The 137,045-nt window shown below is 56.5% G+C and overlaps 6 protein-coding genes across 17 annotated transcripts in view; 3 read left to right on the top strand and 3 right to left on the bottom strand.

Annotated features, from left to right (window-relative positions):
* Window positions 1-36,112, bottom strand: part of PTDSS2 (phosphatidylserine synthase 2) — a 42,145-nt gene extending 6,033 nt beyond the window's left edge. The window contains exons 1-8 of one of the 2 annotated variants that reach the window (XM_004459764.5): window positions 35,794-36,111; window positions 24,512-24,613; window positions 13,319-13,401; window positions 9,914-9,981; window positions 1,144-1,278; window positions 842-892; window positions 661-774; window positions 25-143 (exon numbers count right to left, since the gene is read on the bottom strand). In XM_004459764.5, the coding sequence (XP_004459821.1) occupies window positions 25-143; window positions 661-774; window positions 842-892; window positions 1,144-1,278; window positions 9,914-9,981; window positions 13,319-13,401; window positions 24,512-24,613; window positions 35,794-35,987 (866 nt within the window). In that variant the 5' untranslated portion in view covers window positions 35,988-36,111. Of the gene's footprint in view, window positions 1-24; window positions 144-660; window positions 775-841; window positions 893-1,143; window positions 1,279-9,913; window positions 9,982-13,318; window positions 13,402-24,511; window positions 24,614-35,793 lie in introns of both variants that reach the window. The other variant, XM_012525632.3, reaches the window with a different exon arrangement.
* A 5,683-nt stretch (window positions 36,113-41,795) lies between these two features.
* On the top strand, window positions 41,796-68,443 carry ANO9 (anoctamin 9). Of its 5 annotated transcripts, none has more exons than XM_058304860.2 (24): window positions 42,011-42,127; window positions 47,132-47,197; window positions 47,575-47,697; window positions 47,791-47,912; window positions 49,050-49,096; window positions 49,202-49,260; window positions 49,331-49,401; window positions 49,670-49,804; window positions 49,878-49,974; window positions 50,306-50,366; window positions 50,461-50,543; window positions 51,709-51,813; window positions 51,885-51,983; window positions 52,540-52,576; window positions 52,852-52,963; window positions 64,466-64,523; window positions 65,130-65,227; window positions 65,344-65,477; window positions 65,807-65,959; window positions 66,475-66,622; window positions 67,310-67,411; window positions 67,561-67,654; window positions 67,820-67,932; window positions 68,002-68,443. In XM_058304860.2, exons 1-24 carry the CDS (start codon window positions 42,122-42,124, stop codon window positions 68,027-68,029), a joined length of 2,151 nt encoding a protein of 716 aa, XP_058160843.1. In that variant the 5' UTR covers window positions 42,011-42,121; the 3' UTR covers window positions 68,030-68,443. The 5 variants fall into 5 exon arrangements, with proteins under 5 accessions (XP_058160841.1, XP_058160840.1, XP_058160839.1 ...); XM_058304859.2 differs by having other exon boundaries at window positions 42,012-42,127; window positions 51,885-52,049; XM_058304857.2 differs by having other exon boundaries at window positions 41,797-42,127; window positions 52,857-52,963; window positions 65,130-65,477.
* Window positions 68,444-68,842: 399 nt separating this feature from the next.
* Window positions 68,843-76,144, top strand: SIGIRR (single Ig and TIR domain containing). 7 transcript variants are annotated; one of them, XM_071217873.1, is made up of 12 exons: window positions 68,876-68,971; window positions 70,250-70,410; window positions 71,726-71,828; window positions 72,066-72,204; window positions 73,060-73,258; window positions 73,669-73,802; window positions 73,899-74,039; window positions 74,282-74,425; window positions 74,735-74,837; window positions 74,922-75,072; window positions 75,413-75,599; window positions 75,793-76,144. In XM_071217873.1, the coding sequence occupies exons 4-12, from the start codon at window positions 72,198-72,200 to the stop codon at window positions 75,954-75,956; spliced, it is 1,230 nt and encodes a 409-aa protein (XP_071073974.1). In that variant the 5' UTR covers window positions 68,876-68,971; window positions 70,250-70,410; window positions 71,726-71,828; window positions 72,066-72,197; the 3' UTR covers window positions 75,957-76,144. The 7 variants fall into 7 exon arrangements, with proteins under 7 accessions (XP_058160845.1, XP_058160850.1, XP_071073974.1 ...); XM_058304864.2 differs by having other exon boundaries at window positions 68,882-68,971; window positions 70,329-70,410; XM_058304867.2 differs by lacking the exon at window positions 70,250-70,410 and having other exon boundaries at window positions 68,870-68,971.
* A 646-nt stretch (window positions 76,145-76,790) lies between these two features.
* On the bottom strand, window positions 76,791-88,834 carry PKP3 (plakophilin 3). Its single transcript, XM_058304855.2, has 14 exons — window positions 88,740-88,834; window positions 87,354-87,537; window positions 85,384-85,463; window positions 84,642-85,267; window positions 84,442-84,565; window positions 83,729-83,933; window positions 83,288-83,462; window positions 81,757-81,874; window positions 81,518-81,688; window positions 81,252-81,437; window positions 78,686-78,839; window positions 77,486-77,678; window positions 77,246-77,333; window positions 76,791-77,120 (listed from the first exon to the last, which is right to left on the bottom strand). Exons 1-14 carry the CDS (start codon window positions 88,791-88,793, stop codon window positions 77,085-77,087), a joined length of 2,394 nt encoding a protein of 797 aa, XP_058160838.2. The 5' UTR covers window positions 88,794-88,834; the 3' UTR covers window positions 76,791-77,084.
* A 1,009-nt stretch (window positions 88,835-89,843) lies between these two features.
* On the top strand, window positions 89,844-92,949 carry LOC139439773 (uncharacterized). Its single transcript, XM_071217852.1, has 3 exons — window positions 89,844-89,891; window positions 90,035-91,095; window positions 92,105-92,949. The coding sequence occupies exons 1-2, from the start codon at window positions 89,844-89,846 to the stop codon at window positions 90,983-90,985; spliced, it is 999 nt and encodes a 332-aa protein (XP_071073953.1). The 3' UTR covers window positions 90,986-91,095; window positions 92,105-92,949.
* A 1,496-nt stretch (window positions 92,950-94,445) lies between these two features.
* On the bottom strand, window positions 94,446-105,503 carry B4GALNT4 (beta-1,4-N-acetyl-galactosaminyltransferase 4). The gene is made up of 20 exons (XM_058304854.1): window positions 105,159-105,503; window positions 102,054-102,157; window positions 101,551-101,646; window positions 101,384-101,479; window positions 101,199-101,289; window positions 101,016-101,116; window positions 100,800-100,867; window positions 100,460-100,538; window positions 99,937-100,003; window positions 99,678-99,812; window positions 99,493-99,602; window positions 99,308-99,408; window positions 99,108-99,205; window positions 98,092-99,031; window positions 96,253-96,536; window positions 95,962-96,115; window positions 95,779-95,851; window positions 95,540-95,693; window positions 95,098-95,224; window positions 94,446-94,866 (listed from the first exon to the last, which is right to left on the bottom strand). The coding sequence occupies exons 1-20, from the start codon at window positions 105,307-105,309 to the stop codon at window positions 94,749-94,751; spliced, it is 3,147 nt and encodes a 1,048-aa protein (XP_058160837.1). The 5' UTR covers window positions 105,310-105,503; the 3' UTR covers window positions 94,446-94,748.
* Window positions 105,504-137,045: the final 31,542 nt, after the last annotated feature.

Raw genomic sequence — 137,045 nt, 5'->3', positions numbered from 1 at the left:
AGGGCAGGGGCTGAAGCTGCCTACTTGTAGGTGGGAATGTTCCAGAGGCCCTGCCACTTGTATGTCTTCAGCGACAGCCACTCCAGGGTCTTCATGCCGCAGTAGATGCCCAGCCCGTTGCACACGAGCACGTCCATGATCCACTGCAGGGAGAGCCTGTGAGCGCCTGCCCCACCCCCCTACGTGGTCCCACCAGCACTGGCTGAGGTTGGGCAGCTGGTGCTCCCCGGCCCCGCCCCCCTACGTGGTCCCACCAGCACTGGCTGAGGTTGGGCAGCTGGTGCTCCCCGGCCCCGCCCTGGCCCCGCCCCCTATGTGGTCCCACCAGCACTCGCTGAAGTTGGGCAGCTGGTGCTCCCCGGCCCCGCCCCCCTACGTGGTACCACCAGCACTGGCTGAGGTTGGGCAGCTGGTGCTCCCTGGCCCGCCCTGGCCCCGCCCCCCTACGTGGTCCCACCAGCACTGGCTGAGGTTAGGCAGCTGGTGCTCCCTGGCCCGCCCTGGCCCCGCCCACCTACGTGGTCCCACCAGCACTCGCTGAAGTTGGGCAGCTGGTGCTCCCTGGCCCGCCCTGGCCCCGCCCACCTACGTGGTCCCACCAGCACTGGCTGAGGTTGGGCAGCTGGTGCTCCCTGGCCCGCCCTGGCCCCGCACACCTACGTGGTCCCACCAGCACTCGCTGAAGTTGGGCAGCTGGTGCTCCAGGCTGTACTCGAGGAACTCGAACATGACGCTCACGATCATGCACATCCACCAGTCCCGGATCATCAGCGTCTGCGCCGGAGGGGCCGTTAAGCACGTACAGGCGCTGCCCCACCCCAGCCCCCCGCGGGCCACCCACCTTCAGGTACCAGCCAAGGAAGTGCGCGGGCACAAAGCCATCCAGCTTGTCCTGTGGGTGGCAGAGCACGTGGGGCCCTCAGCCTGGGCCCCCCGCCCCACAGGGCCCGCGGCCCCTGGCAGCCCCTCCCCTCGTGCCCCTCTAGCACCCACCCTGGGGCGGGGCTAGGCCGAGCTACAGGGAACAGGAGACACGTGGCCTGTCCACCACTGCCCGTCCACCAGGGCCCACCAGGGCAGTGGCGCCGCGGCACCCGTAAGAAGCGACTCCTGGGCCTTGCCCCAGCCTGCCAGGCCCCTCACCCAGATGTTGTGGAGGGGGTCTGTCTCGTTGTCCACGTCGTACAGGAGGCAGTTCCCCCCATAGTCTCTCTCTGGCAGCGGAACCCCCAGCTTGGGGTCGATGTACTTCAGAAACTGCCGGCCATCGTGGACGGTCTGCGGAGAGAGCCTTGCTGGGGCCACTCTGCCACCACGGGCCGGGCGCCTGGAGCAGGCAGTCCACAGGTCACACCTCCACTGGCCTGTAAAATTCTGCACCCTGCGGCGGCCTCCCTGCCTGGTGAGGGGGCACATTTGGGGTCCCCTCAGGCGGCTGAGCTGCCCCCCACACACCCCAAGTGCAAATGGAAGCACGTGGGCCGAGAGCAGAGGGCCTGGTTTCTCTGCGGAGCTGGAGGGGTTGGGGAGTGGGGGCCGCTTGCCCTTGGATGTGGCCGTGAGCTCTGGAGGGGAAGGTGGCCTCAGACTCGGCCGGCAGGGGTAGGCTTGCACTCCTGGGCATGGCGAGGGACCCCCCCACTCCCACACCAGTCTGTCCTGCATAGAGGCCCATCCCAGATGTGACGCCCATGCCAGCTGGCTCGCCTTCAGTCCCCCGTGGGCCGCAGTGGAGTCAGGGGTGACACCCCACTGTGCGCAGCTTGTGGCCCAGAGCGCAGGAGCCCAGTGCTGGGAGGGGAAGGCGGGTGTGAGTAAGCAAGGGGCCAGGCACAAGCACCTGGGCAGATCCAACTTGCCCCCCGACTGCCCTGGGGGCTGGGGAGCGCCACTCCTGCCGTCCTGCCCATCGGGAGTCTGTGGGCAGACGGCATGAGGATGTGGCCGAGGCCAGAGTGCGCAACACAATCTGCCTTCTCCTGCGGGGCCCCCTCTTCTCCCTGGAGCCTTTAACGGGGTCTGCTAAAGGGAATTCTCAGAGTTGTACATTACTAGTAACTGATATCCCACTGTAGCACTCTGATATGGTTATGAATTCCAAAAACAGATATAGGATTATGTTTATAATCTGGTCTGTACCTGGGTGTGATTAAGTTATGATTAGGGCTTTGACTGGGCTATGTCATTAGGGCGTTGAGTCCCCACCCCTTGGTGGGTGGGGACTCACAGATAAAAGGCATGGCAAAGGACAGAGTTGAGGGTTTTTGATGTTGGAGTTCTGATTCTGGAGTTTGATGCTGAAGCCTTAAGCTGGAGCCCCGGGAAGTAAGCTCACAGAAGAAAGAGAAGCCAGCCCCAGGAAGAGAGGAACCCTGAGCCCAGGAATAAGCAAGACCCCAGAAGGAAGGAACCCAGGAAGCCTGAACCCTCGCAAATGTTGGCAGCCATCTTGCTCCAATATGTGACAACAGACTTTGGTGAGGGAAGTAACTTACGCTTTATGGCCTGGTATCTGTAAGCTCCTAACCCAAATAAATGCCCTTTATAAAACCAATAGATTTCTGGTATTTTTACATCAGCACCCCTTTGCCTGAGTAATACACCCACTGTGTGCCTTTGTGAAACAACCAGAACGATCTGAGAGTTCGCCAGCAGCAAAGGGCAGCCCCGAACTGCAGCATTACCTGGCATGGAAACCTCAAGACCGCAAAGCTGCTGCTCCCGAGACCCGGCCCTGAAGTCCCCACCTCTCAGCCCAGACCCTGGATGCTCAACACTTAGGAGAATTGAAACACCTTAGAAGAGCATAAAAAGTCTTCCCCTCAGGGCAACCAGGGCATGCCCAACAGTACCCACGGCCCCTATGCAGACCATCCCAAAGCAGACCCTGTTCTGGCAGAGGGCAGCGGTGCTCCCTGGACCATGCTCCCTTGCCTATATGGCCCCCCAACTGCCCCCTAGCACACTGCAGGCCAGAGGGAAAGGACCTTTCTGCACTGCCCCCCCAACGAATGTCATACTCTCAACAGACAGTGGACAAAAAAGTGCAAGACACAGAGGCCCATGATGGTGTTAGGGTGCCCCAGGAAGGGCGCAGCTCTCTTGCAAAACAGGGGAGAAGGCGAAGATGTCTGAGGGAGCTGAGCAGACCTAGCAGGGGCATCTCCTATTCAGAATGTCAAAGGGGATTCTGAAAGCAGCAAGAGAGCAGCAATGTACCACTGGCAAGGGAGCCTCAGTAAGGAGAGGCGCCCATCTCTCGTCAGACACCATGGAGATGAGAAGGCAGCGGTAAGAGATACTTAAAGTACTGAGAGAGACAAATGGCCAGCCAAGAATTCTGTACCCAGCAAAACCGTCCTTCAGAAATGAAGGCAAGTTTAAAGACTGAGGGAGTTTGTTACCAAGAGACAAAATCTACAAGATCTTAAAGTGCGTGTTACAGCCTGAAAGGAAAAGGGAAAGCAGCCTGGAAAAGAGTGTAGAATGAAGAACATACCAACTGTTAAAAGACAGACAATATTAAGATATGACAAAAGAAAGCCAAGGGATAAAATGGACAAAGTAAGCAACGCCTTTATGGTAGTAACCCTGAACGTTAGTGAACTGAAATCCCCAGTTGCAAGACATTGAATGGAAATTAGCTTGGAAATATTATGTGCTCAAGGAGTGTGATGTATACATTTTACTATCAAATGTTTAGAAAACAGATCAATACACAAAGATGGATGGATCGATAGAATATATGGGCAATGTGGCAAAAAAAAACTGGTGGCTCTGCATATCTGGGGATGGGAGATAAGCTGGAGTTCTCTGTATAGGTTTTGTATTATTTTTGCAACTATTCTTTAAGTTTGAGATGACTTCAAAATAAAATACTCAAGGGAAGCGGATGTGGCTCAAGTGATAGGGCTTCCGCCTACCATATGGGAGGACCCAGGTTCGATCCCTGGGGCCTCCTGGAGAAAAAGAAGAGAAAGTGTGCCTGCACAGTGAGCCCAGTGCCTGCATGGCGAGCCGAGCGCCCATGTGGTAAGTCAAGTGCCTGTGCAAGTGCCCGTGCGGTGAGCCAGTTCCCATGCAAGTGAGTCATGCAGCAAGATGATGATGCAACAAAAGAGAGACGAAGGGGAGAGTCAAGGTGAAGCATAGCAGAGACCAGGAACTGAGGTCTCTCCACACCAGAGGTCCCCAGGATCCCTAGGATCAAATCCTGGTGAATCCTAGAGGAGAGAAAATGAGAAGACAAAAAGGGAAATAGATACAGAAGATCATATAGTAAATGGACAGACAGCAAAAACAATGAGGGAAGGGAAAGGGGGAATAAATAAATCTTAAAAAAATTTTTTTTAATTAAAAAAAATCTAAAAATAAATGACAGACTGATAGAATGTATTAAAAAATTTGAGCCATCTATTTGTTGTCCACAAGAGACTCACCTTAGATGACCTATTTTCTACTTACAGAGTCAGACCATGGAGTGTATGCTGGTGGGCTGAGAAGGGAGATGTAGGTAGAATGTTTAATAAAGTCAATGTAAATATGTGGTAATGGATGGACTTGATAGTAGCACATAATGAGTGTAACAAACCAATGATTTAGGGATGTGGTTGTGGCTGAAGTGAGTAGTTCATGTCAGCTGGAGGACAGCTGGAGGATAATCTAGGGACCATGTAACAATGATTTTGGAGGTAAGTGAGGATTGTGGTTAACACTATAATTACAGGAATGTTCTGTGAGGTATTAAGAATGTGATGGAATTGGGAAAAATGTAACTAATGTAATTTATAGACTATAGTTAACAATACTGTAATGATTTTGTAGCAAAAGCAAAGAAGGTACTATATTAATTCTAAAGGTAAAACAAGAGTATATGGAGTTTGGTTTGTGAGCTTTGATATGATTAAACATTTTTCCACTTCATCTTTTTTCATTAATAAGGAGACTCTGATTAGGACATCTAGGTAAACTGTGCTCATCTGTGTATCTTTCTGAACACTGGAGGAATACTTTAGTTTGTTGTTAGAATTAGATGAGATAAAAGTTTTTAGGAGTAAAGCTTCCATAACTTGTTGAGCTGCCTTTTGTCTGTTATTTAAATTTTTGAATTTTTAATAAGTTTGAATAAAAAGAGGAAAAAAAATGTGCCTGGAACAAAAGAACAGACAGCTCAGCCCGCCCGACAGGCCCTAGCCTGTGAGCTGTGTCACACCTATCAGCACGCGGCAGCACTCGCAGGGCAGCGCATTCTGGGTTGCAAACCAACCCTGACATGATTAAGTAAACTGCAATCACAGAGAGAGCAGGAGCCTCTCCAAACACTTGGAGATTAAATGACACACTTCTAAATAGATCATAGGTCAAATAAGTCGCAAAAGAAACCTCAAAACATTTTAAACCGAACAAAAATAAAATTCAACATCTTAAGATGTATGGGATTGCAGCTAAACCAGTGCTTAAAGAGAAATTTATAGCATTAAATGCTTATATTAGAAAAGAAGAAAAGTTCTCTAATAACCTAAGCATCCACCTCAAGAAACTAGGAGGAAACCCAAAATAAACACATTGCATGCAGAAGGAAGGAGATAACAAAGAGCAGCTGTCAATGAAACTAAAAGGAAAGAAAAGAATCAATCACTCCATAACTGCATCCTGAAAACAGAAGAGGGAACACATCCTTCCTCATTCCAGGAGGCCAGATTTCCTAGAAAAAACCATGATAAGAATGGAAAACGAGGGAAACGGACTTTGGCCCAGTGGTTAGGGCGTCCGTCTACCATATGGGAGGTCCGCGGTTCAATCCCCGGGCCTCCTTGACCCGTGTGGAGCTGGCCATGCGCAGTGCTGATGCGCGCAAGGAGTGCCGTGCCACGCAAGGGTGTCCCCCGCGTGCGGGAGCGCCACGTGCAAGGAGTGCGCCCGTGAGGAAAGCCGCCCAGCGTGAAAAGAAAGTGCAGCCTGCCCAGGAATGGCACCGCCCACACTTCCCGTGCCGCTGACGACAACAGAAGCGGACAAAGAAACAAGACGCAGCAAACAGACACCAAGAACAGACAACCAGGGGAGGGGGGGGAAATTAAATAAATAAATCTTTAAAAAAAAAAAAAAAAAAAAAAAAAGAATGGAAAACGAGGAGAACCAGCAAGATGAGGGTAGAATAAGGAGCTCCTAGAGTCAGCTCCTGCTACAGGGCAGTTAGCAAACACCCAGGGCTCTCTGGAGCTGCTGAAGCACCTGTTTGGGGGCTCCAGGAGACCAGAAGAACATCTTGCAACTTCCTTGATAGAGTGGAAGGAGGAGACTGCCCATCTGCAGAGAAGACTCGATTTTCTAGATGTAGTATCATGTCATCAGTGAATAGTGAAAGTTTTATTCTGGGAAGCAGATGTGGCTCAACTGATAGAGCATCCATCTACCATATGGCGGGTTCAGGGTTCGAGCCCCAGGGTCTCCTGACCCATGTGGAAAGCTGGCCCAGTGCTGCTGTGTGCAAGGAATGCCATGCCACGCAGGAGAGCCTCTGCTCATGAAAAAAGCGCAGCCTGCCCAGGAGTGGCACCGCACATATGGAGAGCTGACACAGCAAGATGATGCAACAAAAGAGAGACGCAGTTTCCCAGTGCTGCTGGATAATGCAAGTGGACACAGAAGAACACACAACAAATGGACACGGGGGGAAGGGGAGAGAAATAAATAAAAATAAATCTTTTAAAAAAAGAAAGGAAAACTACACACCAATATCTCTCATGAACACAGATGCAAAAATCTGCAGCAGGATATTAGCAAATCTAATCTAAGGCTGGTTTGACATTCAAAAATCAATCAACATAACCTACTATCAACAGGCAAAAGAAAAAAATCATTTGATCCTAACAACTGATGCAGAAAAAGCATTTGACAAAAATCTAATATCCCTGATGATAAAACTCTTGGCAAACTGGGAATAGAGGGGGACTTCCTCAACCCGGTGGGCAGTGCCTGTGGTCAGCCCGCAGGGAGACACTACTTCACGCTGAGAGCCTGCGTGCTTTCCACCTAAGACCCGCAACAAGGCAAGATCCTCTCTCACCGTTCCTACTCAGCTTTGCACTTACGTCTTACCTAGTTTAATAAGCAAAGAAAAGTAAATTGAGGGCATACAGATCAAGAAGGAAGACAAAATTCTCTTTGTTCACAGATGGCGTGATTGTCTAAGCAGAAAATCCCAAAGAATCATTAAAAAACCCTTGGAGTGGAGCAAATGTAGCTCAGTGGTTGAGCGTCTGCTTTGCATAAACGAAGTCCCAGGTTCAATCCCCGGTACCTCCGAGAAAACCAACAAACTCTCATTGGGGAGCAGATGTAGCTCAATGGTTGGGTGCCTGCTCCCCAGGTACGAGGTCCTGGGTTCAATCTTCAATCCCCAATACCTCCTAAAAAACAAACAAACAACAAAACCTCTTGGAACTATGAGACAGAATACAAGGTTAATATACAACAGCCAGTTGTGCTCCTGTATATGCCAGCAATGAGTAACTGGAGTTTGAGGTTTTTAAAAAATTACAACAGCACACACACAAAAAGAACTACTTAGGTATATATCAAACAAAATATGTGCATGACCTACATGAAGACAAGAAAACTCTGATGAAAGAAATCAAAGCTCTAAATAAATGGAGAGTCTGTGCTCATGACTCAGAAGACGACAGTTCGCCCCAACTGGATCCAGAGAGTCGAAGCAATCTTATCACAAGTCAGGCAAGCTCTTCTGAGGACGCCAACAACAGACTCCAAACTTTATATGGCAAGGCAAAAGGTACAGAACAGTGAACCCTGAGGAAGAAGAGCGTACTCACAGAGTAACAGCCGCTGCTCCTCAGAGACCACGGAGGCCAGCAGCCCGTGGGGCAGCGTCACGAGCCGGAGAGGCTGGCAGCCAAGAATCCCATGTCCAGGAAAACTCCTTCAAAAAGGAAGGAGGAACTAAGACAGTCACAGACAAGCCGAAGCCGAGAGGAGCAGAAGCGTTCCAATCAGCTCTAAATCCTGTCAGTTCAACCCAAACTCACTTACAGATTCAAAACAATTCCAATCCAACTCCCTGCAAAACATCTGTATACAGACAAGTTGATTCTAAAAATTACATGTAAAGGCAAAGGAAAAATAATAGCTAAAACAGTTTTGAAAAAGAATTAGGTTGGAAGAATCACATTACATGGGTTTAAAATGGAAGAGAATCCAGAAACAAACCCGTACAAATATCGCCAATTAGTTTTCAACAAAGGTGCACAAGCAGTTCAACAGAGAACAGGTGTCTTTTCAACAAATAGAGCTGGAGCAAATGGATGTCCGAATGCACAAGAACAAACCTCAAACTGAACCTCACAACGTATACAAAACAACTCACGGCAAGAGGGTGCTCTGCAGGGAGGCAAGCTGCTCTATGTCTTGGCCACACATCGACACGCGTGTAAAACGCACAGCACTGCACACGCACGCAGCTGGTGAAACCTGCATGAACTCTGGCTGTGCCAATGTCCATGTCTTGATGTGGGTATTGTACTACACCTGTGTAGAACATTCCCAGGGAGGATTACCAGGGAGAAGGGCACACAGGACCTCTGTGTACACATTTTTGTGACTTCTTGTGAATCTACATTTCAAAACAAAAAGTTAAAAAATAATGAAACTAAAAATGGATGATAGATTGAAATGTAAAACTCAAACTTTTAGCAGAGAACATACAAAACGTTAATTATCTAGGGTTAGTTGAAAAAAAATGAATGAAACTTTTTAGTGAATGAAAAGACAATCTATAGACTTGAGGACAGTATTTTACAATCACATATCCAACAAAGGACCTTGTGTCAATATTAAAAACCCTCAAAACTCAATAATAAGGAGAAAAAAGAAACAAAGTAAGGGCAAAAGACTTGAATAGACACTTCGCCAGAGAGGATTCAGGCATGGAGAACAGAGGGGACAAGCTCAGCCTCCTTACCACCAGGGAAAAGCAAATCACAACCCGAGATGCACTCCCGACATCCGACAACTCCAACTGCTGACAAGGCTGTGAAGTAAAGGGAACTCTGATACACTGGTGGGAAAAGCAAAGGTACAGCCTCTTGGGAAGGCAGCTGGCAGTTTCTTCAAAAGTTAAACATACGCCCAACATATGACCCAGGATTCCCACTCTGGGTGCTCACCCCAGAGAAAGATGCAAACAACTACAACCAAAAATGAAGATGGTGGCATTTTTATTGCCCTTACAGGAAATAAAAAGAGGATTTAAGAGGACACTATGAACAACTGTAAGCCAACAAATGAGGTAATAGAGATGAAATGGAAAAATTCCTAGAAACACATAAATTACCCAAACTGTTTCAAGGAGAAACAGAAAAGAAAACCTCAACTAATTTACAAGTACAGAGACTAAAACCACCACCAAAAAACCTTCTGCCAAAGAAAAGCCCAGGACCAGGGGGCTTCACTGGTCAACTCCACCCAGCAATTAAAGGCGATTTAACCCCAATCCTTCTCAAACTCTTCCAAAAAAACAGAAGAGGCGGGATCACCTCCTGACCCATTCTCTGAAGCCAGGCCAGGTAAGGGTATCCCAAGGAAGGAGAACCGCAGGCCAGTGCCCCTCAGGAGCAGATGACTGCCGCTCCTGCTGGTGGCACGTCCGCAGCACGGGCGTGGGCCTGCCGGGCTTGGCACCTGGCGCTGGGACAGGGCTCTGCTCTGGCGTGTTGCCAGCCCCTCTCCAGCGGGAGACCCCGGAGGATCCCTGGAGTCCTGTGCCCACATCCTTGGGGTCCACCCTCGCTTCTTAGCAAGATCTAGGGGGGCTTTTCCGTCACCTTCCACTTACCCCGGGGCTGTATCTTCATCTAACTGCCCACACTCTGTCCAACTAAGAAAAACCACTTACCTGGAAGAGTATAAAGATGAGAAACAGCTCGTAGACCACGCTAACGCAGAGCCAAAACCTCCAGTAAGCTACGAAGACAACACAGACATGTTAGAGGATCGGACCCAAGAACAGCCTGTCTTCAGCCCTCCCAGGACCCCGCCAGAGCCTTTCCAGGGCAGGGTCGAACTCAGCTGCATTCAGTTTTCTCTCTAGTGTTTTTCCCTTCTTTTCTTCTGTCCAGTCCTTAAGTCTTACTTGCCCTTTTTCACCAAGTATGTCTGCAGTAGGTTTTGGATAGATACCTCTTTATCAGCTTAAGAGAATCCCATTTTATTTCCAGCAGGCTAAATTTTTCTCAAATTAATTTTCTTATATTTAAGAGTATAATGTTTTTCTATAATATGTTAATGTGAAAAATTATATTAGGTTTCCTAATGTCCTTGAATTCCTGGGATAAATCCAATTTGATATGAACTCTAGGCAACCGTCTTCAAGATAACACAGCACCCCCAATAAGTGTGCCTGAGAATGTGTCACTCCATCTCCTTTTATCAGTCGTGACTCCAGATGATTTTCATGCAGAGATGGAAAGCTCGATTCTCACTGGGGGAGAGCAGGACAGAGAAAGCCTAGAATGGTTCTAAAATGTAAACAACTTTTCCCCTCCAGGAACTTGGGGACGCTGTTTAAGACAGATCTAAGATATTTAATTTGTTACTTATGCCTGTTAAAAAGATAAAAATCAACACCCTCTTTAAAAAGCAATTCATCTTGAGTGCAGAGTGTGCGCGTTTAGGAGACACTGGAGGAAGAACTGCTGCATGGAGGCCTGGACGGGCCAGAGGGGGTGGGGCACCCCTGTGGGCAGTGGGGCCCGCTGGAAGGGCGGCTAGGCCCCCGGGAGGTGGGGAGAGGCCACAGGGGCTGGGTTGGGGATGGGGAGGGGGCGGTAACGACGCGCACAACGCTGTGAGCACCACACAAGCACTGCGCAACCTGAGTGTGCTTAGAAGTGTCAGGCTGCAAATATGACTAGAACCAGGCATTTTTAAGGTCTAGAAGAGATCTGTACAGCAGCGGCTCCTTGTGCCAGCCATGGCTACTTTAAGGCATTAGTAACAGGAAGTACATGGAACTATGTATTTTATGCATGACTTTTTCTGTAAACTCACAACTTTTTAAAAAAAATTTATTTCTCGCCACCCCCCCCCCCCCCCCCAGCTGTCTGCTCTCTGTCCATTCGCTGTGTGTTCTTCTGTGACTGCCTCTACCCTTATTGGTGGCACTGGGAATCTGTGTCTCTTTTTTGTTGCGTCATCTTGCTGTGCCAGCTCTCCGTGTGTGCGGCACCATTCCTGGGCAGGCTGCACTTTCTTTTTGCGCTGGGTGGCTCTCCTTACGGGGCGCACTCCTTGCGCGTGGGGCTCCCCTACATGGAGACACCCCTGCGTGGCAGGGCACTCCTTGCGCGCATCAGCACTGCACGTGGGCCAGCTCCACAGGGGTCAGGAGGCCCGGGGTTTGAACTGCGGACCTCCCATGTGGTAGGCGGACGCCCTAACCATGGGGCCAAGTCTGCTTCCCGCTACAATTTGTTAAAAACAACAAACGTGCTGGGGGAGTAAGGAGAAGCAGCCTTGGGTAGGTGGGCAGAGGCCATGGTCAGGTTCTAGGCCGAGCGTGACGGGGCAACTGGCTTGTTCTCGGGGCTCAGTAATGGGAAAGAGCGCTGGACTCGTCTAGCTGGTTCCAGGGCTGCAGGAAACCGCTCCAGGCAGCTCCACTCCTGCCTCGGGACTCGAGCTCTCCCTGGCGTCTCCTTGTCCTGAGGCAGTGTCCCCAACCTCTTCTGTCGCAGTCGCCCTTACACCCACCCCAAGGCCCCCAAAGCAGCTCCCCTGTCCCCCAGTTCCAACGCCAGGGTTCAGGGCCCCTTCCCTCTCCCTCGGGCAGCTCCAGTGGTCGACGCCAGCGTCTCTGATTCCCAGCATTCTCCTTCATCCTCCTAAAAATCTAATCCAACGGGAAGACACAGGTACTATTCCGATTTACTCCACTTTCTGAGGGAGCCACAGATGGAAAAAAAAAATCTTTCTGTGCAAAGCCAGCGAGGGAGGGGGCGTCTTCCCGCCCCACACAGGGATGGGACAGCAGGGAGGTAGGGCCAGGGCCACCTCTGGGAGCCAGAAACCTGAGCACGGCGCGCAGGACCGGCCGCCGTTTGCTGGAGACGTTCTGCCGGGAGAGGGTGCGGGTCCCACCAAGCCAAAACACCTGGGGGAGGGCGGGGGGGCGCGGCAGGCGTCCCCGTAACTGCAGTAAGCCCAGCACTGGAAGACACGTGGCGTTCATCCAAAGCAAACCAAATTTTAAGAAAATTTAAAAAGGTAGAACGGGGCTCAGATCGCAACTTCAGAAACCACCTGCACCAGCCTCGGGAGGAGGAAGGCACGCGGCCCGGTGGGAAGGCAGAGCGGCCCTCCAGCAGGGAGGCTGGACGCTGCGCACGCCCCAGCCCTGCCCTCTCCTCTGCGGCTGCACAGGCCGTCCCGGAGTGCTGCAGCTGGCTTTTCGAGCAAGGCTGGGTGGTTTCGAGCTGCAGGAGGCCCGCTGCTGCCCAGGGCCCCAAAGAGCCGTCTCCCGCACCTTTGGGGCCTGTAACTGTACTCCAAGGAACTTTTATATGTGAACGAGCAGGTACGCACACAGATGCGTGCGCAGACATTCACGGCGGGCTAATTTACTGTGCAGGACTAGAACCCTCCTGGATTTACGGTAATAAGGGACTGGCCAAGAAATTACACGTCACTCGCACGACAGCTGAGCAAGCAACCAGGAGGCACCCAGCTGTCAACGGTCACCGCCTGAGGAACGCTGGGGCCAAACCCAGAGTGACAGGTGCAGGACATCGACCACACGTGCAGGACAACTCCAACCTCACTTTAAAAACTATGTATGCATATTTGTGTGTGTGTATATATATATATATATATATATATATATATACACACACATACACACACCAAGATGGAACCAGTTATTGTTTTGTGGGTGTTTTTAAGTATTTTTGTATTTTCTGTTTTTCAAATTTTCTACAATAAATGCACATCCCTACTTAGAGATAGTAAAGAAATAGGTTTTGAAAATTACTAAGCGATTAACCTTCTGGAAAAACAAACCACCCCCCTGCAACCAGAGTCCCGACAGAACGAGGGCGTCTACTCCCCGCTCTTCCTCCGAGGCAAGGGGCAGCAGGGGGCCCGGCCAGCCGCAGCACTCCCTCTGCTCGCTGCCGGCCCGCTGGAGACCTGTCTGCTGCAGCTCCCCGGGGGCAGGTGCCAGAGGGCACTGACACCAGCTGCACCAGCGCAGCCTCTCGGCCGAATGGCCTTGTGGGTAAAAGAGGGAAAAGCAGGACGCTACCTGGGTGAGGTCTGGAAAACGGCCCATCTTTAGCTTGAGTGACTCCAAAGCATAAGAAAACCACAATACTGGCCACGACACCTCTGCAAATAGAGAACAAACAGCCGTCAGTGGGCGCCGGCGCCTCAGGGTGCAGGCTTCCCCAGGAGCTCCCAAGGGGCAGCGCCCGGGCAGGAGGTGGACCTGGGTGGCTGCATGCAGCACCCGGCTGCGCATTATTTTTCCCGCAAAGCTCTCTCCCATCGCCCCCGCAGGCTCCAGGCACAGGACCCCAGCCGCAGGAGCCTCGCCGGGCAGACGTCAGGCACGTCCGCACCCTGAGGTGGGAGTTCCCTGCGGGCTCTTCCCACACCGACGGGTCTCCTGGAGTCGGGAGCAGATGGAGGTAGAGTGTGCGGCCCCCAACGGCCGACGCTGGAGATACACATGCACACAGGGCTGCGGGGGCACCGCCTGCCAAGGGGCGAGCAGCCCTGTTGGGCGGGACGGGGCCTCATGGAGGCCGACCCCTTCCCCTGGGCCTCACAGACCCCGCAGTGGCCTCCCGGATGCAAGGTGGCCGGTCATCTGCCCTCGGCTTGTTTCTACTTCCACGGAGCCATAAGGCGCAGGTGGCAGCGCGTGGCCACGTGCAGTCAGCGCACCCCCTGCACCCAGGCCTGGTGTGCGGCTCCACTCGCCGACGTACTCTTTGGGTACGGGCCTGGCTCGACCGCTCCGGCGTGCAGCCCGCACGCACTCTGACGCCACATGCGTCTTGGCTGATGACCACACAGCGTGCAGGCTGCTGGGGTGGGGCTGCAGCCCCGGTAGGCCTGCACACGTGCCTGCCGGGCACACCCAGGAGGGAGCAGGGATGGGCCTGACCCTAGCAGACCTGCACACAGCTTCCCAACGCCACCGCGCCAAGCCCCACACCCCGGCCACGCCGAGACCCCGGAACGCTGAGCACCGGTTTCTAACTTCCTGGCCAGTGGGAGCTCCTCTTTGGAGAAGGGCATTCTGAAGCCTGTGCCCATTTTTCTTACTGACTTCTGGGATTCTTCACATATTCTGGCACAGGTCTTTAACTGAAATGTGCTTGGAATGCCTCTCCTCCGACTCCCGAGTGGGAGGCTGTGTGGGTGCGGCGCAGGGCTGCCCTGCGGCCAGGACTGGCACCTCCCCTGCAGCCTTTTCTCCACATTCGCCCCAGGGCTCAAACTTACCAGGGCACCTATGGAAGGAAGCTCCTGGTACACGCCGAGCCCCACTGAGGACAGGCCAGGAGACACGTCCCTGGGGCTGCACTGAAGAACCTGGACTCCCGAGCCCGGCCCACTCAGCTTCATAAATCCCACCGCTTTTTGCCCGGAGCTACATACAAAGGCTGTGCCCCCAGAGCCACCCTCCACCCCCCTTCCACGTGGCTGCAAGTGCAGCTCCCCAGAGCGCGAGCAGCCCCCCGCCCCCTCAGCAGCCATCCCGTCTCCTGTCCCCCAGAATGAAATCGACAGCTTGCGCAGCCTCCAGGGCTCATGCGGCAGCACCAGGCCCAGCAGGTCGCGGCTGTGCAGCACGGGAAGACACGGGCTCCTGCCAGGCGTCCAGGGGCCTAGGGGCCCATGTCCACAATGTCCTTCAGAAGACTCAAGAGGACAAAAGCCTTTTCACTTGGGCACTCTGGGTGAGGAGCCAGCTCTTTGTTCTTTCAACTCTTCTGGGGGTTGGAAATCCCTCAGAATAAAAAGTTGGAGAAAAAAAATGACATCCACTATGGCGCCCTGTACAGCAGCATGTCTCCCGGCCCATGACAGGAGCTGCGGCCGCAGGGGCTCTCAAGGGGCTGGGCGGGGGCACCAAGGCACAGAGAGCCACCCTGATAGGGGCTCACCCGACCCCAGCCCATCTACGGCACCCTACGCGCCCCCTGGCCCCGCTCTGTCCAAAACTGAGTCAGCCCAGTCAGCCCAAGCCCCGATCCTCTGTGGCCATGGGCAATGCAGCCCCCGCAGCTCCCATCCCACCCGCCCAGTCAGTGGGAACAGGCAGGGACGCCATGGAGACATAACAACAGCTTTCAGCTTGACGACACCTTCTCTCTCTAGGTCTACCCTGGCCCCAGCAGTGAGGTGACCCAAGGGCAGCCCGGGGCCCCTAATGAGGCCACAGGGCTCTGCACAGCGGCCGCTGTCAGCACGAAGCTGCAGGGCGTGCGTGCCTCCCTCTCACTGCCACGTGCCAGCAGGACCACAGACCCATCAGAGGCAAGCACCCCGTCCGTGTGCGGTGCCGGGCTGTCTCCCTCCACGCACACATTCCCATCTCCGTGGGTGGAAGACAACGCACACGTCTTGCCCGCCCCCCAGGCGAGGTGTCGGCTGCCCCAGGCCCACTAGCAGGCCGAAGGCCATGCTGGAAATCCAACCACCACACCCCCATTGTGGCCTTTAAAACAGTTTATTTACTTATTAGCTATGTAGGAAACACTCAAGTACTTGGGAAGGCGTGCCAGTTGAACAAACGTGTTGCATTAAAAAAGCACATCTCTCCGTTTTGGGAGTTACTGCAAAGGGCGCCCACAGCGCCCACAGCGCCCGGCCCCCTTCACTGCCGGCCCTCGCTGGAGGCCCGCACTGATCCCCGTCACCCACGGCCGCGCGGGCATGGCTCCTTCCTCAGGCCCCGTCCAATGCTCCTCTGCTGGGATCCACCTCAGGGTTTTCTCATTAGACTGGGGCGATGGTTTTGGGGGTCCAGAGGCACCTCCCCGTCAGCGCTGGCTGAGCAGGGCCTGCAGGTCTCCATGCAGCCTCCTGAGGGCGACACGCTACATGAATTACAACTATTCTGCAAGGCGGCTTCTCTCTCCCGTTTATTTACGTATTCCACCATTTATTCCTATCCATACGCATCTATACTCAGCTTGCTCCGTGTCCCTCCGACACACCCCCACTTCAGGCTTTGCTTTTGTTTCTGTTTCGGTGCTTCCTTCGCCCTGGCACTGGAGATGCTCCAGGCTCCTCTGCAGTGCTTCGTGCTTCAGCCATTTCCTGAAAAGGCGGGTTCCTGAGAGCGAGAAGCCAAGCCCGGGGCCTGCAGTGAGGCGGGAGGCCCACCCTGGCCTGCGCCTCGATAGTTCTGGGTGTATTAAGGTAAACGTGAGTTTACTCCGACGTGTGCAACTCTACCCAGCACCTCACGGGCCTCTGAGCCTCCTCCCCTGGCTTATCTGTAAACTCCTCCACCAAGAGTGAGAGAGCTGGCTCCCCCGTCTGCCAGCCCCTTGGCGTTCAAGCCCAGAAAACATTTACTGTGCTTTCCAAGCCGGGAGCCCACCTCCCCATGGAAACAGCTTCATCAGCTGGCACGCAGCTCTTGCTTCCCCTCCAGCTCCAGGAGTTGCCGTCCTCCCACAGCCTGCCCTCCACCCTGGCTTCCCTCACCTCCCATGTGATTTCTAGCAATCTGCGTTTGTTAAGGACGACTCTTGGGACTGCACAGGTCTACAGGTTTCCACACAAGCTTAACGTACTGTATTCACCACTGTAATACCATATAAAAGCCTTTCACCACTGTAGAAAATCCCCGACGCTTCATCTAGTCAACCCTCCCCATCCCCCGAACCCCTGCAAAACAACTGATGTTTTTACTGTCCCAAGAAGTCACGTATGGCTGGAATTATACCGGTATGCAGCCTTTTCAGACTGGCTTCTTTCACTTAGCAATATGCATTTACAATTCATCCATGACTTCTTAAAATTTTAAACTTATTTTGAAATACTTTCAAAATTACAGGACAGTTAAAAGAATACAAACCCCATACAGAGACCTCCACGTACCCCTACTGCCCAGATACCCAGGCCCACCCATCTGAACACCCTGCGACACTTGTTGTATCATTCCATCTACCATCCAGCAACAGACCATTTATTTGTCTACCTCTCTCTCTCAATAATCCATTTTCTGAATACCAGAGTGTAGGTTAAATACATCAAGCTCCTTGAACACTTAATACTGCCAAGGACGTTTCCTAAGAACAAGGATCCCCCTTACTGACCCACCTGAAGTGCAGCTGTCAAGCTAAATAAAAATTCACATGGACATCAAGCTTACAGTCCACACGCCATTTTCCAAATGCCCAGTGACGTCCCTTGAGCCCCCCTCCTCCCTCACCAGATCCCCCCAGGATCACGAGCCGCCTTCAGCTGCCCCTGTGCCTCCTCCCTCGCTCTCTTCTGACTGGGAGCACGCACACATGAACTTCCCCTCCCGGCCCCGAGCACCCATGCACTGGACTAACCACTCCGCCACGCCGAGGTGTCCTCACCACCCTCCACTGCTAGAGCGCCCGTCTCTCCAGACAGACACTCGCCCCCATTCCGCATCGACTCCCCAGGGCCCCGACCCCACCCTGCCAACCTGCACTCTAATTTCTGTCTTTATGAGCTTGCACATTCTCCAGTATTTTCTTTGTAGTTGCCATGGAGCTTATATATTATAAACTTAATATCCTAAATCTGTAACAGTCTTGTTTGCTTTGATGCCGAGTTAACTTCAATGATCTGTACAAACTATGTTTCCATACCTCTCTGTTTCCCCACGTTCATGCAGTTCTGGTCACAAATCACATTTTTATATTTTATGAGTCCAAAACCACTCATTTATCATATTTTATGCACGTCCCTTTTACATCCTGTAGGAAGTAGAAAGTGGAGTCAGAAATCAAAAATAAAATAGTACTGGCATTTATATTTACCCGTCGTTACCCTCACTGGACAGGTGTATTTCTCCACATGGCTTCAATCTATTGTCCTTTCAACCTGCAGAACTCTCTCTAGCATTTCTTGAAGGGCTGGTCTAGTGATGAACTCCCTCAGCTTTTGTTTATCCCTTTTTTTATTTTATTTTATTTATTTATTTAATTCCCCTCCCCTCCCCCGGTTGTCTGTTTTCTGTGTCTTTTTGCTGCGTCTTGTTTCTTGTTTCTTTGTCCGCTTCTGCTGTCGTCAGCGGCACGGGAAGTGTGGGCGGCGCCATTCCTGGGCAGGCTGCTCCCTCCTTCGCACTGGGCGGCTCTCCTTATGGGTGCACTCCTTGCGCGTGGGGCTCCCCTACGCGGGGGACACCCTGCGAGGCGCATCAGCACTGCGCATGGGCCAGCTCCACACGGGTCAAGGAGGCCCGGGGCTTGAACCGCGGACCTCCCATGTGGTAGACGGACGCCCTAACCACTGGGCCAAAGTCCGTTTCCCTATCCCTCATTTTTGAAAGACAGTTTTGCTGGTTATAGAATTCTTAGTTGGCAATTTTGGGCATCAGCACTTTAAATGCCTTCTTGCTTCCACGGTTTCTGATGAGAAATCGACAATCTTTTTGAAATAAGAATGTTGCTTCTCTCTTGCAGCTCTCAGAATTCTCTTAATCTTTGGCATTGGACAGTGTGATTATAACTTGGCACAGTGTGGGTCTATTTAGATGAATCCTGTTGGGAGTTATTTGAGCATCTTGCATATGTATATTTGTGCCTTTGGTTAAATCTGGGAAGTTTTTGGCCATTATTTCCTTGAATGTTCTCTTGCCTCTTCCTCTGGGACCCCAGTATGGGCACCAGGACGCCTGATGGCACCCCACAGGCTCCTCAGGCCCCCTTGCTTCTCTTCAACCTTTCTTCTTTCTGTTCCACAGACCACACGAGTTCAGCGACCTTATCTCCAAGGTCACTGCTCCTTTACTCCACCAGCTCGTCTACACTCGAAATCCACTAGGGAATTTTTAATTGGTTATTTGGTCTTTAGCTCTGTTTCGTTCCCTTTCATAATTTCTATTTGTCTAATGATACTCTCTTTCTCTACAATTCTATATACCTATCATTTTCCTGACATACTTTAGTTCTCTGTTTTATGTTTTTCTTTAGGTCTTTGAGCATATTTAGGACCATGGTTCGTTGGACTTACCCAGGTCAGCTAACAGGGAGGTGAGGACGGTCAACCACACCAGGGAATCGAGAGTCTACAGATATAAGCAGGAGAATGGCATCCGTCAGCCATGTGGGATCTAAGCCCCCTCTCAACTTAGAGGTGGAGTGGACATCGCCATCCCAGGGTCCGATGGAGGAATAAAATATGGACTACAGTGGACTTACTGGTATTCCACTATAGAACTACTGTGTCTCCAGCAATGGAAGAAATTGTAGCACTGATGTGGAGACAGCGGCCACGGGAGTTGCTGAGGGCAGGGAGAGGGAAGAAGAGGTGTGATATGGGGCATTTATGGGACTTGGAGTTGTCCTGAATGATATTGCAGGGACGGATGCAGGACATTATATATCCTGCCATAACCCAATGAATGGACTGGGAGAGAGTGTAAAATACAATACTATAATCCATGTGGTGCAGCAGTGCTCCAAAATGTATTCACCAAATGCAATGAATATGCCACGTGGTGAAAGAGGTTGTTGATGTGGGACGAGTGGGGGTGGTGGGGAGTGAGGTATATGGGTGTCTCTCATATTTTTAATATAACATTTTGTGTGATTCATGTATCTTTAAAAAATAAAATAAAATTTAAAAATTAATTAAAAAAAAAAAGCCTTTGGTTCCTCACGGATGCTTCCTAAAGCTTTAATCTTCTCCTTTGTGTGGGCTAACACTTCCTGTTTCTTTGTCTTTTTTGTAATCTTCTCTTGAAACCTGATCACTTTATTTTAGTGTGTTACCGCTGGAATTTAGTCTCCAAGGAATCTATTCCTTAAGCTTGTATCCAGCTAATGTTATGACAGAGCATTCCCTGAATGCCAGGAGCTAAGAGAAACGGAAAAAGGAGGAGGAAACAAAACATGATTGACTGGAAGTGCTCTCCTTCAGCTTATCCACACAAGGAGTTTAGAGAACAGCTCCAGGCCAAGGAAGAGCCCCACCCCCGCCTCTGTGCATCTGCCCAGGTGGCGCACAAACTGAGGCTCTGCCTGGTGTGTTCTACTCCAAGCAGCGACGACTGCTCGCCCAGCGTGTTCTGCAGGAGAGCTCGCGAGCGGTGCTCCACACACAGGGCCAGGCGTGGGGCACCCAGACAGATCAGGCCAGGAGTACCTGCTGCAGTGTGTGCCTCCAGAATGGGGGTCTGCTGGGAGCACAGGCTGGCTCGCCCTGAGCTGCTGGAGACCCTGCCGCTATGAGAGGTCTGTTTTTCAATCCTTCAGCTCTTTCCTGGAGATGTTTCTGCCAGTTCTTACTGGCTGTTCAAAACTTTTATGGGGTCAGAGCACTGAAGCATCCACTCTGCTGTCTCGATCTAATAGTTAAGCTGAGCCCAACTGCATCAGGTGCATTCTCCACATCTTTCTGAAGGTGGAAAGCTCATTTCCTTTTATCACTGGATAATACTCCACTACAGGAATGTCAGAGTTTGCTTATCCACTCACCTACTGAAGGACATCTTGGTTGCTTCTAGTTTGGCCACTATGAATAAAGCTTCTATAAAAATTTGAATGCAGGTGCTTGTGTGGACATTAAGTATCAACTCATTTGGGTAAATACCTACGAGTGTCATATGGCAACACTACACTTAGCTTTGTAGGATGTAGCCAGATTGTCTTCTGAAGTGACAGGACCATTCTGTGTTCCTACCAGTAGTGAATAAGAGCCCCTGTGGCTCTGCAACCTCACAGCACTTCCAGCTATTAGTGCTCTGGATTTTAGATGTTCTAGCAGGTATGGCTTTAATTTACTATTACCAGGAAGTGGACATCTACCTTATGGAGGGTCCAGGGTTTGATCCCCAGGGCCTCCTGACCTGTGTGGTGAGCTGGCCCATGTGCAGTGCTGCTGCACACAAGGAGTGCCGTGCCATGCAGGGGTGCCTCCGTGCAAGGGTGCTCCCCGCGCCAGGTGTGTGCCTCGCACGGAGAGCTGCCCTGCATGAAAAAAGCACAGCCTGCCCAGGAGTGGCGCCGCACACATGGAGAACTGATGCAGCAACAACAAAAAAAGAGATGAGTTTTCCAGTGCCGCCTCATAATGCAAGCAGAAGCAGAAGAACACACAGCAAATGGACACAGAGACCAGACAGTGGAGGGAAGGGGAGAAAAATAGATAAATCTTAAAAAAAAAATTTACCATTACCTATTGACATATGGTGTTGAGCAGCCTTCACGTGCTCAGTTGCCATCTCTATTATATCTTCTGTAGGGAGGGGTCTGTTCAGGTTTTTTTGCCCAGCTTTTCATTACGCTGTTTGTATTATTATTGAGTTTTAAGAGTTCTTTGTGTGTGCATGTATCTATTTTAAAGGTTTATTTATTTACCCCCCCCTTGTTGTTTTGCGCTCACTGTCTGCTCTCTGGATCCATCTGCTGTGTGCTCTCCGTTGTCTGCTTTCTTCTCTTGAACAAACACCGGGAACAGAACCTGGGACCACCCATGTGGGAGGGAGGGGCTCAACTGCTTGAGCCACCGCCGCTCCCTGTTTGTTGCGTCTCTCATTGTCTTTCCTCTTTGTTGCATCACCTTGTTGTGCCAGCTCACCGTGCCCGCCCATTGCGCCAGCTCACCTCCTCCAGGAGGTACCGGGAACTGAACCCTGGACCTCCCTGCGGTAGGCAGAAGCCCGATTCTTTGAGCCACACCCACGTCCTCTTCGTATATTCTGAACCGAGAACTTCATCAGGCGTGTACTTTGCAGCTGTTTCCTCCTAGTCTGAGGCTTTTCTTTTCAATCTCCTAGCAGTGTATTCCACTGAGCAATTTTTAATTTTAACAAAGTCCAACTTAGCAATTTTCTCTTGGATCGTGCTCAGTGTTGTCTCTAAATCCAAGGCCACACAGATTTTGTTTTTCTCAAGATAAAGCTTTGCGATTTACAGTTAGCTCTGTCTGTGGTCTCTTTTGTGCTGACCTTTGCGTAGGGCATAGAGCCTGCGTCAGGCTGTGCTTCTGCCCGTGGACGCCCGCGGCTCCAGCACCTCACTGAGACTCTCCCTTCTCGACGGAACTGCCTTTGGTCCCTTGTCAACTCTGTTTGTGGGGGTCCATTTCTGGCTTTCTGTTCCATTCCAGTGATCTATGTCTCTGTTCTCTTGCTAATACCACGCTCTCTTGATTCCCATCACTATAAACAGTAAGTCTTAAAATTGGGTAGTAGAGGTCCTAACACTATCATTTTTCTTCAGAACTATAATATATTACATTTCAGAATATGCTTCAAAATGTGTGAGGAGGTTTAATTCAATGATTTTGTAAGTGGAATAAAACAGGTCCCTCAGATGTGGTCAGAACACTGGAAACTACCAAAATGTCACCAACAGACAAACCAGCACACAAGCTGTGGTGCTCCGTAAAGCGAGACCAGCCGGAAGACCAGATGCCGGCTCGACACCGCAGCACGGGCGCCGCGGAACCGCCGAGCGGGGCGCAGCATGCAAAGGCGCCTGTGCTGTGCGGCTCCACCTCGAGGTGCCAGGACAGCACGGCTCACGCGCGGGAGGACACGGCGAGGAGATAATGCTGTGTGTGATGAGCTCGGAGCTGAGCCTGCATTTCAAAACTCTTTAAGCCGTTCACTTAAATTAGATACATTTTATCTTGTTTTAAGAAGAAAAACAAAGTAGCCTCCCTCAAAGTGAGGGAACCTGCTAAAGCCATAAAGAGAGGCTGAATTTGAAAGCTTAAGGAAAAGCAATTTTCTCAATTTTTAACTTTAATAATCTAAATTTTAATTTTTCTAAACAAAAGTGAAAGTCTGTTCTACACACAAGTGCCCTCAAAGACACCCAAAAACTCTCGCACAACACAAAGCAGCACACCCGAGGGACAACAGGGCGCTGGGGCGTCGGGCGGGCAGCCACGCCAGGCCTCGTGCCGGCACCACCAGGACGGGCTCCTGTTGGGGCCCGCTCTGGGGGGCAGAAGCACCCCCCCCCCCGAGTTTACTGGACGAAGCACCAGCATGTGGACAGCACAGTCCAGCACCCCCATGTGGCACTAGGAAGGACGGTGCCTTCTTGCTCCTGACGGGGGTCTAGAGGCCAGAGAACAGGGGCTCCAAGATGCCCCCAAAACACAGAAGCTCAGAGCAGAAGGGTCCCAGGGGCCAATTTATCAGCAGGCTGCGGCCATCAGGCAAGGAGCAGGACGAGCAGGCCCTGGGGATGGAAGAGGGGGTGGGGAAGGGAGGGGTGGGTCTACGCCAGGACACCAGGAACCAGAGAAGGGTGGTGAGCTGCGAAGGGGCCGCCAGGGAGGTGGGCAGGGCTCAGACCCCCGGGGTGGGGGCGCGAGCGGACCCTGCGGTTCCCGAGGCACCAGGCAGCCCTCAGAAGGCGCCTGGACCAGGAGCTGCGGGCAGAGCCTGCTGGCTAGAGCGTGCCATCCGGGCGTCACCCACACCGTGGACAGCCAGAGGGCCCGGGAGCAAGCCCACACCTGGGGCAGGGAAGAGGAGGAGCCGCTCCAGCAACGGAGGGAGGGCAGTGTCAGCCGTGGGGGTGCCAGCAGGGGCTGTCCAGGAGCCAGCGCAGGGGACCCCAAGCAGTCTGCATGCGTCTAACAGTAAGGACAGGGACAGCCCTCTTCCAAGGCAGCCTAGAAAGTTCCGCCAGAGCCTAGACCCTCCGATGGCATCATCTGACAGCAGTGCTTGACCCCCTCAGGCCATCCCACAAGAGCAGATGAGCCCTGGGGTCCTGAAGGCAGCAACGGGACCTGAAGTGCAGATGCCAAACTCCTTCTCTTGCACGCGGCTCTGGTGAGATCAGAGGCTCTCAGTCAGATGACCGCCTGAGGTCTCAGGCCCTGCCTCAAGTTTTGCCCTGAGCACCACACCGACATACAGGTCGAAAGCTGGCTGGTGGGGGACGCTGCCCGGCCGTCACAGACCCACACGTAACACTCAACCACCAGAGGTTTTTGCTTCCCATTCCAGACCCCAGAATGCAAACGCACGAGCTACAAATCACGACAGGGCAGGCCACCCACCCGCAAATCCCCGTGGCGGGGGGAAGCCACGGGGAACCGGTGCATGGGAGCCACAAAGGCCCCGCGCCCCACAAGGCAGCCCCGAGAGATGGACACGTCGGAAACGCCTTTGAGGAGGGGGCTGGCAGCCCCTGCCGGCCTTCCAGCGGGTGCTGGCGAAGGGCCGCCCTGAGCACAGAGGACCCGAGTGGCTCCAGGCCCACTGTGCGGCCGGTGCCCGCGCCCCTGGGAGGCTGGTCACCTCTTGGTGTTGTAGGCCGTGTCCTGGGGCGTCTCCTCCAGCAGGGTCACGTAGCCGAGCGCACAGGTCAGGATGAACAGCACCGTCAGCGTGTGGGCGCGCCTGAAACCAAACACAACGTCAGGGGGGACTGCCAGAGCGCGCGCGACAGGCGCCTGTGCGCATGAATACGCCTCGATAGCTCCGCCTTAGAGCCAAAATCAGGGAAGCAGATGTGGCTTGAGCGACTGGGCGCCTCTCCCGGAGAGGAGGTCCAAGGTTCAGCTCCCAGGCCCTCCTGGTGAAGGCCAGCTGGCCCGAGCGGAGAGCTGGCCCACGTGGACAGCGGACGCGGCGAGATGCAGCAGCAGCAGGAGGCAGAGGAAGGACAGTAAGAGACGCAGCAGACCAGGGAGCTGAGGAGGCCCAAGAGATTGAGCACCTCTCTCCCCGTCCGAAAGGTCCCAGGATCGGTCACTGGTGCTGCCTGAAGAGAAGACCAGCAGACTACAGAGAGCACACAGCGAGTGGACACAGAGAGAGAGCGCAAAACAATGGGGGGGAGGAATCGTCTCGTACAACACAACCGCGTGGTTCTACGTAGCGCAAAGCATCGCCTCTGGTCTTTAACTCACAGGCAAGCTGGTGGCAGGGTGTCCCCAGCCTGGGCGCACCTCGGCGCCCCTGGGCCTGAACCTGTGCTCGGGGGACCAAGGCTGCCGAGGCAGGAGCCGTGTCCCCGGGAGAGCTGCGCACAGGACAGGCGCAGGCAGTGCCCGGCCAGCCCTGTGTGGGTGAGCGCCGCAGGTTCCACGAAGCCAGTCGTGCTGGACAACGAGCCCTTCGAGTCACCGGACAACCGCGCCGGACACACCTGTGAGGGCTCCAGCCTAAGCGATGAGCGCGGAGGGACAGCCACGTCTCCTGACGTCTACGCAGGACGGCCTGGCGTGGGGCCACTGCCCGAGGAGACATGGGCTCCGGCTGTCTCCGCACCCTACTCCGGCTTTGCCTTCTGAGCCCTGAGGCGTTGGGGGGCGGCAGGCTTCTCCATCTGGCCTTGGTCCCACCCCACCCCAACAGACACCCCGCCCTTGGAAGAGGGGTGCCACCTGCCAGGGTCAGGTCCACAAGCAAGTGTGCCTGGACGTCGTCTTCAAGCATATTTCCCGTGAGTCCTAGGCACGAGGGACCCTCCGGAAACTCGGCCTCTCAGCGGACTTCAAATAGCAGAAACGGCCTGGGTTTGAGAGCGGCCGCAGTGGAGGCTGGTGAGGCGCTGCGCAGCGTTCCTCGCTCCCCGCCCTGCGCCTGGGGGCTCCAGGAGCTCAAGCTCACTGTCCACAAGCCCCGTCTCCGAGGTTCTCCCAGAGGCAGTCCTGAGGGGCACCCCCACCCCACCATGCGGCTGGCCCCGCGGGCTCCCCAGGTCCTGGGCCTCGGCTTTCAGGGCGGAGAACAAGAGGAAAAAGACTTAAGACCCCACTGGGCACCAAGAGCTTTCAGAGACGTGAAGAGCGACCAAGGCAGCCCCTCGTGGCCGTGGCCGTGTCCTAGCGCGGGCCTCGTCACGTCACCCCGTGGAGCAGGAAGCGTCCAACGTCCCAGGAAGGAGCCGTTCAGGGGGAGGGGAAGGCGCTGTCGGGGCCTGGGCGGTGGGGCGGTGCGGCCAGCTCCATCAGCTCCAAGGCGCTCCTGTGGCCTCGCGGCCTCCAGCAGAGCCCAGGACAGGGCGAGGGGCCTCAGGGGACACGGAGGAGAGCAGAGCCAACGCCAGCCCTCCTGCTATCCTCTCACCCCCCCACCTGTGCACAGGGCGCACTTGCCCTCTAGCTCGCTCCTCATCCACTCCTCCACAACCCTGCCGAGACCCACCCACGCCCACTCCTTGCAGGACCTGCAGACACAGAGACAAACCTACGGCCCTGCCTCCGTGGAACGGTGACACGGTGAGCACAGGCAGAGGCTCCCAGCACATGGCGCAGCACGAGGGTCCAAAGGGTCAGGGGAAGAGAGCCCACCTGGATGAACCCCAGGGAGGACACCTGCTCGGGGTCAGTGGACCCCAGCAGCTCCAAGCTTACTGACACGCTTTTTTTTTTTAAATATTTTTTAAAAAAATATTTCACTTCTTAAACAACATCTTTATTTTTTTTTATTTTTTATTTTTAGGAGGTACCAGGGATTGAACCTGGGACCTCACATGTGGGAGGCAGGTGCTCAACCACTAAGCTACATGTGTTCCCAATGATGCGCTTTTTTTCCCCATTATCCTCCCCCTTGCGGCTTTTTGCATGCTGCCTGCTCTCTGGTCCACTGGCCGTGCATTCTTCTGTGTCTGTATTTTTATTTATTTCCCCTCCCCCCTTGTGGCTTGCTTGCTGTCTGCTCTCTGTGTCTGTTTGCTGCGCGTTCTTCTCCATTTTTTTTGCTTGTCTCCCTTTTTGTTGCGTCACCTTGCTGACTCGGCTCTCTGCATCGTGCAGGCAAGCCTGCCTTCACAACAAGGCCCCGGAACACGAACCCAGGGCCTCCCATATGGGAGACGGGAGCCCAGCTGATTGAGCCGCAGCTGCTTCCCTCAATGATGCACTTTTACACATGCTGGGAAGCGGGCTCTCCAATGAGCAACCTTCATGCCCTGTCCCTGTAGCTTTTCCTGGCTGCCTGCAGTCCCTTATGAAAGAAAAACAGCAAAGAACTATACACAAACAAACAAGAGTAAAAAAGGAAGGGGCTGGCAAGGGTTGGGAGACGGCCGCAGAGTATGTCCTTGGCTTCCCGACATCCTACACGCTTACACCCAGTGGGTGAGGCAACTCTAGACCCATGCAGAGGCAAGTTAGCAAACCCTAATACCTGGGGAAATAGAGCAAGAACAGAGACGGGGTGCTGGGTAGGGTGGGGGTACAGTTCTAAACTCGGTGGTGCTGAAGGCCTGGCCAGGGACACCTGGGCAAGACTCGAAGGCGGAGGGAGAGTGAGCCTTGGGGAGAGCTGGGAGTCACTTCCAGACCTGCAGAGAGACGGGTGCTGGCTCAACAGAGGACCATAGAGGCCAGGGACGGCCCAGCCCTGAGCAGGGAGGGCTGCGACCCAAGACCAGCTCCCAGAGGCCGCTCGGCTGCTGTGCTGAGAGTGCATGGGGACAAGGAAAAAGCAGGAAACGGGGCACCTACGGTCACCCCAGCAAGCCCAGCAGCTGTCCAGTGTGTGTGGGACAAATTCTGGATTCATCTAGAAGGTACAGCCAACAGGGTGGGCTGCCAGATTGGAACACAAGAAGGTGCTTCTTTGAAAAGAACTAAAATCAACAGAACTTTAGGCAGACCAACAAAGAGAAGAGAGAAAGGACACAAATAACTGAAACAGTAATAAAAAGGCAGACGCTACACAGAAACAAAAATTATAAGACATTATGAACAACTGTATGCCAACAAAGTGGATAACTTAAATGAAATGGAAAAATTCCTAGAAACACACAAACTACCTACGTTGACTCAAGAAGAAACAAATTTGTCAAGAATTAATACCACTCCTGGGAAGTGGACTTGGCCCAATGGAGAGAGCGTCCGCCTACCACATGGGAGGTCCGCGGTTCAAACCCCAGGCCTCCTTGACCCGTGTGCAGCTGGCCCACGCACAGTGCTGATGCGTGCAAGAAGTGCCCTGCCACGCAGGGGCGTCCCCCGCGTAGGGGAGCCCCACGCGCAAGGAGTGCACCCCGTAAGGAGAGCCGCCCAGCACGAAAGAAAGTGCAGCCTGCTCAGGAATGGCGCCACACACATGGAGAGCTGACACAGCAAGATGACGCAACAAAAAGAAACACAGAGTCCCAGTGCCGCTGATAAGGATAGAAGCCGTCATAGAAAGAACATACAGCGAATGGACAGAGAGAGAAGACAACTGGGTGGGTGGGGGGGAATAAATTAAAATAACAACAACAACAACAAAATTCCTGCTCAAACTTTTCAAAAAACCTGAAGGAACACTACTTAACTCATTCTATGAAGTCAACATCACTCTAATACCAAAGCTAGATAAAGATACAAGAAAAGAAAATTATAGGCCAATCTAATGAATATAGATGCAAAAATCATAAACAAAATACTTGCAAATCGAATCCAACAGCAAACTGAAATAATCATACACCATGATCAAGTGGGTTTTACTGCAAGGTAGTTCAACACAAGGAAATCAATTAATATAATATATTACATTAGCAAATCAAAGGGGAAAACCACATGATTATCTCCATTGATGCAGAAAAGACTTTCGATGAATTCCAGCACCCCTTCTTGATAAAAACACTCAGAAAACTAGGAACAGAAGGGAACTTCCTCAACATGGTAAAGGGCATCTATGAAAAACCCACAGCTAACACCATCCTCAATGATTACAGACTGAAAGTTTTCCCTCTCAGATCTGGAACAAGACAAGAATGTCCACTGTTACCACTGTTATTTAAGACTGTACTGGAAATTCTAGCCAGAACAATTATGCAAGAGAAAGAAATAAAAGGCAAATTGGAAAGGAAGAAGGTAAACTTCCCTTTTTAAGATGAGATGATCCTATATATAGAAAATCCAAAAAAACCCACAACAAAGCTACTAGAGCTGATATACAAATTCAGCGAAGTGATGTACTAGAGCAACACCCAAAAATCAGTAGTGCTTCTACACATTAGTAATGAACAATCTGAAAAACTTGAGAAAAAATTCCATTTACAACAGCAACGAAAAGAATCAAATATCTAGGAATAAATTAACCATGGATACAAAGGACTTACACACAGAAACCTACAGAACTTTGTTAAAAGAAATCAAAGAAGATCTAAATAAATGGAAGGACATTCGTGTACATAGACTGGAAGAGTAAATATTGTTATGATGTCAACTCAACACAAAATGATTTACAGATGCAACACAATCCCAATCAAAATTCCAACCGCCTACTTTGCAGAAATGGAAATGCCAATCATCAGATTTCTTCAGAAAGGCAAGGGGCCCCATGCAGCAAAAAACATCTTGAAAAAGAATGAACTCCTGACTTTAAAATTCATTACAGAGCTAGTGGTCAAAACGGCACGGTACTGGCACAGAAGCAGACATACACACCAGTGGAACTGAGCTGAGAGCTGGAAGCACAGCCTCGCATCTATGGCCAACTGGCGTCTGTGTGAAGTACTAGGGACTGAGCCCGGGACCTCGTGTGTGGGAAGCCGGCACTCAACCACTGAGCCACACTGGCACCCGAGTTGGTTTTCTCATTTGCTTCTTGTTGTTTCTCTCTGTCTCTGAGTCAGTGGGGACCAAACCCAGGACCTCTCATGAGGGAAGGTGGCACTCAACCATTTGAGCCATATCCACCTGCCCCAACTGATTTTTGACAAGGCTGCCAAGTCCACCCAATGGAGAAAGAACAGCCTCTTCAACAAATGGTGTGAGGTGAACTGGGTGTCCACATGAAAAAGAATGACGGATGACTCCCATCTCACACCATTTTAAAAAATAAACTCAAAATGGATCAAAAACCTACATATAAGAACCAGGACTGTAAAATTTCTAGGAGAAAACAGAGGAAGCACCTTCAGGACCTTGTGTTAGTCAATGGTTTCTTAGACTTTACACCAAAAGCATAAAAACCACATGAAAATAGAGGTAAATGGGATTTCATCAAAAGTAAAAACTGCTGAGCATGAAGGGGCATTAGCAAGAAAGTGAAAAGACAACCTAAAGAGTGGGAGAAAATATTTGGAAACTATGTATCTGATGAGAGATTTATATAGTTTATATAAAGAACTCCTATAACAACAAAAAAAGATAAACAATCCAATAAAAAAAACCTAGAATTTGAATAGACATCTTTTTTTTTCTATTCCTTTTTAAAATTTCAATCCCCTCCCCACCGCCGGTTGTCTGCTCTGTGTCCATTCACTATGTGTTCTGTGTCCGCTTGCATTCTCGTCAGCGGCACCGGGAATCTTTGTCTCTTTTTCGATGCACCACCTTGCTGCGGCAGTTCTCCATGTGTGCGGCGCCACTTCCGGGCAGGCTGTGCTTTCTTCGCACGGGGCAGCTCTCCTTATGGGGTGCACTCCTTGTGCGTGGGGTTCCCCTACACGGGAGAACCCCTGTATGGCATGGCACTCCTTCTGCACAGAAGCACTGCGCGTGGGCCAGCTTCACTAGACGGGTCAGGAGGCCCTGGGTTTGAACCTTGGACCTCCCATGTGGTAGACGGACTGAGTCAAATCCACTTCCCAAAACAGACATTTCTTCAAAGAACATATTCAAATGGCCAGTAACTATATGAAAAGATGCTCAACACCATTATCCATTAGAGAAATGCAAATTAAAACTACGATGATATAACACTACACACCCACTGGGGTGGCAATTATTTAAAAAACTGAAAATAACATTGCAAAGATACAGAGAAACAGGAACCCTCGTACATCGTTGGTGGGAATGCAAAATGGTGCAGCCACTGTGGAAAAAAGTTCGGTAATTCCTTAGAAAATTTAGCATAGAATTGCCATATGACTGGCATTATGCTCCTAGGTAAACACCCCAAAGAACTGAAAGCAGGGACTTGAACAGATATGTGTACACCAATGTTTACTGCAGCATTATCCACACTATCGAAAAGCTGGAAGCAACTTGAATGATAAGCAAAATGTGGTCTATCTACAGTGGAATACTATTCACTGGTAAAAAGAAGCGAAGTGCTGGTACATGCTACAACCTGGGATAATGCTAAAGACATGATGTTGAGTGAAATAATCCAGATGTAAAAGGACAAATATGGCATGATTTTCTTTTACGAAATACTTATAATAAGCAAATTCAGAGACATAAAGCAGAACAGCTGTCTCCAAAGGTACAGGGAAGGAGGGGTGATTGCTAAGAGTATGAGTCTTAGTTTAGTTAATGCAAACAGTCTGGAAATAGTGGTAAAAGTTACTCAGCATTGTGAATGTAGTTAATGTCAAAGAACTGTCCACTTAAAAATGGATAAAATTATTTTTATGTTACATATATTTTACTACAATTAAAAATAACTCTTTAAAAAATGGGCAAAAGACTTGAATAGACATTTCTCCAAAGAGGATAAACAAATGGCCAAAAGCACAAGAAAAGATGCTCAACATCATTAGCCATTAGGGAATGCAGTAACAATCAGATACCATTTCACCCACTGGAATGATATTTATTAAAAATAACAGGGGGAAGCAGATTTGGCAAAACTGATAGAGTGTCTGCCTACCACATGGGAGGTCTGGGGTTCAAACCCAGGGCCTCCTGACCCATGTGGTACGCTGGCCCATGCACAGTGCTGATGCGCGCAAGAAGTGTCCTGCCACGCAGGGGTGTCCCCCACATAGGGGAGCCCCACGTGCAAGGAGTGCTCCCATAAGGAGAGCTGCCCCATGTGAAAAAAGCGCAGCCTGCCCAGGAGTGGCGCCGCACACACGGAGAGCTGACGCAGCAAGATGATGCAACAAAAAGAGACACAGATACAGATTTCTGGTGCCGCTGACAAGAATACAAGCAAACACAGAAGAACACACAGCAAATGGACACAGAGAACAGACAACTGGCGGGGGGAAGGGGAGAAAAATAAATAAAAATAAATCTGTAAAAATAAATAAATAACAGGGAAGTGGAGGTGGCTCAAGCCATTGGGCACCTCCCTCCCAAATAGGAGGTCCTGGTTTCAGTTCTCCATGCCTCCTAAAAAGATGAGCACACAACGCGCAAACACAAAGCAGACCATGAGCATACACGGGGTGGGGGTGGGGGATAAATAAAAAAATAAATCTTAAAAAAAAAATAACAAGGAGTTGGAGAAACAGGAACACTCATTCATTATTGGTGAGAATGTAATATGGTGCTGGGGAGCGGATGTGACTCAAGCAGCTGAGCACCTGCTTCCCACACGGGAGGTCCTGGGTTCGGTCCCTGGTGCCTCCTTAAAAAAAACAAAAACAAAGAAGCAAAACAATCAAAGAAAACAACTAGGGTGGCCAATGTGGCTCAGTGGTTGAGTGCCAGACTCCCACACATAAGGTCCCAGGTTTAATTCCCTGTACCACAAAAAAATAAAAATAAAAAAGTAAAATGGTGCAGCCACTGTGGAAAAGTTTGGCAGTTCTTTGGAAAGTTAAATATAGAATCACCACGTGACCCAGCAACCTAGGTATATACCCAAAAGAATTGAAAGCAGGGACTCAAATAGATACTTGCACACCAATGTTCATAGCAGCGTTATACACAATAGCCAAAAGGTAGAAACAACCCATGTTCATCAACAGATGTGTAGATGAACAAGATGTAATATATCCATACAGCAGAATATTATTTAGCTGGTGAAAAGGAATGAAGCTGTGATACATGGAACAACATGATTGGGCCCTAAAGACATACTGTTGAGTGAAATAAGCCAGACACAAAAGGACAAACATTGCAGATCCCACTGGCATGAAATAATTAGAAAAGCAGATTCTTAAGAATCAGAAACTAGAATACAGATGACCAAGGGCCAGAGCAGGGGTAGGGAATGGGAAGTTAATGCTTAAACTGTACAATTTCTGTTTGGAGTGATGGAAAAGTTTTGGTAATGGACAGTGCTGATGGTAGCACAATACTGTGAGTGTAATTAATAACACTGAACTATATATTTGAATGTGGTTAAGAGGGGAAGTTTAGGATTGTATATATGTTACTAAAATTTAAAAAACAAGAAAAACAGAACTGTAAAATGTAGACCACAGTTAATGGCACTATTAATATTCTTTCATCAATTGTAACAAAGATAAACCTATTAACAAGGTTTTAATAATGAGGAAGGTATATGGGAACTGTATATTCTGCATAATTTTTCAGGAAATTTCTAACTTCTCTAATAAGTGTGTGTGTGTGTATATATATATATACACGCACACACACATATATACATTTTTTATTTTTAAACAAAATAAAAAGACAGTAAGGCAGCAATGCCCTTCAGGTAAAAGTAAGTAATTCTTACAGGCAGGCATTTGATAGCCTGCTGTAAAGAAATGTGATGCTCCTTCTCCTGTAAGGTAAGAGAAGGTCCAACAGGAAGCCAAGCTCCTCTGCAGCCCACCACAGACCAGCCAGCCTGTTTCCAGGGAGTGCACAACTCTGTACCTTTCATGGGAAAAAGTCCACCCTCAGGAGACCCGCTGCGGGGGGGGGGGTAACCTGTGACATCCCCTCTCCTGGGAAGACTTCCAGCCCTAACAGCAATAGCCACAAGTAGGCCCTGTTACAGCCAGGAGTCTGGACATTTGCATCCTAACTGGACCAAGAATTCCTCGTGGGCGGTCCTGCTCACGTGCAGCACTAAGTCTGAGAAATCGGCACCACCTGTAAGGCTCCTGCTCCTCCCCGGGAACTACTGCCTAGCTTCTGATGGCTCTGCATCCCTTCTGCAAGCAAGGTTTGTGTCTTCAGAAGTTCCGGGCTGGGCCAGATTTAAGCTTCTTTAGTTCTCTGCTGTATCCCCTAGTAACCCTAACCCAGCAGGGTCCCCAAATGCGTGCTGACAGGAGGCACCACCCACATAGACCTCAGCAGTCACCAGTCAGGAGGCGGAGGCCTCCCTTCCCCCCGTGGAATCACTCAGGACAGCCTACCTGGGCAGGACCCTCATGGAGAGGACTGACCCTGGGCTAGGAAGCTGGCCCCATGGGCCAGGACCAGCTCTGGGACCACCAGAGCACATCATCTTCCTAAAAAGGGCACAGCCAGTGACGCCCACTGGACCAGATGCAGAGCTGCCTGCTGCCCAAACCTTCCTTCCCACCGCTTTCACCATCCCTCAAGCCTTTGTCTCCACTTATAAGCCAAGGAAGAGCATAGCCCACATGCACGTCTCCCTCTGCAGTCTGTCTTGGTGGCACCTTCTCCTCAAGTCGGGTTACCTCCCCAACAGCCTCTCTCTGCTCTCTGACACAACTCAGTCTCTTAAGTCCATGCCTGTCTCTCCTTGAGCTTTCTCGGGGCAGAGGCCATGTCTAATTCACCTCTGAGCCCCAAGGCCAACCACTCAAATGCTGTCAGTGATTTTTCCTTCAGCTGTATAGGAACCTGGCATTCAGCAGGAAACAAGAGCCCGAAGGCCCCTCCTCTCATGAAGTATACATTCTAGTCTATGACTTCTGTGAATTAGGGAGGTTTACCAATAAGGAAAGAGAAGCTCAGAAAGGCCAAGGGACTGCCCAAGGTCAGAGAGCCAGCTGGCGAAGGAGTCACGTCCCGACACAGTCAGTCCAGGTTTCCCAGCCCCTCAAGCACAGAAGCACCACACTCCCTGTGGGAAAGCAAGAGAACAAACTCTGGAAGGCCTTAAGCTGCTCCTGCAGGCCTCGAACTCCCCCCATCCCCATTAGCAGCAGAGGGGGGCTGACAACCTGGCCCCAAGGCTTAGCTGAGACTGAGCTGTAGGGGGAGGGGGGGAGAGCTGACCTGGCAAGGGCAACTGAGGAGAGAGAGGGCCTCTGCTCTACCAACATTTATTAAACTCCTGGCTCACAGTAAGGAGGAGAGTCGTGGCAGTTATTACTACATGCTGGAGGCATGGGGGCAGATCTAAGATAATTTCATATACCTGTGCAAATACTGTGAAGAAATCAGAGCGAGATAACAGGATGGGAAGACAGGGATGCATTTTAGATAGGCAGGTCAGAAAACCTTTCTGAGGTGACTTTTAAGCCAGGTCCTTCCAAGAGAGGGAGATGGGGGAAGGAGACAGGTGTTGGAGAGAGCGCCGGGCGACGTGGGAGGAAACAGCAATCCCTCTCCCCCGCCCATGAGCAGAGAAACAAGGCAGGGGGCCTTTCTGGAAAGACGGACACAGTGTGGCACACGGGGTCTGGGCCCACCCGGTGGGCGGAGGGATGTCTGCGGAGAACCTGTGGGGCGAGCGCCGGCTCCGAGGTGGGAGCAGGGACCCCGAGAGGCTCGTGTCGGAAAGGCGCAGAGTTGGACGCCCGGAGAGGGTGCTGGTGCCGCGGAGGAGGGGGTATGTCCCGGGCCCCCCGGAGCTCTGGGAGCCTCCGCCGCACCCCAACTCCGCGGGGCGGGGAGAGAGAGAAGGCGGGTCGCCGGCCCGTCGCGGGACCCGGGAACCAGGCGTCGGCCACGCCCCTCGCAACCCCGGCCCCCGGCCCCGCAGCCGGGAAGGGCGCTCTCGGAACAGACCCCAGCCCGGCGGGACAGGGTCCGCAGGCGCAGGGCGCGCGGGTGCCTGCCCGCGCCGCGCCCGCCCCTCACCAGAAGAAGGTGTTGGTGCCGTCGTCGTAGACCTCGGACTCGGTGCTTCGGCGGCCCACGCCCGGCCCGGGGCGCTCCCCCACCGCCGGCCCCGCCCGCGGGCCGCCAGGCGGCTCCTCCAGCGAGGCCTTGCCCGCGGGCGCCGGGGACCCCGGCCGCAGTCCCCCGGCGCCCCTGCGCTCGCCCCTCCGCATGGCGCCGCGGCTCCGAGCCGCTCCGCTCGGCGCTTTGACCCCACGCACGCCGGGTCACCGGCGAGAGCACGCGCCGCGCACGCCGCGGAGAGCGCCGGGAAGGGGTCGGGCGCCCGCTCGGCGGGGTCTCAGGAGAGCGGGGCCGGCGCCGGCCCGCAAAGGGTGTGCGGTGCATTGTGGGGCGCGTAGGCGGGCGCCGCGCCGCACGCTGGGCCTCGTAGTCGCGTCGACGCGCGCCAGGAGCAGTGCTTGCTGGGAAGGATGCCGCCTGGTTACTAGGTAACCGGAGCCCGCAGGCGCGGCGGGCGTGGCCTCCCGGGCGCAGCTGCGGGAGCGAGCGGCGTTTCCACCCTCCGGGTCGTGGCGCGCGGAATCACGGCCCCCACGCGGCCTGATCTTAGCCTTTCGACCCCCTGTCCCTTCCGAACGCGAGCCCCCGGCCGCGTCCTTGGAGCATCCCGTGCGGTCGAATGGGAGCCCTGACCGCCCCGCGTGGGCCCGGCGTCTGGTGTCCCCTTGGGGCGCTTGGTGACCCTCCGCGCCGCGTGGGACCGACCCATGCCCGGAGGAGTTTTAGCCTATCAGGTCGCCCCCTGGCCGGCGCGGCCTTTTTTCGCGGAGTGGCCAGAATGGAAAGGCCGTGGATGATTTGGTTGACTCCCAAAGAAGACCCAGCAAAATAAAATACTCGTCCGTAGCCGCTTTTGAAAACAACCCGGCACGTCCTCAAAGGGTTAAACACAGAATTACCCTATGACCCAGCAATGCCCCTCCTAGGCCTATTGAAAAGGGGTGTTCGGGCAAAAACGTGTGCACCGGGGTTGTTAGCAGCATTGTTCGTCCCCGCCGAAAGGTGGAAATAGCCCAGTGGATACACGACCCATCACACGCGCACAGCGCGGTGTCATTCAGCCACTGGGAGTGAAGCACTGACATTTTCCAACAAGGGTGCTCCAAGAAACCAGACTCGGAGGATCACATGCTATATGACTCCTTTTGCGTGAGATGTCTGGACAGACAGTGCCTTAGTGGTTTCTTAGGGCTGGGGGAGATGGGGGGAAAGGAGGCGACAGCCAAAGGGTACAGCTTTTCTTTGGGGGATGATGAAAATGTTCTAAAATTGACTGGTTGTTGCAGGTATCTATGAAACTACCAAAGCACGCCCTGGAGTGTCCTGGATGGATTGTATGTATGTGAATAGTACCTCAATGAAGCTATTAAATGCATACAGACAGTGATGTATTTACCTGAGTTTCCTGCACAGGGTGGAGCAGGACCCTGGGCCTCAGCCCCCAGCAGGACAAACCCATCAGGCACACTGGGCACCGAGGTGGCTGTCCGGCCTTCCTGGGCCTGGCTGCTGCCCAGTGCCTGAGCCATGCCCTGGCCCTGATCCTGTCCGCTCGGGGTGGCCTTGTGGCCAGGGCAGCCAGCTTTGCTGTGGCCTTCCTCGGTGGGTGGAAATGGGCCAGGCTCTGGGCTCCATCCTGAAGGCCGTAGGGCAGCACGGTGCGATCTCAAGGAGGAGAGACCCCCGCTGCACTGTGCGAGCCCCGGAGTGCACGGTCCCCACGGCTGCAGCCCGTGCACTGGCGCAGAGGGTCCGCTTTGCCTGGAGGAAGCTAGGAGCAGGAAGCGGCCCCCAAAGAAGGCCAGCCCTGGGCCACCGCATCTTTCTAGCAAGCCCGGCACAGGCCTACATCCCGCCTCTCCTGCTCGGCCCGAGCCGCCTTCCGGGGCCCTTCTCAGGTCCTCTTCTCGCATGCCAGCCTTGGCGCTCACAGCCTGGCACCGTCTCGGTGGCGCCGGGTCCTGTTGCTGCACAGAGCAGGGCCACCGCCGCCTGTCCAGGGCGGACAGGCTGGGCTCTGGAGCAGAGATGCACCGGCCCCACTGAGGTCCCTGGTGCCGCGGGACAGTGCGCAGGGCGCTGCCTCTGCCGCGCGCTCAGGGAGGGCTCCCCCTGCAGGTTGGGGGAAGCGCAGGTAGGGGAGAGGGTGGGGCCTGGGGGGGGCGTGCCAGACCGCTGCCGCTCTGGACACGCGCCAGCCTCTTCACCACCGCTGTGAGCCTCATCTGGGGCACAGGTTAGGGGGCCCCGCGCCCAGCTCCCGCCCTCCCCCTGCAGCTCTGGGCCTCTCCCCTGAACCCCTCACTTTGCAGGTGGATCCGGCCTCCGCCCCGACCCCTCGGGCAAGCCTTGCGATGCCAGGGCCAGGGCTGGAGCAGGGAGAGGCGAGGGCATGTAAGAAGACTCGCGGGTTTTGGCGCAGGTGGTCCAGGGGCATGTGAGCTCGTGGGAGGGGAGAGGCAGTGACAGCTTTGGGGACATGCAGGGTGCCCAGGGGCAGATGGACCTGCGGGTCTCCCACCTGGGAACCTTCCTCAGATGCCAGCAAGATGCCCCGGGGTACTGGAGGTGAGCAGGGCCCTGGCGCAGGGAGGTGCTGGTGGCTGTAGGGCTAGAGCCGGGGCCAAAGGCGTGGCCGGGGCGAGTTCAATTAGCTGCTTTCCAGGTGGTGACCAGTGAAAATGTGTGGCCTAAACACTTTTCAGACGTACCTCACAGGGAAGGGAGAGGGAGCGCGGTACAGGGACAGTCCCCCATTTTCCTTTGGAAACCAGTTTCTGCAGATGGGTAGGTCTGTGGAGGCAATTACAGGCACCTCCTCTCCACCCACACCCGCCCCATCAGGGCGATGGACAGACCTTGGAACTGGCCTGGGTGGTGAGCTCAGCCGAGAGGGTGAGAGGGCAGTTTGCTCTGCTCAGAAGCGGAAGCATCGGCCGCTGCCTGCTGGGCTAGGCGCTTTGAAGGGGCAAGCAGGTGTTGCAGCAGCAGGGAGACGGCTGCCAGGACTCCAGGACACCAGGTCCCTCCCTGCTGCCGGGGTGACAGGCCAGGACAGAGGAGCTGGGAGAGGGCAGGGCTGCCCCCTGCCCAGACAGGCTCAGCTGAGAGGTGGGACCCAGAGGCTCAGGCCAGAGCCAGCGCGTGGACAGGACCGTGGAGAGGGCAGGTTCTGGAGGCACCGATCCAGCTGGCCGCAGTGCCAGTGCCCTCAGCTGACGCCACAGCACCTTTGGCCCTCGTCAAGTGCAGATTCCCGAGGAACTGGGGCGAGGGCGTCCGCCCAGGGGCCGTGCCTGGCCTGCCTGCGGGATTCCACCCGCTCTTTTTCATTCTGACCTCCTCCGAGGTGGCTGGACCCCGGCTAAGAAGGTCCTGGAGAAGGCGGGAGGGGCCTGCCCTGCTGCACTTTGGCCTTCAGGCCCTGGAGGAGGAAGGAGGAGCCGGTCCAGAGTCCACCTGCAGGGCCGCCCATGTCTCAGGCAGGGCTCTCTGCCCCGGAGAGCAGGGAGAGGACAGTGCAGGAGGCCAGGCGGCACTCACCCTCGGTCTGGGCACGAAGGCCAGGGAGCAAGGCTGGGCCTGGCGAGGAAAGTTTAGGGTAGAACAAAACTTTAAAAATGCAAAATGAGAAAAAGCAAAATTCCACCATCCATAGTTTATACTGTTAAGGAACTGTGAATACAAAATTCTATATCTATTCTTCCAATATTTTATGCATTTTAACTTAGTTGAAATAAATTTTTCATACATTTAAGATTTATTTTTTTAAATTTATTACCCTCTCTTGCTGCTTGCTCTCACTGTCTGCTCTGTGTCCATTGGCTGTGTGCTTCTGTGTCTATTTGTTTCTCTTCTCATCGTCTCTTTACAAGGCGCTAGGAACTAATCCTGCAACCTTCTGACCTGGAGAGAGAGGCACTCAATTGCTTGAGCCACCTCAGGTCCCTGGTTTGTTGTGTCTCTCATTGTCTTTCCTCTGTGTCTCTTTTTTGTTGCTTCATCAGCTCTCCACGTGGGCCAGCTCTCTGCATGGGTCAGCTTACCATCACCAGAGGGCCCTGGGAATCGAACCCAGGACCTCAAGTGACCTCCAATCACTTGAGCCACATCCACTTCCCTTTTTATACATTTTTTTGTACACTTTGTTTCATTTAACAGTATAATGTAAGCACTCTCCCATGTTCTCACAAACTCTTTAAAGCATAGTTTTTCATGGCTACATAATCAGCATATGAAAATACCACATTTGTTCAGACATTTCTCTCTTATCGGTCATTTAGGTTGCTTACAATTTTTGTTGTTATAATATTTGCTGCAATGGACATGCACATATTTCATTATTTATAATTTTCTTTCTTAGGATGGTTTCCAAGAAATGAAGTTCATGGACCAAAATATAAACTATTTTAAGGCTTTCGATGCTCATGGCTGAATTAATTTCCTAAAGGGCTGTGCCTGTTTCCTCTCCGGGAAGGGCTGGCTGGACTTTCCCTTCCCGTGGTTTCCTAGAGGCACAAGGAGCTTCCGCTGTGGGCGGGGTGGGCTGCGGCCTCCTTGCCTTCCTCTGCCCAGAAGCTGGAAGCACCACCCTTGTCCACAGGCTTGGTCCTGGGCGCTGGCCTAACGTGGGTTCCCTCGGCGTGAGGGCCATGGAAGGAGCGTGAGCAGGGGCGGTGCTTCTGCAGGGAGGTTGAAGTGCCGGGTGACGACCGTGCTGAGAGCAGTGTCGACACTCAGCGTCTGAATGGGTGGAACCCAGGCCAGGCGGCCGGGTGGGCTGGCACCACCAACCAGCCAGCGCAGCTTCCCCGGCCGTCGAGAGCAGATCTGTCGGGGCTGGGAGCCGGGATGACGCTCAGAACGCTGGCCGGCTCTGGTTCCTGGACACTGGCATGGCATTCAAGGTTCCTGGCCTGCGGCAGAGACTGTGGACGCCCCCAGTGTCCTCCTCCCTTCTTCCTTAGGAATGAAGCCCTATATGTAACAGGAAATAAAGCCCCTTGGAGAGGGGACCCTTCCCACGCCTCCTTGCAGTAAGGTGTGGTCAGTGGAACGTCAGTGATAAGGCCACGTGCAAGTTCTGGACAGTGTCCTTCAAGGACAGGGCCCCCTCCCTCACCCTTCTTCCTGACTGGAATGTGAGTGTGATGCTTGGAGCATGAGCGGCCATCCTGGACCATGAGGTGGGACCATGTGCCTGAAGCCGCAGAGCAGGAAGTTCGAGGGAGCCCAGCCCTGACGAGCGCGGCGCTAGCCCAGGACCTCAGGTGCAGGACGGGCCAGCTCGCGTGAACGCCGCCTAGGACCACGGGTGCGAGAACCAGCCCGCTGAACGCCACCCTCAGGCCACGCCCACTCTCCCCAGCTGGAGGCCGTCTCACTCGGGAGGCACCTTCAGTTCGAATTGGTGGGGGCTGCCTGGGTCTGGCCTGGCCCCTCGGAGCCCCACAGGTTCTGTGCCACGTGTTCCCTACGTTGGCCTTGCTCCTCAGAGCTCAGTCCTGGCCGCTGCCCCCACCCCCTTAGCCCTGGAGCTCCTGCCTCCTCCCGACCCCTGGGGCTCCCTGTGCCCATCCCCCTAGACCCCTGGGGCTCCCTGGGGCTCCCTGCGCCCCAGCTGGTCTGTGTGTGCCCCAGCTCTGTGCCCGTGGAGCCCCAGGGCCTCGCTGTGTGGACACACTCAGGACCACGGCCAGCAGGCCGCGACCTCCCAGCTCCGCAGTGGCCCTGGGGCTCCCCTAGCCCCCGGTGGGACCCCCAGCGCAGAAGCCCCCGGTGTTTTATTTGGGGGGGTCTGTCAAGCCTCGACTCCCGAGTCCCAGTTTCTCCTTTAAGGTGGGAGGTGGGTGCTCTGGGGGTGGGGGCGGGGGCAGGTGGCGAGGTGTGTCCCCTTCCCGCCCGCACCCAGAGTGCAGTGCAACCTCACCTGGCAGGCGTCACCTCACCTGGCAGGTGGTGCAGCCGTCCTAGGCCCTCAGGGCTGCCCGTGGAGGGTGATGGGGAGGGGGCCAGGCCTGGGGCTGCCCGGCTGCACCCCACCCCCAGCGTTCCTCCTGCTTGGACACTGCTCTTGGCGGGCCAGGAAGGCTTCCTGAGGCAGTGGCTAAGCGTGGGGAGGGGGCTGGAGGCTTCCCCGCCCGCGGCCACTTGCCTCTCCCAGGCTGCTGGGAGGAGGAGGGAGGGACCGGGAGGAGGGAGGAGGAGGGAGGCCCACGCGGAAGTCGGGCAGGACGTGCCGCCGCTCCCCAGGGCCGCTGCCCCTCGCAGCCTCACCTCCAGCATGCAGGTGAGTCCAGGCGCCTGCGGGGTCCCCCTTCTGCGCCCGGTGCGCCGGGCCGCGCCCACCCACCCTGGGGCCTCCCGCCAATCGGCGCAGCCATCCTCACCTGGGAAGTGCAGGTGTGTGTGTGGGGGGCCGTCCTGCAGCCGAGCAGACTGAGAGGAGGGGGCCGCTGCCCCACCCTGGGGGCCGTGGAGGCCGGGGGTTGGGGCCACGGGTCAGGAGGGCAGCCTGCCCCCTCCAGCCGAGGACTCGGGGTCGGGCCTGGGGTCTTGGCTCCTCGGGAGCGGAGGGCGAGGCTGTGTCCGCCCTGGGCCTGCCCTGCGCAGAGGCCCCTCCCGGCCTTGAGCTTTGTCCTGGAGCTGGCACCCGAGGAGGAGGGCACTGCCTGCGGCTGGGGGCCGGGCTCGCCCCTGGGCCTGGCCGCGGCTGAGGCTGCCACACCCCGACTCTGGGGTGGCAGAGCAGGAGGCGGGGCCAGGCCAGTGGGCAGGAGAGACCCCGGGGGCCCCTGCCCCTGGGGAGGTCACTCGGCCGGGGAGATGCTGCCTGGGGCCGGGCCAGAGCCCGGGCCGCCCAGGGGGGCCCTGGTGAGCGGGGGTGGCTCCTGCCTCCCACCTCCCAGGCTCGGCCGCCCCGCACCGGGGCCAGGCGGGTGGTCTCTCAGGCCATCTCTGCCCGGGTGGGCCCCTCCAGAGCAGCCGCTGCCCAGCCGGTTCCGGCCAGCAGACCTCAGCTGATGCCGGCGTGCCCCGGCCAGCTCTTCCCTGTGATGCCCTGTGCGGGGTGGCCAGGGGCTCCTGCTGACCTGGAGGGGGGACGAGGGAGCATTGGCTTGACTGCACAGGAGCTCTCAGAAGAGGGGTCTGAGCCCTTCCCCTGCTCAAAGCCGGGCCCAGCTCCCTGTTGCCCCTGGCTAGCCTGCCGGAGCAGCCCTGGAAACTGACTTCCGCCAATCCTCGGCCCCACTTACTGAGAGCTCCCTTCTTGCCTTTTATGCTATACAAAGCTGAAGTGCTGACTACTGAGTCCCTGGGGTGGTAATTACCAATTACTTAAAGGTACTGAGTCACTGGGAATTCTAACAACCAAGCCCTTGGAAGTGCTGTGTGCTCAGTCCCTGGGCGTGGTGACCACCGGGTCCTCAGGAGTGCTGAGTGTTAAGTCCCTGAATGTGGTGACTAGCGGGTCCTCAGATGCTGAGTGCCGAGTCCCTAGACATGGTGACCACCGGGTCCTCGGGTGCTGTGTGCTGAGTCCCTAGACGTGGTGACCACCGGGCCCTCGGGTGCTGTGTGCCGAGTCCCTAGACGTGGTGACCACCGGGCCCTCGGGTGCTGAGCGCTAAGTCCCTGGGCGTGGTGACCACCGGGCCCTCGGGTGCTGAGTGCTAAGTCCCTGGGCGTGGTGACCACCGGGCCCTCGGGTGCTGAGTGCTGAGTCCCTGGGCTGCATGTGGCACCCTGGCCTCTTGGGGCCTCTCCACACACATTTCCCACTGCCAGTAAAGCTGCCCCCACTCCTCTGCCTCCTGCCACCTCCCTGACCTCCAGACCCCTCCTCTCCCACCTGCCTGTGCCCCCTTCACCGACCACCCCCTTGGCCTTGCAGTGGCCAGCGTGTCACAGCCCTAGACTGGTGTCCAGGAGCTCAGCGTCCCCAGCACTGCCCACCAAGCCCAGGCAGAGCAGGCCGCGTCCCGGGCAGCAGGGGCTGGGCAGACGGTGGGCGTCTGAAGGAAGGGATGGCCGGCTGGATGGCGAAAGGAGGGGCAGCCAGGAGGGAGGGGCGGCAGCGGCTTCCGCAGCCCCGAGGGAGCAGAGCCGGGGGGCGGCCTCTCTGGGGAGGGGGCGGCAGGCCAGAGACCAGTGGAGTTCGGGGCCTTAAGTCCTCACCCCAGATGACAGACAGATGGACAGCCTGATCCTGGAGGCTGTGGGCATGGGCGGTGGGGCCCGGACGAGAGCAGGTGGCCGGGGGAGCCGGCGGGGCCCTAGAACCTGGAGTCGGTTCAGCCAAGGGTGGGGGTGGCAGGCGAGGGGAGGGTCACGGAGGGGCAGCCGAGAGCAGGAGGAGGCCGGCCAGCCCCAGCCACGCGTCTCTGGCTTTGTCCAGCTGTGGGGGCTGGCATCCCTGTCCAGCTGCCCGCACTAAAGGCGCGGGCTCGTGCCCATTGGCACCTCCGGTGGCTTTGCTGTCCTCGGTCCAGAATCACACCAGCCGGGGGAGTGGAGTCGGCTGGTGGCTGTCCTGGTGGGGAAGTGGCTGCGTGGGCATCAACAGCTGGCCTGTCCGGCAGCCTCAGCTGACCCCGTCCTGCAGCCTTACTGTGAGGCTGACATGAGGACATTCTCCCACCTCCACTTTTTAAAAAATTATCCTTAGTCTCACCTGTAAGCACGCTGCACCCGCCAGTCCACAGCTCCTCTGTCCCCCTCCCTGTAGCCTCTCCTCTGTCTCCCAGAGTTGGCTCCTTCTAGCTGTTTCTCAGTAGCGACATCAGGCCACATTTTGTCCTGTGTCTGGCTTCTCGGTTCATCGCCGTGTGGCAGCATCAGACCTTCATTCCTGCTTGCTGCAGAACGCCGTCCACTCTGCCCGGCTCAGGACCTCTCCATCCATCAGCGGGGGCCCTTGGGCTGCCCCGGCTGCTGTGCATCGTGCTGCGGCGATCGCCCCCTCCACTTCCTTTGAGGGTGACACCTGGGAGGGAGTTGCCGCGGCGCGGTAATTCTGCAGGTAGCCCCCAAGGCCTCGACCTTGGGGGTGCTGCGTGGTCCCCCTGCAGCCCTGCCTGCCCCTCCTGCCCTGGCGCCCTGCTTCATCCTGATCGCCCTGCTGGTTCTTCCGCCTCGCCCATGCTTAGTGTTCTGCCAGGATCTGGGGTCCTGAGTGGGGGGAGGCGAGGGAAAGAGGCCCCCGCCCAGCGCATGGCGTGAGCACGTCCTGCCAGCACCGGGAGCCATTAAACCCCCTCCTCTTCCCACACGATGCTCACCAGGCCCCCGCGGAGGGCGAGTCTCGGAGTGGGTGCTGATGTGTGTGACCCTGGGCCCGCCCGCCCCCCGGGCCCAGGCGAGGGCAGGTGCCCGCCCTGCCCTGGCCCGGATTTCACCGCAGGTCTGTGGGCGAAGACAGCTTCCTCCCTGCCTGGGACGGGAGCAGTTCCGGTCCTGCTCGCCACACCAGTGCAGGAATCTGCCGGCGGGAGGGCAGGGGCCGCCCAGCACACCCGAGCGCGGGCGAGGGCCGGCCTCGGTGGAGAGCTGGAGAGCGGGCGGGCAGCGGCCGGAGCGGCGGGAGCCGCGCGGGCTTGGAGGTGGAAGCAGGCGGCGGGAGCCAGGCGCGCCGTGCCTTCGACACCCGCCTCTGGTTTGATTTGATGGACTGGCTGGCTTCTGCAGTTGAGGCGCGCGCCCCGCGGTGCTGGAGGGGGGCGGGGGGCTCGCCAGATTGAGCGAAAACCGCAAACCACAGACCAAAGCAGGACTCAAAGTTGAATTCAATTTCGGATAACCAATGAACGTTTCTTCGGTGTGTCCCTTGCGGTAGCGGGGGCATACTTACACTAAAACGTGCTTGGCGCTTACCTGAAGCACTGTTACCTGGCAACCCGCGCGTGAAGGCAGCTCAGGTGGGGCGCGGGTGGGGAGTGGGTGCTGCGATGCCGCGAGACCCCTTGGGGCTAGATGGAAGGTTCCTGAGTGGGCGGGGGGCTGCGATGGGCCGGGCAGGGGGCGACACCCGAGCCTGCTGACCAGGTCTCCTCTGGGTGCATCACGGCAGGGCGAGGTGGGCAGGGGCGCTAAACGCAGGCCCCGGAGGCCCCCGTGACACGGCAGGGTCCTGTTCCCAGCTCCGGCCTGGGTCCTCGAGCTGCCCCTCCTAACCCCCCCCCCGGCCTCAGTATTCCTCTGCTCCCCGCCGGGGCCAGGGTGGTTGCTTCTGTCTGTCCGTCCGTCTGCTTCCTGAGAGCGCCTCCACCGCCCAGCCTGGACAGGGGACTCCTGCCCCAACACGCGCTGCCCCCCTCTTCCCTCGCTGCTCATGATGCAGCTTCAGCACTTCCAAGTTCCACAGAATGTCTATTTTTTAGTTTAGTGCTATTTTACTTTACAAAGAGTATTCGGCTGTAAGCATCTGGGACTTGCTTTAAAAACAAGAAAACCTTTTATTTGAAGCAGGTTCAGGTCTTCGGAAGGGCTGCCGGGCTCGCCCGGCCCCAGCTCGCCGCCTTCACCAGGTGGGGGGTGCCCGCGCAGGAAGCCCCCGCAGCGCTGCGCGCACAGGCTGGACCCCACGGCGTGCCCCGTGCCCCGCCGCCTCATCCTGCTCAGACCCCCATGCCCCACGAATGCTTGCTCGCGGGCTCCTTCGTCCCCACTGGTGGCGGCTCCTCCCCAGGGCAAGTGGCCCCTCCCTGCCCGCTTGGGCCGCCACCGGGGCGCCCCCGCACGCCTCTCCTCCCCGCAGCCGGGCCTGTCCCGGTCCTGCGCAAGGGGCTGGCGGTGGCTCTCTCCCGGGGCTCTCAGGCGGCTTCGGCGGGACCCAGGGTCGCGTGCCGAGGGCCCCAACGCCGCCCACTGTGTGACCCCCACTGTGGGCGCAGCGTCGTGCCCAGGCGCCCACCGAGGGAATGTGGGTTGAGTTGGGGGGGGTGCTCCATTCAGACCCAGGCCAGAGCTGCCCAGGCCCCCGCGCTGCCCACACAGCGCAGGCAGTGCACAGCGCTCACGCCGCGGCGTCTGCAGACCTGGGTGGAGGGGACCGCTTGCGCCCCCTTTGCCGTCGCCTCACAGGCTGTGGGGTCTTCATGTATTGGACTGTTTGTCCCACAACCCCGGCCGCCAGCACGAACCCCTGCCTGGGGTGGCCAAGTGGACTTCCCAGGGGTGCCCCCCTGGCTGCCCTCCCCCAGCCCCAGGGGGTGTCTCAGCCCGGCAGTGCCCACGGGCGTGGCTCAGGTGCAGCCCTGGGAATGAGTGTCCCCTCTCCCGCCGCCCACACCAGGGAGAAGAGAGTGCGGGGCCCGCGGAGGGGGACAGCCTCCCGCTGATGGACATGGGCCCCGGGGAGGTGAGCGCCGCTCCCCCCCAGCAGACCCCTCCCTGCTTGTCCTGCCCACCCTCACCTCCCTTTGCCCCCTCCCTGCACCCCACCCCCACCCCAGCCCTGCGGCCCCCAGCCCTGCCCACCCTGCCCCCCACCCCCACCCCGCCCCAACTCCAGCCCTGCCCACCCCCACCCCCACCTGCTCCCCCAGCCCTGCCTGCCCCCAGCCCTGCCCACCCTACTCCCCAGCCCCAGCCCTGCCCACCCTGGCCCCACCCCCGCCCCAGCCCTGCAGCCCCCAGCCCCATGCCCACCCTGCCCCTCACCCCACCTGCTCCCCCAGTCCTGCCCACCCCCGCCCCAGCCCTGCAGCCCCCAGCCCTGCCCACCCCTCCCTCCAGACCGAGGCCTCCGAGCAGTGGGACTGCGTCCTGGTGGCGGACCGTTCCCAGAGCAGCCCCGGGCGGGCCCGGCGGCGGCGGCGGTTCCTGGAGCGGCTGGAGAGGAAGGGTTTCCAGGTCAAGGTGGGCCAGGGGCTGAGAGGGGGCTTGTGCCGGGGCTTGTGGGTGAGGAAGGGCTCCAGGGCCGGGGAGGGTCTCACGCTGCCCCCGCCCCAGGCGATGGAGGACCAGGAGAAGCTCTTCTTCGGGATCCGGGCCAACAGCGGGGTCTTCTCCCTGTACCGCACGCTCCTCAGGGAGCCGGGTGAGCCCACTCCCACAGTGCAGCCCACCACAAGGTGAGAGCGTGCCCGACCGCGCCGCCCCCCGCTGGGCCGGGCAGAGCGAGGACAGGCCCAGCCCCGGGGCGCCCGGGGGCCCCTCCTGGCGTGTGACCTGACGTCCATGAGTGGGGTGACCGGGGTCGAACGTGACAGTACGCGAGCTCAGGGCCGGCCCCCGGGAGGGCCAGGGGAGGCCAGGGGAGGCCACAGCTCCCGCGGGCTGGGGTCCGGAGGCCACCCCTGCTGCCAGCACCTGAGCATAGGCCTCGGGCAGCTCCTCTTCCTCCAGCACCCCTTCCCTGCCCCGAGCCAGGACCCCCCAACGCCCCCCCAGCCTCCTCCTCCGGCCCCTGGGCTCGGCCCGCACCCCGCGCAGCCGCTGCGGCTCAACCGAGGCCTCCCCCAGAGCGGACAGGGCGCCTGGAATTTGCCCACGAGGCGACAAGGGGCAGTGGCTGGCCTGGAGAGGGACAGAGGGGGGCAGACGAGTGGGGGTACCGTGGGCTGGGGAGCAGCAGGCTGAGGGGGGAGCTCAAGGCGGTCTTGTGGGCAGTGAGGCAGAGGGTGCACGGAGGCCGGCTGGCCCCGGTACTCAGGCTCTCGGGCCTCGGTCTCCCCACTGGCAGGCGGCACACGCCTGAAGGTCAGGAGGGGCCTGGGCACACAGGGCCCCTGCACACGGGGGGCGTTGTTCCTGGGAGTTGGGGAAGGGGTCTGGGCTGGGCGGAGGCAGAGGAGCCCCCCAGCAGATGCAGGAAGAGGACAAGGAAGAAGCCAGGGGGTCAGGACCTAGGCGGTCAGGTGAGGGGTCTGCGGGCCCAGTTCCTGGGGGGTTCAGGTGAGGGGCCGGGGGGTCTCAGAACCTGGGAGGTTCAGGTGAGAGGCCTGGGGTCGGGGTCTGGGGGTTTCAAGTGAGGGGCTTGGGGGTGTTAGGACCTGGGGGGTTCAGGGCCTGGGGGCTCAGGCGAGGGGCCTGGGGGGGTCAGGGCCTGGGGGCTCAGGTGAGGGGCCTGGGGGGGTCAGGGCCTGGGGGGTCAGGTGGGGCCTGGGGTCGGGGTCTGGGGGGTTCAAGTGAGGGGCCTGGGGGGGTCAGGGCCTGGGGGCTCAGGCGAGGGGCCTGGGTCGTTCTGAGCTGCAGGTCTTGTGCTTCAGAATCCGCATTGTCAACTTTGTCCTGAACAAGGAGACGGCAGAGGGGGGTAAGGAGAGGACCCCCGACGAGCGTGAGCAGGTGGCGGAGTGCACTGGACGCTGGGAGTGGGGCAGGGGTCTTGCCCTGACCGTGGGCTCCCTGTGCCCTCCAGACACGCTCGAGGACTTGGTGAAGGACGGGGTCTTTGAGATCAGCTTTCCTCTGCACGAGGTGAGGGGCTGGGCCTGCAGGGCGAGGCCTGGGGGGCTGGAGGCGGGAGGCTCTCACGTCCCCTGCGCAGGAGGAGCGCCGCCTGAAGGAGTGGGCCCAGTGGAGGAGCATATTCCGCCGACAGCCGATCGACAGCATCAGGTAACGCTGCCCCCGCAGGCCGCCTGTGCCCGCAGCAGACACACCTGTGCCCCAGACACACCTGTGGGCCCGCTAAAGCCCCTCGTGCCCCCACAGACGTGCCTCTAGACCCCCTGTGACCCCAACACCCGGACGCCCTGTGCCGCAGCCACGCGTGGGCAGTGATCCGTCCGCACCCCCACGTGGACGTGGCTTGCGCCCCCAAGTGGATGCCACCCCGGGGTGGGCGCGCCGGGGGCACGGGCCCTCACGGGCGGCCCTGCCGCAGGGACTACTTTGGCGAGAAGGTGGCGCTCTACTTCGCCTGGCTGGGCTGGTACACTGCCATGCTGGCCCCCGCGGCCGCCGTGGGCCTCGTCATCTTCCTGAGTGGGTTCTCCCTCTTCCATGCCAGCCAGATCAGGTGGGCAGGTGCGGGCTGGGGCGGGGGAGGACCTCAGGGCAGGTCCAGCATCAGCAGCGTCCCACGTCCCCAGCAAGGAGATCTGTGAGGCCCACGACGTTCTCCTGTGCCCGCGCGGGGACCACGGCCGCAGGTTCCAGCGCCTGTCGGACACCTGCACCTTCGCCAAGGTTTGCCACCTCGGGGCTCTCACGGTCCGGCTGTGCCTGGGGAAGGGCTGGCGTGGTCCTACAGATGGGGAAACTGAGGCATGGGGCCTGCAGAGCGGGGCCAGAGTGCCCTGCAGGTGGAGGGCTTGCTGTTCTTACCTGAGGTGGTAACAGGGTGGCACGGGAAAGCCCGCCCCAGCCCCCCCGACAAGCCTGCCCCCCCAGACCCCCCCGCCTCCCTGACAAGCCCGCCCCCAGCCCCCCCGCCCCCCCCGACAAGCCCGCCCCCCCGCCTCCCTGACAAGCCCGCCCCCCAGCCCCCCCCACCTCCCTGACAAGCCCGCCCCCCCAGCTCACCCACCTCTTTGACAACGATGGAACGGTGCTGTTTGCCGCCTTCATGGCTGTGTGGGGTGAGCCACTGAGGGCGCCTCTCGGGGTCCCGGGAGCGGGGTCCACGCCCACTCTCACCCCCGAGCTGATGCCCCGCTCACCCCTGCACGGCAGCCACGGTGTTTCTGGAGATTTGGAAACGGAAGCGTGCAGAAGTGGTCCTGCACTGGGACTTGTATGGCTGGGATGAGGACCAGGTGAGGCTGGACTTGTACGGCTGGGATGAGGACCAGGTGAGGCTGGGGTGGGCAGGTACGATCGCACCAGGGCCCCAAGTGGCCAGCACCTGTCCGTCTGGACTGAGCGTGAGCCGTGTCTGTGGGGTGTGCGTGTCCCAGGCATGTGCACCGTGTTTGCAGGTGCGTGTCCCAGGTGTGTGAGCCATGTCTGCAGGATGTGTGTCTCAGATGTGTGAGCCGTGTCTGCAGGTGTGTGTGTGTACCAGTGTGTGAGCCGTGTCTGCAGGTGTGTGTGTGTACCAGTGTGTGAGCCGTGTCTGCGGGGGCGTGCATGTCCCAGGCGTGTGAGCTGTCTGTGGGTGCGTGTCCCAGGCATGTGAGCCGTGCCTGTGGGTGTGTGTTCCAGGCATGTGAGCCATGCCTGCGGGGGCGTGTTCCAGACGTGTGAGCCATGTCTGTGGGGGCATGCATGTTCCAGGTGTGTGAGCCGTGCCTGCGGGGGCGTGCATGTACCAGCGTGTGAGCCGTGTCTGCGGGGGCGTGCATGTCCCAGGCGTGTGAGCTGTGTCTGCAGGGGCGTGCCTGTCCCAGGCATGTGAGCCGTGTCTGTGGGTGCGTGTTCCAGGCATGTGAGCCATGTCTGCAGGGGGGGTGTGTCCCAGGCATGTGAGCCGTGTCTGCAGGTGTGTGTTCCAGGCATGTGAGTCGTGTCTGTGGGTGCGTGTTCCAGGCATGTGTGCCGTGTCTGCGGGTGTGTGTTCCAGGCATGTGAGCCATGTCTGTGGGTGCGTGTTCCAGGCATGTGTGCCGTGTCTGCGGGGGCATGTGTGTACCAGTGTGTGAGCCATGTCTGCAGGGTTGTGTGTCCTAGGCGTGTGAGCCGTGTCTGTGGGGGCGTGTTCCAGGCGTGTGAGCCGTGCCTGCGGGTGCATGTTCCAGGCGTGTGAGCCATGTCTGTGGGGTCAGCGTGTCCCAGGTGTGTGAGCAGTGTCTGTGGGGGCGTGCATGTTCCAGGTGTGTGCGCCGTGTCTTTGGGGGGTGTGCGTGTTCCAGGCATGGGAGCCATGACTGCGGGTGCATGTTCCAGGCGTGTGAGCCATGTCTGTGGAGGCGTGTGTGTTCCAGGTGTGTGAGCCGTGTCTGTGGGGCCAGCGTGTCCCAGGCGTGTCTGGTGCCTCCCCAGGAGGAAATGGCGCTGGAGCTGATCAACTGCCCCGAGTACAAGCTGCAGCCGCAGCGTCACTCCTACCTGCGCAGCGCCGCCATCCTCGTGCTGTCTCTGCTCATGGTACTGGGGGTTGGCAGGGGACGGCCCCTCACCCCTGCGCACTCCCAACCTCGCCCCCTGCCCGCCCCCAGATCTGCCTCATGATCGGCATGGCTCACCTGCTCGTCGTCTACCGCGTCCTGGCCGCAGCCTTCTTCAGGACCCCGGCCTTGCCCTTCCTGGAGGAGCAGGTGACCACGGCTGTGGTGGCCAGCGGGGCCCTCTTGCACTATGTCACCATTGTGTTCATGACCAAGGTGGGGGGGCCGGGGGTGCTGGGGGGAGCTGAGGGGGGGCGCTGGGGGGCCGGGGGTGCTGGGGGGGAGCTGAGGGGGGGCGCTGGGGGGCTGGGGGCGCTGAGGGGCCGGGGGCATTGGGGGGGAGATGAGGGGGGGCGCTGGGGGGGTGCCGGGGGGCGCTGGGGGCCGGGGGTCCCTGGGGGCCTGGGGGGCGCTGGGGACTGGGGGGTGCGCTGGGGGCTGGGGGGTGCTGGGGGGCAGGGGGGGTCGCTGGGGACTGGGGGGTGCTGGGGGGCGCTGGGGGCCAGGGGGCGCTGGGGGGCGCTGGGGGACTGGGGGGCGTTGGGGGCCGGGGGCGCTGGGGGGTGCTGGGAGGCTGGGGGGCGTTGGGGGCCGGGGGCGCTGGGGGGTGCTGGGGGGCTGGGGGGCGTTGGGGGCCGGGGGTCACTGGGGGGCTGCTGGGGGCTGCACCCAGGTCCAGTGTGAGCGCTGTTGCATCCCCCCACAGATCAACAAGTATGTGGCCCAGAAGCTTTGCGACTTAGGTAAGAGGCGCTGCCCCCCACTGGCCCCTGCGCCCCCCACCGCCCTCTGCTTCCTGGAGGGGGCCCACAGGAAGTGAACGGGGGCCGGGGGCTGGGGTCCTGGAACCCTGACCCGAGGCACGAAGAGCGGGGTTGGGAGTGGGGCGAGGCCTGGTCCTCCCCGCTGCGTCCCGTGCCCGCTCCGTGCCGCTCGAGGCCCGGGGGAGGGGAGGGCACAGGTGGCCGGGGCCCCCTGGGGGGGAGCTGGGTGGGGACTGCCTGCCCACCTCTTCCAGAGCAGCCGAGGACCTTCTCAGAGCGAGAGAGCCAATTCACCATCAAGTTCTTCACTCTGCAATTCTTTGCCCATTTCTCCTCCCTCATCTACATCGCCTTCATCCTGGGCAGGTGAGGGCAGGTGAGGGCAGGTGAGGGCAGGTGAGGCACGGCGGCCACGCCCACTGCCCACCTTCCTCTCCCTCGACTCGACGCCCCGTGGTTTGCCTCCTGAGTGAGTCAGCCAGAGGGGTGCTGAGGGAAAGGACCAGAGCTCTGTCGGCTTGTGCAAAGCGTGTTTATTCGGGGTTGGAGCCCACAGCTCCCTGGCCACAGAGGGTGTCACTTCCCTCACTGAGGTCCGTTGCCTTGTGTTGGAGCAGGATGGCTGCAGCGTCTGCAGGCCTCCGGCTCCCATTCCCCGTGCCGACCCTGATCCCAGCTCCTTCCTCTCAGCGGGAGGCTGGGCTAAGGCTGGTCTCCAGGCTCCGCTGCTCTGCTCTCTCCACAAGGTCGGCTGTGGACCATTAGGCACATGGCTTGGCTCTCTTCTCGGATCGCAGGATCCTGTCCAACGCCTTCTCTTCCTCTGTGTTCTTCTCTCGTGTATCTACTCCCTGGAGCGCTTGCATCAAAAACTCAAACTCTGTCCTCTGCCGTGTCGTTTTTTTCTGTGTTGGTGGGTGGGGACTCAATGTCCTACTAAAGTGGCCTAATCAAAGTCTTAATCATAATTTAATTGAGTAAAAGTGAAACCTCCAACTCTGATACAATCTGGTACGCCCAGAGGAACAGACCAGTTTACCAGCACAATCCAATATCTATTTTTGGAATTCATAAACAATACCAAACTGCTACACCCCCATTTACAAATGGAAACACCTGCTTTTTAAAATTTTTAAACAAATTCATGCTCAGAAACTGCAGCACAGCAGAGACGTGGAGGAAGCACGTGAAGCCGGCTCCAGAGCCGCTCCAGTCGTGAACTTCTGTGCGCACGCGAGGGTTTGCCCCGTACCTAATGCTGTCTGCTTTCACACCAAAACACCAGGCACCTCCCGGGAGCCTGCGGTGTGGCACCTCCTCTGTAAAGCGCACCTGTCCTTCGAGAGGGGTGCCGGGTCAACCCTCATCTCCACTTCTGAGCTCTATGAACAGAGCTGTGACGAGTCTCCACGTAACCCACCAGCATCCGCGTGCACTCGCACACTGCACGCCCACTCCCACACCCTCTACGCACTGATAATCACACACTCATTCTCACTGAAGTGATGCACACTTGTATGCACCCATACTCCCCTCACACCCACACGCACACACCTGAACACACTCGCACACGTGTGCTCCTGGGAGCCCCTCACCCACCCCAGGAGGACGCCTCGTTGCTGAGCCTCACATCTTTTTTTTTTAATTTACTTTTTATTCACTTTTTTTTCCCCAAAAATTTATTTATTTACTTCTCTCCCCTTCCCCACCCCCCCGATTGTCTGCTCTCTGTGTCTACCTGCCGTGTCTTCTTTATCCACTTCTGTTGTTGTCAGCGGCACGGGAATCTGCATTTCCCTCTGTTGCGTCATCTTGCTGATGTCAGCTCTCTGTGTGTGCGGCGCCATTCCTGGGCAGGCTGCACTTTCTTTCGCGCTGGGCGACTCTCCTTACGGGGCGCACTCCTTGCGTGTGGGGCTCCCCTATGTGGGGGACACGCCTGCGTGGCAAGGGATTCCTTGTGCGCATCAGCACTGCGCATGGGCCAGCTCCACACGGGTCAAGGAGGCCCAGGGTTTGAACCACGGACCTCCCATGTGGTAGACGGGCGCCCTAACTGCTGGGCCAAGTCCACTTCCCCACGTCATCGTCTTCCTCGGCTTACTCCCTTCTTGTGTCAGAGCACGATTTCCAGGGCTTCCCTGGGGAGGCTACACGGGAAACGCAATCTTGAGAAGAGCGTATCTTTAGGTGTGTTTGGCTTCCTCTTGGTCTCGATGCAGAGCTTGCTGGAGACAGAGTTCCAGGCTGGAAATGATTTTCCTTGAACGTCTGAGGGACTGCCTCATCTGTCGTTGCCACCCGCGCATGGTGGTTTCCTCGCGGTCGCGCACTGCTCCGGGCAGGCTCTGCCGGCGGGTTTTTGCTGCATGTGATGTCACGGTGGCATCGGGCTGGGGGCTCGGCTGGGCCAGAATAGCCAAGCTGGCCGCTGTGCTCCGGCTCTCTCCACAGAGCCTCACTGGGGCCTCCTGGCGGTGTGGCGGCTGGACCCAGAGCTAAAGCGAAGGCTCGGGGCTGGGGCAGGCCAGATGAGTCACGGGCCAGCCCGCTTTGCAGGAGGAAGCCGCCTTGCCTCTCAATGAGGGGGGCAAACAGCCTACGGCCGTCTTCCACCCAAGCGCGTCCGCTGGGCTCGGGGGAAGGGCCAACTCCCGTCCACTGGCCCAGGAGCCTGCCTGACGGCCGCCTCGCCCGCGCCCACCCTCGGCTTCTGCTGCGCTGACCCAGGGTTGCCGCCTGGCCGTGGCCACTGCCTGGTACGGTCTTCCCAGCAGGCCCATCCGTGGTGGCGTCCTTATCCCACGGGGCCCTGGTGCTGGGGCTCCCTGAGCGCCCCCCGCCCTTCGACACGCCCCTGCGTTCTTAACTGTTGACCTCTCCTGCTTTAGTTTCTGGCTGCTGAAGCAAATACCGGACAGCAGGTCGGCCGCGCAAGCTGCTCAGCTCAGGGTTCAGGGGCCGGAACGTCTCTGTCCTCCCGGGCGGGGCTCTGCTGGCGGCAGTCGGGGTTGCTTGGCTCTCCCGCCGTAGCGAGTATCCTCCTTTCCGCTCGGTTCTGTGGGCTTTCAGTACCTGGCTGCTCCCCGGGGCTTCCTTCCGAGACCAAGTCCCTTGCTTTTAAGGAGCTCAGATCCCCCCCCATTCCCCTGGGGCCACTTTAGCATCCTCCAAGGCCCAGGCAGAGGTGGGTGCACGCCACGCCAGGGTGCTTTTGTGGAGGGCGTGACTAGTTCTGTTTTTTTTCCATTTCTTTGTGTGTTTGTTCCAGTTTCTACTCTATTTCCACTCTGCTTGGATTTCGACTTCCGCCTGTGATTTCACTCCAGCGCTCCCCTCCCCGACATCCGAAGGCCTCGCGGCCTCCTCCTTCTCACTCATCTGGGTTCTGCCTTTCCTTTCCCGTCTGCTCTGACACTGCTTCCTTCCCCGCTCCTTTGACGGCCTCTGACTTGGACGGTGGAGGCTGTCCTGAGAGGCCCTCAGCTCCTGGCCGCTGGCCGTAATGGAAGGAAGCGCCAGGGCGCCGGCCAGAGCTGTGCGTGCCGGTGGGCGTCCTCCAGGCCACGTGGCTCCTCCCGGGGCTCCTCGCCCGGTCGGTTCCTGGGCAGGAATCCCGTCTCCTGCCTGGAGGTGGAAGGCCAGTGGTCAGTGTGCTGAGCACCCTGCAGGCAGGGCCAGGGTGGTCCCACTGCCCATCCCTAGGGCCGGGTCTCTGGTGGCTCAAGCCCCGGAAGTCAGCCTCTGGCATTCCTGGGGGGTTCAGGGGTTGTGGGGAAGGCGACGCGGGCCCTCTGGTCAGCGGTCAGCCTTGCCCTCCATCCTGCCTGAGCTGCCCACCACCTCCAGCCCCGGGCTCAGCCCGGCTTGACTCCCTGAGTGGACGCCAGGGCTGCCCGGTGACCTCCGCCTGCGGGGTGGGGCCTCCCTGGGGGCGCTGGGAGCCAGCAGGGGCAGGCGTGTGTTGTCCGTTTTAACCCAAGTTGGGAGCGTGTGTTGAAATACGGACAGGCCCTGAAAAAGGGGCCTTCAGAGAGCTACACGCAGCCCACGAGGCACCGGTGCTGTGTCCAATGGACACAGGCTTCCCATCCTGAAACCCAGGTGTGCTCGCCACCGTGAGGGTCAGCATCTGTCCAGATACGTCCTGACCGTTGTTCTTCTTCTCTTAGAAATTGCCTGTTCATATCATCTGAACATTTTTGTTGGGTTGGTCTTTTTTCCTCCTGACTGATATGAACTATTTTTGTAATTCTGTGCATGTTTAGACATTGTTCATGTGATTTTTTTTTTCTTTTTGGGCATTTAAAAAAATTTTTTCTTTTGCCCATTTTAAAAAATTTATTGAAGTATATCACTCACACATAAACATACATAAACAATAAGTGTACAGTAATAGTTGTGAACTTACAAAACAAACATAGATAACATCACACAGGACTCTCGCACCTCCCCTTACCACCCATACCTTGCATTGTTGTTAAATCTTCTTAAGTAATGATTAAAGAACGTTGTCAAAATATTACTACTAATCAAAGTATTTCCCCCCAACTCCCCTCATTATTATTATCTTTATATCATTTATAGATGAACATACGTAAATAATGAGCGTAAAGTAAAAGTTGTGAACTTACAAAGCAGACATGCTGAGCATAATACTGGGGTCCCATACGTCAACACCTGCCATTGTCATGCGACATTCGTTACAAATTATGGAAGAATATTGTCAAAATCTTACTACTAATTACAGCCCTTATCCTACATTTGGTGTATCTTTCCCTCAACCTATCCTACTCCTACTTTTTAAATATATTTTTTATGACAGAAGTTGTAAACTTATAAAATAATCATGCACATGTGCAGAACCCCCAAAAAACACCTCTCTCCATCAACACACCACACTGGTGGAACATTTCCTACAGATAACATCATCTGATTGTTACCGCATCCCATAGTGTACATCTGGCACATACTTTCCATATTGCCTCATTATGAACACAGTACGTATTTCGCATAGATGCAAGAATATTATATTAATACTGCTAGCCACAGTCCATAGGTCACTCCAGCTGTATTTTCCCCATGCTTCTTCACATTCCCAACACTTTGCAGTAGTGATGTACATTTATTTGCTCTAGCTCACAAAGGACATCTTGCATTTGTACTGTCAACCACAGTTCTCATCCACCTCTTGGTTTACTGTGCCTTTCTATTCCTAGAATATTTTCTAGCGTTCTGTCAGTTGGCATTTACATACCTTGACTACCATTTTCAGCCACATTCTCATTTATAAACCAGCTGTTACTATGTGTTACCATCCACTCTATATATTTCCACATTTTTCAGTAAAGCTAATTAAAACTGCTACATATATTAAACATCAGTATAGTCCATCTCAGTCCTCCTCTTATCTCCTTTAAGAATCCAGCACCTACCACCGAGTCTCGAGGATATTTTCCTGCACTTTCTTCTAGAAGCTTTATGGCTATTGCTTTGATTTTTAGGTTTTTGATCCATTTTGAGTTCATTTTTGGATAAGGTATGAGATAGGGGTCCTCTTTCCTTCTTTTGGCTATGGATATCCAGTTCTTTCAGCACCATTTGTTGAATGGACTGTTCTGCCCAAGCTGTGTGGGTTTGACAGGCTTGTCAACAATCACTTGACCATACCTGTGAGGATCTGTTTCTGAACCATCAATTTGGTTCCACTGGTCTATGTGTCTGTCTTTAGGCCAGTACCATACTGTTTTTACCACTATAGCTAGGTAATATAATTTAAAGTCTAGAGAGCAGAGTTCGCTTTTCCTTTTTAAGATGTTTCTGGCTATTCGGGACCACTTACTCTTCCAAATAAACTTGGTAATTGTGTTTTCAATTTAAAAAAATGCTGGTGGACTTTTTATTGGGATTGCATTGAATCTATACATCAATTTGAGTAGAATTGACATCTTAATGATACTTAGTCTTCCAATCCATGAGCGTGAAATGTTCTTTCAGTTATTTAGGCCTTTTAAAATTTCTTTTAACATTGAGTTGCTGTTTTCTGAATACAAATGCTTTGCATTATTGGTTAAGTTTATTCCTGACTATTTGAGTTTTATCTGTCATATTTTGTTTTCACCACTCTTTTGAAACTTTTGGTTACTTTTATTGATATAATCTTCATTTCTAGACTCTCTTCTAGGCCTCTCTCTCCTTTCTTTTCTTTTCAGGCTCTAGCACACCCTTTAGAATTTCCTGAAAATCTGATCTCTTGGTTAGAAATTCTCTCAGTTTCTGTTTAATCTGTGAATATTCTAAACTCACCCTCATTTTTGAAAGACAATCTTGCTGGATAGAAGATTTTTGGCTGGAAGTGTTTCTCTTGAAGTATCTTAAATATGTCACACTACTGTCTTCTTGCCTTCATGGTTTCTGGTGAGAAATCAGTGCTTAATCTTATTGGGTATCCCTTATATGTTATGCATTGCTTTTCTCTTGCTGTCCTCAGAATTCTGTCTTTGGCATTTGACATTCTGATTAGTGTGTGTCTTGGAGTTGGTCTATTCAGGTTTTTTCAGATGGGAGTAATGTTGTGCTTCTTGTACATGGATATCTCTGTCCTTCAATAGGGTTGAGAAATTTTCTACCATTATTTCTTCAAATATTCCTTCTGCCCCTTTTCCCTTCTCTTCTTCTTCTGAGACACCCATGACACATATGTTTGCATGTCTTTTGCTGTCATTTAGTTCCCTGAGACCTTGTTCAATTTTTTCCATTCTTTTCTTCATCTGTTCTTTTGTATGTTCACTTTCAGAAGCCATTTCTTCAAGCTCACCAATCATTTTTTCTGCCTCTTCAAATCTGCTATTATATGATTCCAATGTTTTTTTAAAATTTCTTTTATTGCACCTTTCATTCCCATAAGATCTGCTATTTTTCTATGTATGCTTTCAAATTCTTCCTTGTGGTCACCCAATGTCTTCTTCATATCCTTAATCTCTTTAGCCATCTCATTGAGTTTATTAAGAAGATTTGTTTGAACATCTATAATTAGTTGTCTCAACTCCTTTATGTCATCTGGAGGCTTATCTTGTTCCTTTAACTGTGCCATATCTTCCTTTTTCTTGGTGTGGAATGTAATTTTTTTTGATGTCTTGGCATCTGACTCACTAGAGTATTTATTCTGGGTGCAGTTTTTCTCTTTATTTTAGGGCTTCCTGCCCTCTCTCTCCTGCTGTTTGTGCGGTAGGAACCAAGGATGTAGTCTGTGCTATAAGTTGTGGAGACTAAAGCTTCCCTCAATACCCCAGGGACCGATGATGCTTCTCCCAACTTTCTCCTTTGCCAGGGCTAGGGACAGAGTCACAGCTGTGTATAATAATCCAGGTTGTGCAGGCCTAGACTGTAGTTGCCCTGAGAGACTGATGAAGCTTCACGTCCCTTTCTCCCCTGCCTGGGGTGGGGCTGGAGCTGCAGGTGTGGGCAGCCATCTATGCAGTGTGGGTCCGAGATGACTGCACTTGCCCCAGTAGACTTCTGATTATCCAGTCTGTGCCAGCCAAAGGTACCTGCAGTTAACTGGATAGGCTGGTTTAGGGCCCCAGCCTCCTCCCTGCCAGAGGCGGGGCTGAAGCCTGGGCTAGGGCTGCAGGCTGATCTGGGTGAAAGAAACTGGTTCCTGCTGACACTGAGAGTTTCAGTCAGCCCGGCTGCCCCTCATACTGGGGCAGCGTCAAAATGGTGGCCACCTGCCTCTTTCCAACCTGGACAAGTTCAAACTTTAGCTGTTCTTAGGGTTATACTCTAGCCAGCCAAATCTACCAATCAGTAGCTGAAATTGGTGGCCATCTCCTCCTCCCGTTTTTTGGAAATGGAGCTTCAAATTCCAGCCACAGAATAGCTCAAGGGGCAGCTTGTGCTGTCAAAGTAGGATAACCACTGGCCTCTGCAGCTTGGCTGGTAATTTCCCAGAGGGGCTGGTGCAGGTTCCCACAGCTTCCTCCCTGCTGGAGGTGGCACTGGGGCCTAGGCTAGAGCTGCAGTGTGATCTGGATGGACAGAAGCCAGTCCCCCCAGCACTGGGATTCTCAGTCCGCCCTGCTTCCCCTCATGCCAGGCGCGGAGTTAAGATGGCGACTCCCGGCCTCTTTCTACTTGGACAGGCTCACACTTTTGCTGTTCTTCAGGTTATATTTTAGCCCGCTGAATTTAGTCCTCAATAGCTGAAGTTGGTACCCAACTGTCTCTTCCTCCCCTGTTTTTGGGAAGTGGAGCTTTCAATTCCAGCCACAGAACAGCTCCCAAGGCAGCTCGTGCCTCCAGTGGAGGATGGGCACCGGCCTCAGTGGTGTGGATTGCTCTGCTTACGAGTCTTCTCTGCAGAAGGGTAGTCTCTTCCTTCAATTCCTTGAAGGATGTTGCAGAATGCTCTTCTGGTCTCCTGGAGCCCCCAAACAGGTGCTTCAGCAGCTCCAGAGAGCTCTGGGTGTTTGCTGACTGCCCTGTAGCAGGAGCTGACTCCAGGAGCGCCTTACTCTGCTGCCATCTTCCTGGTTGTCTGCTCATGTGATTTTATGCCAACATAAGCTAATTTTCCATTTCTCAACTTAATTAAGTGCACATGGTTTAAAAAATGAAGTAGTATAGAAGAATTTGTAAGAAAAATGCCTACTGCCCTGCTTCAGTGCATCTCCAGCGCTGCAGAAGCAATCAACACCACCTCTGTGGTCTCTTGGTGTGCAAATCCACTCACATTCCCTCAAGCACCACCCAGCGCACACCCAGCGCACACACCGTCCCACACCACATACTCGACACACACAAATGCTTACACTTCTGTCTCTTGCATTTTCAATTCTAGGTAGTATCTATGTATGCCTTGATATAAAAGGCTTTCATTTTCTTAAATCGCTTCTCCTCTTCCCCCTCCCATCCTCCTAATGTTTAGTAATCAAATTATTTTTAGTTCATCTATTGATCACTCTAGTTTCTTTACATAATAATGCATTCTTTTCAGTATATGAATTCACCAGGGATTGAACCCAGGACCTCGTTTGTGGGAAGCAGGTGCTCAGCCACTGAGCTACATCTGCTCTGCTATAGCGTTCACTTTTTTTATCCCCCCCCTCCCCCGGCTGCTTTTTTTGCTTGCTGTCTGCTCTCTGTGTCCATTCACTGCATGCTCTTCTGTGTTGTTTGTTTATCTCCCTTTTTTTGTTGCGTCACCTTGCTGAGTTGGCTCTCCATGGCACTGGTGGGCCGGTGGCTCTCTGCAGTGAGCAGGTGAGCCTGCCTGCACAAGGAGGCCCCAGGACGTGAACCCAGGGCCTCCCATATGGTAGACGGGAGCCCAGCTGATTGAGCCACAGCCGCGTCACTCAATTCACTTTTATTGAAGGTATTAAGGTTTCTTCTTCCGTCTTTCTTCCCAGTTTCCATGTCCCTCCTCTGTCAGCTCTACAGACAACAGATCTTATAAGATTTTCTAACATTGGCATGCTACTTTGCAGCCATATTTAAGCCTGTGTCTGGTCTACAAGGCAATTTCTAAAAGTTGAAAAGCAGTACTCAGTGCTTACATTATGGCATGTAAAGTTCTCTCTGGAACCAAGTGATGTACTAGGATTGCGTTTCTTTCTTTATAAGTCCTATGTCACAACCCTGAGGTTATTTGAAGGAGATTTTCCTCTCTGGAAGCCTTAGGGTCTTCTCTTTGAACTGGGGCCAGTCCAGGTGGGCCTTTTCTTTTGTCTCTGCGCTGGGCACTTAGTAGGCCCTTCCAGGTGTTATAACCGACATTCTACTTCAACTTACTAACTTTTCTTCTTCCTTTTCAAAAAGCTTTGTTCTCAGCCCCCCCATCCTCGCCCCCACTATCAATTCATGGTGCTTGTGGCTCTCCTGGGTTTGTAACTTTCCTTCCTTCGATTCCATCTTGTGTGTCTGATTGTTCTACATTTGAGAGATTTCCTTTCCTTTGTCTTTTTGCTTATTGATATATATATTTTTTAAGTTTGACAGTTAAAGTCTTGCCAGTTAAAGTCCAAGGGTTTTTTTCCTCTGCTGACTTTGTATTTGTAGCATCTTTTTCTTTTTCATAGATGCAGTATTTTCTTGAGCATTTCTTGAGGATATCAAGAATTTTTTCCCTTAACTTGCCATCCATCCCTCATTGTGTCTTGTTTCCTGAAGGGTCCATTTTTCTTTTTATCATGGTCCTTCTGTTCTTCCTGTGAAGGCTCATGATGAACCATTAATATTTAGAACAAAGGACTGAACTGATTTTTCTTGTAGATGGGATGAGTTTGTAAAATAATAGGTCACATCTGACACAGTCGCTTTATTCTGTCCTAAGTGTTTCACATCCATCAACTCAGTTAATCTGCACAGCAGTCCTACGTGTGACAGCATTTTATCTGAGAGAAACTTTCCCAGGATCATACAGCCAGTAGGCAGTGGAGCCAGATGGACCCAGGAAAGCGCGGCTCCAGGCTCACCTCCGCCGCTGGTCTGCGAGCCGCCTCTCTGCTTGTGGGGTCTTTGGGAAGGGAGGCATAGGGTTCTCCCTGGTCCACGTTGTGCCCGAGGCAAGGCTTTATTTAGGTCTGAGATGTGCCCACACGCTCCTTTATGGTCTGCTTGTCGTGTCATGCTCAGAAGGGGTTTCCCCCCCTCAAGATTAAAAATGAGTATGTGTTTATGGTTTCAAAATCGTAAGCATTCAGATCTTTGCTTTGTAAGGTAGTTGTTTTGCTGCAAGGAGCAAGAAGGGAAGCCTGTGTCGTTGTTTTCCAAATAGCCATCAGTTGTACCCAAGCCACTTTAAAGTGCTTTCAGTCAAATATCAGATTCCATTATTCACTTACATATTTTGGGATTTTCATGGATTCTGTTAATTCTGGGGCTTGTCTCTTATTGTGCTAATTATTTTTGCTTTATGCTTTATTGTCGGATGGACTAGCTGCTATACATTACCCTTTTTTCCATTATTTTGAAACTGTTATTTACATTTATTATTGTAGGTGAACTTTAGAATCATTTTTATCAAACTACCCCAGAATTCCATGGAATTCACCTTACCTTAAGATGGCAATAAAATGATAAGTTCTCCTAGGGAGAACTGCCTGGATACTGTACGAGTGGATTCGCACACGGCCTCCGTAAGAAATCCGCAGACCCACTCACTTGAACAACACGAAATTATTACCTTGGAGTTCCAGAGGCCAGAGGTCTAAGGAGTCCGTCCAGGTGCCAGTGGAGCAGGCTCCTTCTGGAGGTGCAGAGGACCTGTGTCAGCTTCTGCAGCTCCCTGGAACGTGGCCCCTGGGACGTGGCCCATGGGACGTGGCCCTCTGTTGTCACGGCGGCCCCCGTGACCACGTCGGGCCGCTAGGAGGTCCAGGGCCACCTCCCTGTGCTAGGGTCAGCTGGTCAGCCAGCTTCACTCCATCTGCCACGTGTCGTGGAATTCCGTGGCCACGACGGTGACAGTCAGAAGTTCCTGGGGCTAGAGCCCGGGGACATCTCGGGGTGTGGTAATATTCCATCCCGCACAGGCTGAGCTTTTCCAGCCAGGAACCAGGTTGCTCTGTTCAAGTTTTCTTTTATGTCATTCTTTAGCAATTTCATAGTTTGCCTCATCTAGGTCTCGCAAGTTTCTTCTGAATTTCATTGTAGTTATTTATTTTTTTCTTGTGTCTGTGACCAAGAAGTTCCTCCCTCACGTTTTCCAGTGGTTTTTGTGCACACGGGGAAGTGGGTTGGGCTTGATAGCAATTTCATATCCACCCTGAGTGCCTGGCTCTCAATTTTCCAGTTGATTTATTTCTGATTTTCCAGTTGATTTATTTCCATTTTCCTGCCCCACCCCTCACCTTTCTCCCCTAGGATCAACGGTCACCCTGGGAAGTCTGTGCGCCTGGCGGGTTTGTGGAAGCTGGAGGAGGTCAGTCTGCCTGGAGGCCCCAGACCAGGCTCTGTGCCCACCCCCGTGTGTGTGTGTGTGTGTATGTGTGTGTGTGTGTGTGTGTTGGGGGGGCGACTGCACAGTCCATTGTGGTCGCACGTAGAGGGATCTTTGTGTGTGGAGACCCCAGCCCAGGAGGAGACCTTGAGAGGGATGAGGTGGGCGGAGAGCTGGCAGGACAGGCCTGGGGGCACGATACGGAGGGGAGGGGCCAGGGGTCTGGGGCCTGGGCACTGGGCAGCCTGGACCCCGTGGTGAGGGGGGAGCACTCAGGCAGGGCTGGGCTTCGGGGGGCGAGGCCGTGGCTGCATCTCTGCTGGGGGCACGTCCATCACACCCACCAGGGATGCCCGACTGCTGATTCCCAGACCCCCCACCGCCCAGCAGGGTGCCCTGCCATCTGTGACCACCCCTCACCCGGGAACACCCACCCACGCCCAGCCCCGCCGTCTGGACACCCCATCTGTGAACGGTGCCCCTAGCCCCCACCGCCCCAGCGCCCTGAACAAGCGCCCTCGCCTTCCCTGCCTGGGCTCCCCGCCTCCGACCGCGGCCCTGAGCGCCTCCCCTGCCCCGACCCTTCAGTGCCACCTCAGCGGCTGCATGATGGACCTGTTCGTGCAGATGGCCATCATCATGGGCCTCAAGCAGACGCTCAGCAACTGCGTGGAGTACCTGGTCCCGTGAGCGCGCCCTGCCCAGCCCCCGCGGGGCGCATCCAAGGCCGCGAGGACCCGCCCCCGCGCCCCTCCGCGCGCTCCCCAGAGCCCCTGCCCCACGCGGCCCTCGTCGCCCCCAGGTGGCTCGCCCTCAAGCTGCGGGTCTGGAGGCAGAGGCGCACGTGCCCGGACCCCGAGCTGCGGGGGTGGAAGCGCAACTACCTGCTCAACCCGGTCAACGTCTTCAGCCTGTTCGATGAGTTCATGGAGATGAGTGCGTGCGCGGGGCGCGGGGCCGGGGACTGGGCGCGGGGAGCGGGGCGCGGGGCGCGGCGCGGGTGCGGGTGCGGGTGCGGGGCCGGGGACTGGGCGCGGGGGGCGGGGGGCGGGGCTGGGGCGCGGGGCGCGGCGCGGGTGCGGGGCCGGAGACCCGGCGCGGGGGGCGGGGCTGGGGCGCGGGGCGCGGCGCGGGTGCGGGGCGCGGGTGCGGGGCGCGGGGCGCGGCGCGGGTGCGGGTGCGGGCCACGGGGCGCTGCGCAGGGACCGGGGTGTGGGGACGGGGCGTCCTCCCGGCCCCGCGCGACGTGGCCGCCCCGCCGGCAGTGATCCAGTACGGCTTCACCACCATCTTCGTCGCCGCCTTCCCGCTGGCCCCGCTGCTCGCGCTCTTCAGCAACCTCGTGGAGATCCGGCTGGACGCCATCAAGATGGTGCGGCTGCAGCGACGCCTCGTGCCGCGCAAGGCCAAGGACATCGGTGAGGGCCGCTGGGACCGGGGCTGGAGCCCGTGGACTGTGCATCTGCCCCCGGCGCTGTCACAGCCCCTCTCCAAGCAGGGGCAGCACGGGCGCAAGCCCCCTCCCCCACGGCCGGCCCCTAGCCCTTCCTGGAACCAAGGATGGGTGGGTCCTGGGCAGCTCAGGCCCCAGGAACAGGCAGGGCTGGGGGGACTTTGCAGGGTCCCCCTTCCCGGGAGGACGTGAGGGCAGGGGGACATGGAATCCAGCCACGAGACGGGAGAGGAGGGGCCCTCAGCCACCCCGGCAGACGCGGGAGTGAGGGATGGACAGGAGGGTCGGTGCTGGACATCGAGAGAGGAGAGAGGTGTTGGGGACCCAGGGGTGGAGCCAAGGGGGGCAGGGCGAGCTGGGGGCTCAACGAGCTGGGGCCGCCCAGGGTCCGAGGCGTGGGAAGGCTCACGGCCCGCTGGGCCCCCAGCCCTGGCCAGGGGCTCGAGAGGCGGGACCACCTCACCCCTCGCTCTGGCCCAGGGACGTGGCTGCAGGTGCTGGAGGCGATCGGCGTGCTGGCCGTCATCGCCAACGGGCTGGTCATCGCCTTCACGTCCGAGTTCATCCCCCGCCTGGTCTACAAGTACCGCTACGGCCCGTGCGGACAAGGGGCCCGTGCCACGGTCGAGTGAGGGGACCCCCTGACCCTCCGACCGGAGACCCAAGCACCGCTGAGCCCAGGGGAGCAGAATCTGATTCTGACAGGAGGCTGGGGCCTTGGCGCCACCCACCCGCAGACCAGGGCTGGGACCCCAGGGGGGACGCAGACCCCAGGGAGTGCTCCCCTCGCCCCACACGGGGGGGCTGCTGCCGGTGTCCCCGAGCCCCCGGGGCTCCCCAAGCGTGCAGCAGTGCTCAGTCCAGTGGGCCCGGTGCCACACAGGGCTATGAAGCAGGGGTCTGAGGTGTGTGCCCACCGGGCTGCCCCCAGACTCAGGACAGCAGTTAGCTCTGCTTTCACAAGCAGCAGCAGAGGAGCCCAAGGGGCAGCCCCTGCCCCAGTCCCCCACCCTGGCCCGCAGCCCCCACCCTGGCCCCCACCCTAGTCCCCGCCTGCAGCCCCCTGCTGGCACCTCCCCCCCATCGCCCGCAGCGCCGGCTGCAGCCCCAGTCCTGCAGCCCCCACCCTGGCCCTAGCCCTGGCCCTGGCCCACAGCCACAGCCCCCTGCTGGCACACCCCTCCATCCCCCCCCCCCCCCCCCCCGCAGCACACCCCGCCCACCAGCAGCCCCAGCCCACAGTCCCCGCCCTGGCCCCTGCCCTGGCCCTGGCCCAGGCCAGCAGCCCCCAGCCACCCTGCTCTTGTGCCCGCAGCTGCCTCACGGGCTACGTCAACCACAGCCTGTCGGTGTTCCACACCAAGGACTTCAGGGACCCTGTCCAGATGGGGGGCTCGGAGAACGTGACCCAGTGCAGGTGTGTAGCCCCCTGAGGAGCGAGAACGTGACCCAGTGCAGGTGTGTAGCCCCCTGCGGAGCGAGAACGTGACCCAGTGCAGGTGTGTAGCCCCCTGCGCAGCCTGCGCTCTGAACGCATGACCCCTGACCCCACGGACTGCCCCCCAGGTACCGTGACTACCGCAATGCCCACGACTACCGCTTTTCGGAGCAGTTCTGGTTCCTGCTGGCCATCCGCCTGGCCTTCGTCATCCTCTTCGAGGTGGGCCAGCCCTGGGGGTGGGGGTGGGTGGCGGTGGCGGTGGCCGCGGCGCTCTCTGCAGCCCTCCTTCCTGGCTCCAGCCACTAAAACCCCTGTTGAGCTCTCTGCCTGTCCCCCCAGCCTGGCCCTTGCTGGGCCTCTCCTGACCCCTGCCCCCTCCCCCAGCACGTGGCCTTGTGCAGTAAGCTCATTGCTGCCTGGTTCGTGCCTGACGTCCCCCAGTCGGTCAAGAACAAAGTCCTGGAGGAGAAGTACTGCAGACTCCTGGAGAAGATGTGGTACGGGGGCAGAGGGCTGGGGCAGGGGTGGGGGGCGGGGATGCCCACCGACCTCCCCTCCGCCCGCAGCTCCAGCCCCAGGACCACGGATGTGTAGGAGCCTGAAGCAGGTGGAGGTGCCGGCGCCGGACCAGAGCCAGCGCAGGGCCCCTCCCGCTTCTCCCTGGCTGTGCGGTGGAGCTTGGGGGTCCTGCATCTGCAAAGCATGCTCCAGCTGGCATGGACATGCCCTGACATGAATTCTGGGAGACCCCTGCCCCATTTTTCTCCCAAGACCTGCGCCTGGGGGCACCACCCATAGAACTGAGTGTGGGATCTTCTTAAAGTCATAATGTGGGACTCGGGCCAGGTTTTCCCAGGAAATCATTAAGATCCTCCTGATGAGAAAACGGGGCGCAGGCCCTGCCCCTCCACCCTGGCTGGGCCCTGGGGCCCTGCCCACACCCTCCCTGGCCTTTCCCCTCAGCCAGCAGACTTTCTGTAATAAAATAAAATTGTATTGTTTTGAGGCCTCGGTGGCACAGAGGTGGGTTCTCAGGTGGGTTGCTTTTGTCCTCAGGTCCACAAAGGAGAGGCTCAGAGCCCCGAGGGGCCTGTGAAAGGTCAGAGGTCAGCAAAGTGCTGGCCTCCGGGGCTTCAGGCCCTACCTTCCCTGCACCTGGGGTTTGGAGGTGGCAAGGGGAGGGGTGGGGGCCAAAGAAAGCTTCCTGGAGTAAGGGGAGGAGCTGGGCGAGGAGCGCAGAGCCACTGGGGCACCTGCGGGGAGTGGAATCTCCGAGAAATTTCCCCCGCCTGGGGCTCCAGAGGCCTCGGTGCTGGTTGGGCCGGTCTGGCCCTGCCCCGGGCCTGAGGGCGAACGACCTCGGGCCGCGAGCAGATACCTTGGGTCCGCCCTCCGCCCTGGCTGTGGGGCGGGGCCGCACCTGCCGCCGCCGCCGCCGCCGGGGCTGTCGCCTCCGCGCACCTGGCCCAGGTGAGCCGCCCTGCCCCCGCGGCAGCGTGAGCGGCAGGTCCCGGCAACAGACGGCGGCTGTCGGGGGTGAGTGGCGGCCGGCGTCCTTGGAGAGCCGGATCGAGGCCTGGAGCTTGGGAGGGGGGCGCGGGTTCGCGCCCGGAGGATCGGCCGCGGTCCCCGCAGGAAGCGGCTCCGAGCCGCCCGGTCGCGGCCCCTCGGGCCTTGGGAGCAGCGGGGCCGACGCTCCTCCAGCTCCGCCCGCCGCCGCCGCCGTCCTCCGCGAAGGGGCGGGAGGGCGCCCCAAGCGCGCGGGGACCCGCCGCCTCCCCAAGCCCGGCGCGGGGCGGGGCGGGGTTTCCGCCCTGCGCGCCCCCGACCCGCCGCCCGCGCGTGCCCGCTCCACCTGCTTACCGCACCTGGCCCGCGCGGGCGGGGGTCCGAGGGGCGTCCTCCCTCCCGGGACTGCGGAGCGCGGGGGCGCGTCGGGCCCGCGGGAGGGCCCCGGGGGTTCTCAGGCCGCCCTCGGGGTGCCCGGGAGCCTGCGGGGCGGAGAGCAAGCAACCTGGGCGGGGGAGGGGCTCGGTGGGGCGGCAAGCTGGGGAGGGGGCGCCGTGGCAGGTGCGGGTGGGCGAGGGCCGGCTTCTCGGGGTCCAGGGGCGCCCGCGGAGCCCTTTACAGGGGAGCGCCGTGGGGCTTCATGATCGCGCTAAGCAGCGCCCGAGGCGAGGCGCAGAGGGCGCGCGGGCGAGGGGACCGGCCGGCGGGGGCTCGGAACCGGCGACAGGGCGCGCGTGTGACGGCGCTACCTGCTCGCGGGGTCACGAGACCCCCCGCCCTCAGCTCAAAGGTTACTGCCGCAGGGGCGGCTGGATTCTGGCACGCAGAGGGCGCTGGTGCCGGCTCCAAACCGGTGGGGCAGGGGCGCGGCGGGGCTTCCATCCGCCTGTGTGACCCTGAGCCCGAGGCGCCCATCACCCGAGGGTCTTGATACAAAGCTCTGTGGCCTCCGGGGTGGGGGCTGGGGGGTGAGGCAGGGCTGGAGTGTGGTCAGAGAAAGACTGGGAAAGGCTGCTGGCTGCACTGAGGGCCCCTGCCCCTGCGGGGGGAAGGCAGGGCCAGGAGCTCAAGGACACCGTCCTCCAGCGGTCCTCTGAGCAGCAGCCCCCAGCAGGGTCAACCCAGGGTCCAGGGGGGACAAGAGCAGGTGCCCGCTGCTGTCCCCTCCCCACGTCCTGGTCTCCCGTGCTTGGTCCCTTATCTGGAAAACAGTCTCTGCCCCACACCCCAATCTGAAGCCAAGGTCCAGTGAAGGTCACAGTCTCTTGGTGGTCACTCACCAGCTCCCATTATTGTCCCGACCAGTGGACAGGCCAGAGGTCAGAAAAGCAAGGGAGTTGCTCGCTTGGGCAGGGAAGAAACACAGCAACTGCTGCCCTCCCAGGCGGTGGCACCACAGGTGTCCAGAGGACAGGGTGCACGCCCTGCCGGCCCTCCTTGTGGACCCCGCACAGGCACCCCCCAAGGTAGGCCGGGCGGCAGCGGGAAGCGGGAGCGCAGTGGACGTGCCCGGGAGGAAGGAGCCGCCCGCCGCAGTTACAGGAAGAGGGGGCGGGCGGAGAGAGCACCGCTGCCCGCCCGCCCACAGGGAGGGGGTGGGTGCCTGGGTGGGGTTTCGGTTCAGGGGAGGATGTGACTCCAAGGCCAGGAAGCTCAGGGACGTCGCAGGGAGGGCCTCACCGTGTGGGGGGATGTGTCGTGGGGGGGCGCGGTGCCAAGGGCAGTGCCGGGGGCCCAGCTGTGCCGAAAGTTTGCTCTGGAGAGCACACGAAGGACTGCAGGCTCCCCCAGGAGGAAAAAGCCGGAACCAGGTGACTTGGCGCCACCCGCGGCTGCGGTCTGACCCAGAGTGGGCCCTGGGAGGGAAGGCTGCAGCGTGCACGGCGAGAGGAGGGGGTGGGGTGGGGTGCAGGCGCGCACGCTGCCCTGTGCTCTGTGGCGGGTATTACAGGTGTGCACCGAGTGTGCCTGGGAGCGTGTGCGGTGGTGATGGGAGGTGTGTGCGGCATGCGAGGGCTGTTTGTGCCACCGGGGGCCCAAGGTGCCTGGGGACCCACCGGGCGGGGGGCGTGCAGCCTCCGGTGCTCTTAGGGACAGGTGTGAGCCGCGTCCCCTCCCACACCCCCGCATGTGGTGGGCTGTCCTCCGTCAAGGCCCTTCCCAGGACCACTCCGGGTGGAAAAGTCTCCTAGAAGGCGGCTGGTGCCAGCCTCGAGGGAACCTGGGGCTTCTGGACGGCTGATCCCAGATGGGGCCTGTGCCCCAGCTGTGCCCGAGTCCACTTGGAGGGGAGGCCAAGAGTGCGCTCGGGCCTGGTCCCCGCGTCCCTTCCCCGTGTCCGCTCCGCAGGGGGCTGGTGGGTGTTCCGTAAATTCCGTAAACACTCGGTGAATAACAGGGTGACCCTGGGGTGACCCTGGGGTGCCCCGGGCGGCCGAGGAGGCCTGCAGGCCGGGGCCTGTGCGGCACAGCAGCCTCCCCCCCAGCTGGGAAGGTCTTGTGCCCCCACAGGAAAGAAAAGTCGCGGGGGGTGGGGCAGAGGCTCCCTTGGAGAGCTGGACAGAACCTGGACGAGCGTCTCTGGGTTTGGGGGGACAGACTAGTCCCCAGTGAGGCAAGCCACTGCCTCAGAGAACCCCAGGGCTCCGCTCGGCCTTCAGGAGGCCGCAGGCATGGCTGGAACTGGGCAGAACCCCACTAGTCTGGAGGCAGGCGGCCCCAGGCCTTGTCCAGCGGCTCCGGCACTGCCCCACCCACTTGCATGAGCCTGTCCTGCTCCAGGGGACAGCGGGGACGAGAGAGAAACTCCTGCTCCAGCCAGCGAGTGCTGGACACGTGGCACGCCCCACCCACCTGTCCCTGTACCCGGTGGGTGGGCCCTGGGGTGAGTGCACCTGAACTTGAGGCCCGGCTGGGAGCCCCCAGGCCCCTGGGCTGGGTGAGGCCACGCCCCCTCTGGCAGTGAGTGTGGGATGCCTGGGCAATGCGCAGCTCATCCCAGGCCACTGCTGGCCTCATGGGGCTGGTCAGAGTGGACTCCCAGTTGGGGGCAGTGCAGTCCACCGCTGACATGGTTACTCGTTAACTCATCCTGTCCCTGTTTAACTTCGGACACGTCCAGGCACCCTGACCAACCGGCCACAAGGACAGAGAGAGTCCTGCCCAGCCTGGGGTGGACCAGGCACCCAAGCCCTGTTGGTGGCACCTGGTGGCAGCCAGTGCCCGCTGCCCTGAGGAGGCCCTGGCCAGAGCCATGGCAGGTAGGTGGGTGGGAGAGGAGAAGGTGAAGTCCCACTCCCCACCGCCCACCCCTCTGGCTGGCCCCACACTATTGTGTGGCCCGGCTCTCTGCTGGGCCTGCAGCCAGGGGTACTGGGGCCTCCCTCCCCCATGCCCAGCACTCTGACGCTTGCAGGCAGTTAGGGTGGGCCCTGAGCCCACTCCCACCCAAGGTCTCCAGACCAGGCTCATGAGGGTCGGCCAAGCCCAGGAATTCTGGGAGTGGGTGCTGGGGGGCGGGCGCTGGGCAGGGTGGGAAGACGTGGGAGGTAGGGACCAGCTCTACCAAGACAATGGCGGTGGACTTCTCTGACCCGCACACTGGGGCTCAGGGTGCGGGGAGGGCTGGCCTGCAGTCTGAGGTTGAGGGGCCCTGGCCCTGGGCTCCAGCCCCGCCTGCCGGTGTACGTGCGACACGTCCAGCGTCTGAGCCCCCTGGACCCCAGCAACCCCGCTCCCTGCAGGCCCCTGTGGCAGCGGCTTGGCCCCCCACCCTGGGGCAAGCATCGAGGCAGAGGACGCAGGAGAGTGGGACCAGGTTTTGTTTTGGTGGCCGAGCTGCCGCTGGGCCCTGCAGCGGTTGGGGGCGTTGGCGGCCTATGACCCTGCCTGCTGCCGTCTGTTCTAATGGCCCTTCTGAGGACGGTGCTGGCAGATCCCAAGAGGCACGGCTGCCACTGTGGGAGTGCCACACCTTGTCCGTGCAGGAGCCACAGATGCCACAGCGTGGCCGCCAAGCAGCACGCACCACCCACTGTCCCATTCCTCCTCGACACACGGGCCACTGTGGGCGGGCATGACCCGGGCACGGTGGGATTGACTGCCCCTCTCTGCAGGTGTCTGTGGCGGGGACCCCCGCTTCCTCTCCCCACCTGGGGACCAGGTCCTGGGGCCTGCTCTAGGCAGTGTGGTCACTCTGAACTGCACAGCGTGGGCTGCCTTTGGGCCCCACTGCTCCCTGCCCTCCATCCATTGGCAGAAAGATGGGCAGTTGCTGGACAACAGAAGCCACTACAGGCTCCAGGACGACTCCTGGTAAGAGACTGGGGTAAGAAACCAAGGCTGGGGCTTCCCCTGACCCACACCCTGGTCAGTAGCCACCTGGACGTAGTTCTGGTTAGTGGCCACCCAGGCAGAGTGCCACATGCGACAGGGACCGCGGGCCAGCGGCTGCAGGGGCAGATCCCGGGGTAGAGCCTCCGGCCTGCCCAGGGCACGCGTCCCAGGCCGGAACGAGGCTGCTGACCACCAGGCGAAGCCTGGCAACCCCCGCACTCAGACCTAGGGATCCAGTAATTGTCCCAAAATAGACAACAATTCTCCAGTTCTGGCAAATTCTCTTGGATTAGGGCTCAAGGAGCACCAGAGAGCCCCATCTGCAGCCTTCCCGGGTGAGTCCTTGGTGCTCAGGCCACTGGTGAGAGGTTGGGGCTTTGTCTCTCCAGGGTCAGTGCCAACTGGTCAGAGGCCTTCGTGTCCAGTGTCCTGGGGGTCACCCTGACCGGCGCTGAGGACTATGGGGCCTTCTCGTGCTCCATCTGGAACATCAGCTCCCCCTCCTTCACGCTTTGGAAAGCCGGTGAGGGGTGCTGGCTTGGAGAGCTTGGAGGGTGCTGGGTGGGGGCAGGGAGGAGGCCTGGGAGAGGCCGGCAGCGCTCAGGGTGCCCGTCCCCAGGCCCGGCCGGCCACGTGGCCGCGGTGCTGGCCTCCCTCCTCGTCCTGCTGGCGCTGCTCCTGGCCGCGCTGCTCTACGTGAAGTGCCGCCTCAACGTGCTGCTCTGGTACCAGGACACCCACGGCGAGCTGGAGATGAACGGTGCGCGCGCCGAGGGGCGGCTCCGCGCTGCCCGGGGGTCGGGGCCGGGGTCCCGGCTGAGGCTAAGGCTGGACCTGGAATCCCAGGCGCTGGGGGCGGCCCTGAGCTGGGGAGGGGTCCGTGCGGGTGAGGGTCTGGGGGCGCGTCTGGTGTGTGCGCTGAGAGGAGCGCGGGGGAGGCCGAGGCCAGGGCCCCCGCGCGGCGCGCGCCCTCGGAGCTGCGCTGACCCGCGCCGTCCGCAGACGGGAAGCTCTACGACGCCTACGTCTCCCACAGCGACTGCCCCGAGGACCGCAAGTTCGTCCACTTCATCCTGAAGCCGCAGCTGGAGCGGCGCGGGGGCTACAAGCTGCTGCTGGACGACCGCGACCTCCTGCCCCACGCGGGTACCGCCCGAGGCCCCCTCCGCCCGGCTGGGCCCCTCCCGGGCCCCCCTCCCTCCTCGGCCCAGCTCACCCCGCCCCCCTCCCCTGCCCCCTCCCAGGCATCCCCTTCGCCCTCTCCGCCCACCCCTCCCCGCCTCCCCGGCCCGCCCCGCCCCCTCCTCGGCCCCTCCTTTTCCCCCACCTGGCCCTCCCCCCGTCCCGGGGCCCCCTCCCCGGCCCCCCTCCTTTGCCCCCTCCCGGCCCCCCTCCTTGCTCGGCTTGCCCCGCCCCGGGGCCCCGGCCCGCCCCCTCAGACGGCGCGTCCCGCAGAGCCCTCTGCCGACCTCCTGGTGAGCCTGAGCCGCTGCCGCCGCCTGGTCATCGTGCTCTCCGACGCCTTCCTGGGCCAGGCCTGGTGCAGCCACAGCTTCCGGTGGGCCCCGCGCGGGGACGGGGGCTGGAGCTGGGGTCCCCAGCAGTGCCCGCCCTGACGCCCCCCCCCCCCCGCCCCCCGCAGGGAAGGCCTCTGCCGGCTGCTGGAGCTCACGCGCAGACCCATCTTCATCACCTTTGAGGGCCAGCGCCGCGACCCCGTGCATCCCGCACTGCGCCTGCTGCGCCAGCACCGCCACCTGGTGACCTTGCTGCTCTGGAAGCCCGGCTCCGTGGTGCGGGGGGCGTGGGAAGGGGCTTGTGGGGAGGGCCGGGAGCGTGGGAAGGGGCGGTGGCGTGAGGTAGAGGCCACGCGCCCCTAGAGACGGGCAGTGGGCTTAAGGAAAACTGGGGCCCGGATTTCTGTGTGTATGGGGAGGTCTTGGAACATGAGAGTGCTGGGGGGGCCCTTGGCTTGTAGAGGTGGGAGGAGGCCTGCGCCGTGGACACGCCTCCTGTGCGTCAGTGCCTGTGCGTCACGGCGCACGCAGTCACCTTTGGGGTCACAGAGCGGGGTTCACCGCGTTCACGCCCCACCTGGGAATGTCTGTGCTAAGTGACGCCCGCCCCCCCCAGACGCCGTCCTCCAACTTTTGGAAAGAGCTGCAGCTGGCACTGCCGCGGAAGGTGCTGTACAGGGCGACGGCGGCGGGAGACCCCCAGACCCAGCTGCAGGATGACAGGGACCCCATGCTGATCGTCGGAGGCAGAGCCCCCGAGGCACGGGCCCTGGAGCTGGACCCCGACCCGGAGGGAGACCTGGGTATGTGGGCCCAGCCCCTCCTGTCCTAAGAGGTGCAGCCCGGGGGGGTGGGCAGAGGAGCCCGAGAGGGACCCAGGCAGTGGGGGGTCCTGCAGCCTCTCGCCCTCCCCTGGAGGGGGTCAGGCCACGCTCCACGTCACCCCGCAGAGGCCGAGCTGTGGGCAGCCTGGCCGCAGCACTGCCCTGTCCCCAGGTGTCCGAGGGCCGGTCTTTGCAGACCCTTTAGCTCCACCGCAGGCGAGCGGGGGGACGCTGGGCGAGGGCCGGAGCAGCGAGGTGGACGTCTCGGACCTCGGCTCCCGCAACTACAGCGCCCGCACGGATTTCTACTGCCTGGTGTCCGAGGACGACGTGTAGCCCCCCAGCCGCCGGCCCGCCCCCACCAGCAGCAGGCGCCCAGGGACAGCGGGGGGTCAGGGCCTGGGGCGTCTCGTCTCCCCTCAGCAGGACCACAACCCCTGCCCCGCCTGTGCCTGGGACCCCTGGGGGAGGGCTGTGGCCCCAGGAAGCCCCTCGCCAGGAAAATAAAGGCCTTTTGCACCCTGCCTGGGACCCCTTCTGCGCAGGAAGGGGGGTGGTCCTGGTGCCCGGGGCACATCACCCCTCCTGCCCCTGCCCCCGCCTCAGGCTTTCCAGCTCCTCGACCCCTTTTTCCCGCCACCTCATCTGGCTGTCCACCTCCAAGATGTCCCCTCTGTCCCCAGTCCTTCTCTGAACTGGGACAGATGTCAGGGTGGGAGTGGGGCTCCCCTTAGAGACCCCAAGGCCTGACTGCTGTGAAAACGTCAAGGGTGGCCTCACAACCCAGTGGCCTGGTGGGGGCTGGTCAGGGAGGGGGGGTCCTTGGACGGACAGTGGGACAGAGCCCCTGAGCGGAGTGTCCCAGACCCAGAGGGGCAGGGCCAAGCTCCCTGGGGCAGCTGGGTGGGCCGGGGGGTGCTGGGCACGCTGGCCGAGTGGCCACTGCCGCCTCCACCCCTCGTCTGCTCAGGTTGCCCCCAGCAGCACCAAGGCCCCCTCTGCTGCCCATGGCCTCTGCCCGTGCCCTCTTGCCCTGTGCTGCCCGCGCTGCCCTCCCCTTCCCCGGCCCCTGCATGCTCCTCTCGTCCCGTCCTGGGTGTCTGACTTGGGAGGCATATGTGTGCAGGGGTGTGTGTGGACACCGCGTCTCCGTCAAGGAAGCACGGGGGCTGCATGTCCACGGCAGCTTTATTGGCCCGTGCTGGCTGTCCCAGGTGCTGCCGGGCCATGGCCAGCCCCCCTTCGCCAAGTGTGACCAGGTCACCACCCGCAAGCCCCACAGCAGCCTGAGACCCCCACCCCCGCAGAAGCCAAGACGAAAATTCCCAGCCGCAAGCCCTGCCCCCGCCCTGGTGGCCCAGGCCCCTCGCAGGTTCGCGTGCGGGGCTCCCGTCCAGGCCAGCCGGCGGTCGGCGCGCTGAGTGTCCTCGGGGGCCGGGCGGCGCCTCTTCCAGCTGTGCCTCGCTACGGGCCTAGGAAGTCTTCCTTCCGGTAGCCCTTCTGCAGCCAACAGTGCCTCCGTGAGCTGCCTGCCCGCAGGCGCTGCCCTGGTCTCCCTCGGGGGCGCCCGGTGTCTGTGCCCCCCCCCCCACAGCCCACACCCGGGGCCCTGCCCACAAACGCACCGCCCGGAAGTCGCGGTGGAGCTTGCTGTACTGCCACAGGTTGGCCAGGAGGCTGGAGGCGGCCCGGGAAGACTTCTCGCTGTCGGGGCTGGCGTGGGGGTGGGGTCAGGGCGGGTGGGCCGCGTGAGCCCGGGCTTCCGGGGTGCTGGGGGGTGCGGGCTGCCGCGGGGGGGTCGGCCCTCAGGGGGGGGGTCGCCCTTGGGGTGGGGGTCCCACGGCGGGGTCAGGCCGGGCCCTCACCTGTCGCACTTCTTCTTGATGAAGATGAGCTTGCGGAGACCGTCGAAGTAGAGCAGGTCGCGGGCGGCGATGGGGCTGGCCACCACGAGGTTGTTGAGCACGGCCACGATGTTGACCAGCACGTCGGCCGGGGGGCACTTCTCCCCCACGCTGCCCGGGAGCTTCTCAATCAGGTGACTCACCACCTTGGTGGCTGCGGGAGGAGCGAGCAGGAGGCCAGCTGCGGCCCCTCCCTCGCAGCTCAGGACCTTTGTCCTGCCTTCTCCCCGTGCCAGAGCCAGCCCCAGGCGGGAGACCGTGAGGCCGGCAGACCGTGAGGCCGGCAGACCGTGGGCCTGGCGGGGCGAGGCGGGAACCCGGGGTGCGGGCCTGGCTGGGCAGAGGCTGGGAACCGGGGTGCAGGCTGGGCAGGGGCAGGAACCCGGGTGCAGGCCTGGCCGGGCAGAGGCTGGAAACCAGGGTGCAGGCTGGGCAGGGGCAGGAACCTGGATGCAGGCCTGGCGGGGCGGGGGGGAACCCGGGGTGCGGGCCTGGGGGGGCGGCGAACCCCGTGCAGGGTGGGAAGCGGGTGCGGGCCTGGCAGGGTGGGGGCAGGGGCGGGGAGCCCTGTGCAGGCGTGGCCCTGCGAGGCAGGGAACCGGGGTGCAGGCCTGGTGGGGCGGGGCGGGAAGCCGGGTGCAGGCCTGGCAGGGCGGGTGCTGGGGTGGGGAAGCGGGTGCGGGCCTGGCTGGGTGGGGCGGGAACCCGGGGTGCGGGCCTGGCTGGGCAGAGGCTGGGAACCGGGGTGCAGGCTGGGCAGGGGCAGGAACCCGGGTGCAGGCCTGGCGGGGCGGGGTGGGAACTGGGGTGCGGGCCTGGCCGGGCAGAGGCTGGAACCTGGTGTGGGCCTGGCATGGTGCTGTGGGGCAGGGAACCAGGGTGCGGGCCTGGGGGGGCGGGACGGGAACCCAGGGTGCAGGCCGGGTGGAGGCGGGGAACCCGGTGCAGGGCGGGAAGCGGGTGCGGGCCTGGCAGGGTGGGGGCAGGGGCGGGGAGCCCTGTGCGGGCGTGGCCCTGCGAGGCAGGGAACCAGGGTGCGGGCCTGGTGGGGCGGGGGCAGGAACCGGGGTGCAGGCCTGGCAGGGCGCGTGCAGGGGTGGGAAGCGGGTGCGGGCCTGGCGTGGCGGGGCGGGAAGCCGGGTGCCGGCCAGCCTGACTCACACATCTCGTCCTTGTTCCTGGCGTTGCGGGACAGGTTGCGGATGAGGCCGGTCAGCGAGCGCAGCTGGTGGTGGTCGGCGGTCCGCACGCGGTCCAGCAGCGGGTTGAGGATGCGCTCCTGCTCCAGGGCCAGGCGGCTCAGCACGCCGGCCCACTGCACGGGGAGGGGCTGGTTGAGGCTGCGGCTCTGCCCAGAAGCCCTGGGCCGCCCCCCGCCGGGTGGGCTCTGTGCACCTTGCCCCTCCAGCGGGGCCTCCCCAAGGGCGACTGGCATCACCTCCTTCAGGCCCAGCCTCCCCGTGCCCCACTTCAGCCCAGCCGCGCAGGGCCCAGCCCCACCTGAGACCCCAGACTTATCTCCTCGACCCCTTTTCTTTGGATTTCTTTGGCATGAATCGCTGCATACTGTCAAATTTCACACACTGGTTTAACAGTACAGTGTTTAGGATAAATTTAAGGATTTACCATTATCAGTACTTTTCAAAAAGCCATTCTTAACGCTACTGGAACTAGAACAACCAGTTCATGGATTACTGGTTCAAAGGAATTTCAGTTGCAAATTTAAAGTGCTCTTAAAAAATAAAAATCAAAAAGGACATGAAACTGAGTTCGTTCAACGCTTTGCAGCTGGAACACCCTCTCCTTGCAAACTTTAACGTGCAGTAGAAGATAAGCGCACGTTACCGTGTGGCTCCCTTCCTGCCCTGTGATGGGCCAGGCTTTCGGGGTTCAGATGGCCACGTGCTGCCCTCCTGGTCTTCAAGCAGCAAGCCCTCGGCCGCCTCCTGGAGCGGCTTCCGTCCCTCCACCCTCCATCTCTATGTCCTTCCACCCTCCACCCTCCATCTCTATGTCCTTCCACCCTCCACCCTCCACCCTCCACCCTCTCCATCCCTGTCCCTCCATCCTCCACCCTCCACCCCTTTGTCCCTTCATCCCTCCACCCTCCATCCTCCATCTTCCATTCTCTCCATCCCTGTCCCTCCATCCTCCACCCTCTGTCTGCCATCCTCCACTCTCTCCATCCCTCTGTTCCTCTGTCCCTCCATCTGTCTGTCTCACCATTTTCCATTCCTCCATCCTCCGTCCTTCATCCCTCCATTCCTCCCTCTGTCTCTCCATCTTCCATTCCTCTGTCCCTTCATTCCTCCACCCTCCATTCTCCACTCCACCCCTCTGTCCCTCCATCCATCTGTCCGTCCCTCCATTTTCCATTCCTCCATCCTCCATTCCTGTCTCTCCATCCCTCCATCTCTCTGTCCCTCCATCCATCCGTCTGTCCTTCCATTTTCCACTCCTCCATCCACTGTCCCTCCATTCTCTGTCCCTGTCTCTCCTTCTCTCTGTCTTCCATCCTCCATCTTCCATCCTCCACTCTCACCATCCCTCTGTCCTGTCCTTCTGTCCCTTCATCCCTCTGTCCTGTCCTTCTGTCCCTTCATCCCTCTGTCCTCCATCCTCCATCCTCCATCCTGTCCTCCATCCTCCACTCTCTCCATTCCTCTATTCTCCATCTTTTGTCCTCCATTCTCAACTCCTCTGTCCTTCTGTCCCTTCATCCCTCCGTCCTCCATCCCTCCATCCTCTGTCCACCATCCTCTACTCTCTCCATCCCTCTGTTCCTGTCTCTCCATCCATCTGTCTTGCCATTATCCATTCCTCCATCCTCCATCCTCCATCCCTCCATCCCTCCCTCCGGTCTCGCCATCCTCCATTCCTCTGTCCTTTCATTCCTCCACCCTCCATCCTCCACTCCATCCCTCTCTCCCTCTGTTCCTCCATCCATCTGTCCATCCCTCCATTTTCCATCCCTCCATTCTCCATTTCTCTGTCTCTTCATCCCTCTGTCCCTTTGTCCCTCTATTCCTCCATTCCTCTGTCCCTCTATCCATCTGTCTGTCCTTCCATTTTTCATTCTTCCATCCTCCATCTCTCCATTCTCTGTCCCTGTCCCTCCTTCCCTCTGTCCTCCATCCTCCACTCTCTCCATCCTTCTGTCCCTCCATCCCTTCATCCCTGTCCCTTCATTCCTCCAGCCTCCAGCCTCCAGCCTCCATCCTCCACTCTCTCCATCCCTCTGTCCTCCTGTCCTCCACCCCATCTCTCCATCCTCCACTCTCCATCCCTCTATTCCTTTTTCCTTCTGCCCCTTTATCCCTCCATCCTCCATCTCTCCATCCTCCACTCTCCATCCCTGTCCCTCTGTCCCTCCGTCCCTCCATCCTCCATCCTCTGTCGTCCGTTCTCCACTCTCTCCATCCCTGTTCCTCTGTCCCTCCATCTCACCATCCTCCATCCTGTCCTCCATCCTCCACTCTCTTCATCTCTCTATTCTCCATCTTCTGTCCTCCATCCTGTACTCCTCTGTCCTTCTGTCCCTTCATCCCTCTGTCCTCCATCCTCTGCTCTCCATCACTGTCCCTCCATCCCTCCAGCCGCTTTGTGTCACTGACACTTCTGCTCCTGCTCTCTCCTCTCCCCCAGCAGACCCTGGGCTCCCAAGAGCAGCCCCCCCGCCGCATCCCAGCCCCCTGCCCAAGGCGCAGGAGCCCCAGCCGCTGCGCACCCTGCGGTCGCCCGCGGTGATGTTCTGCAGGGCCCCGGCCGCGGCTTCGGTGGTGTGCCTGTTGAGCTCGCAGCGCTGCAGCAGCCGGTTGTACAGCCCCACGATCTGGGGGCTCCACAGCCACTCGAGGCCCTTGGGGTCCTTGGAAACCTCCGCAAAGGTGAGCGCGTCGGCCGTGAGGGGCAGCTGGGCGGGAGGGCGGAGGGTCAGCGGGTCAGGCCAGGCTGGGCTCGGCCGCCCCCGCGCCCCCGCCGGCCCGTGCCCACCTCGCGCAGCCGCCGGCTCTGTGGCGTGAAGCAGCCCACCACCTCGCCGGGCGGTGCGGCCGCCAGGTCCCTGCGGCCCCGGCCCTCGAGCCGCTGCAGGGCGGATGGGGGCATCTCGTCGTAGAGGCGGTAGGACAGGTTCCTCAGCACGCATGCGGCGTTCTCCACGCTCTGCAGGGGCAGGGGCCGTCAGGGCAGGCCAGGCCCCCCGGGCTCCCGCAGCACCAGCCAGCCCTCACCTTGTCCTCGCACTTGCCCACGTCCAGGGCGTGGTTGATGTAGGTGACCAGGGCGTCCACCAGCCCGTGGCATTCCCGCATCTTCTGGCGGGTGACCTGGGAGGCTGAGCTGAGGTTCCTGTGGACAGAGGCTAGTCAGAGACCCCAGGGGCCCAGGCCCACCCCTCACAGGCAGGCCCCCCCCAGGGACCCAGGCCCAGCCCCCTCTCCAGGGACCCAGGCCCACCCCTCAAGGGACACAGGCCCACCCCTCAAGGGACACAGGCAGGCCCTCCCCCAGGGACCCAGGCCCAGCCCCCTCCCCAGGGACCCTGGCCCACCCCTCAAGGGACACAGGCAGGCCCTCCCCCCAGGGACCCAGGCCCAGCCCCCTCCCCAGGGACCCAGGCCCACCCCCCAGGGACCCAGGAAGGCCCCCCTAGGAACCCAGGCCCACCCCTCAAGGGACACAGGCAGGCCCTCCCCCCAGGGACCCAGGCCCAGCCCCCTCCCCAGGGACCCAGGCCCACCCCCCAGGGACCCAGGAAGGCCCCCCTAGGAACCCAGGCCCACCCCTCAAGGGACACAGGCAGGCCCTCCCCCCAGGGACCCAGGCCCACCCCTCAAGGGACACAGGCAGGCCCTCCCCACAGGGACCCAGGCCCAGCTCCCTCCCCAGGGACCCAGGCCCACCCCTCAAGGGACACAGGCAGGCCCTTCCCCCAGGGACCCAGGCCCACCCCTCAAGGGACACAGGCAGGCCCTCCCCCCAGGGACCCAGGCCCAGCCCTCCCCCCAGGGACCCAGGCCCAGCCCCCTCCCCAGGGACCCAGGCCCACCCCCCAGGGGCCCAGGCAGGCCCCCCAGGGACCCAAGTCCACCCCTCACGGGACCCAGGCTCACCCCCCAGGGACCCAGGAAGGCCCCCCTAGGAACCCAGGCCTACCCCTCAAGGGACACAGGCAGGCCCCCCCCAGGGACCCAGGCCCAGCCCCCTCTCCAGGGACCCAGGCCCACCCCTCAAGGGACCCAGGCCCACCCCTCAAGGGACACAGGCAGGCCCTCCCCCCAGGGACCCAGGCCCACCCCTCAAGGGACACAGGCAGGCCCTCCCCCCAGGGACCCAGGTCCAGCCCCCTCCCCAGGGACCCAGGCCCACCCCCCAGGGGCCCAGGCAGGCCCCCCAGGGACCCAAGTCCACCCCTCACGGGACCCAGGCTCACCCCCCAGGGACCCAGGAAGGCCCCCCTAGGAACCCAGGCCCACTCCTCAAGGGACACAGGCAGGCCCTCCCCCCGGGGACCCAGACCCAGCCCCCTCTCCAGGGACCCAGGCCCAGCCCCCAGGGACCCAGGCAGGCTCCTTGCCCGTCCCCACCTCAGCCCCCCTGCCTGCGGGGCGCCCACGTTTCTCTGCTCCCTCCAATGCTCCTCCACCCTCGGAGTGAGCACCCCTCCCTCCTGGGGCCTCCCCGGTAGCAGAGCCTGTGGCTCTCCAGGCCGGCCGCAGGCCCCCACCCCGCCCGGCTGGCTCCCCGCCGTGCGGCACACACCTAAGGAAGCCCGTGGCGTTGTAGAAGATCTCGGCCTCCGAGGCGTTCTGCTGGATGAGGGGCGGCCCCCCGGCCCCCGAGAGGGGGCTCAGCACCAGGTCTGTGAGCTGCTCCAGGGTGTCCCGGGCCAGGCGGTCCTTCAGGTGGTCGCTGGACGACAGGTTCCACAGGATCCCTGGGGCAGGGGCCTGGGGTCAGGGGCAGCCCCCCAGGGGCCCCCCTGGCCTTTCCAGGAATGGGGGGAGCCCCCCAATGTCTGGCTCTTTACTCCCCAGGGCTGGGATTGGCTTTTTGCGCCTCAGCCAAAGGATGTGGTCAAGGCTCGGGGGCCTGGGGGCTGGGTGCTGGCCCAGCAAGACACGGCACAGGGACAGAGCTGGCAGGAGGCAAGAGGCGGGCACGGCCGGGAGGGCTGAGGGGGCGAGGGCGGGCAGGGCCCACCTGTGACGTTCTTGCGCAGCTCGTCGTCCTGCTCGCGCAGAGTCCGCAGCAGCTCGAAGATGCCGTTCTCCTCCACCAGCGCCAGCTTATTGTCTGCGTTGTCGTAGATGAGGTTGCGCATGGCGCCCGTGGCGTGGCGCTGCACCTCCTGGTTGGCGTGGTTGAAGAGCTTCACCAGCCTAGGCACCGCCTGAAGGCTGCGGGCCTGCCGGGCACGGTACGCAGACAGTGAGGGCGCGTGCAGATGGAGGCACTCGTGCACAGGTGAGCACAGGTGTGTGCGATGTGCACACGGGCAGGTGTACACAGGTGGATGCACAAATGTGCAGGTGTACACAGGTGCATGTTTGCACAAATACACAGGTATACACAGGTACGTGTGTGCAGGTGTACACAGGTGGGTGCACAAATGTGCAAGTGTATGCAAGTGGATATCCACATGTGCAGATGTGTGCAGGTATACACAGGTAGATGCACAAACGTGCAGGTGTACACAGGTGTACGTGTACACGTGCAGGTGTATGCAGGTGTGTACAAATTGCCCACTCCCATCCTCCTCCACTGAGGAGGCTCTTTCCAGGATAGGGTCTCCCCAATCAGTTTGGGGATCAGCTAGGTATGGTCGGGTCAGTGGTCAGCAAAGGGGGGAGTCAGGGAGGGTGGCGGGCAGGGAGGGTGGTCGGGGAGGGGTCAGTGCTGTCAGGGGCGGCCACCTGCTTCTTGGCCACGGCGTCGCTGTAGCACTTGTGCTGGATGTAGGCTGCGCCCAGCACCTGCAGGTTGGGGTCCGAGGCCATGAGGTACTTGACTGCTGAGGGCAAGTCGATGTCGTCGAAGCTGTAGGGCCAGGGGTCGGGGTCAGGCCGGGCCGGGCAGGGCCGAGGCAGAAACCCTCCCCATGCTGCAGGCTCACCCGCTGCTCAGCCTCTGCAGGGCGTGGTGGCCACTGTAGCTGTCCAGCCCCCGCACGTCCGGCAGGTGGCCCGGGTCGGCCAGGCTGAGGCTGAGGCTGCGCACAGAGGGGGCTCGGGCCATGGGCTCCAGGACCACCCCCGGCGCGGCCCCCAGGGCGCCCCGGCTGCGGTGGCTGCTCTGGAACCGCTGCAGCGTCCGCATGGCAGGGGCGCGGATGGTCCGGCTGGGGGGGCCCTCGGCGGGCTCCAGCCAGTCCATCCCCCCTGCCTGGCCCGACCCGGAGCTGGCCTGGCGCTCGTAGGCGAAGGCCCTGTAGGCAGTGCCGGCTGCGGGCTCCAGCTGCTCAGATGCCACGCTGTAGCGGTCATCCAGGCCCCCGCCCCCCAGCCTCAGGGAGCGCAGGGACAGAGAGTCGTAGTCTGCCCGGCTGCCCACTCTGCTGCGCTCGTGGAAGGAGACCGGCCGGTGGGGTGCGGGCGTGGCGGCCGCGGCGCCCCCGTACCCTCCGAAGGCCCCGCCCCCATTGTGGGCAGTGCTTAGCCTCCGAGTGGCGCTCAGGTCCACTGCCGAGCGCGAGGACCAGGAGGCCGGGCTGAAGGTGGGCTTGGCGATCGGCCGGAAGGTCTGGGCGGGGGGAGAGGGCGGTGAGGGAGGGTCCCAGGGCTCTCCCAGCACCCCCAGCCCCACCCAGGAACCCCCCAGATGATAGCGGAGCCCAGGGCTGGCCCCGCGTCACTCACCGAGGCCACGTCCGCACTCAGGCCCTGGGAGCGTGAGCTGAAGCCGCCCTGCAGGGTGTGGTACTGGGCCCGCGGCGCACCTGGGGGACGTGGTAGCCCAGTCCAACCCGACGGCACAGCACGCGCTGCCCCCAGCCCCCGGCCCCTCTCGGCCTCCGGACCAGCCTCTGGCCATGGACGCGCAGGTCAGGCCCCGTGGACGCCAGCCCCGGGGATTGTCAGGGGCCTCCCGTCAGCTCTCCGGTCCCTGCTGGCGCCTGGGTGCACCGCCTGCCCCCACCCTGACCCAGCCCTGCCGGCCCCAGCCCACCGGCCTGCCCCCACGCCCAGACCCCCCTGCGCCACGGCTGGATTGAGAACACAGGGAGCGGCTGCGCCCACCGAGGCACAGGCCTCCCTGCCCGATCTGCGTGACGGTTGGTCCCTTCTCCCACCCGGTAGGGCCCAAGGCAGGGAGCACACTGTCCCCAAGAGGACAGACTCCAGCTCGGGGACGAGTGGGCAGGGGGGTGGAAGGAGGTGGATGGAGGCACGGCGGGCAGGACAGGCAGGTGGAGAGACAGACGGATGGATGGAGGGGTAAGGAGGGAGAGCCAGGAGGATGGCGAGGGGAGGCCTGGCGGACGGCCAGCAGACAGGAGAGTGCGCAGGCTGACAGGTAGGCAGACAGGTGCGTGGACTGGCGAATGGACAGTGGGGGATGGCAGAATGGACAGACGGACGGGTGGGCTTGTGCTTGCTTGGATGGATAGGTAGGTGGATGGACGGTGGTCTGAGAAGCAGTCGGGTAAGAGCCAAACAAAGGACCAGCGCAGGGGGAAGGCTGGGGCGGGAGTGGGGGGTGCCGGGGTCTGTGAATGAGCTGGGGCACGGAGCCTTGGACTTAGGGGCTCAGGGTGAGGGGCACAAGGAAGTGGGGGCCCTGCTGGAGCCAGGTGATCTGAGGGAGCACCCCCACACCTGGGAGGCTGCCCAGACCCGCCTTGGTTGAGGGGCTGTTAACCCCTTGACACCAGTGAGGCTGGGCCTGGGGGCACGTCCCCAACCTCGGGAGCCTTGACCCCCCCCTCCGCCAGCGATACTCCTCCTCCCCTAATTGGCAGGGTGGCCAGGGTGGTAATTAACCCCTCCCTGCGTCCCCTCCACCCCCGTGCCCTGGGCACCGGGCTTGGCCACCAGCAAGGCTGAGGCCACGCGGGGAGAACCCAGCAGCGCAGCCGCAGAAGGGGCCCCCACACTTCCCGTGGACCACTGTGAGCCGGCCTCTCCGCTCTGACACCCTGGGAGGTTCCTCACTGTCTAACTTCAATCCCTACAGCTATACGCTGGCAAGGGAGGAAAATGGCATTTCTAGACAGACGCCTCGAACTTGCGGCCACAGCGGTTCCTTTTGTCCTCTCGCCCCTACCTGTGGGGCCGGGACTCCTGCCCAGGGGGGCCTGGCTGGCACTGAGCCCTGCCCCCCACTGTTCCCACAGAAGATCTGGGTCACCGCTGCTGGCCCTCCCCCTGCAACCCCCCGGGGAGCCCCTGGTTCAGGCGGGAGGTGGCCGTCAGCCAGGGCTTCCCAGACCCCCCCCCCCCGTCCTACTCATGCCAGGGCACAGGGGCAGCGTGGGGGCGGCTGGAGCCTGGGCACCCGTGTCGGCGTCTGAGGCCAAGCCGCCTGCCGTGGGCCTGGGCGCGTGCGTGCGCGGGTCGCGGAGAGCTACGGCGTGGGGCGGCGTGGGGCGGGTAAGGCCCAGCCAGGCTCTGCCTGGAAGTCCAGGGGTCCACGTAGGGGCGGGGGCACGGCCCCACCTGTGACTCCTTCCCACGCCTCGGCAGGGCGGGGCGGCGGTGACTCAGAGAGTCGGGGAGCCAAGCGCAGTGCTGGGCCCTGCGCGGCCCCAGGCCAGACAGCGCGGCCCAGCCCACCCTCCATCACGGCCCACCGTCCACCACGGCCCACCCTGCCCGGCCGGGCCTACCTCTGGCGGCCTCAGCCTCGGCCGCCCCGTTGAGCCGCGGCTGCTGGCTCAGCTGCAGGAGGCGGGCGCGGACCTGCTCCTGGACGCGAGCCGCCCGCAGCCGCTCGGCCTCGGGCCCCTCGGTGCCCCGGCGGTCCAGCTGCAGGTCCGACGGCAGCGCCAGGGAGCACACGCCGGCCTCGGGCTGCAGGGCGGAGAGCAGGAAGTGGCCGTCCTGCATGGCGGCGCAGGATTCGCAGGGCTGGGTCCGCCCGGCCTGGCCACCTCCGGCCTGAGGTGCGCCTGCTGCCGCGTCCTGCGCGCCCTGTCCCCGAGCCCCCTCCCTGAGGGCCACGCCCAGAGCCGCCCTGAAGCCAGACGCCCGCCCTGCTCGGCTGGGGGCGGGGACACCTGGGCCAGGTGGGAGGGCGGGGCCGCTTGCCTGCTTAAGGTGGAAATCGGGCGGAAGGACGGGCCCTGCATCGCCCCGGGCCCCCTGGCTGCCAGCCCTCCTTTCAGCCCCGCCCAGGATGGGTGACGTGGTCTGGGCCTTCTCCTCCCAAGCCCGAAACAGCCAGGTAGGCCCTTTGGGCCAGGCTGGACAGCTGGACCCGGTGTGTCGCGGGGGTGGGGGGGCCCCTGCGCTCTGAAGGGTGGGGGGAGGTCACTGCAGAGTTGGGCCAGGTGGGGTGTGGGGCAGCAGAGAGCACCGCCTCCCCGAGCCCCATGTGGCAGGGGTCGGCTCAGGGGTCGGCTCAGAGGTGGGCTTGGGTCTGGCTCGGCTGGAGGGCGAGCTTTAGGGCTGAACCAGGCCGTAGCGCCGTGGCCCTGCTCCTTGGTGCCCAGCGAGGACCCCCTGGTCGTGCCTCCCTCCCCACACTCTGCAGAGGCCTCGCGTCAGGGTACCCAGGGGGCTGGTGGGGGAGGGCCCTGTGCTCGGGCAGGGGCGGCCCAGGCCAAGTGGGCCTTGCCCTCCCGGTCTCCCCCAGGTGCTCCTGGCCAGTCAGACCCGGCTCGAGGCCCCTGAGTTGGGCAGGAAGGGGGCAGGGGGCTGGCCCCAGCAGCGCAGGCCTGGGCTCCCCCCCACCCCCAGCAGCCCTCATCTCTGCAGTGTTCTTCCATCTGGGACCCCTGGCCCCCTGCCCCTGGGGAGTTTGCCTCCTTCTCCTTCTGTGGTCAGTCCCGGGAGGACCCGTGCTGGGACAGAAGATTGGGTGAGGCAGGAGTGAGGAGGGGGTGAGGCGGGAGCGAGGAGGGGGTGAGGAGGGGGTGAGGAGGGGGCGAGGAGGAGGCAAGGAGGGGGTGAGGCGGGAGGGGGTGAGGAGGGCCCTGGCCGGCTGGGTGAGGAGGGGTGAGAAGGGGGCGAGGAAGGGCCCGGCCGGGCGGGCGAGTTGGTGGGAGACCTACCCTGCTGCTGGTCCCGGGGGCCGCCCCCGCCGGCCGAGGCGTCCTGGGCTCCATCCCTGCGGTGTGTCTGTCAGTGCAGGCGGCTCGGGGCGGTGCTGCAGATGGAGACTGGGCGGTGGGGTGGGAACGCCCAGCTCACCCGACAGGTCGCTTCCCTCTGAAATGTGTTTCGTGTGGAAAAACCCTGGGAGACAAGTTTGTGCAGCGCTGGATGCGCCTGGGGGAGCAAGAGGGGCAGGGCTGGGCCTGCCCTCAACTCGGGGTCCACTCGGGGACCCCTGAGGCCCCTGCAGAGGCCGTGCCAGTGGCGTGACAGGTGGGGAGGCTTGAAGGTACCGGGTGGAGGTTTTGGGGGTAGCAGGGGGGGTGAGGGCACCCAGCAGGGGGTGATTGGAGGTACCAGCAGGAGGGGTGGGGGTACCAGCAGGAGGGGTGGGGGTACCGGCAGGAGGGGTGGGGGTACCGGCAGGGGGTGGTGGGGGTACCGGCAGGGGTGCTGAGGGTGGGGGCACCCGCAGGGGCTGGGGGATAACCCTGAGGCTGGGTCCCCAGTAGCCTGCAGCCCCCAGGGTTCTGTCGAGTCTCTCTCCTGCCAATGGCCTGGGGTATGGGGAGCTGCGGATGTCCCAAAACTGGGACTTGGCCCCTGAACAACCTGCTCTGCTGCATTCCCAGCCGGGACTCCACCTCTGTGAGCCCTGGGAGAGCCTGGAATGGGAAGCCCCGGCCCACAGGATGGAGATGTGCCCGTGGACTTGTCCTCACTGCTCTCAGCCCAGGCTTGGAGCCAGGTGACGTCCACTGCACCCAGCCCCTGCTCGATCCCAGCCAGAGGCAGCAGCTCCCAGACCCCTTCCCCTGGAGCCAGCGTGCTGCCCAGGCTTGACGATTGGCAGAGGGTTGAGGGCTCAGCCGGGGACGGTAGAAAACAAAGAAAAGGCAGTTCCCAGCCTCAGCCAAGGCCGGGAGGTCCAGGTGCTCGGGCGGGGCCTGTGCAGGTGGCTTCGCAGCAAGACCCGGTTTGAGCTCTGAATCCCAAGGGCCAAGAGGTATAAAAGAAAGTGGCCCCCATGGGGAGGTGGGCGGCCCGGGCATTGGGGTGCCATGGGGTGCAGCTTGGACTCTGTTCTGGAGCCTGGAAGGAAGGGCTTGGTAGGGGAGGGCCCAGGTTAGCGTTTACACCCCTCCTTGGGCGTTGGGGGCCCTCCTGGGGGGGCTTACAGGCAGATATCATGAAGTCTCCTTGAGAGAAGTCAGAGATAAAATGCAGGCTTTGGGGGGCTGGAGGGCCTCAGGAGGCTGGGTGGACTCAGGTGGGAGGGGCAGAACGGGGATGGAAGGAGAGTGCCCTGGGCTGGGGGAGAGGCACCCACTGTGAGGGGGCAGGGTGCCTGGTACTTGGTGGAGGAGCTGGGGGGAAGGTGTCACAGGACAAACCCCCCAGAGTGCATGGGCCTTCAGGGGTGGGCGCTGAGGGGCAGAGGGTGGGGATCCAGGGAGGAAGGTGCCAAGAGCCCAGCCCAGCTGTGACCTGTCATCATAAAATAAAAAGTGATATTCAGGCGTGCTGGGGCACCAGAAATTCAGTAGGTGTGGCTGCTCAGCCTGCAGAAGATGAGGGGGATGGTAACCATGCAGCAGATGCCACCCACCCACCCTTCCCTCCATCCCTCCATCCCTCCATCCATCCAACCTATTCAACCAGCCACCCACCCTTCCCTCCATCCATCTATCCATCCCTCCATCCATCCACCCACCCATCCATCCATCCAACCTCCCCAACCTATTCAACCAGCCACCCACCCACACATCCACCCATCTCTATCTGCCCACCTACCCATGGAATCATCCATCTGTCTTCACTTACCCATCCATCCACCCATCCACTTCCCCACCCACCCAGTCTCCCTTCCTTCCCTTCCCTTCCCTTCCCTTCCCTTCCCTTCCCTTCCCTTCCCTCTATCTCCATCCAACCTCCCCATTCATCCACCCATTCATCCACCCAGCCACCCATCCGTTCATCCATCTCCACTCACCCATACATCTGCCCACCACTTACCCAACCTTCCAACCAACCATCCACCCACGCATCTACCCAATCTCCCATCCATCCATTCACTAACCACCCCCCGCAATCCATCTCCATCTACCCATCCATTCCCCTATTACTCATCCAGCCATCATTTGTTGACTCATCAAATGTGTCTTACACGCCAGGCACCGGTCTGGGGAAGGTGTGTGTATGACTCAGAGAGTCCCTGGCCTTGCTGGAATTCAGCTCTACTGGTGGGGTCTAGGGCACAGACAATGAACAAGCCCACCAGCCCACAACCAGTGAAGGCCATCAGGATGGTGGGTGAGTCTGGGAAGCCTCTGGGTGGTGGAGATACTTTAGCTCATCTACAGATAGAAGAAAGAGCCTCTCAGAGGCCCCCAAAGGAGCCAGCTTTACACCGGAGGTCCCCGAAGGGAGCAATGTGGCCACAGCCCATACAGCAGTGGGACGGCAGGAGAGGAAGGGAAAGTAGGCAGCAAGGCAATGGGAATCCTTTGGGCATTTCCAGTAGCAAAGTGACATCATCAGATTTGTGTTTCAAAAGGATGTCAGTGCCTCTAAGGAGAATGAATTAAAGGGTCAAGGGTGGAAGCAGGACACTGGTGTGGAGCCTGTGCTTTGCCCTCAGATGGCCTGGTCAAGGGGGTAGTGGGGAGGGGAGGGAGCAATGCCACTGCCCCCACATCCTTGCAGCGCGCGCCCCATCGCTGGAGGAGTGCAAGCCGACGCTCCCCCAGTGGCTCCTCACGGGCGCCATTTCCTGGGGACTCACCGCGGGCTTGTGTGAGGCCACGCCGTCCTCCCAGCTCTGTCACTACCTCCATTTTACAGATGGGGAATGAGGGGCTCTGCCAGGCTCAAGAAGCTCCCGGAAGTTGTATCGAGAATGCTCTTACCCTGAGCAACGGCAGGCAGGGGTGGCGCTGGTGGGGCGGGGTCTTGGTAGAGCCCCCTGCGGTCCCCTGTCTGGACCTGGGCCGTGTCCTCCATGCTGAGGGGGGAGTTTGATGCTCGTCGTCTCCCGTTGCTCAGCTTTAGTCTTGTTTAAAAATGGGTTCCCTGGTTCCTGCAAGGCCTTCCTAATCATCCTGCTCCACTGGAGCCCTTTTATTTTAGAAAAGTGGTGCATTACAAGACAATCATGCCTAAAATAGTGGATTCCCATGCTGGAGGCTTTTGTTTTTGTCCTCCTTTTGGTTAGATCCTAGACGCTAGAGGATTTGAGTTCTTGAGAATGTAAATTGCCTCGAACAAATATCATGACTGGGTATATATAAATTTGAACCCAAACATTCTTGCTTTCTCTCAGGGTTTGACCGCCAGTGTTTTGCTGAGTCCACACCTGGGAGGAATGAGAGCCGAATCCCTGTGTAGGACAACTTACCCATTCTGCTTGACGCCTCACAGGGCTTTACCTCTGAAGTCCAGTGGCTTCATTGGCATTTGGGCCATTTTTTGGTATCAATTCCTCAAACTCTAGATTCTGGTCTGTATTTGTTTCAGAAAAGTTTTTTTTTGCTATATCCCTTCCATGCTTTTTTTTTCTCTTTCACATCTTCTCTACTTCGGTCTGTGCTCTGCTATCATGCTTTTGTGAACCACTTTTGTCTCTTCATTCTTTGCCATTTCATTCTGTGCTTTCCTCACATCTGTTTTCTGTGTTCCCAACTGGGTTTTCAACAACAGCTCTTATTTTTTGAAATTGCTAAAGTGGCTTTTATTTTTGTAAAAGTTTTAATTTTCTCTTGCATTTCTTTCCCAAGTGTTGCCAGATCATTTTAATTTCACTGCTGATTTTTAAAATGTCCTCCAGTGCCGTCTTTGACCTCCCCTCCTCCTCCAGTCCATGCTCTTGCTAGCCCTCGCGTGCTGTCAGGTTCTCACCCTAACATCACCTTTTTCAGATTTGCTTTTCCTGATCCCTGTTTTCAACCGCACCCTAATTTTAACTTGCTGGATTCTGCACTGCCCTATTTTCCTTTACAGCACTTATCACCAGCTGATTTACTAGACATTCTGTGTCCACTGTGCCTTCTCAGCCCTCCCCACTAGAATGTAAGTCCTATGAGGGCAGGAGTTCGTGAGTGTTGTTCGTTGATCCTCGGAAAGTGCCTGGAACACAGTGGGTGCGCAATAAATATTTGCTAAAATGGATGCTAAATTATGGTGTGTGTAGTCCATGTAATGTGGAATTTTGTTTGACATTTTCTTCTGTTTCCTGAGGTTCTTCTTTTTTCTGATGTGTATGTATCATCTGACTGTTGCTTATATATTTTTTCTTTTCTCCTGTCAGTTTTTTTTTTTTGGTGGTGTATTTTTAAGCCCAGTGCTAGTTCTTTTATTGCTGCAATACGTGTGAGTAGGGACAATTCTGTCTGAACTAGATACTTAGGGAGGAATAGACAGTGTGAGCTGGACATAAGGACCCTTCCATGTGCCCCGTGGAGCCAGCGGGACCCATGTGGGCTGGTGGAGCTCACACGCCAGGTGACTGGTTATGGACATCTGCTGGCCCTGGTCAGCAGCCACGGTGCTGAATGCCCCTTCCATCCTCCAGGACCATCTCTAAAACCTTCTCAGGGCCCGGCCAGGTGTCCATCTGGGTCCTCTTTCCGCTCCCACTTCCCTGCTTCCCCATGTTCTAAGTCCAGTTTGGATAAATCTCGGGAGGCTGGTTTGGATGGCTGGGAAGTGCCTCTTCCGACTGCACGTGCCCGGGAAGTGGACGGGATGATGACGTGTCCACAGCCTCGCCCTGGAACCTGTGGAGAGGCTCCCTCGGGCTTTGTAGGGGTGGCTGAGGGTCTCCACACGGAGTCGCTCCCGCACCACCTGGTGGCGCGGTGTAATCACACAGGCCTTGGAGGAGGGGTCAGAGAGGTGGTGAGGGGTCGTTGCCACGCCGCTGGCTTTGAAAATGGGAAGGGCCATGAGCAGAGGGCCAGGTGGAAGAGGTAGTCTCCCGCGAGCCTCCACAGCCCTGCCGACACTCGGGCTTTGAGCTGAACTCCAGAACTGGGAGGGTAAACGTGGGTTGTTTTGAGCCGCTAAGCGTGTGGAGATTTGCTGTACGAGGCCTCAGAGCACCCAGCACCAGGCAGAGCGCTGCTGTCCCCACGGCCAGTCCCCGCCCAAGCCCGGAGCTGGGACCCCTGAAGACAGGCAAGCAGGTGTCAGCCCGAGCTTCCATATATGTGCAAAAAAGCAAAACAAGTGCACCCCGTGACAGCTTAAACCAGCGGGAGCTGGGCTGCTCCTGGCAGCCCTTGGTGCGAACTGACGCCCCTTCCCATCTGGGGACAGCCTCCAGGCCCCTTCACCCTGGAGGAAGATGGACAAGATCCAGGGGTCTGTGCGGACACGGCCTGCTCCTGCTCGCTGCGTGTTATTAGTGGCCACATGAGCTCCAGGGTCAGGGGTGGCCCCTCCCACTCCAGGGTGCCATGCAGGGGCCAGGAGCTGAGGGTGGGCACCGTCCTGGGGGTGGCGGAGGAGAATCACCGTGAGCAGGGGTCCAGCAGGCGGCCGGGTGTCAGGATGGGGCCTGAGGAGGAGGTGGTCAGCCCCTGGACTGCCCACAGCCCCGGCCCTCTGGCCATCGCTGAGGACTGATCTCTGTCCTCCCAAGACAACCAGGTGCACAGGACAAGTCGGAACTAAAAAAAATATTTCATTTCATTCTGAATAAAAAACGGAACAGACAGAACTCTTGGGAATCCTGAAAACAATGTCGTCGCTACAGCAAAATTTCACAGAAATCATCGCACAGAGTGAGGGGCCAAGCCTGGCCCGGCCCTTCCGTGAAGACCGCCGTCCGGCAGTGGGGGGCGTGGCGAAGGCACCAGCGGGCCTCGGCCGGGCCAGCGATGGCCAGTCCCCAGGCCCCTGTCCCGCCCTGGCCAGTCCCACTAGGACCCCCAGTGTCCGGCTCAGGGCCTCCGGCCGCTTCCAGGTCAGTCTGTCTGGGGGCCCTTCCGGCTCCGCGTGTCCCACATTCCCCGCTTGGAGTGGTAGTAATGGTAGAAGTTCCGGAGTCGCAGCCGCTCTACCTCCAGCCCTGCCTGCAGGACCCTGGGGGCGGGGTGGGGGGGAGGAGAGGGGGGCTCAGGGCAGCAGAAGGCCGTACCCTGGGGTGGGAAGGGGGATGACCTGGTTTTGGGGAGAGGGGTGGGGTTCGAGGGTCTCTCTGGGCCTACAGGGTCCTTTCAGCACTTGGGGACCCCCGGGGGCCTGTAAACCCCCCTCCCCATCAGAGGAGGTGGACGTGGGGGCTATCACCCCACGAGGGGCGGGGGTGGTCACCTGTCCAGGAGCTCCCAGTCCTCGCCCCCCCACTGGTCGCGGAACTCCTCCGTGTTCATGCCCCCAACGCGGTCGAAATCCGACTTGTAGATCCCGAAGAGACCGAAACCGTTCACCTCCCAGTAGCCTGGTGTGTGGGGGGGGGCATCAGACCCCAGGCCCTGCACGGCTTCCTCCCCAAAGGGCTTCTGGGGGGGGGGTAGGACTGGGGGAGGCTGGGGCAGGGTGGAGAATCTGCGTGGCTGGGGCACTGGAGAGGCTCTCCAGGCACCTGGCATCATCCAGGTGCTCTGCGGGAGGTGGGGGCCTTACCGGTGCGGCTGAGGAGGCCCCAGGCCTACCTTGGGGTGGGGAGGGGGGGCCCCAGGAGTGGGCCACGCTGGTGGCTGGTGGGCTCCCTGGGGCTACCGGGCGGGCCCGGCGTTGGGGGGTGCGGCGTTACCGTGCGGGTCCCTGGGGGAGCTCCCGCAGCCCAGGCGCATGACCACGGGCGCGAAGGCCAGCTTGCCCTCCACGCAGTGCTTGCGGATGCCGTCCAGGATGTTGGGGGGGAAGTGGATGTGCAGGTCGCACAGGAACACGATGCTGCTGGCCACCTGGGGGCCGGGAGGTCTGAGCGCGCCTCTTCCCCGCAGGACGGCGGGGCTCGCCCGGCCCCCCCCCCCCCCCCCGCCCACGCACCTCCACAGCGTCCACGCCCGCCTGCAGCCCGGCCGAGCGCTCAAAGTTCCCCGAGCGCCTCAGGTACTGGTACCTGGGGGGACAGTCACAGACCATTCCTGGGTACGGGTCGGAGCACCGGCAGCCGCGCGGGGAGGAGGCGGCACTGCGTCCCCGGGGGGGGGGGGGGGGGGGGCCGGTTACCAGGGCAGCCGCGCCGCGCGCAGGGCCTGCTCCACGTCCATGTCTTCGCTGTCGAAGTCCACCAGGACGACGCTGAAGCGCGAGTCCCCAGTGCGGGCGTGCAGCGCGGCCATGTCCGCCAGGAACTGGGCCACCCAGCGCGCCTGGTTCTTCACTGGAGGAGATGGGGCCTCAGGCCGGGGCGCATCCCGCTCCACAGCCCCGCACCTCGGGTCCCGCGCCCTCGACGGCAGGCTCGGGGCCAGCGCCCGTCCTCCCCGTCCCTTCTCTCGCCCCGCGTCGCGGGCGCACCTGGCACGATGAAGTGCACCATCACGTCCTGGCGCCAGGCCAGGCGCAGCGGCCGGCAGAGCTCCGGGCGGCCGTCGGGGCGCGCGGAGGCGGGGGGCGCGGGCTCGGGGCTCCCTCCGTCCGCGTCCCCGGCGCGCGCCCCCGGCAGCCGCAGGAAGACGTACTCGGACAGGCGCAGTCGGCCGCCCCCGCGCTCCTGCAGCTCCAGCTCCAGCAGGAAGCGGCTCCCGCGCGCCGAGTCGCGGCGCTTCTCCACGTTCACGATGCGCAGAAGCGCAAAGCGCCTGCAAGGCGGGGCCGGGTCACCCGAGGCTTCGGAGGCCCCGCACCCGCTGCGGGTGTCCCTGGCCCGGAAACGAAGCCGCTCGCTCAGCAGACTGTGGGGAGCGCGCACCTTCCCCCACCACAGCTCCGGGGCGGCAGGGAGTTCCCGGAATCCAGGCCCGCCTTCTGCGCCTTCCCCTCCCCGGGGCAGAGCAGGGAGGAGGCAGACGCCCTGGGGGGGGTGACAGGGCCAGGGCCGGGGCCACCGGCCGCGCCCTCGGGGGCCGCTCACAGGGCACGTTCTGCCCTTGCTCACAAAACCTTGGGTTGCTCCCCACTGCCCACAGGATGCGGCTCGAATTCCTTAACAAGGCATTCCAGGACCTTCTGCAAGGCCTGTCTTCATCCTACCACGAGGTTTGCAGACCCCTCTTCCCAGGGCAGAGCCACCTTCTCCTTCCTTTGTCCTTGGGGCGTCTCCTGACTGGGGTGCACAGTCTTCCCCAGTCCCAACTCTTCAGACGCCCCTTTCTGGGCCTGGCATGCCCCCAGCAGCTGGAAGGCTGGACTGGCCACCTGCAGCCGGGCGCCTGCCTGGCCTGGCCTCGGGGCCTCCTCCGATCCCTCCCCAAGGCCTCCCTCCTCCTGCTCCTGAACACTGTGTCCTCCTCCTGGAAAGGCGGGACCCTGCTTGGTCCCCCTCCTGCTTGGTCCCCCTCCCCCAAAGTCCCCCTGCCTGACCGGGCTCTCCCTTCAGCCCTTGCCGCCCCTGTGATGGGCACATGTTCTGAGCTTCTCTACTTGCTCCCTCCATGGAGCTACTCGGGGTGAGGGGTTGCGTCCATGCCCACCCCACCAGGCCCAAGGGGACGGTGAGCCCCACTCAGGATGCTCAGGGCCAAGGGCAGTGCCCCCTCTCAGCCACCTGGACTCATCCCCCCTCAGCCCCTCCCCAACTGGCCCTGACCCCAGACCAGCCTTTCAGACCCAGTCCTGCTGGGCACCTGCTCCAAGGCAGCCGCAGGGCAGGTGGGGTCCCTGCCACTGCTCGCAAGACAACCGGACCCCGAGCCGGGCCTTCAACGCCCTGGACGGGAGCCTCCTCTCCAGCCCCGTCTGCCCCGGCTCCACCACCACCTGCTTCTCTGTCCCCTCCTCAGCTCCTCACTTGTCTGTCCAGACCCTCGCCTTCCCTGAGTCGGCCTTGCCCTCCTGGACAGTTGCAGGGTGCGGAGACCCAAGGGGCCAAGGGGGCAGGGGCCCTGCGCCGTCCCCTGCAGCCAGGCCGTGACCTCTGGCAAAGACCCAGTGGCAGCTACAGGGGAGGAGGGAGGAGCCCTGAGCTGACCCTTGAGAAAGTGCCGGGGCTGTGAGGCTGGGGGATCCAGGCTCGCGGTGAGGCTCTGGGGGACCCCAAGGCCAGGAAGGGACCCCCAGCGGCAAAGGGCCCCAGAGGAGAGAGCGAGAGCTTGGTGGCTGCAGCAAAGCACTGAAGACTGGCCGGCGGGCCCCCTAGCGCCCCCCAGAGCCCCCCAGCGCCCCCAGGCCCCGGGCCGGCCTGCGGGTGCCTCCTACCCGCCGTGGTGGGCGTTGAGCCGCTCCATGTACTGCGCCACCACGTCCACGGCCTCGGCCTCGGGCAGCTGCAGGTTCCCTGACACGTTGCAGCGCAGGTCGTTCCAGTCGGAGCGCAGCAGCTCGAAGTCCACGGCGCCCACGCTGAACGTGCGCTGCCAGTCGATGGCGTCCTCCCGCCAGCGGCCGTGCCGCTGCCCCGGGCCCGCTGCCGCCTCCTCGCTGTCCTCGCGGTCGTCCTCCTGGTCCTCCTCCTCCTCCGCGCCCTCCCCGGGCAGCTGCGGCCTGGACATCTGGGACAAGCTCAGGAAGGAGGTCACCGGCCGCACCTCCAGCGATGAGTTCGAGTCTGCCGTGGGCGCCGCGAGTCCCTGCGAGCGCGCCTGGCCCTCGCCGGCCCTCGGAGAGGCCTGCGCCCGGACCGGGGGCTGCGTGGGCGCGTCTGCGCGCCGCTCTCTGGCCTGGGGGCCGCCGGTCCTGCGGCCGCGGGGCCGGGGCGGGCGCGGGGGCGCCAGCAGCTGCACCCTGGGCCGAAGCCTGGGGCGGAAGAAGACGCCGGGGAAGGGTGGCCGGGGCGGGCCGCGAGGGCTGAGCCGCGCTGGGGCCCGGGACGGCGCCCGCGGTCGCCGCCGCACACGCGTCACGTACACCTTGGGGGGCGGCTGTTTGGCGGCGGCGCGGGGAGACGCGGCGCGGCCCAAGAAGAGGGACCGAGGCGGGGCTCCCGGGCCAGCCCAGCTCAGCGCCCGCGAGCGCCGTGGCCGTGGCCGCTGCTCATCCTGCGGGCCGGGGGAGGTGGGCGGGGTGGGGGTCGCTCCGGCGAGGGGGGCGGGGTCGTGCGCTGCGGGCGCGGGGACCCGGCGCGGGTTCTGTGGCGGGGGCGCCTCGGTGGGCTCCAGACCGTCGAGCAGCTCCCCCTCGTCCTCGTCGTCCATGAAGTCTGCAGGGAGCTCAGGTCATTCGGGGGCGGCGGGCCGGGGCGAGGGGAGAGGCACGGGGCGCGGGGAGGGGCTCACCGTCCGGGTTGAGAAAGAGGAAGGCTCGGCGCTGCACCTCCTTCTCCTCTTCCTGCCCTTCCTCCTTGTCCATCTTCATGTACTTATAAAACCCGAACCTGGGCGCGGGTGCGGGGAGGCATCAGAGACCCTCACCCTCCTGGCCGCCCACACGCGCCCGGGCCACGGCCCTGGCCGCCGGCCCCGGCCGCCGGCCCCACCTTTCCAGGTACAGAGGAGACTCCCGGTAGAAGCACTTGTTTTCCGTCTCCATGTGTGTAAGGCGCGTGTAGTCATTGGGGTAAACGAAGGACAGGTACACCTGGAGGCAGGGTCAGGGGCTCAGGGCGGGGCTCCCAGCGTCCCGGGAGGGTCTCCCGCAGGGGGCGGGCAGAGGGGCACTCACAAACTGCAGGCCCTGGTATCTCGCGATGGGGAAGTCCTTGACCACGTAGGTGGGGGCGTAGGCGCAGGGCTGCAGCACGGCCTCCAGGCTGGAGGGCTCCACCCGCGGAGCTGCAGGAGCCCGCGGTCAGCGGTCAGCGAGGGGCAGGAATCCGCCCCCACCCGCCGCTGGCTGGCTGCACTCACTGAGGAAGAATGTGTCTCGGGGGTCCGGACGGAGCATGTCGGCGCTGGGCTCCTCTTGGGACAGAGGCCCCCCCGTGTGGCTGGCTGGAGACTGGGGTACATGAGCCACGTGGTCCATCTTCAGGGCCGACTCATCTGGGGGCACAGGGGTGGGTGGGAGCCCCAGGAGTGCCCATTCACCCCTCACCCAGAGACCATCCCAAAGAGGGCCTCTGTCAAAGACACCCCCCCTGTGCTCCCCATAGGCTCCAACTTGTACCTGTGTAGAGCGAGATGTGAGCCGGACCGATGACGTCAAACTTCTGGCCAGGCAGGAAAGCTCTCCACTGGGGGCAGAGAGGGTGGTCAGGGCCTGGGGGTGTGTCAGGGACAGGAGCCAGGTCCAGGGAGGAGGGGGCTTCCCTGGGGGTGGGTGAGCAGGAAACCAGTGGGCAGGCCCTCAGGATGCAGGAAGTGCAGCAGGTGGATGCAGGAGGGGCCCTGGGGCCTGCGAGGGGGCAGCAGGAAAGCAGGCTAAGGGGCCCAGAAGCCTGGGGGGCCATGGGCACCCGTGCCCTCTCCTTGCTTCTCCTCGCCTCCCTCCACCTGGCCATGGTTTCTGCCGCCAGCTCCAGCCTCCAAGGCCAAACCCCTCACCTCTCCCCTCCGCCCGGCACCCAGGTGTTTGAGGGAGATGGACAGAGGGCACTCTCACCTGGGAACGCTGGAAGCCCGGCCAAGCGGTGGGGACCAGAGGGGAGGGGGCCCCAGGAAGACCCTGAGGAGGGTGGGGCCATACTCACACCCACTTCCACGTGGTCAGAGCCTCGGTCGTCTTGCTTGTGCAGGAGCTCAAAGTAGTATCTCCGGGAGGCCATGAGCCTGGGGGGCACAAGGGGTCAGGGGAGACAGGGCCCCCGTGCCCAGGCACCCCCAGATGGAGCCAGAGACGACGGGACGGGAGAGCGTGGCTCTCGGGGCCAGCGGGTCCCGGGGGTGGAGGACGGACGGTCTGGCCAGGCTGGTCCTGGTGCCCCAGTGCGTGCCGGGTGGGGTGTGACCAGGCTCTCCTCTCACGAGCGCGTTTGCGAACACGGGCGTGCGTGCACATGTGAATACACACACACCTGCACGGTCACTCACCGCCTGGGCCTGGACACCTGGGAGCTGAACTTGGTGAATTCTCCAGGCGCCGTCCACTCCGAGCCAGTCTGTGGGGGGTGCGGAAGGGGGCGGTGGGGGTTCACCCTCTCCTGGGGGCTACTGGCCCCCCTCAGGCCCCACTTCTGAGACGCGGGAGGGGACAGGGCACCGAGGCCGCAGGGGGCCGGGGCGAAGGGCAGGGGCAGGGGCAGGTACCTTGCCCACAAAGGCCACGAGCCGGGCCCCCGCTGGGCTCTCATCGGGGCTGAGCCAGAATTCGGAGTTGTCATCTGAAGCCACGGAGAACTGGACGTCTCCTAGGCCGCAGGACAGGGCTCAGGGGGCGTGGCGTGGCCTTGGGACCCTCCCCCCCGCCCGCGCACCCCCCCTCCCCCGTACCATCTCTTGCTGGGTGGATGAAGCCGAAAATCCGAAGGCCGTAGTTCTTCCACTTGGGGGACACGGCCAGCTTCCTCACAGTGGTGCGGATCTGGGGGGGTCACAGGCCTGCTGACGTCCACGCCCACGGCAGCCCACGGCAGCCCCCGGCCCGCCTGCCCAGGCCCCCACTCCCACGCACTCACATGGGGGAACAGCGGGAAGTGCAGGTTCCTGCGCAGGTGGCCCACGGCGCCGCCGCACCAGTCCTCAAACACGTGCAGGTTCACCTGCCCCTTGTACTGGGGGGAGGGTGGCCTCACCTTCTGCACAAGCTCCCTCCCTTCCCCATCCCAGGCAGAGCAGACCTTACCTCCTCCCGCCAGGGGGGTGCCTGATGGGTGAGGTTCAGGGGGGGCGGCTTCCCAGCACCCCCCGGAAACAGCATATTTGGGTCCCGACCTTCGGCCTGAAGAAAAAGGGTATCAGGGCCAGAGTGAGCATCCCACCCTCCACACATCCCCCGAGCCAGAAGCACCTGCCACACACCTCACACACCTGCCTTACACCAGGACACAATCTGCGACACGCCACAAAGACCACACGCCCAGCCCTGCCACCCTGGACACACGCGCACACCTGGGTCTCCACCGCCCCAGCCGCAGGCGCTCGGAGGCGCCGTCGTCGCGCAGCCTCCGGCAGAGGCCTGGCCACCCCACGCCCAGACACCAGCACCAGGTGCGGCCTCCAGGCTGGGACACCTGGTGGGGCCCCTGCACCAACTGGACGCCTCCCGTAAGCAACCCCCGTGGCGCAGGTGCTGAGGCTGCGTGCACATGCGTTCCTCCCACAGGCTCGCGTGCGCGACCCGCTCACCGCCTGTTCCTCCTCGCGGCTCTCGCTGGAGTCCTCCGCCCTCTGTGTGGACGGCGCGGCCCGGACACCCCGGCCTTCTGTCACGCCCGCCAGCTTCTCGCCGTCTGCCGGGGCGTGTGGAGAGTGACCCTGCTGTGGGCTGGTTGGGGTCCAGGGCCCCCGGGGGGCACCCTCGGGGAAGCCTCTCCTTCCCACGTCCACTCCCTGATGCCCTGGCCCCACGGCTGAGCAAGCACTCCTGGCCCAGGTCCCCTCTGGGCTCACCGGGCTCTTTCCAGGCCTCTGCTAGTGGGAGAGAAGCTATATGTGCACCCTCTAGCGCACACGCCTCCTATGCATGCACACACTAGCGTACGTGCTGGTGCACCTGCTGCAGCACATACTACCATGGTGAGAACTGACTCGTCCCCCACAGGTGATGCTCAGGTCCCAGCTCTATCTGTGGACAGGCCCTTTGAGGACGTGAGGGTTTAAGGTGCCCAAACTGAACGAGCATGGGCCCTGCTCCACACGGCCAAGTCCTTATATGCTACGGGGACTGGACACGGGAGGAAGCCACGGGAGCAGCCAGAAGTGGGAAGAACAGCACCAGACGGGAAAGACCCTGCCGCGTGCTGCCACGGAGCCCTGAAGATCACTGGTCAGAAGATGCTGGCTGGGAAGAAGCGGTCCAGCCTGACAACTTGAGCTGGGGAATTCCAGTGGTTAAGCCATCCCGCTGGGTGGCATTTGCTTTAGCCCTGGGAAACTAAGACAGTGTACGTGCTAGTGTATGCATGCACACAGTAGTGCATGCTGGTGCATGTGCTAGCACACATGTTAGTGTATGTGTGCACATGACAGCATGTTTTCAAACACTAGTGTATATGCCAGTATACATATGCACAGACTACCGTACATGTTAGCATATATGCCAACACATATGTATGCACACTAGCGTACATGCTAGCATGCATGTGTGCACGTGTGCACCATCTGGCTACCCTCGCCGGGTGGCTTCTCCAGCAAGCCCTCCAGGACTGCCCCAGCAGCTGCTCCTCTCATCCCTGCTCTCTTGGCACATTTCTCACGTCTGCCTGATGAGAACTGAGAGCCGTGGGCTAGGGCTGAGACTTGATGCCAGGTAAGCTGGGGTCCAACCCTACTGTATCCCTCACTAGCCTCTGTGACATCAACACAACAAGAGAGGGAGCCACCCTGCTGTGCCGCCCCTGGGCCAGCTGCTGCCCCTGGGCCAGCTGCTGCCCTCAGGCCAGGGCCCGAGATCAAACAGCCTGGAGGGAGACCCCATGGGGACATCTCCCAGCCTGACCCCTCACCACTGACTCTCCTCAGCCTGAGGCAGACTACCCCTGCCCCCCAAGCCCCCCACTTCCTGGACTTCTGTGGACCTGAACAGTCATGCTAAACCTCAGGTGGCACGCCCCTGCCCCCCAGGATCCGAGCCTGGGGGGACGTGCACCCCAGGGCCAAGTCGCCTCCCAGGAAGCCCAGCTCAGAACTTGGGGGGAGAATCCCATACAGGGAGGGGTGAAGCACAGCTGGCTCGAGGAGGACTGAGCACGGTCCCCCGCCTCAAGAGGTCCCTGCAGTTCCTCATTCCAGGGTGTTTCCCCAGTCAGACCCCACCGTCCAGCAGGGAGGCAAGCCCTGGCCAGATACCCGCAGCCCAGCCCTGATGCCCATCTAGCAAAGCCCAGGGCGTCCCCAGCACAACAGCTCCGGGCTCCCACCTCCCTCAGGGACCTCTGCCAGCAAGCCCTGCTGGCACAACACCTGGGAAGGACACCTTCCTGGCCCGCAGAGCCTCTCTCCAGTGCTTCCCCAGGTGAGGGCAGCTGGGAAAGCCGCAGGTGTGCCCTGCTGCTAGGCTCCTCACAGCCCTGCTCTGCTGGGAGCTAGGCAGGGGAAGGGGCACACACGCTACCCCCGGCAGCTGCCACACTGAGATTTTCATCTTCCTGGACTGAACCGCTTCCCAACCAGGAGGCGAGAGGGCCACTGGCCAGGCTTCCCAGCTGGGTGGGCGCTGGGTGCTCAGAAGTGGGGCTCCCTGCATCTCCACCCTTCCTGGGGCCCAGACTCTTCAGCTGCGCAGGAAATCAGACCGGGGGAGGATGGTGGCTGCTCGGAAAACCGCAGAAGTGGCTGAGGGAGCCGGTTCTGTTCTGTGTCACTGGGTCCACGGTCAGAGCTGGGGTGGGGGTGGGGTGCTCCTTTTAAGGAATGAGCAGGGCTGCGGGTCTCGGAGTTTGGGGCTGGGAGGTGCATAGGCCCCGTGGGGGTTGGGACGGGCCCCGGCCTCGGGGTCTGCTGAAGGAACAGGAGGAGGAGACAGGGGGCTTCGGGCAGGGGTGGCGCTGAGCTGGGAGCTTTGCACCCCCGGGGGCCAAGATGTCGCGCGTCGGCTTTAAGGTCTGGGTCTGCGGAGCAGGTGGGACGCAGCCCGGCCCTGCCCCTTCCCACAGAGCTCTCCCTGCGCGTCCTCTCTAGGTCCGGAGTGTTAGTCCAAGCCCTGGTGTCAAAGGTCGCCGCCCTGAGAGGCTTGCCCCCCGCCCCCCCGCCCCAAATAAGCTCCAGGAGCCTCCCCTGGCTCTGCCCACCGTCTGATCCCCACTCCGCAGGCCGAGGTGCTCTGGGCTCAGGGCTCCCCATGTCGCACCCCATCACCAAACTGCCCCCAGCACACGGGCACCCCAGCCCTCCTCCAGGAAGCCTTCCAAGCTCACCGGTCAGGGTCCCCAACTCCGCCCCGGGGTCGGGAGGCTGGCTTCCCGGGCCGGAGACCAGGTGGGGAAACTGAGGCCGTGCTAAGGAGGCAAGTGGTGGAGGCACCAGACCGGCCTCTTGGAAACTGAGGGCGCCTGGGCAGAGGGGCCCGCGGTTAACGCGGTTACACCAGCTCCAGGCCTGACTCCGGCGCCCGCCCGGCTTCAGGGACGCTCCCCGGGAGGGTCGCGCACGTCACGACTGACGTCACTGGGCATCCAGGCTAGGCCGAACCGCGCCCCCTGCCCCAAAACCTCCCAGCGGGGAAGGGCCCACCCGAGGCCGGCGCTGCCGGGGCCCGCGCCCTGCCCCCGCCGCGGGCGCGCGCCGCCGTACCTCGCCCGTAGCCCAGGCGCTGGCGCAGCGCGCGGCCCTGGCGCACCAGGCTCAGGTGCACGTACGTGAGCCACGCGGCGCCGGTGAGCAGCAGCAGCAGCAGCAGCAGCTTGATCTGTTTGCGGATCTTCTTCACCGGGCACCACGGCATCTCGGCCGCGCGCCCGCCCCGGGCTGCGCTCAGCGGCGCCGCTGCGGCCCCCGACTCCCGCCCGCGCCCGCCCAGCGCCGCATCCCCCCGCCCGCCCGGCCGCGCTCAGCGCCGGGGGCCTCGCATGGTCCTTTGTCCACCGCCCGCGGCCAGGGGCCGCGGCCGCGACCCCCAGGCTGCCCTCGGCCGCGGGCCCCGCGTGGGCGGCGGAGCAGGCCCCTCGAGGCGCCCCCGCCCGGCGCCCGCGCCCCGCGCCCCGCGCCCGCTGCCGGCTCCACGCTCCCCGGGGGCCGCGGCGGGACCGGGCAGCATCCACGCTGCGGTGCTACCCACCGTGAAGCGGGCCCGGCCGGCGCCCAGAGCCAATGGGCCGGGCCTGCCCGCGGAGGGCCAATCCGCGGCGGCGGGGCGGGGCCGGCGGGGTAGGCTGTGCTCGCCGCGGGTCTCCACGCAACGCGCGCTTCCACCTGGGCGCGCGGCGGCGGAGCGCGGGGCCTCTTCCCCGGCCGCCCCGGAGGGGAAGGCGCGCCGCGGGCTGTCCCGGGTGGACCGCAGGAGGAGGCGCGTCCCGGCGCGTGGCCGGCTCCGGCGGCCGAGGCCGAGTCCTGGAGACCCGGGAGGCTGGCTCAGAACCGTCGCCGTCCCCCGCGCGGCGGGTCCGATCGCCTCCGGGGCCGCGGCCCCTCCCGGGCCTCCCCGCAGCGCGCCTGGACCGTGATTTCTCATCTGAAAGCTGCGCCCTGTGAGGATTACGCAGAGAACTGCGTCCCAGCAGCCTGCGGCGCGCCCTCCCTCGCACAGCGGCGCGAACAGTCCCTCCGGGGCGCAGGTGTACCCAGGGCCCTGTCCCCAGACCCTCCCTCCACTGGCCCCTACCCCTGCCTTCAGTGGGAAGGTCACCTCGCTCCCATACCTCCCCTTTCCTTCGTTTGCACCGGCGGCTGTGGGGAGGCAGGAGCCAGCTGTGGCGTCCACTGCGACGCACACACTGGCGTCTTCTCGCCATTCCCACGGCGTGCACCGGCGTGGGGTAGAGCAGAGTGGAGTGGAGGGGGAAACATGCCTCGGGGTTCGGGCAGGCTTGGGGTCTCCGTCTCCCCAGGGCCATCTGTGTGCCGGGTCTGTGTGTTGGGGGAGAGGAGGCGGTGGGTAGAGGTGTGAGTTACCTGTCTCTCTTTTGGTTTCAAAAGAAGCTGAGGTTCTAAGGACCAGAGCAGGTGCCACCCCCAACTCGGGCTGGATCTCAGTTCTGTGCCTGTGTGGGCTCAGAGGAGGGGGGGCACAGTTCCATCAAGAATGGAGCCAGCCAGAGCCCTCTGGGTCCTGTGGCGCCCAGGGCCAGTGTGTGTCCAGCTCAACATGCTGGCGCTCTCATCTCAGTGGAGAGACGAGGTGAGGCTTCCTCTCCTTGACTTGAGGTGAGGCTTCCTCTCCTTGACTTGCCAACGGGAGTTTCGTCTCCTCTCTCTGCATTCAGGCTGAAAGCCGCCTCTGCCTGCGGCTTGCCAGGTCCCCGGGTGGAGGGGACAGCCATTCATTCCCTGGTCACTAGAGAACACCCCTGCGAGTCTACCGGGGGTGGAGAGGGTTCTTGGGGACCCCCTGCCGAGGACGCGGAGGGCCACCGTGGGGCAAATGGGGTGCCCCGGGAGCCAATATGGTCTTGGAGTCTAGGGGAGGCTGAAAACAGTGAGACCGAAGAAATGGGGCTCAGACAAAGTGGAGGAGGAAGCGTGGGAGAGATAGGACGGGGTGGTGAGGGGAAGGCGATGAGGAAGAGAGGGTGGGGGTGGGGTGCTGGGGGTCAAGCCTGGAGAGGCTGAGGACGGTCTCGAAAGCGCTTGGCTTCCCCGAGGGTGACAGGGGACCTCCAAAGGACCTTCGCCCTGGGAGGGCAGGGCTGCACCTGGTTGCCACGTGGACAGTGGCCACAGAGGGTGCGAGGCGAGGGGCTGGGGGCACAGGCCAGAAAAGGATGGGCCTGCACAGAGGCGACAGTGAAGAGGGAGAGAAGCAGGTACAGGCAGATGGGGTGCAAGACTCGCTGGGCCGGGGCCGCCGCGGGTGTGTGCGGTGGGCTCTGTCCCACCAGCCACAGAACCTCGGACCCCGGCTCGCTCTCGCAGGGAAGCCCCCTCTCGGGCGTGGGGGGCCAGCTCACAGGCTGGGGCCCCAGGAGTCAGCGCCCTGGCACACGGCAGTGACGTGGCGCAGACCAGCGGCCCTGGACTGACGGCCTCCCTCGCCTCGGCTGGGATGGGACGCTGGAGTCAGAAGGCGCGATCCCTCGTGGGCTGCGTTGGTGCCGCGAGCTGCTCACGCCACACCCGGCCCCTCAGTTCCTGGTCCACTGCAGGCCTTCCCCTCCAGCCCCTCCCCTGCCCAGCTGACCTCTGTATGCATCTCGGCCCCACCGTTACTCCCCCTGGCCCTGTAATTGTTACGGAGTAACAGACACCCCCACATCGGCTGTGTCCAACCACCGCCTTTTACCGTGCTTGGGAATTCGGGGCACAGCAGGGTTGGCCGGCTCTGCTCTGTGATGTCCGGGGAGGGGCTGGAATCTCCTGGCAGCGTCTGCATCTCCAGGTCGTGCCTCGGTGGGGCTGGCTGGACAGCCGCCTTGGCCAGGAGGGTGCCCTGAGCACCACGCCCGGCCCTGCAGGGGGCGACCTCCGACCCCAGCAAATGGGGGAGCCTGCGCCCCTTGGGTCACCTCGCCCCACTCTGCCCTCCACTGCTGAACCCATCACAGGCCACCTGGTCCAGGGGAGAGGCATAGTCCACCACTGGACGGGGCGCCCTCCACCGTGGGTGCCAGCCTGTGGTGTGTCCTGCAGCAGCACCCGCACCTCCCACTCCATCGTCTCCCAGTCTCGTTCCCCTCCACCTTCCAATCCATTTTCCACATGGTGGAGAATATGTTTGTACATTCAATAAGATATGTCATAGTGTCTTGTGTGTACTTTAAACGTTTCTTTAATAGTGTTGTCCTATAAGTCTCATTATTCCTCATATTTTTGCCCTGCGCTATATATTTTTCATGTCCAGCCAATTGCCGTGTGTGCATCTACTGCTTTCCCTCCTAGCCCTGCCGGATATGCCACCATATGTGCATTCCTTCGGCTAATAAATATTTCGTGACTGTGTCAGAGCCAGAGGGACGCAGCAATGGACAGAAGGATAAGCTCTCTTCTCTCACCAAGTTTATATTTTACTGGAAAGACACAAATAAGTGAACAAATAACAATTCTGGATAGTGGTAAGTGCTGTGAAGAAAATCCCACGGGGCAGTGGGCTACAGCAAAGTTGGAGGGGGAGACCTGCCAGGGGGCCACTCTGGGCTGGGACCCCAACAAAGGCTGGATGGCCAGTGGTGGGGACGGTGCCAGCAGAGCCCCAGGATGTGTGGCCCGCGTGGCTGCGGCCCAGCAGGTGGACAGCGGCAGGATGCAGAGAGTGAGAGACGGGACAACTGGAAACGGCCACCATGCCTGGCCAGGACGGCGTTCAGAGCGGCCGCCGCTGCTCACTTCTGCCACGAGGTGCCTCATGAGTTCCTCTTGGAACCAGTTCTCAGTCCGCGCCTTACAGGGAAGGGGTTCTGGAAACAGCCTGCAGTTCCTTTGGTGCCTGTGGGGTCTCGGAATGGCCCCGCTTTGCGCCTGACAGTCTTGGGCCTGCTGGGACTTGAGTCTGGCGAAGAAGCAAGGAGAGGCGGCGGGCGGGCCCCAGAGGTGCCAGGCAAGTCAGCACCCCAGGCTCTCCGGGCGAAGAGAAACTGCTCTCAGTGCAGGGGCTGAAGGGCAGTTTTCCCGGCAACAAAGGTTTGACGTGATTCAACCTCAAGGTCCCCTACTTCCCTGGATTCTGTTTCTGTGTCCATGCACCAACGTTCAGGATCCCACTTCTTTCCAATAAATTGCACAACTTTATCCTAAGAGACTCTGTGAGGGTGGAAACTCAGTTTGCCTTGTAATCCAGCCACCTGCAGGACTGGATGTCAGGGCTGATTTTGAGAAATGCAGACTCTGCGGTTTCAGGAGATAAAAGATTCTTTTAGGAGAGTCATGAAAGATTTCTAAGGAAATGGGGACCTCAAACCTATAGCCACAAAAAAATGGATTCTGTCAACAAGGAATGAGCTCGAAAAACCAGAAAATGAATACAAATGTCCTTTTGTGTTTGGCTTATTTTACTCAACACGACGTCTTCAATGTTCATCCACATTGCTGCATGTATCAGAACTTCATTCCTTTTGGGGCTGAATGATATTCCATTGTGTGTATACATCACATTTTGTTTATACATTGTTTATGGACACTTGGGTTGCTTCTGTCTTTTGACAATTGTGAATAATGCCGCTATGAACATAGGTGTCCAAATATCTGTTCAAATCCCTGATTGCGATTCTTTTGGGCATGTACTTAGAAGTGGATTGATTGCTGGCTTGTATGGTAATTTTATACTTAACTTTCTGAGAAACTCCCAAATTGTCTTCTGCAGAGGCTGCACCATTTTATACTCTGACCAACAAAGAATGAGTGTTCCTATTCCTCCACATCCTCTCCAGTACTTGTAATCTTCCATTTTTAAAAAACAGTAGCCATTCCAGTGGTTGTGAAATGGTATCTCATTTTGGATGTGATTTGCTTTTCCTAACGGCCAATATGTTTTTCATGTGCTTCTTAGCCATTTGTATATCCTCTGTGGAGAAATGTCTGTTCAAGTCTTTTGCCCATTTTTAATTGGGTTGTTTGTCTTTTTGTTGTTGTGTTTATACATTCTGGATCTCAAATCCTTATTGGATATGTGATTTCCAAATATTTTCTCACATTGCGTAGGTTGTCATTTTATTTTCATGATAAAGAACTGTTATATGCAAAATTATTGTGAGACCCTATATTCTTTTTTCTTTTTCTTTTGTTGCTGTGCTTTGTGTATAATATCTAAGAAAACATTGCTTAATAAAAGGTCATGAAGATGCTTCCCTATGTTTTCGTGATGGTTGAAGCTGTACAGACCCCAGAAAAGTATGTCCTCACAGTTAACCCATTCCTGTGGGTGTAGACGCATTGGAAGGAGGATCTTAAGACGGGACCCCCTCAGCCAGGGTGGGTCTTAATCCTCCTACTGGAGTCCTTTATAAGAGAATGAAATTCAGAGGAAGAGAGAGCCGCAGAAGGAGGGAGCTGAACGCAGCGAAACCCGGAAGAGAAGGAGAGCCCAGCAGCTGCTGCCCTGTGCCTGCCAGGTGACAGGAGTCCTGGATCGCCAGCAGTGGTACGTGGGGAGAAACCATCACGGGATGCTGCCTTGATTTGGGCATTTTTCTCAGCCTTGAAACTGCAAGTTTGTAAGCTTAAAAATCCCCATTGTTAAAAGGCAACACATTTCACGGTGTCAGCATTTCTGCAGGCTAGCAAACTAGAACAGTTTTCTTCTAGGAATTTTATAGTTCTGACTCTTATATTTAGGACTTTGATCCATTATTGAATTGGTTTTGGTACATGGTGTGAGGAATGGGTCCGCCCTCATTCTTTTTCAAATGGACCCAGTGCCATTTGTTGACGAGAGCATTCTTTCCCAATTGAGTGGCTTTGCCCCCTTGTCAAAAATCAGTTGCCACAAATATGAGGGCTGATTTCTGAACTATTAACTTGATCCCACTGGTGTATATGTCTGTCTTTGTGCCCACACCATGCTGGGGTTTTTTTGCTGTTTTTGTTTCTTTCAGGTACTGGGACCAAGGATTGAACCCTGGACCTTGTATGTGGGAAGCCAGCGCTCAACCACCGAGCCACAGCAATTCCTCTGTGTTGGTTTTCATTTGTTTGCTTGTTTGTTTTTTGTTTTGTTTTCAGCCGGGGACCAAACCTGGGACCTCTCATGTGGGAAGAAGGTACTCGACCACTTGAGTCACTTACGTTCCCCATGCTGTTTTTTTGTGTTTTGTTTTTAATCTGGTTGCGTCATCATTGTTTTGGTGCGTCGCTCCACCACGCAGGGCCCTCGCACCTCTGCACGCGGGTCTGGGATGCCTTTTTCTCTTTTTTTCTTACCAGGAGATTCCAGGGATTGAGCTGGATCCTCCGTATGGTAAACGGGGGCTCGACTGCCTGAGCCACAGCCGCTTCCCCCCGTGCTGTTTTTATTAATGTGGTTTCTAATGAGCTTTTAGATTGGGAAGTGAGTCCTCCAACTCTGTTCTTCAAGATGGCTTAGGCTGTTTGGAGCTCCTTACTCTTCCATCCAAACCTGATGACAGGCTTTTCCATTTCTGCAAAGCAGGCTGGTGGAATTTTGTTTGGAATTGCATTGAATCTGAAGATCACTTTGGGTAGAATTGACACCTAAACAATATTGAATCTTCCAATCCATGAACATGGAATGTCCTTCCATTTATTTAGGTCTTCTTTGATTTCTTTTAGCAATGTTTTGTAGTTTTCTGTGTATGCATCCTTTACACCCTTGGTTAAATTTACTCATTGATATTTGATTCTTTTAGTTGCTATTTTAAATGGAATTTCCCCCCCTGGTTTCCTCTTCAGATAGTTCATTATTAATGTATAGAAACACTACTGATTTTTGCATGTTGATCTCATATACCCTGTCACTTTGAATTTATTAGCTCTAGTAGTTTGTTGTGAATTTTAAAGGATATTCTATATATAGGACCTTGCCATCTGTAAAGAGGGAAAGTTTTATTTCTTCTTTTCCAATTGGGATACCTTTAATTCTTTTTATTTTATTTTTTTAAAGCATTTTTAAAAAATATTTATTTACTTATTTATTTCTCTCCCTCCCCCCCCCTACCCCAGTTGCCTGTTCTCTGTGTCTATTTCCTGCATCTTCTTTGTCCACTTCTGTTGTTGTCAGCAGCACTGGAATCTGTGTTTGTTTTTGTTGCGTCATCTTGTTGTGTCCACTCTCTGTGTGTGTGGCACCATTCTTAGGCAGGCTGCACTTTTTTCGCACTGGGCGGCTCTCCTTACGGGGTACACTCCTTGTGCGTGGGGCTCCCCTACGTGGGGGACACCCCTGTGTGGCACGGCACTCCTTGCGCACATCAGCACTGCACATGGGCCAGCTCACCACACGGGTCAGGAGGCCCTGGGTTTGAACCTGGACCTCCCATGTGGTAGGCAGACGCTCTTTCAGTTGAGCCAATTCCGTTTCCCCCTTTTATTTCTTTCTCTTGCCTAATTGCTCTGACTAAAACTTCTAGTACAGTGTTGAATAACATTGGTGCCAGTGGGCATCCTTATCTTCTTCCTGATCTTAGAGGGAAAACTTTCAGTCTTTCACCATTGTATGATGTTAGCAATGAGCTTATCATATAGGCTTCTTATCATATTGAGGAAGTTTCCTTCTTTTCCTAGTTTTCTAAATGTTTTTATCAGGAAGGGATGCTGTATTTTGTCAAATGCCTTTTCTGTGTCAATTGAGATGATCATGGTTGTATTATCCAAAGGGGTGCTGATGCTAAATACCAGAAATCAGTTGGTTTTTATAAAGGGTATTTATTTGGGGTCAGAGCTTACAGATACCAGGCCATAAAGCTTAAGTTACTTCCCTCACCAAAGTCTTTTGCCACGTGTTGGAGCAAAATGCCTGCTAATGTCTGCCAGGGTTCAGGCTTCCTGGGCTCCTCTCTTCCCAGATCTTGCTTCTCTCTGGGCTCAGCTCCTTTGTTTTCTCCACAAGGTTAACTGTAGACTATGAGGCTCTCTAGGCTTTGCCTCTCTACACAAGGCCAGCTATAGACTCTCAGGAGACCGACTTTGTCTCACTCCCCGGGACTCGATTCTCTCCAGGCTCAGCTGCTCTTCTCCTCTGTGTGCTTACTTCCTGGGCTCCAGCTCAAAACTCCCACATCAAAACTCCAACTCTCTTCTCTGCCATGTAGTTTTCTCTGTGAGTCCTCACCCACCAAAGGGGCAGTGACTCAACATCCTACTGACATGGCACAATTTAAAGTCCTAATCATAATTTAACCACAGCCAGGTACAGACCAATTTACAAACATAATTCAATATCTATTTTTGGAATTCATAACAAATATTAAATTGCTACAGTGTTTTTTTTCTTCCTTTGTCTATGAATGTGGTGTATTACATTAAGTGATTTTAAAAATGTTGAACCACCCTTTCATACCTGGAATCAATTCCACTTGATCATGGTGTATAATTCTTTCAATGTCCTATTGGATTCATTTTGCTAGTATTTTGTTGAGGATTTTTGCATCTATATTCATAAGACATATTGGACTGAAATTTTCTTTTTTCTTACAGTACCTTTATCTAGCTGGGTAGAAGGGTGATGTTGGCCATGTAGAATGAGTTATCAAGTATTCCCTCCTCTTCAATTTTTTGGAAGAGTTTGAATAGGATTGGTGATAATTCTTGGAATGTTTGATAAAATTCACCTGTGAAACCATCTGATATTGAGCTTTTCTTTGTTTGGAGGTTTTTGATTAATGATTCAGTCTCCTGACTGGTTTTTCATCTGTTGAGATCATCCGTTTCTTCTTGAGTCAGTGTAGGCAGTTTATGTGTTTCTCAGAATTTTTCCATTTCATCTTGGTTTTCTAATTTGTTGGTGTAAGTTGTTCATAGCATCCTTTTATAGTCCTTTTTATTTCATCAGGGTCTGTAGTAACGTCTCCTTTTCATTTCTGATTTTAGTTACTTGTATCCTATTTTTTCTGCATTAGTCAACCTAGAGGTTTGTCAATTTTATTGATCTTTTGAAAGAACCAACTTTCACTTGTGAATAAAATTGATTCATTTTTTTGTCTGTTTTTTTTTTTTTTTAAGTAGGCACTAGAAACTGAACCCAGGACCTCCCTTGTGGGAAGCAGCTGCTCAACCAATTGAGCCACATCTGCTCCCCTCTATTTTTTAAAGTTCTCTATCACATTAATCACTGGTAGCTGGTCTACAGAGAGAAAGCATTGTCTTAATGATGCCCTAATTTGGACATTTTCCTGTCCTCAAAACCATTTGCTCATTTTATTAGAACAAGCGGCATAATATTAGGAGATAAGAGATATGTCATCAACATTGCAATGTAAGACATCCCCCAGAAAAGTCTTCTCTCAGAATCAACTAATAAAAGGACAAATCCTATTTGCATGGATCTCTGGAGTAGAGACTGGAGAAGGACTCCACAAATGCTGAATCAAAGAAAAAGACGAAAATATGAAATCACATAGGAAATTTGTGTCCTGGACCTGCTAGTCTGGATGCCTCCCCTTTACTTGGCTCCACGTAGCTTGGAAGCCACACAGAGGCTGCATGGCCTGGGCCCCTCCTGCTGCAGATGCAGACCTTAGCACCACTCACAGCGTGCGTCAACCCCACAGAATCCAGGCACAGGGACCCAAGCCTGCAGAGATCCAGGGCCGAACACAAGCAGCTTAGGAGTGCACATACAGAAGTGCCCCCAGGAAAAAAGAGACCATGGCAGAACTTAGATCAAGAGGCACACACACTTAATCCAGCCTCTTGTTTCTTGGACCACCTAAATGCAAAACAGACCTTTCTGGAACGGCCCCACCTGGCTCCCAGGGCAGGATCCCTAATGGGGAAGAAACCAGAGGCAGAAAAAGCCTTGTGGAGAATAAAAGGTTGTGAAACTGAACTGCTGGGTCTTAGAACTGAAAAGCATAGTGAAAAGGGAAAGTGAGTGAGGGAGAGAATCTAAGCAAATCATAGGACCTGGGGAGAAAATACTGCATCAAAAATAAACAAAAGAGATCAAGATTCCCAGAGAAGGAACCGACAAAGGGAAGCTTTCTCCTGGAGGTAAAACAATTATAAATAAAAAGGCAATCTTAAAAATTGTACCACATACCAGAGAAAGAATCATGTGCACAAGAGTTGAGAAAATCTGAACTGTTGGACATCGGCTTCTCTAAAGGTCCAGAATCAGTTGGACCAAAGGAGACTTACCACAAATCCAGTCAACAATGAAACTCTAGACGAGAGAGAAGCTGACTGTATCAGTTAGCTAAAGGGGTGCTGATGCAAAATACCACAAATTGGTTGGTTTTATAAAGGGTATTTATTGGAGGTAGGAGCTTACAGGCCATAAAGCATAAGTTGCTTCCCTCACCAAAGTCTATTTCCGCGTGTTGGAGCAGGATGGCTGCCGACGGCTGCCAGGGCTCAGGCTTCCTGGGTTCCTCTGGGCTCAGCTCCTCGTTTCCTCCACAAGGTCAGCTGTAGACTATCAGGCGAATGGCTCTGTCTCTCTCCCTGGGGTTTCTACCGTGTCTAAGGAGCCATCTCTGTTCCTCTGTGTTCTTCTCCTGGCTCAGGTCCTCTCTTCCTGGGGCTCCAGCTTAAGATTTCAGCATCGAATTCCAACATCAGAAATCCTCAACCCTGTCCTTTGCCGGCCTTTTAACTATGAGTCCCCACCCACCAAGGGGTAGGGACTCAATGCCCTAATGATGTGGCCCGATCAAAGCCCTAGTCATAACTTAATCATGCCCAGGTACAGACCAGATTACAAACAGAATCCCAATATCTATTTTTGGAATTCATAACCATATCAAACTGCTACACTGACCTTCATTGTTAACACATCAAAGTAATCAGATGCCCAGACATCAGCAAAAAATTACAAGCCATACTAAGAAAGAGGAAGATATGGTTGAGTCAAGGGAACAAATGAAAACTTCAGAGAAGAAAGAGAATTTGGAACAACAAATCAAAGATATTCAAACAAACCTCGTAAATCAATTCAAAAAGATAAAGGAAAATGTGGATAGAAATAAAAATTGTGGATATAGAGCTGAAATATATTAAGATGACAGTTTCTGAGCATAAAGAAGAATTCATAAGTTTAAAAAGAAGCATAACGGAAATTATGGTAATGAAAGGCAAAATAATGGAGACTTAAGAATACACTAAAGGGGGAAGTGGGGAAACAGACTTGGCCCAGTGGTTAGGGCGTCTGTCTACCACACATGGGAGGTCCGCGATTCAAACCCTGGGCCTCCTTGACCTGTGTGGAGCTGGCCCATGTGCAGTGCTGATGCGCGCAAGGAGTGCTGTGCCATGCAGGGGTGTCCCCGTGTAGGGGAGCCCCACGTGCAAAGAGTGCGCCCCATAAGGTGAGCCACCCAGCACAAAGAAAGTGCAGCCTGCCCAAGAATGGCGCCACACACATGGAGAGCTGACACAACAAGATGATGCAACAGAAAGAAACACAGATGTCCGGTGCTGCTGATAAGGACAGAAGCAGTCACAAAAGTACACACAGCAAATAGAAACAGAGAGCCGACAACTGGGGGGGGGAGGGAAGGGGAGAGAAAAAAATATATACTAGAGGAGGGGAGCTTGATCCTCCACAGCTTATAGTACCAACTACGTCATTGGCTCCTACTGCACAACCAGCAAGGGAGAAAGGGCAGGAAGCCCTAAACGAAAGAGAAAAACTGCACCCAGAATAAATACTCTAGTAGCCAGATGCCAAAACACCAACAAAAACTTTCAATGCACACCAAGAAACAGGAAGAAATGGCCCAGTTAAAGGAACAGGATAAGCCTCCAGATGACATAAAGGAGCTGAGACAACTAATCCTAGGTATTCAAACAAATCTTAATAAATTCAATGAGATGGCTAAAGAGATTAAGGATATTAAGAAGACATTGGATGAACAAAAAGAAGAATTTGAAAGCATACATAGAAAAACAGCAGATCTTATGGGAATGAAAGTCACAATAAACGAAATCTAGAAAACATTGGAATCATATAATAGCAGATTTGAGGAGGCAGAAGAAAGGATTGGTGAGCTCGAAGAAATGACCTCTGAAAGTGAACATACAAAAGTACAGATGAAAAAAAGAATGGAAAAAATTGAACAAGGTCTCAGGGAATTTAAAGACAACAAAAGATGTGCAACCATATGTGTCATGGGTGTCACAGAAGGAGACAAGAAGGGAATATATATATACATACTAGAGGTACGGAGAAATAGGAACGCTCCTTCACTGTTGGTGGGACTGTAGAATGGTGCACTTCTGTGGAAGACAGTATGGCAGTTCCTCAGCAAGCTAACTATAGGACTGCTGTATGATCTGGCAATCCCTCTACCAGGAATATATCTAGAAGAACTGAGAACAGTGACACAAACAGACATTTTCACACCAATGTTATTGTGGCATTATTCACTATTGCCAAAAGATGGAAACAACTCAAGTGTCCATCAACCAATGAATGGCTAAACAAAATGTGGTAGATACATACGATGGAATACTATGCTGCAGTAAGAAGAAATGAGATTGGGAAATATATGATAACATGGATGAAACTTGAAGACATTATGCCAAGTGAAATTAGCTAGTCGCAAAAGATACAAAAGGACAAATATTGTTTGGTCTCACTATAGGTTACTAGGAGATTGGATGAGGGCTGAGAAGGGGTAATGATGCTCAATTAGCTTGACTGTAAAAGTGTGGAAATGGATAGAGTTGATGATAACATATAATAGTGCATATAACTAACATGGCTGGTGTTAGAGGCTTACAATAATTAACAAGCTGCAGCTCAGTCTCCCCTTATATGCACTGGGGAAAGGCTAACTCATCCCCCATAAACCATCCTGTCCAAGGGCAGGCACTTCCCCACAGGTTAGATAAAGAAACCACATAGAGACTGGAGTACAGGGAAATGGAAACCTTCCCTACCTGCATATCGGAGGGAGACAAAATTCCTACAGAACAAAGAAACAGCTGCTCCTGCAGCATTCCAAGAAACCATAGCTCCCTAACCCACTATCTCCTAGTCACTGCCAGGGAAAGTTTTCACCTCTAGGGCTTCCTATTGGCCCCTGCACTTCACTCGGACCCTCAATCCCCCCCCCCCCCAACTATCATTTCCCTGCTTAGGAAAGTTCTGCATAAATTCAAATCCCCCCCTTCCAGGAGTGGGCTGAAGTCTCACTTCACCATGCTGGTGGGGAGGCTGAAGTCTGTTCTTCAGAGCCCTTCCACTGGGAGAGCTTCTCAGTAAATCTTTCTTTATCTATAGTCAATCAGTCTCCGTGTCCCAGCGAGCGCCATATTTTCTCCAACATATGGTGCTGAAACCCGGGACTGGGGTCATGTTGAGACTGACTAGTGAGGAACCCCCCATCTGCCAGGGCTGAGCACCCATCCAACACCCATGGGCTGAGCACCCATCCAACCAGACATCGAATCTCGGCTGGTGAGTTAATGGTTTCTCTGCTGGAGGATCCTGCTGTCTCTCTCTCTCCTTTCCCATTGTCCAAGACAACCCACTGGGAACACCTAGCGCTAAGTCAGGATCCTCACTGTTCCCCGAGGGCCACGGCGGATGGTAGGCTGTATTCTTGTGGGAAGAAACCCCTTGGTCCAGAGACGTCTGGCTCCAAGAGCGGTTTCCCATTTCCTTGGAGATATTGGACTGATTCAGGGATGCCTGCCTCACTCAGAATCTCTCCCGTTCTAGAGGTCCTTAGTCTCACCCCAGTTACCTAAAATGGGGAATTCAATTTTGGCCCCCCCAAAATCCATGCCTCTGGGCTGTCTCCTTCATAACCTTAAAACTCTGTACCCGGAAGGAAACATCAGACCAAAAAATCTCATTTTCTATTCAACCTCTGTGTGGCTGCAATACAAATTGGACAATGAAAGTCAATGGCTAGAAAATGGCACTTTTGATTTCCAAGTTCTCCAAAACTTAGAGAACTTTATCCAGCACCATGGCAGATGGCCAGAGAGCCCTTACATTCAGGCATTTTTCTATCTTCAAAATCACCCCTCCCTCTGCCAATCCTGTTCTTCCTACCAAATTCTTCTTTTACACCAGAAACCTCCTCAGAAATCCCCCTCCTCATCAACTTCACCCTCTAAAACTTCTGAAAACTCTGACTTTGATCCCACAGATCCCGCTCCTCCTGTGCCTCCTCCCTGTAATCCTCCGGTGTTATCCCCGCACTCACCCTCCATCCCTTCTTCCTCCCTCTCCATCACCACTGCCCCGTAACCCTCCTTTCTCTCCTCCTCACGCTCGCTCATGAGGACTGCCCCCCCCTTCTGCACCGCGGCCTCCACCTCTGCCAGCACCAGGCCCCTAACTCCACACACACACCAGCTCCTCTCTGGCCCCTCCGGGAGGCAGCAGGAGCTGAAGGAGTAGTCAGGGTACACGTTCCTTTCTCACTCTCAGCTTTAAGCCAAACAGAGGACCCGTTAGGATCTTTCTCTGAAAAGCCTGCTACATACATCAAAGAATTTCAACACCTCACTTGCTCGTATGACCTCACGTATCAGGACACATACGTTATCCTTACCTCCTCCACAACTCCAGAAGATAAAACCGCATTTGGGCTGCAGCTGCTGCTTTCGCAGACTCCATGCATGCTCAGGATCCCAAGAGGCATCCGGCCGGTCCCACCGCAGTTCCCACCACTAACCCCTCCTGGGATGACCAACCAGGCTCCACTGACCTTGCTCGCATGGCCCATTTCTTAACCTGCATAATAGAAGGCATGACAAAGGCTGCTCTTAAGGCAGCTAATTATGATAGAATTAAAGAAATCTCACAGAAACCTGATGAAAATCCATCTGCCTTCATGAACAGATTAACCGAGTCTCTCCTTAAATATACTAATTTAAATCCTGACTCAGACTCTGGTCAGCTATATTTACACACCCACTTCAATACCCAATCTTACCTGATATTAAAAAAAAACTACAGAAGTTAGAAGATGGCCCTCGAACCCCTCAGAAAGACCTAACTAAAGCCACCTTCAAGGTCTCTAACGATAGAGAGGAGGAAGCCAAATTGGAAAAGCATAAGCGACATCAGGTCAAAGCCTCCTCCTTGCTGCTGCCCTCAAGTTCAATTCTCAAAAACCGCCTCCCTCTGCCTCCCCTCGGCCACCACCCGGACCCCGTTTCAGATGTGGACACGCCCCGCCCTGATCCAAGACCCCCAGCAGGCCTTCCCGGTGTGTCAGCACCAGGGCCACTGGAAGTCCGACTGTCCTGAAAACCCTGTTTCCAGGAAAGTTCCTCCAGTGCACCCCACAGATCTGGAGCCAAGATCTTCCTTTCCAGGCCTTCTCAGACTGATAAAAGACGACTGATGGGTCCTGGATTCGAAACGGCCCCGCATCTCCATCAGTAAGTCGGAACCGAGGGTGACCATCGAGGTTGGAGGTAAGCCGACCTCCTTTTTAATTGACATGGGGCCACATACTCAGGCCTCCTAGAACATTCAGGACCTTTATCTACTTCCTCTGTCTCTACTGTGAGAGTTGACAGCATCCCTTCTTCTTTAATTACCAAACCACTCACATGCTTAATAGAAAATCATACATTTTCCCACCAATTCCTCTTAATCCATACCTGCCCCTCCCCACTTCTAGGTTGCGATATACTGTCTAAACTCCACTCTCCATTTCCTTTACGCTCCCATCCTCCTAAACTCCTCCTTCCCCTCCTGTCTACCACACCCCCCTCCCAGGCCCCTGCTGACCCTCCCCCTACACTGCAAACAGAAGTTCCTCCCCAGCTGGAACACCAGCTCCCTTCAGTCCATCACACCATCCCCTGTCAAAATAGCCTTACAAAAACCCTCGTCTGTCACAAATATTCCTCAGTGTCCCCTAACCATCACTGCCCGACAAAGCTTGACACCTGCCATTGACAAGCTCTGCAATGCTGGCCTTCCACGTCCAACTCCAACTAACTCACCCTTCAATACTCCGATTCTAGCAGTAAAAAACCCAATGGAAGCTGTTGTCTTGGCGAAACCTTAGAACGATTAATGATGCCACACAGCCTAGTGTCCCCTGGTTCTAACGCGTGCTGTCTTCTGTCCCACACACCCCCTCACACCACACACTACACTGTAATCGACCTCAAAGGTGCCTTTTTCTCTATTCCCCTAGACAAAACTTCCAAAGACATTTTTGCCTTTACATGGACAGATCCTGAAAACCCTCTAAATCCCCAACGATTAACATGGACAGCTCTTCCTCAGGGCTTTAGAGATAGTCCCCACATCTTTGGACAGGCCCTGCACCGAGATCTCTCTGACCTTCAGCTCTGCTCCAGTACCTTCTCCAATATGTCGATGACCTCCTCCTTTGTAGCCCCTCCTTACAAACCTCTATAACCCACACTATCACCCTCTTAAATTTCTCCGTTATAAGGAATATCAGGTTTCCCCAAACAAGGACAATTTTTAAAATCTGAAGTAACCTACCTAGGGCTCCACCTTTCCCCCTCACGTAAACATCTAACTGCAGACCGAATCCAGCTCATCAAAAGCTATCCTCTTCCACACACTAACGCAGACCTCCTTTCTTTCCTAGGGCTTGTCAACTTTTTTCGTTTCTGGATTCCATACTTTGGACCTATATCTAAATCCCTTTACCAAGCTGCTTCTGGCAACTTACATGAGCCACTTAATTGCCCCCTATCATTCAAACTTCCCTTCAATCAGCTTTAAAAAGCCCTATTAACTGCACCTGCTCTAGCTCTCCCCAATCTCTCCAAACTTGCCCACTTCTCCATAGAGCTAGGTCCCGTAACTCTAGGCTGGACCACCTGCCTCAAAGTCCTCACCGCAGCTTCTCTCCTAGTTCAAGAAAGTTCCAAACTATCCCCAATAAATCATCTCGATGTTTTTTCCTTGCATTCCCTATCTCCTCTTTTAACCCACAAAGCTACCACATCTATTTCCTCTACCTGTCTTCAAACCCTTTCTGCAACTCTTCTACAAAATCCTGGCATCTTCTTACACCATTGTCCTCCTCTCAGTCCTGCCACCCTCCTCCCCATTGATCCGAACCCATCCCCGGAAACACTGGACACAGATTACAGTCATAATTGTGGTGATGTGCTTGATCTCCTCGCTAAGCCTCTTCCCAATATTTCAGACACTCCTCTTCCTAATCCTACTCACATGTGGCTTATTGATGGCAGCTCCACTAAACTTAACAGTTCCACCCAGCCGGATATGCTACTGTTACCTTGACTGACACTGTTGAATCGGTCCCCTCCCACCCTGCACAGCCTCACAACGAGCTGAGCTTGTAGCCCTCACCAGAGCACTCGTCAGAGGCAAAGGGCAAGCCCTGAACATCTACACCGACTCCCAATATTCACACCACACCCTACCCTCACACGCCCCCATCTGGGGGGAGAGAGAGTTCCTAACTTCTAATGGATCCTCCATTGTAAATAAAGATCTCACCCTACAATTACTCAACGTGGCATCACTTCCAACATAAGCTGCTACAATTCACTGCAAAAGGCACCAAAAGTCAAATTCCCCCATATCTGTTGGCAATAGTCGAGCCGATGCTGAAGCCAAAGCACAGGCTACCCAGCCCTACTGAGGTCACACACCGCCATCACACCCACTCTGCTGGACTCCCATATCCTGCTACCCCTGATACACCTGAAGAAACCTCAAAGCTTCCCCTTATTGGAGCAAAACAAATTGAAGGATGGTTCATGAAAGATGGAAAAATCCTTTTACCTGAATTGCAAAAACATAACATTCTCACTTCTTTATACAATCAATACCATGTAGGACACAAACCACTCTCATTACTCCTATCTAATTCTCTACATTGTCCTGAGCGCTCAAAACCCTTAAAAATAATTACAAAAAACTGTTCTCTTTGCCAACAAACTAATATCCATGGAAATTCTACTTTTCTCTCTTTTAAAACACACCAGTATAGAGGTTCCAAACCAGGACAAGATTGGCAATTAGACTTCACTCACATGTCACCAATAAAAAAAAATTAAATATCTCTTAGTCCTCATAGACACCTTTTCTGGGTGGGTTGAAGCATTCGCAGTAATCTCAGAAGGGGCAGATGTTGTTAAAATCCTATTAACAGATGTGGAGTGGACACAACCATTCCAGGGTCCACAGGATGGAGGAATAGAGTATGGATTAGAGTGGACTTACTGATACTCTATTCATGAACTATTGTGATTAGTAATCGAAGAAAATGTGGCCTTGGTGTGGAACAGTGGCCATGGTAGCTGCTGAGGGTAGGGAGTGGGAAGAAGAGATGTGATGTGGGGGCATTTTCAGGACTTGGAGTTGTCCTGGGTGATACTGCAGGGACAGTTACTGGACATTGTATGTCCTCCCATGGCCATACTGGGGGAGGGTGGACTGGGGGAGAGTGTAAACTATAATGTGGACCATTGACCACTGGTGCAGCAGTGCTCAGAGATGTATTCACCAAGCACAATGAATGTCCCATGATGATGGAAGACTTTGTCGTTATGGGAGGAGTGGGGTGAGGGGGGTGGGGGTATATGGGGACCTCATATTTTTTAAATGTAACATTAAAAAAATAAATAAAGACCAAAAAATTCTTATTAACAGGGAAGCAGACTTGGCCCAATGGATAGGGCCTCTGCCTACCACATGGGAGGTCTGCAGTTCAAACCCTGGGCCTCCTTGATCCGTGTGGAGCTGGCCCATGGGCAGTGCTGATGCATGCAAGGAGTGCCCTGCCACGCAGGGGTCCCCCGCAGCCTGCCCAAGAATGGCACCACACACACGGAGAGCTGACACAAAGTGACGCAATAAAAAAGAAACAGATTCCCAGTGCCGCTGATAAGGATAGAAGTGGTCACAGAAGAACACACAGTGAATGGACACAGAGAGCAGACAATGGGGGGGGGGAGAAATAAATAAAAAAATAAATCTTTTTTTAAAAAATCCTATTAACAGAAATCATTCCCAGATTTGGCCTTCCCTCTTCCCTGAAGTCAGACAACTGAACAGCTTTTACTTCTACTTCACAATCACACAAGCTATCTGCAGTGCCCTAGGAGTAACCTAGAAATTACATATCCCCTATAGGCCCCAATCGTCTGCAAAGGTTGAGCTTATGAATGGAATCTTAAAAAACACTTAACCAAATTAGCAATGCAGATATGAGCACCTTGGACTGAACTCCTCCCCTTAGCTCGCACTAGACTCTGAACCCTTCCTCAAAAACCACATGTCCTTAGCCCCTTTGAAGTCAGGTATGGACGCCCCTTCATCTTCACTAACATTTCTTTTCAGCCTTCAGACTTTGGAAGTAACCTGCTTGGCTTAACCCAGATGCGAACGCTCCTCCATCAGCCAACGGACTCTACGTCTCCTGCACCGGGACCCTCTGCTCCCTCCTACCTGTTCACCCAGGTGACTGGGTGTACCTGAAACCTTTCACCCTAAGCCCTTAACCCCAAAATGGACCGGTCCTTTTCTTGTTCTTCTAACCACTCCCACTGCAGCAAAACTTTTAAACTTTCCATCATGGATACACTTTTCCAGACTGAAACCTGCCCCACCACCTCCTGAGAACAGTAAAACATCAGATCCTGAAGCTGCAGACAAGCACAGCCCTGAAACTTCAGGTAAGTACAGCTGCGAAGCTCTTGGAAACCTACGACCGAGGCTCAGGAAAGACAGAGGTGACAGAACCCCCAAAACAAACTTCTCACAACACCAACCCAATGATGCACGGGGCCAACTCCTTTTGTAATATTCTCTCCGCACACTTCACTAACTTTGTCATCCCCTCTACCCTATCTATTGAACAATACCTCGACATCATTCAAGACCTGTGGTTACAAGGAGATCTTCCTGATTTTTACCCTGAAGAAATCCTCTTCTTCTCTTTTGGCGCCCTCTTCCTTTTCTTTACTGACTAAAGTCCCTCTACAATGAATGTCCTATATTTTACCCTTCCACTCTTTGTTCTAACCTCTCAAAAAAAACCCTTATCATCCCCTACAAACACCACCCAAACCATAGCAACTGCGATTAACCGCTCCGATGGTTGGATGTGCCCTGAGCACACCCACACAGAAACTATGTCCTCACTTGCCGTTCCTCTAAGTCCAGAAACCCTCCTACGTGTCCACCCACAATACACTGGTTTTGGAGGCTGATGGGTTACAACCCGCCCCGCCCCCTCGCAAGTTTACCAGAATACAAAGATATACTTACCCTCCGTCAGGCCTTAAACATCTCTCATTTAGGAGAAAATTCAAATTCTGTTGGTATGGCCACAGTCCTAATGGATAGACCTTTTTTATGCTTTAAATACATCACACAACTTTATGCAACTAATTTAGGACACACACCCACTACATCTTGTAATCATACCCTGTTCTCAACACTACCACACTGCACTGGCAGGCAGATTTAAAAATGCCGAACAGGCATCTTAATTCAACTCTATTTTGGAATGACTCAGGCATCAATCAAACACTACCTACACAAATAAGCAATAAAAATTATAGTGAAAATGTACTGTGCTTCAATAGCTCTTACAAACAAACTGAGTTATTTGGAGTAGGAACACAATCAGGACAATTATACAATTTAACCAAGTTAAAACCTGCAAAAAACCCAAAAAGTTTCTTCACTTTTCTTTTTCCTTTTAAAGATTTACTTTTCATTGGTTTCTCTCCCCTTCCCCCCCTCCCACCCCAGTTGTCTATTCTCTGTGTGTTCTTCTTTTCTCACTTCTGTTGTTGTCAGCGGCATGGGAATCTGCGTCTCTTTTTATTGTGTCATCTTGTTGTGTCAGCTCTCCATGTGTGCAGTGCCATTCCTGGGCAGGCTGCACTTTCTTTTGCGCTGGGCGGCTCTCCTTGTCCCTACGTGGGGGACACCCTTGCGTGGCATGGCACTCCTTGCACACATCAGCACTGTGCATGGGCCAGCTGCACACTGGTCAAGGAGGCCCGGGGTTTGAACCGTGGACCTCCCATATGGTAGATGGATGCCATATCTACTGGGCCAAGTCCGCTTCCCTTCACTTTTCTTTTCTGAAATCTTCTCTGTCAAACTAACCTATAATACTTCCAAACCCCACTACTCTCCTTTATGTGTTAATGTAGTATATGGTGGGACCCAACTAGTCAGCTTTCCCAATCACCCACATTCCCACTTTATCCCCTCAGGCCCCTCAGCAGCACTAACACTTGCAGGCACAGGTTTCTATTTTCCGTGTGGTGATATTGTGTATCTAACACTCCCTATCATATGAATGGAAACTTGCACTAAAGTATCTATTATTACAAATGCCACCATCCTAAAACCCCAAGAAATGGCCTCTTCTGAACAGATACCTAATTTTGGTTCCTTTCTTGAAAATCCCTTCAACCTCAAAAACAAAATGAACAAAAGAAAAGACATTTCTTAGGAAACCCAGAATTTGGATATCATGCCCATGACAATCTAATCTTAGAAAAATCTGGTATAGAACACACTATCTCCCATAGCCTATTTTGGTTTGCAGGAATCCCACTATTAGAGTGATCAATTTTAAACATTTCTCTCCAACTACAACTATGCTGGAATGCAACCATGCAGGCCATAGACAGTCAGTAGTTAGAAATAAATAGTCTAGCTTCAGTTGTCATGCAAAATAGAAGAGCATTGGATGGTCTCACAGCAACCATGGGAGGCACCTGTGCAATCATAAATGACACTTGTTTTTACCTTAACAGAACTGGTCAGGTAAAAGAAAATCTTACAGTCCTGAAAAAAAACATAGAAATCATTCAGAAAGCCAGATAGTAACTATGGAAATCAGTCAGGCTCTCCTCATTCTTTTCTTCTTTTTCTTCACCCTTAAAAATCAATCCTTTTACCCATTATAACACCATTATTAATAGTACTGCTGCTGCTTCTTTTTGGTCCTTGTCTTTTACAGCTTCTTGTCCGATTCATAACTGAATTGTACAGTCCCAGGAATATGTAAGCAGTGTCTTTCTGCTGCATGAGCAACAATATCAACCCCTGCAGGACCTGAAACCACAGCCCCACGTACAGGGTGGAGGGAACTGCTTTTCTCCACCCCTTGACAGCAGGAAGTAGCCAGACAGAGCCGATGCCCCAAATCCCCTGACCCTCCCATCCTGCCCAGTACCGTATACCCCAATACCCAGGTCCCCCTATATATATACATAAACAAAGAGTAGGAATGTTAGAGGCTTGCAATAATTAACAAGCTGCAGCTCAGTTTCCCCTGATAAGCACTGGGAAAGGCTAACCCATCCCCCATAAGCCTATCCAAGGGCAGGCACTTCCCCACAGGTTAAACAAAGAAACCACATACAGAGGGAGTAAAGGGAAATGAGAACCTTCCCTACCTGCTTATCAGAGGGAGATAAAATTCCTACAGATCAAAGAAACTTCTGCTCCTGCAACATTCCAAGAAACCATAGCTCTCTAACCCACTATCTCCTAGTCACTCTCAGGGAAAGTTTTCACCTCTAGGGCTTCCTATTGGCCCCTGCACCTCACTTGGACCCTCAACCCCCTCCCACCAACTGTCATTTCCCTGCCTAGGAAAGTTCTGTATAAATTCAAGTCCCCCCTTCCAGGAGTGGGCTGAAGTCTCTCTTCGGACCCCCTCCATTGGGAGAGATTCTCAGTAAATCTTTCTTTGTCTGTAGTCCTTTCAGTCTGTGTCCCAGTAAGCGCCATATTTTCCCCCAACAGCTGGTAAATAAATGGGATTGTGGCTGAAAGGGGGGGAGTCTAGGGATATAAATGTCAACTGAAAGAAAGATAGATACTAATCTAGGGACTGAATAACAGTGAATCCAGAGGTGGATGAGGATTGTGGTTACTAATGCAAATACAAGAATGCTCTATGAACTAGAACAAAGGTATGTTACTATTACAAGGTGGTAAGAATATAGTGTGCTTGGGAAAATATAATTAATATAACATATGGATTATAGCCAACAGCAATATTGCTGAGACCAGCTCAGCAATAGGTTGGCTCGAAGGGAAGGCAAGCAGAACTTTACAAAATAAAAGACAGAGAGAGAGACACAAGAGAGGAGATAAAGATGGGACCAGGGGACTCACCACTTCTGGAACTGAGAGCCTCCACCCTAGTTTCCACCTCGTATTTATTGGAAACTACCAAGCAGCTGTTTGCTATCAGAACTGCAACATCATCTCTAATAGGGAACAACTGCAACATCCACAACAACAGAACAGGTGCAACATTTACAATAAGGACAAAGTTAAACTCTTTTTCCCACACAATATTGTAATATTCTTGTATCAGTGTCAAAGAAGGTACTATAGCAACACTAAGAGTCAATGACAGGGGGTATCGGATTTTCTCTTTTGGACTAAGGGAAACGTTCAAAGGTTAACTGGGGTGATGACTGTACAACTCTGTGATGAGAGTGAGAGCCACTGTGTGTACACTTGTGATAGAATGTACAAGGCATGGGACTGTATAACACAGTGAATCATGTGGTGGAAGATGGACTGTGGTTAACAGTACAAATATGAGAGTGTTCTCTCATGAGCTATAACAAATACAAAATACTGTTACATGGGGTTAATAATAGGGGATGTGGGGAACTGATGTGACTCAGTGGTTGAGTGCAGCTTCCCATATATGAGGTCCCAGGTTCAAGCCCCAGCCCCAGGGCCTCAAAACAAAAACAAAACAAAAACAAAACCAGGGGGTATAAGAGAAAATACAGCAAGTGTAAGCTATTGACCATATTAGTGGTAGTAGTCTGATCATGTTCTTTCATAATCTGTAACAAATGTTCCACAACAATGTAAGATGTTGGTGGAGGGGCAATATATGGGAATTTTGCACATTGTGCATGATTGTTTTGTAAGCTCACAATTTCTCTAATAGAAAAATGAAAAAAAAATACACTGGAGGCATACAATAGCAGATTTGAACAGGCAGAAGAAAGAAGACAGGGAAATTGATCTCATGCAGTCAGAACAGATAGAGAATAGAATAGAAATAAGTGAATACTGTTTAAGAGTCTTGAGTGACAGCATGAAGCAAAGAAACACAGGCATCATGGGTGTCCCAGAAGGAGAGAAATGAAAGGGGCAGAATGAGTACTTGATGAAACAATAGCTGAAAATTTCTCAACTTTTATGAAAGACATAAATATATATATGGAAGAAGAGAAACTTATGCCAAACAGAATAAACCCTAATGGACCTGCTCAGAGACACATACTAATCAATGTCAAATGCCAAAGATAAAGAGAATTCTGACAGCAGCAAGAGAAAAGCAACTTGACATACACAAATGATCCCCAATAAGACTAAGTGCCAATTTCTCATCAGAAACCATGGAGACAAGAAGGCAGGGGTAGGATATATTTAAGGTACTGAAAGAGAAAATCTGCCAGCCAAACATTTTTTAAAATTATTTTTTAAAATCCCCCTTCCCCCAGAGATGGTTTCCTTGTCTGTTTGCTCATGTCTGTCCATCGTCTGTTTGTTTCTTCTTCAGGAGGCACCGGGAACCGAACCCAGGACCTCCCATGGGGGAGGTGGGTGCCCAACTGTCTGAGCCACATCCACTCCCCAGCCAAAAATTTTTTATCTGGCAAACTGTCCTTCAAAAATAAAGGAAGTTTAAAATATTCACAGATAAACAGAAATAGAGAGGTGGTCAACAAGAGATCTGCCCTACAAAACCTGCTAAAGGGAGTTCTTCATGAAGAAAGGAAAATGCAGGAAAGAGTGTCTTGGAGTAGAGTGAACTGAAGAGCTCAGGAAGGGCCACTAGAAGGGTAAGTGCAAAACCTAACTGTGCCCTCAGTATATATTCCTATAGGAGTCAGAATACAATCGAATGGGAAAAAGTCCTATTTCCTGATAATGGACTTGAAAAATATAAAGAGGTAATGTGGGACTAAAACAACATAAAGAGGGGAAATGGAGGGATATGGCAGCATAGAATGCATATGCTACTGAAGCTAAGAGGGTATCTTTTCAAATTAGTAGAATATAGACATAGGTCAAATAATGCAAACCCCACAGTAAGAAAGTACTTTACAAAGAAGGTATTTTAAAAAGGAGGCTGCAATAAAGGAAAAGAGACAAAAAGATAAGACATATAAAAATCAAAGGAGAGAAGCGGATTTGGCTCAACTGATAGAGCGTTCACCTACTATATAGGTCCAGGGTTCAAACCCAGGGCCTCTTGGCCCGTGTGGTGAGCTGGCCCACATGCAGTGCTGATGCACGCAAGGAGTGCCATGTCATGCAAGGGTGTCCCCTACATAGGGGAGCCCCATGCCCAAGGAGTGCACCCTGCAAGGAGAGCCGCCTCGTGCGAAAAATGTGTAGCCTGCCCAGGAGTGGCACCACACACACACACACAGAATGTTAATGAACTAAACACCCCAAACCCATAGACACAGGTTGGCAGGTTGGCAGAATGGATTTGAAAAAGCATGATCCAACTATATGTAATTTACAAGAGTTTATAAAACCTTATACCCAAAGACACAAATAGGTTGAAAGTGAAAGGATGGACAAAGACAATACATTCAAATAATAACCAAAAAAGAGCTGGGGTAGCTATACTAATATCAGACAAAATAGACTTTAAGTCAAAAGCTGATATAAGAGACAAAAAAGGACACTCTATGTTAATAAAAGGGTCAATCCACCCAGAAGAAATAGCAATCATAAATATTTATGCACCTAACCATGGTGTCCCAAAATCTATGGGTAAACATTGGCAAAACTGAAGGAAAAATAGAAACTTCCACAATAGTAGTTGGAGACTTCAAGATACCACTCTCATTAATAGATAGAACATCTAGATAGGAGATCAATAAGAAAACAGAGAACTTGAATAATATAATAAATGAACTAGACCTCACAGACATATACAGAGCATTGCACTCCAAAACAGCAGGACATACATTCTTCTCAAGTGCACCTGGATAGACCACGCTGGGTCTCAAAACAAGTCTCAATAAATTCAGAAAGACTGAAATCATATAAGGCATCTTCTCTGACCAAAATGGAATGAAGCTGGAAATCAATAACTGGCCGAGAACTGGAAAACTAACAAAAACATGGGAGTTAAATAACACACTCCTTACCAATCAGTGGGTAAAAGAAGAGAGTTCAGTAAATTTCTCGAGATGAATGAAAATAAGGATACAACATACAACATAGCAAAACTTACGGGATGCAGTGAAGGCAGTGCTGAGGAAAATTTATAGTCCTAAATGCTTACATTAAAAATGAAGAAAGGGCTAAAATCAAAGACCTAACTATACACCTGGAGGAACTAGAAAAAGAACAGCAAACTAAAGCCAAAGCAAGCAGAGAGAAATAAATAACAAAGATTAGAGCAGAAATAAATGAAACAGAGAATAAAAAACAATAGCAAGCATTAATAAGCCAAAAGTTGATGATTTGAAAATATCAACAAATTTGACAAACCTTTAGCTAGACTGAAAAAGAAAAAAAAAAAAAAAAGAGAAAATGAAAATAAATAAAATCAGAAATGAGAGGGGGGAAGTTACTACTGACCCAACAGAATAAAAACGATCACAAGAGGATATTATGAGAAACAACATGCCAACAAATAAGACAACTTAGATGAAATGGACAAATTCCTAGAATCCTACAAGAAATAGAAGATCTCAACAGACTGATTATAAGTAAAGAGTTTGAATCAGGTAAACCTCCCAACAAAGAAAAGCCCAGTACCAGATGTCTTCACGGGTGAATTCTACCAATCATTCCAAGAAGAATTAATACCAATCCTACTCAAATTCTTCCACAAACTGAAGAGGAGGGAACACTACCTAAGCCATTCTATGAGGCCAACATCCCCCTAAAACCACCGACAAAGATACTCCTAGAAAAGAAAATTACAGACCAATTTCTCTTATGAATATAGATGCAAAAATCCTCAACAAATAACAGCAAATCAAATCTAAAAGCACATTAAAAGAATTATACACCATGATCAAGTGGGATTCATCCCAGGTATTCAACGGTGATTCAACATAAAGAAATCAATTAATGCAACACACCACATTAACAAAATGAAGGAAAAAAACAACAGTAACATATGATCACCTCAATTGATGCAGAAAAGGCATTTGACAATATCCAGTATCCTTTCTTTATAAAAACACTTATAAAAGCAGGAATAGAAGGAAACTTCCTCAACATGATAAAGGGCTTATGAAAAACCCTCCGTTAATATCATTCCCAATGGTAAAAGACTGAAAGCTTTCCCTCTAAGATCTGGAACAAGACAAGGATGTCCTCTGTCACCACTCTTATTCAACTTGGTACTGAAAGTTCTAGCCAGAGCAATTAGGCAAGAAAAAGAAATAAAAGTCACCCAAACTGGAAAGGAAGAAGTAAAACTTACACTTTTTGCAGATGACATGATCCTATACATCGAAAGTTCTGAGAAATCTACAACAAAGCTCTTAGAGCTAATAAATGAGTTCAGCAAAGTGGCAGGGTACAAGATGAACATGCAAAGATCAGCAGTGTTGCTATAAGCTAGGAATGATCAATTTGAGGATTAAATAAAGAAAAAAGATCAATTTACAAAGCAACTAAAGGAAGCAAATATCTAGGAATAAATTTAACCAAGATATAATGGACTTATACATAGAAAACTACAAAACATTGCTAAAAAAATTGCTAAAAGAAATAAAAGAAGATCTAAATAAATGGAAGACCATTCTGTGCTCATGAATTGGAAGACTAAATATTGTTAAGATGTCAATTTTACACAAAATGATTTACAGATTCAATGCAATCCCAATCAAAATTCCAAGAGAAGTTTTTTTTTGTTTTTTGTTTTGTTTGTTTTTTTGCAGAAAGGGAAAATGCTAATTATCAAATTTATTTGTAAGGGTAAGGGACCCCAAATAGCCAAAACTATCTTGAACAGCAAGGACAGGTGGGAGGACTCACACTTACTGTCTTTAAAACTTACTACAAAGCTACAGTGGTCAAAACAGCATGGTGCTGGCACAAAGACAGATATAGATATTTAGACCAATGGAATCAAACTGAGAGTTCAGAGATAGACCCTCACATCGAGGGCCAGTTGATTTTTGACAAGGCTACTAAGTGTCCACAATTGGGAAAGAATAGTCTCTTTAACAAATGGTCCTGGGAGAACTCAATATCCACAGGCAAAACAACAGGATGACCTCTGACGCCATATACAAAAATTAACTCAAAATGAATCAAAGACCTAAACTTCAGCATCTTGTATTAGGCTGTTAGAAAGAAAGCTGTACCTGTAAGAGAACAAAAGCTCACCCAATTGTGGAGGAGAAAAGAGTTTTATTAATGATCTTGCCAAACAGGCGCACAACCTGGATAACATGGCGGCACACCAAGCAGCAAGAAACACTGACATTTATACTCTAAAACTGACACGCGGGTCCCTCCCCTGTTCCCATTGATTGGGTACTTCAGGGGTCACAGCCTGTCTGAGAGAGCTAACGAAGTTCCCCGGTTCCCGCTCTCAGTCGATGCTCTCGTGCTCTCTAAGCTCAAGCGGGCTGGGTGGCTCGGAGCTGCTTTCACTCCTGGTTGGCTTTTCAAATCTGGTGTCGCTTTCACTACTGGCCTTGCCCCCAGCACTCACCATTGGCCCTCCTTGTTTCAGCGCCACTTTTCAAATTCCCGGCATGCCAGAGCCACTAGATCCCCTTCTTCCCTCCCTCCTGGAATGGCAGAGCCAGCTCCGGCTTCCCCTTTGTGAAAATTAAGATTTATTTATTTATTTATTTATTTATTTATTTATTTATTTATTTATTTATTTAATTTATCTCCTCTCCCCCCCATCCCCCCGCCAGTTGTCTGTTCTCTGTGTCCATTTTGCTGCATATTCTTCTTTGTCTGCTTCTGTTGTTGTCAGTGGCACGGGAATCTGTGTCTCTTTTTGTTGTGTCATCTTGTTGCATCAGCTCTCTGTGTGTGCGGTGCCATTCCTGGGCAGGCTGCACTTTCTTTTGCACTGGGTGGCTCTCCTTATGGGGCGCACTCCTTGCGCGTGGGGCTCCCCTACACGGGGGACACCCCTGCGTGGCAGGGCACTCCTTGTGCGCATCAGCACTGCGCATGGGCCAGCTGCACACGGGTCAAGGAGGCCCAGGGTTTGAACCGTGGACCTCTCATGTGGTAGACGGACGCCCTAACCACTCGGCCAAGTCCGCTTCCCATGAAAATTAAATTTAACCCTTTCTTACAAGGCAATAGTTTCTTAAAATTTACACCTAAAGCACAAGCAACAAAAGAAAAACTAGATAAATGGGACTTCATCAAAATTATAAACCTTTGTGCATCAAAGGACTTTATCACGGAAGTGTAAAAACAAACAATAGGATAAAATATTTGGAAACCATATATCCAATAAGGATTTAATATCCAGAATATAATAAGAAATCTAACAAGTCAACAATAAAAGACAAACAACCCAAGTTAAAACTGGACAAAATTGAATTTTGTAATGAACAATTTGAGGAGGAAATCAAGAAAAAAATTTCTCCAGAAAGGCTATACAGATGGTTAAAAAGCACATGAAAAGATGCTCAAAATCCTTAGCAATTAAGGAAACGTAAATCAAAACCAAAATGAGATACCATTTCACAACCACTAGAATGGCTAGTCTTAAAAAGAAAAAAAAAACAAAATTAACAAGTATTGGAAAGGACATGGAGAGCTAGGAACACTCATTCATCGCTGGTGGGAATGTAAAAATTACGCAGCCACTGTGGAAGACAGTTTGGTGGTTCCTCAGAAAGCTAGTTATAGAATTACAATATGATCTGGCAATCCCACAACTAGGTATATACCAAAATAATTGAAAGCAGGGACTTGAACAGATATTTTCACACTGATGGTCATAGTGGCATTATTCACAATCACCAAAAGATGGAAGCAATGCAAGTGTCTATGAAGTGATGAATGGATAAACCAAGGGTGATATTATACATACAATGGAATAATATTATTCAGGCTTAAAGAAAGAAATGAAGTTCTAATTCATGCAACTATGTTGAAGAACCATGAAAATATCATGTTGCATGAAATAAGCCTGACACAAAAGGACAAATATTTTCTGATCTCACTGATATGAAATAATTAGAATAAGCAAACTCACGAACTCAGAATCTAGAATAGAATCTAGCTGGGGACTGGGTTGTGCCAAATTTCCATTGGGGTTGATTATAAAGTTTTGGTGATGGCAACACAACGTTGGGAATGTAATGAAAAGCTCCGGGTTATAAATGTGACTATGGCTTAAAGGGGAAATTTTAGTTTATATGTATTACTAGAACAACAAAATAAAGAACATAGGACAGTACAACACAAGTAAATGGTGGACTATAGTTAATTGTACAATTATAAAAATGTTTTCATGAATTAAAATGAATGTGTCTCACTAATGCAAGGTTTTAATAATAGAGTGGTGTATGGGAACTCTGTATTATATATATTTTATGCAAATGATATTTCTGCAAACCTGTAACTTTGCTTACAAAAACTTATGAATTAAAAATATGTATCGGGAAGTGGACTTGGCCCAATGGATAGAGCGTCCACCTACCACATGGGAGGTCCGCGGTTCAAACCCCAGGTCTCCTTGACCTGTGTGGAGCTGGCCCATGCGCAGCGCTGATGCGCGCAAGGAGTGCCCTGCCACGCAGGGGTGTCCCCCATGTAGGGGAGCCCCACACGCAAGGAGTGCGCCCCATAAGGAGAGCCGCCCAGTGCAAAAGAAAGTGCAGCCTGCCCAGGAATGGCACCACCCACAATTTCCGTGCCGCTGACGACAACAGAAGCAGACAAAGAAATAAGACGCAGCAAATAGACACAGAGAACAGACAACCGGGGGAAGGGGGGAATTAAATAAATAAATAAATCTTTTTTAAAAAAAAAAGATGACACAACAAAAAGAAACACAGATTCCCAGAGCTGATAAGGATAGAAGCGGTCACAGAAGAACACGCAGCGAATGGACACAGAGACCAGACAACTGGGGGGGAGGGGAAGGTGAGAGAAATAAATAAAAAATAAAATCTTTAAAAAAACAAAAACAATAAACAACTTGTAACTATCAAATGAAGTTGCAAAAAAATATATATGTATATTGGGGAGCAGGTGTAGCTCAGTTGTTGAGCTCCTACTTTACAAGTGTGAGATCTTAGTTCTAATACCTGGTACCTTCTAAAAATACATATATATGTATATAAATAAAAATATATGTAGGTCCTGGAAAATTATAAACATAAATTGCATCTCTTATTAAAAATGTTTTAAAATCCTTTAAATGGCTTTCAGAATAAAATTCTTATGCCTCAAAAACCCTCAATATCAATATAATTCACTTTTAAAAAAGAGAAATAATACACATCTAACAAAACTTGTATACTGAAAACTACCAATGCTGACGAAGGAAATCAAAAAAGATCTAAATAAATCGAATACATACTATGTTCTTGGATTAGTAGACTTAATTGACATAGTAAGTATGTCAGTTTTCCCCAAATTGATCTAGTTTAATGAAATTTCTAACCAAATGCAGTCAGATTTTTGTAAATTTAGACAAACTTACTACAAAATTTCTATGGAAAGTCAAAATGACTAGAACAGCTAAGACAATTCTGAAAAATAAAGAGCATAGCTGGAGGAGTCACTCTACCCACAGAGCCTACACCATAAAGAAAGTGTGGCATGGCTGAGGCACCGGGATCGTTGCAGCCCGAGAGAGGACCCACAGAATTATGCACCATCGATTTTTGACAAACATGTGAAAGCAACTCGATCAAGGAGAGACAGTCATTTCAACAAATGGTGCTGGGGCAATTGGCAACTACTGGCAAACTAGGAACCTTGACCTAAACCTCACACCT

The sequence above is a fragment of the Dasypus novemcinctus genome, chromosome 10 (genome assembly GCF_030445035.2).
Source record: "Dasypus novemcinctus isolate mDasNov1 chromosome 10, mDasNov1.1.hap2, whole genome shotgun sequence".
Taxonomy (NCBI): domain Eukaryota; kingdom Metazoa; phylum Chordata; class Mammalia; order Cingulata; family Dasypodidae; genus Dasypus; species Dasypus novemcinctus.
This window is presented reverse-complemented; position numbering and strand designations above follow the sequence as displayed.

Bases quoted from the DNA above. Each gene is read 5' to 3' on its own strand.
- ANO9 (XM_058304856.2), top strand. The intron at 49,402-49,669 runs GTAACGCTGCCC...GCCCTGCCGCAG, and splicing joins CAGCCGATCGACAGCATCAG to GGACTACTTTGGCGAGAAGG. The intron at 67,412-67,560 runs GTGTGTAGCCCC...ACTGCCCCCCAG, and splicing joins GAGAACGTGACCCAGTGCAG to GTACCGTGACTACCGCAATG.
- SIGIRR (XM_058304862.2), top strand. The intron at 73,259-73,668 runs GTAAGAGACTGG...TTGTCTCTCCAG, and splicing joins AGGCTCCAGGACGACTCCTG to GGTCAGTGCCAACTGGTCAG. The intron at 75,073-75,412 runs GTGCGGGGGGCG...CGCCCCCCCCAG, and splicing joins TCTGGAAGCCCGGCTCCGTG to ACGCCGTCCTCCAACTTTTG.
- PKP3 (XM_058304855.2), bottom strand. From the start codon at position 88,793: ATGGAGCCCAGGACGCCTCGGCCGGCGGGGGCGGCCCCCGGGACCAGC. The intron at 85,464-87,353 runs GTAGGCCCGGCC...CACGTCCCCCAG, and splicing joins CGAGGCTGAGGCCGCCAGAG to GTGCGCCGCGGGCCCAGTAC. The intron at 84,566-84,641 runs GTGAGCCTGCAG...CTGGCCCTACAG, and splicing joins CTGCAGAGGCTGAGCAGCGG to CTTCGACGACATCGACTTGC.
- LOC139439773 (XM_071217852.1), top strand. From the start codon at position 89,844: ATGGGGTGCAGCTTGGACTCTGTTCTGGAGCCTGGAAGGAAGGGCTTG. The intron at 89,892-90,034 runs GTAGGGGAGGGC...GGAGGGCCTCAG, and splicing joins AGCCTGGAAGGAAGGGCTTG to GAGGCTGGGTGGACTCAGGT.
- B4GALNT4 (XM_058304854.1), bottom strand. From the start codon at position 105,309: ATGCCGTGGTGCCCGGTGAAGAAGATCCGCAAACAGATCAAGCTGCTG. The intron at 99,813-99,936 runs GTACAAGTTGGA...CTGTGCCCCCAG, and splicing joins TCACATCTCGCTCTACACAG to ATGAGTCGGCCCTGAAGATG. The intron at 94,867-95,097 runs GTGACCACCCCC...CCCCGCCCCCAG, and splicing joins GACTGGGAGCTCCTGGACAG to GGTCCTGCAGGCAGGGCTGG.